The sequence below is a fragment of the Musca vetustissima genome, unplaced genomic scaffold, assembly GCF_032173495.1.
Source record: "Musca vetustissima isolate MV318-11 ecotype Yass unplaced genomic scaffold, APGP_CSIRO_Mvet_v1 utg6013, whole genome shotgun sequence".
Classification (NCBI taxonomy): Eukaryota; Metazoa; Arthropoda; class Insecta; order Diptera; family Muscidae; genus Musca; species Musca vetustissima.
In genome coordinates this window covers 967,288-1,106,730 of record NW_026889308.1, presented here as the reverse complement: position 1 = coordinate 1,106,730, position 139,443 = coordinate 967,288, and the positions used below count along the sequence as shown (strand labels likewise).

Sequence of the window (139,443 nt, the reverse complement as noted above, 5' to 3'; positions counted from 1 at the left end):
TTATACATACCTGAATCCTACATCCCAACAGTGATCCTAACTTAAAATTTCAAGATTCCAGCGCGATCGGTTCACCCAAATCCACATTTGGTACCATTGTTTACACATTAGTATAAATGTCCATAATATTTTACATAGCCCAATCCTACATCCCAAAAGTAAACCTAAGGCCAACAGTGATTCTAACATCAAATTTAAAGATTCCAGCTCTATCGGTTCACCCAAATACAAATTTCCAAAACTACATCCATACCCCAATCCTACACTCTAACAGTAACCTTATTTCCAAATTTCAAGGTTTCCAGCTCAATTGGTTCACTTAAAAGTTAAATTGTACCAAATTTAGTACACATTAGTACGAATTTCCAAAATTTCCTAAATAGCTCAATTCTACCCCAAAAATGATCATAACTACTAACGTGAAGCTTCTAGCTCTATCGGTTCACCCAAATCACAATTTGGTACCATATAGTACACATTAGTACGAATTTTCAAAATTCTCTACATACCATAATCCTACACGCCAACAGTGATCCTGACTCCAAATTGCATTGTTCCAGCTCTATCGGTTCACCCAAATCCACCCTTTATATGCGACGGTAATGTTAATTTAAATTTTCAGCATTCCAACTCGATTTGCACCTCCAAATTTACCGAATATAGTATCATATAGTACTTTTCGTATACATAAGCACACGCTTCCAAAGTCAGCTCCTTATATTGACCCTGCTTTTCAATCTTGATTTGCATTCCAAATTTTAAGTTTTTAGCTTTATCCATTCACATGCTACGAAATTGTACTAAATTTTAGTACTTTTCGCATACTTATAGTTCGAATGTCCAAAAAACCCTTTGCCATCTCTATTCTACACTCCATCAGTGACCCTCATTTAAAATTTAAGAGTTCTACCTCTACCAGTTCGCCAAATACAAATGGTATCACGTTTAGTACTTTTCGTACCGTTCTAGTACGAATTTCCAATAACCCAGCCTTTGGACCAAGAATGGCCTTTGGACCAAGAATGGCATCAGTAGGCTCGTTTTTATATGCACAACATGGTCTAGCCCCCGTAGACGCTACAGCTCAATACGACTGACTATGTTGATGTCCGCGTATAAATGGTAAAGCTCGTGTTCATTCGGCGCCGATATTCACCGTCGACGCAGATCGGCCCGTAGAACTTTCGGAAAATTTTTCTTTCAAACACCCCAAGAGCTGCCTCATCTGCTTGCGCACGGGTAGTATCAGCGTCTTGTAAAGTGTAAGTTTGGTCTGGCGGGTGGTGGCCTTGTTTCTAAACTGCTTACTTAGACCATAGTAGCATCTGTTGGCCTTCTCCGAATTTCAAAACTGATGACATTCGTTTTAGTTATGGCGGTACCAAGGTGTATAGTCTTTAACTACCTCGAAGCTGTAGTTCTCAAGTTCCACAGTTGGTCCGAGTCTACTGGACGTTAGCTTGGTCTTTTCGCCGTTTACTGCCAGACCCACTTTGGCAGACTCCTTTTCAATTTGTTCAAAGGTGACTGTTACCGCTCGCAATGTTCAACCCATTATATCGATGTCATCGGCGTAGGCGAGTAACAGTGTTGTTTGGTGTACAGAGTGTCATTTCTGTTCACCTTTGCGTCTCGTATGACCTTTTCCAGCAGGACAAACGACAAACTGTCACCTTGTCTGAATCCTCGTTCGGTATTGAAGGGCTCCGATAGGTGCTTTCCTACTTTAACTGCTGACCTTGTGCCACTTAAAGTTATCCTGCATAGCCGTATTAATTTTGCAGGAATGCCGAACGTAGACATGGCTTTAAACACCTCTGTCGAATGCGGCTTTATAGTCGACAAATAGGTGGTATGTGTCGATGTGTTTTTCGCCAGGATTTGGCGCAGAGTGAAGATCTGGTCAATGGTGGGTTTGCCAGGTCTGAAGCCGCATTGGTATGGTCCGATGATGTCATTGACCATTGGCTTCAATCGTTCACACAGCACACTGGATAGCACTTTATATGCGTTTGGAAGGAGACTTATTCCTCTATAGTTGGCACATATCGTCTTGTCTCCTTTTTTGTGCACGGGACACAGGATGCTGAGGTTCCAATCATTGGGCATGCAACATTAGGATGGGTTTTCCGAGAGTGGGCAACTAACCCGACGCCTCAACCCATTTTGTTATAGTTCTTATGGGTGAACTCGCGGCACGTATTAGCTCACTATTTCATCGGGTGATGAGAATAGCTCCCCAGGTGGCACCGCGGGGAGGTCAGTGTCGACAATTGAGATGAGAGAGGGACCAAGATAAGCCTGTACTTCGCCATGTTAAAGCCAATCAGAGCCGTTGCTTGGTACCTATCATCCCCTACGCCACCCACGATCAATATATATTTTGGAATTATCCTCATCTCTCAATCATAAAATTCCACAAGTAAGGATTACACTAGAATATAGTCCAAATAAGTGGGCTAAGTTGTTAAGAAAATTATTTCTTAAAATTTAAATTTTTGTATATATTTTTTACAAAAAATATTGAATAAAAAATAAAGAATAATGAATTTACTAAAATTACAATTTGTTTTTTTTTACGGATACAACAAAAATGGTAAGTATACATGCTCCTACGCATGCGACATACTGTGTGCGATGACGTCACAATTTTTCATTCACCTGCTTGTATGCATTTTTTCGTAAATTTCACAAAAATACCAGGCGCCCAGAAGAAAATAGAAAGAAGCCCGCCAAAAAAATATATATAAAAAATTGCATCTGGCAATGCCGTACAAGGAAATTACAAAATTTGTAGCATACTTTTAGGCACTCTAATTTTTTCGTGGGTTGGGTGTTGCCAGACCAAAATTTTTCGAAATTTTTATTTTTGGCGGGCAACTTGTACTTCATTCTGGGCGCCTGGTATTTTTGTGAAATTTGAGCATAATTGCACCAACTTTTTTGGGATTTTTTTTTTCAAATTCATTGGGACCCATTATTGTGACATTAGGCATTATTGTTACTAAGAAACTAATATTGTGAACCCCCACTAAGATATTTTTTTAGATGCCCATAAATAGACACACATTTTTTGTATTTTACTTAATAGTACTTAATGGTAGTGTAGAGGTACAAATTGATGAACGATGTCAGGCTCAGCTGGATATTTTCTTTCAGAAATTGCTCAAACCTACCAGGCATCCAGAATAGGTAGATAGAAATTTTAACTAATTTATTTTAATTGGCGGGCTTTTGGTTCCGTAACATATACCAGGTTTGATATTCGGAACAATATTTTTGGGTTCATATCAGGAAATAGATTTCAAAAAATTCAACATAACTTATTTGGTAGTCCTTGGGGACCAGATATGGGCGTGGATTCATAAAAAATACCAAGAACCACAAATGTAAGTGGGTCTCAGGGCGGTCTTTCCTGACCTATAAGGTATCATAATGAAGTAAAAAAATTGGTCATTGGTAGGGAAACGGAAAATTTTATTTCGAAAACTTAGTTAAGGTTCTAAATAATTTTTCACATAAAACATTTCATATTTTTTAAATTCGAATTATAATTAAATCACGAAGTAGCCAGAATTCCTACCATTCATATGGCACAATTTTTTTACAACATCTGCAGTAGTTGAAAAAAATCACGACATTAAATTTTTCATTTATGATTTTTTCAACTACTGTATCTGGTAGCCTATTACCTGAAAAAAACGAAAAGGTTTTTTTAAAAAAGACAAAAATTGTTTTCATAATGTCTGCTGTTGGATGACAATCATAGCATACTTGTACTTTGGAACTACTGGAGGTATTGTAATAAAATTATGTAGGAGGATAAAGCTAGTTTCAGGCCATGAAAGACATTTCTGAAGCAAAACATATACGTTCACACATAATTAAGTTGTACCAAATATAGTACCGTTTAGTACACATAAATACTATGCTTCCATATTTCAATTCTATATTCCAACAGCAACCATTATTCCAAATTTTAGGTTTCCACCTCTCTGAAAATGTTACCAAATTTAGTGCCGTTTAGTACTTTTCTTGCACATAAACACGAATTTCCAAAGATGTCTCTATACCTCAATCTTCAATAGAAATCATAATTCCAAATTTCAGGTTTTCAGCTCCATCCTGTCAAGCAAAATCCAAATTTTACTAAATTTAGTACCATATAGTACCTTTCGTACCAATAAGTACGAATTTCCTAAACTACCTCAATTCTACACTCCAACAGTCATTTTAATTCCTAATTTGAAGACTCCAGCTCTATCTGTTCACATAAATTCAACTTGCACCAAATTTAGTACCGTTTAATTCCTCTTTTCAGGATTCCATCTCTATACACTCAACTAAATGCAAATATTAACAAATTTAGTACCATTTTGTACTTTTTATACACATAAGTACCAATTTCTTAAGTTTCTAGGTTTAACCGTTTCGTCTGAGCGATGATCTGTCAGTCCTTCACTCACTTACATAACACTAAACTCTTTTATATATTAAGATGAAGTATGCATCGTTTTGCAAAATATAATAAATATATTCTAAAATCCGTTTGTTAAAGATGCATTTTACGACATTGTTAAAAGGAAATTTATAATTTGTGGATGAATCAATATCTTAATCATACTCCCATCTCGATACCAAATACCCAACCTTGTATAATTGTACCATTATGTCATGTTTTTTTTAACATTTTTTTTATTTTTTTCTTGGTGTTATCTAATTTTATTTCCAAAATCTGACCGTCTTTATATTTGTTGTTTTTGCCGCCATTAGCCCATTAAGAAAATGAGGTGTATTTAAAAAGGTGTTAGTGACAATCATATGGTTTCAAACTTGTTTCTTAATCGTTTGTAAAGCAACATGTCAAACACACACTCCGACGTTTTATTTCATTTAGGGTCGTACTGAAAATAGTATTTAGGAAATACGGACGTCCAGCAAACCTAATAAATGTGAGCAGGTGGATATTTTAGTACGCAACGCACGGAGTTTAGGTACGGGTACGCCACCCACGATCAATATATATTTTGGAATTATCCTCATCTCTCAATCATAAAATTCCAAAAGTAAGGATTACAATAGAATATAGTCCAAATAAGTGGGATAAGTTGTTAAGAAAATTATTTCTTAAAATTTAAATTTTTGTATATATTTTTTACAAAAAATATTGAATAAAAAATAAAGAATAATGAATTTACTAAAATTACAATTTGTTTTTTTTTACGGATACAACAAAAATGGTAAGTATACATGCTCCTACGCATGCGACATACTGTGTGCGATGACGTCACAATTTTTCATTCACCTGCTTGTATGCATTTTTTCGTAAATTTCACAAAAATACCAGGCGCCCAGAAGAAAATAGAAAGAAGCCCGCCAAAAAAATATATATAAAAAATTGCATCTGGCAATGCCGTACAAGGAAATTACAAAATTTGTAGCATACTTTTAGGCACTCTAATTTTTTCGTGGGTTGGGTGTTGCCAGACCAAAATTTTTCGAAATTTTTATTTTTGGCGGGCAACTTGTACTTCATTCTGGGCGCCTGGTATTTTTGTGAAATTTGAGCATAATTGCACCAACTTTTTTGGGATTTTTTTTTCAAATTCATTGGGACCCATTATTGTGACATTAGGCATTATTGTTACTAAGAAACTAATATTGTGAACCCCCACTAAGATATTTTTTTAGATGCCCATAAATAGACACACATTTTTTGTATTTTACTTAATAGTACTTAATGGTAGTGTAGAGGTACAAATTGATGAACGATGTCAGGCTCAGCTGGATATTTTCTTTCAGAAATTGCTCAAACCTACCAGGCATCCAGAATAGGTAGATAGAAATTTTAACTAATTTATTTTAATTGGCGGGCTTTTGGTTCCGTAACATATACCAGGTTTGATATTCGGAACAATATTTTTGGGTTCATATCAGGAAATAGATTTCAAAAAATTCAACATAACTTATTTGGTAGTCCTTGGGGACCAGATATGGGCGTGGATTCATAAAAAATACCAAGAACCACAAATGTAAGTGGGTCTCAGGGCGGTCTTTCCTGACCTATAAGGTATCATAATGAAGTAAAAAAATTGGTCATTGGTAGGGAAACGGAAAATTTTATTTCGAAAACTTAGTTAAGGTTCTAAATAATTTTTCACATAAAACATTTCATATTTTTTAAATTCGAATTATAATTAAATCACGAAGTAGCCAGAATTCCTACCATTCATATGGCACAATTTTTTTACAACATCTGCAGTAGTTGAAAAAAATCACGACATTAAATTTTTCATTTATGATTTTTTCAACTACTGTATCTGGTAGCCTATTACCTGAAAAAAACGAAAAGGTTTTTTTAAAAAAGACAAAAATTGTTTTCATAATGTCTGCTGTTGGATGACAATCATAGCATACTTGTACTTTGGAACTACTGGAGGTATTGTAATAAAATTATGTAGGAGGATAAAGCTAGTTTCAGGCCATGAAAGACATTTCTGAAGCAAAACATATACGTTCACACATAATTAAGTTGTACCAAATATAGTACCGTTTAGTACACATAAATACTATGCTTCCATATTTCAATTCTATATTCCAACAGCAACCATTATTCCAAATTTTAGGTTTCCACCTCTCTGAAAATGTTACCAAATTTAGTGCCGTTTAGTACTTTTCTTGCACATAAACACGAATTTCCAAAGATGTCTCTATACCTCAATCTTCAATAGAAATCATAATTCCAAATTTCAGGTTTTCAGCTCCATCCTGTCAAGCAAAATCCAAATTTTACTAAATTTAGTACCATATAGTACCTTTCGTACCAATAAGTACGAATTTCCTAAACTACCTCAATTCTACACTCCAACAGTCATTTTAATTCCTAATTTGAAGACTCCAGCTCTATCTGTTCACATAAATTCAACTTGCACCAAATTTAGTACCGTTTAATTCCTCTTTTCAGGATTCCATCTCTATACACTCAACTAAATGCAAATATTAACAAATTTAGTACCATTTTGTACTTTTTATACACATAAGTACCAATTTCTTAAGTTTCTAGGTTTAACCGTTTCGTCTGAGCGATGATCTGTCAGTCCTTCACTCACTTACATAACACTAAACTCTTTTATATATTAAGATGAAGTATGCATCGTTTTGCAAAATATAATAAATATATTCTAAAATCCGTTTGTTAAAGATGCATTTTACGACATTGTTAAAAGGAAATTTATAATTTGTGGATGAATCAATATCTTAATCATACTCCCATCTCGATACCAAATACCCAACCTTGTATAATTGTACCATTATGTCATGTTTTTTTTAACATTTTTTTTATTTTTTTCTTGGTGTTATCTAATTTTATTTCCAAAATCTGACCGTCTTTATATTTGTTGTTTTTGCCGCCATTAGCCCATTAAGAAAATGAGGTGTATTTAAAAAGGTGTTAGTGACAATCATATGGTTTCAAACTTGTTTCTTAATCGTTTGTAAAGCAACATGTCAAACACACACTCCGACGTTTTATTTCATTTAGGGTCGTACTGAAAATAGTATTTAGGAAATACGGACGTCCAGCAAACCTAATAAATGTGAGCAGGTGGATATTTTAGTACGCAACGCACGGAGTTTAGGTACGGGCCTTAAATTTTAATTAAAAATACATTTGAATATTAGAGTTGGTAATATAATTTTTTCGTAAAATATATATAAAAACAGTAAGCAAATTCCCTAAATAAACATTCTGTTGTATTATCGCCATAAAATGACACAATTTAAAATTTATCTCTTATTTTTTAGTATATATATATACATTGATTGTCAGCATGCCAATTTCATTTCTATAGCAACAATATTGGTTGTCAGTCATAGTACAATACAAGGTAACTGCAAAACTACAACAAATACAATTCAACAATCACATAGAAAATTGTTATTGTGTGTAACCCTGGTGTCAGTTTTATACCAAAAACTATTAATAATGACTTAGGTTTCGGGCAGGGCATAATTACAGAAGGTAGACTCTTTTGAGAATTTTATGAATTTTTAACACTACATTGCCGAAGGCGGTCATTTCGACCGCATTCCACTTTCAAGTACAAAAGCAACTGTGCATTTAATGACACTTTTTTTAACAATTTAGTGACTTTTTGTACCTCATAGAATTACGTTTATTATAAAAAATTCACCAAATTTAAATGCACAGTTGCTTTTGAAATTGGAAAGCGGTCAAAATGACCGCCTTCGGCGTTCTAGTGTTAATTTGGAACTCATCTATCAATTTTAGATAATATGAAAAATAAATTCCATAAAGTTTTATGTATGTCGATTGGCATATTTTCAATAAATTAAACAAAATGTATTTTCTAAAGCTGAACATTGTACTAAATATTTAACCATGATTGTTACATCTTATATTTTTAAGTTTTAGTGGAAGGATACTTACACATATTTATAAATTTAAATTATTTAACAATTTTTGCCACTGAACATTTCGTATATGTGATATTTGTTTTTTCATAAAACCACTGCTCTAATTATGGCCAAAATTCGGATCACTAGCACATAGTGCACTGTGACGAAATAAAAAAAAAACTGAATTTACAATTCCAAATTCAATTTGTCGGGGAAAACATATTTTTTGGAAAATGAAAAACAATGAAAAAAGCCGTGCGTATCACCTAATCAAGTTTCCAGATTTTATCTCTATGGTTTAATTTGTAGTTTCATGGGAATTTCAAAATAAGTTGGCTTGTTGCACGAATTTCCGAACTACTTCCCACAAATCCCTGTTGCTGAGCTACATATTGTAAAATATCTTCTCTATTCATGTATGAAAAAGGCCTTATACCACAAAGTAGACATGTATGAGTAGAATATTTAATTTGGTCTTGGTATATTTTGTTCGTTAACATTTTCGCTTAAATCTACACATACATACATAATTTATGTACATAGGACTTATGTTAAAAGTACGTCTGCACATTGTTTTGATCGTTTCCATTTTTGAGCTAAGTCTTTAACTACTCGAAGCTAAGCTATCGTTTTTTGGCAATCACAAACTCCAGGATTCATACGAACTGGTCCATGAACTGACGTGAGCCCAATGAGGAAAGCTGGCTAAAAACTCTCTGAATTCGTCGGAAACGTTGATATTGTCCGTTACTTTATGGCCAATTACAGCAATGTCGAATGTCAAGCCAGACCAATGAGGGTGTTGGTGCTGAAAAGGTAAGACTTTATAATTATACGCAGGAATAAGTATTGCCATCCGATTTGTTACCTTAAAGGTTAAACTACATTTAAGTGGGGATGGATCCAGAGCATAAGAGAAATACACAAAAAATGGAGGTTGGAAATTATTTTCTAACGGTATTCTGGTGAAGGACCAATCCACCAGTGACACATTCTGCTGGGGTTGAATAAATATACTGATGTGATTTGGACCAGCAAACTCCAAATTGAACACCACCGTATCAGGAGCTGTACTCTGTTTCGAAGCGATTCGCATAGTAGGCCATCCACTGCGATTGGGCTGAGAAGCCGGAACCCAGAAACTTTGATTTCTACAACACAATTAAAACAATGTTGACAAATTTATTCAAAGGCAATGCCAACGAATTACCTCCATCCCAGCCATCGGGTGCTGTAGATTGGGAAACCGCATTGTATTTCTTTTGCACAATCTTCCTTTCGACTTGCCTTGGTAAGATTTGAATTTTCAAACATGAAGTCAATGGAGTGGGGGTGGCGGTCCACCGGTACAACATAAAAACCAGAATCCTCGCGTCTAACACTCATTGCAGCATCGCCGTTGTGGAAGGTCCGGGTAGTGTGCTAAACAAAGCAAAAAGCATTTTGTATGTGTTAAAAAAAATGTCAAAGCCGATCGATATACATAGATCCCCTGGAATCAAGTAACCGACATTTTACACCCTCCACCATGAGAAAAACTGAAAACCGGGGGGACCATTCAACTTTAACATTGATGCAAATGTATGCTCCACATATTTTGGCATTCGAGGGAGTTATTGAACTGGGAGTATACTGGTTCTTTGATCCCTTATATACCAGCATTGAAGGAGTGTTGTACACTCGTTAGTATTACTTATTATACCTACCACAGCATAGAATCTCTGAGGAGCATCTTTTTCGACATAGGGGAAAGCAGCGGGGGTGGCCGCCAATATTATGAATACGACACAAAGTACTCCGAACAATGATATGATGGTCTTTGCCTTGCGGAATAAGCAGAGTAGAGGAACCTGCAAATGTACAGATACATGTGTAAGTCTGTCGTCACTCACAGCCCTGGGACGTTAAAATAACTCACCAAGAACGCTGCAAACAACAGGCACATCAATGCCGTAAATCCGCCAATTAGAATTTCCGGATTACTGTTGGCTCCATCACGGCCCTGCATTGGTATGAACGTTACGTAGAAGGCGTAGCAGATGTATGTGTAGAACAGGTACGGCAGGATTTGGCAAACGGTATGAGGAATCAACCAGTGGAAATCTGCAATAGATGGTGGATCAAACAACATCCGATGTGTTCCCCCTCCCTGTGAACTTACTCTTCTTGTGGAAACAGGTGACAACGTTTAGTATGACCGACAGCGTGTAGAACGCAATGCTCAGCATAATGACAAAGGCGGACCTTATGCCAAAGGCAATCATTACTATGGTGATTATGGTCAATATTAAGCAATGGGCGTGCATTAGTAGCTGTATGGCGTAGGCCAATGGGAGGCCATGCTCCTTGGTCCGACTGAAGTAAATGGCCGGCAAGATACCCATAATAAAGAACATGGGGCAAAAATACAAGCCGAAAATCATCCAAGGCTGCGAGAACCATGCCATTGAGAGATTAACAGCGTCCATGAAGACGGAAATCAACAATGTTACACACATTGCCAGGATAACGGCGGCCAATTGGATGCCGAATAAGATTCCAAATTTGCTGAAAATTCGACGGCGGAACATCCCAGTTTGGTGGGCCATATTCCAAATGTAGCCCAGCAATGCCAGTATGAAGATTACACAAATGATAATGTTGACAGCCATGCCCGTCTCTTCGGAATAGTAAACAATGAACCATCCGAGGACATCGTAGAATACTGTATGGCCCTCGGCATATTTCTGGAAAAGGATTTTGTACGATTTGTAGTTATCATCACCGCCCGGCGAGGCAATCATTCATAAGGTTGTAAACGCTCTTACCTCTGGATCTTCGAGCTCTGGGGCATTTGCTAATGCCTTTGCCAAGCTTAATATGTTGTTTCCCGTTAATTGGTACGTTCTTCTGGGAATTGCATTGAATCGGTCATATTTGGTGTGATAGATAAATCCATTGTATGAATGAGCCATATCCAAACCGGGAATCTTCCCAAAATCTCGGAAAATGCGGTAATCGGTCTCGGAAGGTACAAATCCATTTTGAAACAATTCTTCAGCAATTGTTGAGGCATAAGGATGGACAATGTTTGCGCCATAATACTGCAATGGCGAGATCAAATATATATTTTCGGTTAATTCCGATGACGTCACGTGTGTATATGTGCTGTATGTATGTATTTGTGTATGTATAATATAATAGTTATAGTGCAGTTGTGTATGTTTGTTTTCCTAGTCGACATTACTTAGTGATGTTGTCGAGGGGTGTAACCGTAAGCTTAAAACAAACCTTCATGAGCCAAGGATGGTCAGGTCCTGATTGAAATAAAATTTCACGGCCTCCGGATCCAGCCGAATCTAAATTCATAACAGCCCTGTAAAGAAATGATAAAATAAAAGACCTCAAATAGTTGTCATACCGAAGTTGTAAAACATAGACCTACCTCACATTTTTCGCCCATGGATGCTGTGTTATAAAGGCATGTGAACCCTGTAAGGGATTTTCTTCAGCTCCGTTGAAAAGAAATACAATAGCGTGATCCAAGGGCGTGTCGAATTTTGTAATAATCCTCATAGTTTCAAGCATTACAACAATCATCATGCCGGCATCGCCGGCTCCTGAACTACCCGGAACGGAATCGTAGTGACTGTTTATTAGTAAGGCGGCTGTACTATTGGAATTTTTACGCGATACCCGAACTACCACATTCTGTATCGACTGATAGCAGTTAACCATTTCCCATAGCACGTAATTCCCCGAAGCAACCTGGACGTCTTCTTCAATATCGTAGAGATCGAGGCGAGCATCATTTTTAATACTTGATATTTCGCTAAGCAAAAAATGCACGGTCACTTGTTCATTGGCGGGACTACCCACAACTTTGGGTCCAATCTTGGTAAGTCTCAATAACGTATTCTCAGCTCTTTCGCCAATGAAACGCCCGGGATTATTGGCTTCTTCGTCGATGGTTATCGTGTCGGGGAAGTAATGGAAGCTCGGTATGACAGCCAAATAAAAAAGTAGAAACCAGAAAGCTACAAATACTGGCGCCCAATACCAACCGAACTTACTTCGATTGTAAATGATTTTCATATTTTCATATTTGGAATTCATCATAGCGATGGATGGATTTCGCAGCTGCCTATAAATAAAAAAATAATAATTTAAAAATAAGGTCCCCTTAATCAATATTCATCGCAGCTTAAGAAATACAATTTGCTCGACCGCAAGAATTATCACAGTAGTTGATATTCTTCAAAGTGCCGACCGATATCAGTACGACTAGTATTGGGTATCATTTACTTGTTCGCCAATCATAAAACCATTCCGATAACAGCAAATTAAAGGCACTTCACGTTGCAACTGCTGTCAGTAGGTCTGCATCAAATGTGTATCCGACTCACAGAACTCGAGTTAATCGAATTATAATCTAATATTATAACACATAAATCGATACACGTATGTATGTATATGTGGTGTTTCCACACAATCTGTATGTTTGTTATAATCGTATCGTGGAATATTCGCTGGATGTGTTGAGAGTTGTTGGTGTAGGGGTCGAATGAACATGTTTGGTCACTTTTGGCATTGAATGCTACATATTAGAGTTTATTTCCCATAACCTATGTTGATCTTATGCTTGTCGTCCTGTCCAATACGCCAATAAACTATTTGGTTAAGGTACACTTTCTAAGTTGATTCAAGCTTCTTGTCGGATTCGATTTATTCGTTTAGATGCTTAACTCTTTATGGTCCAATGTTGCCCACAGGCAACAAAATGTTTTAAAGTTTATATTTAAAACTCAGCGAGTAAATATATACTTTTTGCGTTGCAAATGTTAAGATCTGATTATGGAGGACACATATCAAACGAAAAATCTAAAAATTCACATTTTTGGTTAGCTTTTCCATATATATTTGAGTGCAAAAATTTGTACCGAGCCAACATGTGTATACAGTCCAAATTATTTAAATATCTTCGCATTCGAAATGTACCCTACAAATTACTTTTGATTCTTGTAAAAAAGAACCAAATGTATAATTAAAAGAGATTTCTTCGTCGATATTGCATTTGCTTTTCTTTGTATTGGACTTTTATTTCGTTGATGGTATCTGACAAAGAGCTGAACTAAAGGGTGATGAGCAGATAATCTTGGTTATACAAACAAATATTTACATATGTACATGTATGTATGCATGTATAATTCGTTTTAAAAATATTTTAAAACACAACATGAACAACATATGTATTTGCATTATCCGAATACCCATAACACACAGCCTGTACATAAATATGTATGAGAAGAACATCAAATATATTCGAAATGAATGTGCTGAATAACTCTTCCATGTTGAGGTCTTCCACACATTCGTATATTGGTGTCAAAATATTTCCTTGTGTTAGTCATAAATATTTCGAAACAAAGCATTAATGCGGATTCAACGATGAATCCGCTGGTGGTGGTGCTGTTTGTTATGTCTTCACTCATTTCATGGAGTTAAGTTTGAATGGACCCACAACTTTATATTTGTCCGTTTTTAAGACTCAGTATCTAGCGGGTCAAACGGACCAGGACTTTCCGAAAGTTGCCGGTCTGCGAATGCGGATCTTTGTACTGTTGCTTACACTATCTTATCTGGATTTTGCACCACGATACTGTAATAGGAATTTCATCAATGGCCGAGTGTTTGTACAGTTGTGTAAATCGCTGCTCTCTTTTTCGAAGAGTTACATTGCAAATATGTGTACATTAGAGTTATTTTTAAGAGTTCGTACATATTTTTCGCAACCTTTCGGAAATGTGTTGATGGCTCTCAATTACTCTCAAAATTACAGAACCATTTGTATTCCAAGAAATGTCTATAAGGCTTCAGCGTTCCTTACAAATAAATACAATGGATTCTCAATGTTGGCACTATGCTGCAGCAAATCACTTGTAAAAAGACATAACCCTAAGGTACACGCGCGAACGTATACACTTTTATACGCACGAAGAAGCCATGCAAGTGTATGATGACGTTTTGCAACATTTGCTATCATATCTATAATTTTTATTAGGCCGAAGTCCGCACTGAGATGTGAATTTATTTCCAATGGTTGTTGTTAGTTTGTGAGTAAGGTCTGTGAATTCGCACTTTTTCATTGCCGAGAAAACCGGGAAGAGCTTCTCCTTCCAGGGATTTTAATTTCGAACCTCATTGTAGAGGAATGTACAGTGAGTGAAATAAGTATTTTGCCTCAATACAAATTTGACAAAATTCTAATATATACGCCTAAAGCCAGCATAATAAAGATGTAAAATGAATTATGTATGATGGGATATGTTTGTGGACATATTTAGATCTTATTTCTGCAAGAATCACTGCGAAAGACCTATTGGTCTCGAAGATATCGCCCAAACCTATGCCAACCCAAAAATGATTATCACAAAAAAGTATTTTGCTTTTTATTATCATTTTTGAAAAAATCATTATATAAAAACACGCTTTGTCTTTTTATAGTTACCATTGCGGGTAAACACATACTAAAAGCGATTTGGCGACGATTCCAATAAACCACTGCATTTTTTCGCGAATATTTTCTCAAATTTACGTTCAATACATTCTCCAGCAATTTTTCATTTAATATATGGTAATTTCTCGTCCTAATCTCAAATGGGAGTATTAGATATAGTCGTCGCGGCTTCAAAACATCCCAAATAAGTTTAGAATAACAAAAAGGAGGTTTTGCAAAATAAATCGCGAGAACAGGACCTTAAAAACTATTAAAACCAAAATCCGACAAACAAATTATTTAAAAAAATATCGCGAATACCCATTTTTCTGACTTTGAAAACTTTATGGTTCATTAATATTGATCTAGGAACCAATATATGCGATGAAAATAGCAATAAGGTGGTCAGATTCAAAGAAATGAACAGTTCTAAAACAACAGAAACTACAAACAGTACATGAAGTTGGGAGAAAACATCATTCTTCGTCAAATACTATTGCGTTTTAAAAAACTGTGGTAGATGGTGACGAATACGCAGTCAATATTTTACATCCGTTTAACACCATCAGTTGCGAATAAAATGCATCAGTGAATAAACTGGCCGATCTATTTATTTTCGAAATTTTATGTATTTCTATTGCCACAAAACCGTTCATATCTTAGAATCTGACCTTCTTATTGCTATTTTCATGGCATATATTGGTTCCTAGATCAATATTAATGGACCATAAAGTTTTCAAAGTCAGAAAAATGGGGTTTCGCGATATTTATTTCAATAATTTGTTTGTCGGATTTTGGTTTTAATAGTTTTTAGGGTCCTGTCCTCGCGATATATTTTGCAAAACCTCCTTTTTATTATTCTAAAGCTATTTTGGGATGTTTTGAAGCCGCGACGACCATATCTAATACTCTCATTTTGAGATTAGGACGAGAAATTACCATATATTAAATGAAAAATTGCTGGAGAATGTCCACAACAGAGAATGTCCACAAACATATCCCATCATACATAATTCATTTTACATCTTTAGTATGCTGGCTTTAGGCGTATATATTAGAATTTTGTCAAATTTGTATTGAGGCAAAATACTTATTACACTCACTGTATATTTTTGAAAAATGCATGCCTATCAATAAAAAAATGTGTACAAATATGGTAAATGCTACCAATTTCAGTATATTCCGTTAAAAAAACAACGACTTAACAACCCTTTTTAGCTTCTTAGTTACCACTTTTACACTGCCACACAAAACCAAGTACATTACACATGGAACTGAAACCCCGTACATTGTTATAATTTTATAAAAACGGTTATAAATCGCATCGCCAAAATGACAAAAATAAGATTAAAATTGGTAGATGCACTTTTACTCACTGGCGTTTTAATTTTTGTATTTGATCTGAAATACCACATACATATATGAATGTATATGCGCACTCATTAATAAATAAATAACATTCTGTTTATGAAAATATTTCCGGCGTTTGTTGTTGTTATCTCTTTGATTTCGATCTATTTTCATAAAAAAGAAAAATCAACATGATATATAAATAAATATTTTGTACACGAGACACGAAAATATGTAAGTGTGAGACCGCAAGATACCTAATAGATTCGGCCGAAATACCGAATTCCTAAAACACTTCCTACTCGTATCCGGCCGAAAGCCTAGGCAATTCTTCGTACAACACAGATTGGCACGTCATGGAACTTTGATCATCCGTAAGCATCTGTCTGGCGCGGAGCCACACGCATTCGCAACAACAATGCAATCACAACTATACACTAAAACACTTTCGTATATACACACATACACATGCATGTATATCGCGTTGACGTAATGATCTTGCCGGTAAAACGATCGGATAATGTTTACGCCTTCGATGCAACGCCACAACTGAGAGATGAGATGTCTGGTACAAGCAGAACACTATGCCTCAATCTATCGCTGAGCAGTAGCAAGATGCGAACAGAACATTGGCACACATCTATCTCAGCGTCTGCGTGAGTGTACTTGACGCATCAACTTGAAGAGTCTTTACAATGTGGTTGTCGATCAAAAGAGAAGTAGAGAACGTACAAACTGTTGCAGATGTTGATTGGGGATTCTCTTAGTTTGAACTCTTAGATCGCGAATATCATCCTTCGGTAAAAATATACTATTTTCCGAGATCACCACCGTATACTTGCTTTTCTGGAAGTATGCCGAGCAACTACCCTTCCGATGGGCACTTTACGAGCTACTGAGTCTATGCTACTTCAGTAGTCCCACTTTATAAACTTTTACACTTTAACAGCACAGTGGAATACCAGCGCGACGATGTGCTTTATCATGAACGGTCTTTTTATTTGTTTACAATCGTCCGATCGGTCGATTCGTTTCGCGTAGTCCGGTAGTCAATTCACTCCACTAGTTTGGTGTGGAAAGAATGCTTTTGAGTTGCAGACGGAACAACCACAAATGCGGCGATGGCCTTCTGCGGGTGGCATCAAACCAACATTGAAGGAATATCAGATGTTGGTCTGTTCTCGGCTGATTGTTAATATTTGAAGTTCATTTCATTTTTCGAATCGAAAGTTTTTGATATTGAGCAATATGTAGATCGTTAGTTCATTTCATTTTTCAAATCGAAAGTTTCTGATATTGAGCAAAACATATGTGGTTATGTCCATTTGTATCTTGAACCGCATGCGTTGAAATTAAATATCCCTCTGCCCTATGCAACTGTCTCTTTAAATGAAACCGAATCCTTTTCTTTTGTTTACAGATTATTTAGCTCTGATAACGCTGTGTATTTTTATGGCTCCAATATATTTCGTACAATTAAAAATGATCGTGTGTATGTGTGGGCCATTTATATGAATTCAAGAATTTCTAAGCGATTAGATACTGTTCCTTAATGTGTTTATAATCGGTTGTGAACACCTCACACGACATTGTTCATGTGTTTCAAACAGACTGATTAAGATTAAACAGAAGGTATTCTTTAAACACGTTTCTGCAACTATTTAAATATCACTACGGCAAGATATACAAGGAATTACGGATTTACCGATTAAGGCCCAACATGCCGACTATAGTATATATGTATATATTACAGATAGTTTAATTCTAAAGTGTTTGTCTTCATTAATATTACTTAATACATTAAATGTACACTTATATATACATATATCGTACTTTGTATATCATATACATATATCGTACTTTGTAAATTGAACGGCACAATATTACCTGTTAGTGAGTTGTTACTCACATTAGGAGGCAAGACATAAAAGTGGTTACAACCACTTTAAAAACATTTACATTCATTTCATAAAAATGATAGTAATGAAATGTTTTTTTTTTTTTTATTTTTACTTTCTGAAATACTTTCGATTTCACAGTGCACTTCATAATTCCATCCAGATCAGTTGAGTTACAACCACAAGCTTAGGACAAACTGCTACCTGGAAAAGGTTATTTATGTTGCAATTCTCGAAACTGCTTGCATACGAATATGAAAACACGCAGCATAAATTTTGTTAAATTTTGTTTTGTTATTTACTATAATTTTTGGTTTCTGGTGTTCTAAGAAGGCGAATAACTTCTTCATGAACAAATCTGCTATTTGCTATATTTTTTCGTCATCATCCGGACCAACATTTTTTTAAAAGACACTAATGGAAATGGTATTAATTGCTATCGTATTATCAAATGTGTTTAAGATCTACTTCTTTGGCTGATAGAGGGATTGCTCGTCTTCAAATATGTGCAGCTACATGTTTACGCACAGATTTTATGCAAGTAAATATAAACGTACACACATACATGCACGGACTTGTTAAGTTATACATGGCCCCGGCAATGTCACCATCTCCGTGTAGTTATTTCTGTTCGTCTCTCACTTCTGTGTATGACCAAGAGGGGCCAATGGTATCTGTAAGCCGCAACGACAAATGCCTGGCAATTGCGAAACAAACAAACCCTCAAATCAACATCATCACAACTTGGCATATCGACGCTATGATAAAACGTTAATCTGAACTTTACGTTTAGGCATTCTATACTGACATTCAATTACCACCACTTGCTTTTTATCGATTCCGATATCGACGTTTTCAGATAAGATGACTCGAATCACCGCCACAGAGGGAAACGATATTTTCTGGATATTTGAAGACGGAACATCTAATGAATTCTTCAATTGGATATGGACGTCGTCGCCGTTAGGACGTCTTCGTGTTCTGATTGAGAGTGTCGTTAAAGCGCGGAGTGTAAAGTGAAAAGAAGAGTCGGTTCCCTCTACATATCCTTTTCGAAGGGTTTTCTACGTCTAATTGCTGCTGTGAAACTTAAACTGGCTTCCTGGAAACATTCGGGATAATACCGCGAATACAATGGGTGTATGTACTAAAACTAAGAATTGTGATGTACAATGTTGTGGAAGTGTGTGTAAATAGACTGTGACATCAATGATATTGCTAAAATTGTCAAATGAAATGAAATAGCCATTTACAGGTGATGGCCCACATCGACGTAACAGGATACCGCTCATATTAACGCAGAAAACTGAACTGAGAACGCGAGCAATATGCTCTAAATCAAAACAGGCATTATAATGTACTTTGGACGCTCTTCACATACCTATTTGAGCCTTCCTCAATATAACGGCTTGTATATGCAAAGTTTCTTCATGACATTGAAACTTGTTCGGTTACAGTGGTCATCTGCTTTGTCATATACATTTGACCTGACAATGGGTATAAATGTAGATGAACTTGCATTGCATTGCATTAAAACCATAATAAATTTGGCGACGTCAATCACATTTCCAATTTACAGAACACCTAGTCGAATCCGCAATACCAATATTGACCATACGCCACGTTAGCCTCATATCTCAAACCTCAGATACCATTCGCAACACATTCTGATCAATATTCGATGATATTGTTGAATCCTACACTTGGTCGGCGTTGTATAACATCTTGCTAATATGACAGTGTGTGTGTGTGTGTGATCGCAATTGACTGCTTCTAATCAGCCGGGCACTGACTGCCATTTTATGACTTCATAAAAATGAAAATAACTTTTAAAAAGTCCCGCAATATTTTATCTTAGTGCGGGTAAATATTATTGTTTTATCATGGCCATTTATTGATCGATATCGTAGCCATTTGCCATTGGCAAAACAACTAACTAACGAAACCCACCTCCCAATTTGTTACTTTAGATGTCTTTATCTAAGTGTCTCATAAACTGAAATTCTTGTTACCATAACGGAAGCTTCGTTCGATTTGGGGCTGTAATTATTCAATAAACGATTCAAATTAATGTTCATACTGTGGCGATAAGAACCTGGCAAAGGTTATTATTGGCACAGATGATTCAGCGATATTTCCTCCATAGGAATAGCGTTGCAATATGAACCGTTTTCTTATTTTCGAACATTACATTCTTGAGATGGCTGTGTGCGCATCAATGTCTCCCTGGACTATTGGTTTTGAAATGAACGCGATTTGGTTAATCGGTGCAAAATGTATTCATGTGCACGGTACTTATTAAGATTAGGGCCGAATCTGCTGAAACGCGACTTGACAGACTAATAGAGGACAAGACCTGACCGCCCATTGTAACTAACTGTTACAGATATATCCTCGAACTTAGCGATCATTATCATTGATCCCTCAGTTTGTTTTGTCGAAATTTTACTAACACACACAATGACAATCAATGTCGTCGTTATCGTTAACGTATTTCACAAACGCAGTTATAAACATAGTTGGACATAAAAGGTTCCAAGTGGCGGTGGAAGGATCATGACTGTGATAAAGTATATTGCCAATGGATGCCAATGTGTTTAGGTATGTCGATTTGGTATTTGGTATTTTGGTGCCTTGCTGGATAAGTCTCTTCTGGTAATTAACATCGAGAGGATCCTTTTTTAATGTTGGAGCAATGAATCTCCGCCAATCAAAAATAGCTACTTACATATATTTTTAAAATTGCACGTGTATATACATATATATTTGTAGCTTATGTCCCAATTTATATTAGGCGAGTTTAATTGCGGCAAGACTTTGTATGAAGGAGAGAGGGGCAAGTGGAATAGAAATTGGAAAAAATTGATCGTACCGGCAATTTTCTTTCAATTCGTTTTGTGTATTTTTTTTTTTTTTGTAGTGTCAGTAATTTGAAATACCAATCCAGAACATTGTCACAAAATGTAAAAAAAAAATTTTTTTGAAATCGACTTGCCTTGTATAGACGATTGAAGCAAGTTCAAAAGAGAACGATAAAAATTGCCGCAAGTAAACTCGCCTAATATAAATCAGGACTATCTTTCCAGTTTGTAATTAGTTTTTTTTTCGTTAGTTCAAAACAAAATATCACATAGATGTCGATTTTGAAGTACCTAAAAAGATTCCCTGGTACTATGCACCATTGTTTGCATCTTTTTGGCTGGCGCTGTATTTGGCCATAGTAGTTACACAAATAAATCATCTACCAGATGCACTTAATCGCAAAGATGAAGCCAACCATCCGGAGGCATTCATATCGGAACGTGCCGAAATGCAGCTCATTAATTTATCTCGCATCGGTCCTAGGGTGGTGGGCAGCGCGGCTAACGAAGTGACAGCCGTCGAGTTTCTTACGCAACAAATCGAGGACGTTAAACTCCAGGCCAGCGATTACTTTCAGTTCGAGTTAGATGTACAATTGGCCACCGGCAGCTACATGCACTGGTCCATGGTTAATATGTACCAGAATATACAGAATGTGGTGGTGAAGCTGAGTGCCAAGAATTCGACAAGTGAAAACTATCTGCTTATTAACAGTCATTATGACAGTGTGCCCGGCAGTCCGGGCGCGGGCGATGCCGGTTCTATGGTGGTTGTAATGTTAGAGGTAATGAGGGTAATCTCCAAATCACAGGGACCACTTGAGCACCCAATTATCTTTCTATTCAACGGAGCTGAAGAGAATCCTCTCCAAGCGTCGCACGCATTTATCACTCAACACAAATGGGCCAAGAACTGCAAGTATGTTATTGGGCAAATATATCCTTTCACCTTTTTCACCTTCGTCTATGCTATCATAGAGCACTTATAAATCTAGATGCGGCTGGCAATGGTGGGCGTGAAGTTTTGTTCCAATCGGGCCCGGAAAATCCCTGGCTAATGCGTTATTACCGTGATGTACCACATCCCTTTGCCACATCAATGGGCGAGGAAATTTTTCAAGCCGGAATTATCCCGTCCGATACCGATTTCCGTATTTTTCGTGATTATGGCGGCGTACCTGGTAAGAATATCTCAGAGATTACTTGCAAAGAGACATTTGCTCAAGCAAATATTTTCTACAAAATAATAGGTTTCGATATGGCCTACATTTTTAACGGGTATGTCTATCACACTGAATACGATCGAGTCAATATCGTCTCCAAGCAGTCGCTTCAGAACACTGGCGATAACGTGCTTGCACTGGCCAAAGGAGTGGCTAATGCTCCTGAAATGCGCAATCCCCAGGTAATATTTGGACGTAAAAAGCTGTTGGTTGAGAGTTGGACTTTTTTGAATTTCACTCTTGTTTGCGTTTTACAGGAACATGCCGAAGGTCACGTCATATTTTATGATTTTCTTGGATGGTTCATGGTTTTCTATACTAAAAACACCGGAGTCATTATTAATGTCGTGGTTTGTATCGTGGCCCTATTGGCCATTGCAGTTTCCTTGTTCTTCATGACTGCCCGATCTGGGTTAACCTGGAAAGCTGTTATTAGTCGCTATCTTACGATCTTTGCCATACAAATAGTATCACTTGCTCTAGCTGCCGGATTAACGATGTTAGTTGCCACCTTCATGGATGGTGTCGGGAGGCCCATGACTTGGTTTTCCGAAACGTGGCTGCTGATAGGTCTCTTCTTTTGTCCCATGTTCTTCGGTATGGGAATATTGCCGGCCTACTACCTCGAGAAAACGAAAAAGGTACTCGTAAAATCGTGATTTTTTACATGAGAAAGGGTTCGGCAGACACTTACATTATTTCCGTTTCTATAGGACAAACTCAGTTTGGGCTTCCGGATCCAGCTCTTTATGCATTCCCATTGCTTGTTCTTGATTATACTAACAATCGTCATGACCGCCATTGGCTTGCGCTCGTCCTTTATGTGCATGATGGCGGTGCTGTTCGACATTACTGCCCTGATTATAAATCTCATTACGAAATGGCACAGGAAGGCGTACTGGTTTGCGATCGCGGCCATGGTTTGCCAAATTTTACCATTCCTGTATTACACGTCCATAGCCCATGCAACATACATGACTATGTTGCCGATGACGGGCCGGTCTGGCTCTGCTTCTAATCCCGATGTCTTAATGGCAGGCATAGCAGTGTTTATGACGATTTTATTTGCTGGCTTCATTGTAAGTAGTGAACGTACGAATCCTTCTAGGGGACAGCCTCATATGTATATGTATTTATAACTCTTTGCAGATGCCACTCTTCTTATTCTTCCATAAAACACGTACCATCATCTACTCCTTCCTGGCAATTACAATTTTGTTCATCATAATCGCAGTCACCCCTGCCGGTTTTCCATATAAGGCGAAAACGGCTACCCAACGATATTCCCTAATCGTAAGTTAACCCGTCGTACTTCCAAGATCCCATTAGATTTACTACATTTGCAACATCTCTAGCATGCCGAACGAACGCTACACAATGCAGACGGCTCCATTCGTCTCCAAGAGTCAGGCATCTATGTCTATCCACAAGATCGCAGAATCAACAGTGTCGATGGTAAGGCAAATCTTTGTCTAGCCTAAATTAATACGTTTGTATATTCATTCTCTCTCACTCACTCTCCCTGTCTCCCTCTCGTTGCTTCTTATCGCCGATATTAGAGTACATAAAGATTATTGGCGAGAAGCATAAGATCAGCGAGTACTGCGATGTGGAAATGTTCTGTGGCATGCCCCTGTACAACCATCGTTGGCACAAGGCTAGAGAGCGCAGTTTCTGGATACCTATAGAGGAGAAGCCCAATTTACCGGGTGCTAAGCCCGCATTAACCCTTATGAACGTGTACCCCTTGGATAGCAGCAGCCGGAAGCGTTATGAGTTTAAGTTGGTTGGACCCGATCACATGACAATCTTCATAGGACTTCAAGGTGAAGCGAAAATCACTGATTGGTCCTTCAATGACACTATGATACGAGACGCATGGGAACAGCCCTACTTTATATATTTTTCTTATGGCAAAGATGAGCTGGGTTCCCTAGATTTCACTATCGATGTAGAGGTATACATATTGTGCCACTTTGAACTTCCTAAATATCATTCATACCTAACAACTTGCATCTTATTTACAGAAATCCGATGGAAATTTCAACGTACCTGTATTGGAAATTGGCGTTGGTGGTCACTGGATTCATCAAGATAAGGTTCGCACCCCCAAATATCAGCAGTTTGTCGAAAGTTTTCCCGACTATGCAAGTGTAAATGATTGGACGGCCTCCTATGAAAGTTACCTCTTCTAATTGGCATTAGATAAAAAACAGACTTCACAGCATCGCATCACGTCATCACCCAAAATGCTCAACAATCCCATCCACGTCCGATCAATACATGTAGTGTACATTAATACTAGATTTAGAACAATGCAAAACGAAACTCTGAACAATAAATTTTAAATTTAAATAAATTTTAATTTCGATTCAGTGAGAGACCAAATGTATTTCCCTATGTGTATCCCAACCGGGCTGCTGCAAATTAGCAGTTGTAATTAAGATATTCCAATATAATTAATAGGCTAATATCATGATATGTGCAATCCATAACGACATTTAAAACCAGTGAGAAAAGTATAAAAGTCGGTCGGAGCCGACAATACGATAGAACAGACATATCGTATTTGGTAAATCGCAAGAAATTAAATGAGTGATCTAGGCATATGAAGCGTATTTTACCAACCCATACACACGATATTCTGAATTCTAGGTGCCAAATAGCATTCCAACCGGGCAAACTTAGGGTCTGGGTTGTACCATTTGTATAACAATTTTTTTATGTGGAAGGGAAGACATCACCTTGTGGTGAAGAAAGCCTCCTGAATACTGTCGTTAGACGTAAACAGAGAACTTAAATGTTTGGAGAGAACGCCCAAAATGCAACATTTTAGCGGCAGAAACTATATATGTATAAGATTATTGACAATGTAACTAAAAGGTCAAACAATGTTTCCTTTGCTACGTGAAATTACAAGGATTAACAAGGAATTTGTGGCAGTAATAATAAACTCAGTAATCAGTTTGGTTTTGGATCCAACATTTTTGAGAGGTCAAGGATATGCTGGTGCGCCTTTCACTTCATTTATTTCATACATAGTAATGCATAAGCTGAATACAGCTAAAAAAATTACATTACAATATACTATCAATGTTGAAATATACAATAAAGAATTAAAAAATACATATATGTATTAACATTATTATACTTATTATTAAAACTGTGCAAATTCCCTATAACATTGGTTCCCATGATTTTAGTTCCATTCATGTAAATTTGGAAACTAGGAAATGAACTCCTCACCAATTTAAATAATATAGACCTACATTTATCATCATTAACAGACACATTATTTAAGGCAAGCCAATTGCTTATATCGGAAAGAGTCATTAATTTACAATATAAAAAAGAGGGGACCCAAAACAAAACCCTGGGGAACACCACTATTAGAATAGGTAAGTCTATTACAAGCCTTAGATAAATCGAAATTACCACCATCTACAGTTTCCCTAATGGTATCCGTAAGATGGAGCAAACATGTAGCAGTAGTATGACCACGCCTAAAACCATTTTGACAATTGGCAACTTTAGATAGCGCTGGAAGTATACTTGTTGGACGCAAATTGCCCATACGAAAAGAGGCCTTGCATTCGGAATAGGTGCAATCCTTGCCAGCTTCCAACAAGAAAGGGTAGTCGACGTACTAAAAATCGTATTAAAACATTGTAAAAAGTAGTAGTAGTCATCTTCATACATAACCTGTGAGATTAACAGGAACTGAGTCCGGGTTGGAAGCAGACTGTATAAAACAATCATTGAGATCATCATCGGGAAAATAGTCATCATCTGAACAACCACTAGCTCTTAATTTCTTCCAGATTTGAGAGCTATCAAGACCGTCAAACATACGAACATAGAACTTTCTTCTCTCATTTATTAAAACTGTATTTGCTCTTCTTCTGTAGGAACAAAATATTTTCCAATTTGCTTAATGCATATCACGTACTGATCTCGCGTGCAAAATTTGCCTTGATTTTAACCAAGAATCTAAACCATTTTTGATACGTCTGCTGACGGTATGTGCAAATGTGTATAAAGCTGTTATAACGTTATTAAGAGCATTAATTTGAGAATTAACATCAGACATTGTAATTGGGAACTACGTTTCAATAACGAAGGTCGACTAAGAAGCATGAAATCAATTAACGAAGTCTACGTGTGTGAAATATCAAAATGAGTCGGAATAGAATTGTGACAAATAGAAAGACCCAATCTTAATGTAATTTCTCTCATTGTACGAGCTTTAGAAATATCATACAAATTATAATTGAAATCTCCTACAACGACAACATTCGAATACCTTACCTTGTGGTATTCTTCAAATTCATCAACATTGCCGTGTGGCAAATAAACAACACCAAAAAGTGTTTTATCAATTCCACTATCTACTTCAATAAATATCGACTCACTAATACCATAGTTAGGCGATCGATAAATAACTTTAAATTTAAAACTCTTTAATATAAAATTCCAACACCACCTCCTCTGGAATTCAGACGGTCATTACGCAAAAAGGTGTAACCAGGTATGGAAACTGTTTTAGATGAAACACAATTTTTCAACGAGGACTCTGATACACTACATAAATAATAAATAAATAAAATCATCAATTTTCAGGTTATTTGCTGAGGGAGGTATGCTCTGGCAGTTTAAGTGTCCAAAGGACAACTGACTTTTAAAGGGTTGAAGTACATTTCTAAAAAAGGAAATTGTGGTCCTATAGTAAGACCACAATTAGCAATATGAAAAAATTAGACGTGGGGAACCAAAAACTTATAACTAATAATATTATATGCACATTAGGTAGAATATATCATAAGCATCCCCGCAAAATTAATTAAAAATAATTACGGAATAAATATTGAAAGTCGCTACTCAAAAAAGGTACATCCATAATACTCTGCAAATGACAAGTCAGCTTTCCCAATCAATATTCTTCCAATTCCCGGAGTATCTGAACACAGTCGTGTAAATTAATAACTTTGCTTCCACCGCTTACAAATGTTACTCGAGCACAAGGGTTATTACCATTTATAATTTAGTACCATGATGCCAAATTATTGTATATAACTCCTACGGTAATGAAACTTGTGACTGTTTCACTCCTAGGTTGTCAAAGAAGTATACTCGAGTTGAGATACTATCTCCCATAATTTACTTGATTAAAATTGGTCCTTGACGGTGATAATTCGCCATTATTTTATTTCTTGTCAGCACTCTATTAAGGGGACGATTTATTGTGCCAGCATCAAGTGACGGCAAGTGTAATTCTTAAACTTTAAACGCATTTTTCACAAAATGACCCTAACATAGTATGTGTATCTACATGGCGTTGAAACACTTCGAAGTAAATAAAATAAATCAAGTTCAGTACATCTCAACAATTCATGCACTGAGTAGTAAGAAATTTGAATTATCTTCAACCCGTAAGAAAAAGAGTGATAATAAATACGTTTTGGGTCACCAAAAGTCCCCAAAGTAGAAGGGTTAAAAAACAAATTTATGTTTTTGTTTGCGAAATTCATACATATTAGAAAAGAACTCAAGTCTCAGTATTGCACGAGTACTCGTACTGTGAAGCATGGATGTGGGTCGATAATGGTATTAGACATTTTTCTTTTTATGGAGTTCGATCTATTTACGAGATTTATGAATTAATTGTTTTCATTTTTTATACAAATGTGTTGAAAACGCTATAGTTCCCTTCGTTGAAGAAAACATACCGCTTATTTGCGTGTTTCAGCTTGACAATAGTTTCAGAAATACGACCAAGCATGTCAAAGACTGGTTGTGTTTTATAATGGCCAGCACAATCACCGATCATATTGGGCAATGTATCGTAAATTTACTTATTTAAAAGAAAAAATCCAAAACTAGCCATGCCGATTGGGCCAATTTTGATTTTTTTGGTTGGGTTTTATAATGGCCAGCACAATCACCGATCAAATTGGGCGTCTTACAGATTCAATGTATCGTAAATTTACTTATTAAAAAAAAAATCAAAAACTAACCATGCCAATTGGGTCAATTTTGATTTTTTGTTTATGCGAATAAATTACCTATTTTTTTTCTAAAACAAAATTCGCTATTAGTTTTTTTTAAGTAACAGTTCATTTATTCAATTTGCGGTTTCGGTTGCTTTAGTTTTGGTCACCAACAATGAAATGCTCAACCATCGGACCAAATTCCAAATTTATTTGCATTCGTACCAAATTTGGTCCGAAATGCCCGAAACGGCAACACTGATTACTACCCAGTCGCAATACAAATTAATTAGATGAATGGATGCATTATTGCCACACGAGGTGAAACACTTGATGCTTACAAAGATAGCTGCGCTCATACACCACAATCGCCTCGCTCTTAGTCACATGAGAGCAGTAAAGTGTGTTCCCCTATTGGAGTTTGAACTTTTGTGTTTGAAATGTTTAATTTTAATTACAACTGGATTTGAAAGTTTTTAAAATGTTGCTGTGCTTTTCACGCATGATTTGCAGGAAAAGGGTCATTATAAGAGAGACACTTGTACATGGGTTGTAGCATTAGTCCACGTTGTTATTGTAGCATGGATAAAAGCACAACCGCATGCCATTACACAAATAGGGGGTATATTTAAAACTTATCACTCACACAATAAATACCCTATGTTGTGTTGTTTTCCGTTCATAGCGTTCGTAAATGGTCCCGCATGGATTTGCATCTTCAATATAATACAGCTGAGTATATTCTCATTGTCGCGCAATTGAAATTACTCCTCTGGCTTTTTAACCGGTGTGATTACGCATTCAGCTTAATTTTTTCGGTTCATTTCGGTGTTGTCGTCACCGCTGTTTTCTACTTTATTTCGGTAGCCCGGCCTTGTTTTATGTGACAAGATCGGATGCTGTTGTTTCGTCGTTATCAGTTGTGGCGAGATTACGTTCTCCCAACCTGGTGTCTGATATTTCTTAACAACTGCTGTACGCGAAGTGTTCATTCATAAATCGTATTCTAGAACGGACTGCTTAAAGGAAAAAATACATCGACGCAAAGGCCCACAACTTCTCTCTACAAACTGTTAAGAGTTATGTAATCGGTGTACATTGTTTAAAAAAATCGGTTTGAAGTAAAAAATATTATATATTTGCGTACCGAAATAATTTTTTTCACGCGATTCTGTATATGCGTGCATTGATGACAGTAAATGCAAACATCAATAGCCAATCAATCAATCAAGAATTTATGGAATAGATCTGTGCTGCCATTCTAACCACAAAAACAAAATACATTTAAATGTATATTTGAATCATATTTGTAACTCGCTTTCATAATTGCATAGAATTGCAAAAAGGTTTGTTGCCTATATTTATAAATAAACGTGGCCCAATAAATGTGGACACATATGTATATTCCAAACACACTTTCATTTCGTATAAAAGTGATATCGCTCTTTACAAAGCTTAACATTATTTTATCGGTCGATACGAAACTATAACATCGGATCATCGAGTCATGTGGGAATTATATATAAAACCTTCCAGAACATGATACAAGTATATCGTGGTCCAGCCGAGTGTTGCCACTTTAGAGTATATATCCCCAAATTGGGGATTTTTTTTTGAAACTATTTTTTGAAAATTGTAAAAGAAAATGACGAAGGCACAATGAACAACGATTAATTATCACAGTGCGGTGCCAAGTCAAGACCATTTACAGGACTTGCAATGCTAATATGTACCAACAAGTAATGCTTGCGTAGAACGCGTTTTTCAATCCAGTACAACACAGCTTGGAATTTGAAGCATCTGAAGCTCTTTTGAGAACGCTATACCAAACTACATCTTTGACATTGAACCTTTGACTTTTTACACCTCTGTTTGAGCATACATAAATATTTATATTGTTATCTAATGTTTTTTTTCTGGTGATAATATCTTTCTTTCCAACGTTCATAACATTCCTGTGGCCAATAAACATATAATTTATGGCGATAACTTTAGAGCCATACAAACAATAACTTGCCAGAAGAATTATTATGTTACTCAACGTGATGTAGGGACGTTATGGTTTCATTATTTCTTTATATTTTTCCTGTAACCAAGTTGTATCCATTCGTAAAAAAAACATACATTTTCTATTTTGTAAAAACGTACTCATAAATATGCCGAATTCAAGGTGTATTTAATAAGGTGTATGCCAAGGCACATATAGAGAGAAGTTCCATACAGTGTCAATTTTCAAATGTTTTACTCCCTCCATCATAAAGTGGAGTGTATATTCCATTTGTCACAGCCCTTTCTGCCTCATTTCTTTTAGCTTGTCGTGCATCTACAAACTCTCGAGACAATGCATACATTTAACATAGATGTATAGGGTATACAAACATTTTGTTCTGATTGGTTGAATCATTTCTTGTAAATTAAAACACCTTTCACGAAAATCTTTCCAGTTTTGATGTAGCCCTCATATACAATTCCTGTTCATTTTAGATATTTTGGTTATTTTGAAGTAAAATTGGAAAAAATCACGAAACTTCAATTTTATTTACAAAAATTAATTATTTTTTTAAGGCGAATTAAAAATTACAACAATATGTTTTGACATTCAATGTTACAATGAACTTAGTCGATGCGACTACCTAATACATCTAGCTTGGTGTATGCATCAGATACAACAACAAATATTTTACAAAAACAACATTGTTGTTATAGGAATTAAATTGTCATGCTGACAATAGGTGTGTCTGGTTACCCTAAAGTTTGTAACAATTGTTACAAATTGTTACTGGAAGTCGTCTGTTAACCCAAAAGTTCTGCAAAAGAGAGCGGTTGGAGAGAGAAATTTTGACAGTTCTTTCAGTGAGAGTTTGCAAATTCTTGCTGGAAAAATTTCTTCTTGCAATCTCTTGCAACTCTTCTTCTTCTCATACATCGACATTCAATCAGATGTTTTCTATTGTTTGTTTATTTATTTTTGTGCTTTCAATTTGAAAATAATTTTTTTTGGAATTAGCAAGACTAATTGTTTTTGTTTTTGTTAAACTGGTTGTGTTTTCTTTCTTTTAATTCTTTATAATGGCGGACAAATTGGTTTGTTTTGACAAATCAGCTGATTAGTTGCAAGCTTCTGCAGGGATGCCGTCTGTTTACTTTTCGCATTTTTCTTGCAAAAGAGAATAAAACTACCTTACTCTCTCAGAAAGAAGTTACTGGACAATTCCTGCAGGGAAAGTAACCAGACACACCTAATCAGTTTTTGACAAAAATAAACAAAAACAATTATTAATTTTTTTGTCAAGAAATCATGGTACAATTATAAAAGGTAACAGCAAGTCCCAGCTGATTTGATTCCAACGTAATACTAGTGTCAATATGAATTTGACGAATTATGTTTTTAAAAATCACCCAACAGGAAAATTGGGAACGCATAATATTTGTAATTGTTCATTATTAAATGTGCTCCCGTATTCAACTTACTCAATCTGCCTGCTGGGAAAGTTTTTGGAAGCAAATCTTTCTTCAAGGAATAACTCGCTATTCCCTGCATTTTCATATGTGTTACACATATATATGGCAATGGCTCAATTATAGGAAAGATGTGGAAGCGAAAGAAATATAAATTTGATAGATTTTCATTCATGTTTTTCAATTTTTATTTTGAGGATTCTAAAATATTTTATTTTCAAAATAAAAATAATTTGATGATAATTTGTTTGTTTGTTTACATTTTTCTGTCAAATGAGTTGACACTAGTAGAACTTACAACAACAAATTTCCATGTGGTTGTTGTATCGTTTTTTGTACAACAACACTTGCTGTTACCTTCTATTATTATACCATGTCAAGAAATGTTCTTTGAGGAATAATTAATGAATTTATGTATTCTTGGGTTATTGGCGATTTTAGGTCAGTGAAGAATAAAGTTTAAGACCTGGTCGCGATTAATTTTAAGCTTCCCACATGCAGCCTATGGCTCCTTGTGATGTTGTTTATATTGTGAATTACAATCTATTTTTCTATGGAGCAGTGTCTTTCAATTTTGTTGCGTTCTTAAAGAAAATTGAGAGACATAAATCCCCGGCCAAAGACTAAATCATGGGAATTGTGTTGAACGTATAAAATCTTTCCATAGGCGTATTTAACCTTCGCCGAGAATTGTAACAAGCACCAATGGACCGATTCCAATAGGCTAACATAATCTCCTCCATTTTATGAGTATCAGGAATTTATGGACAGATTTCCACACATAACGTAAAATATGTGGACCATTCATAGAGGCGGGCGGAAAGGAAACCTAGGATTAAATCAGTTATAACCCCGTTCGCCGATTGGTCCACATATTTTATGTTATGTGTGGAAATCTGTCCATAAATCCCAGCTACTCATAAAATCGAGAAGATTATGTTAGCCTATATTGGAATCGGCCCCTTGGTGCTTGTCACAATCCTCGGCGGGGGTTAAATACGCCTATGGAAAGATTTTATACGGTCAACACAATTTCCATGATTTAGTCTTTGACCGGGGATTTATGTTCTTCAATTTTATTTAAGAAGGCAAGATTTGAAGGCATTCCATAGAAAAAATAGATTGTAATTCACAATATAAACAACACCACAAGGAGTCATGGGCTGCATGTGGGAAACTTAAAATTAATTGCGACCAGGTCTTAAACTTTATTTTTTCACTAACCTAAAACCGCTAATAACCCACGAATATACAAATTCATTAATTATTCCTCAAAGAATAGTTCTTGACAAAAATAAATTAATAATTGTTTTTGTTTATTTTTGTCAAAAACTTATTGTCAGCATGACAATTTAATTTCTATAACAACAATGTTGTTTTTGTAAAATACTTCTTGTTGTATCTGATGCATACACCTTATTAAATACACCTTGATTTAATACAAGAAATTTCAGAAAAAAATATTGAAGTTGTTCTTCTATTTTAGCTGAGTTTCACCGCAAATGTGACATATTTATAAAATAAAAACGCTTCTTGTGCACATGTGAGTACCTGTTTCTGATTCTAATCATCGAAGTACTTACTGGCCACGCAAAGTGTCTAAAACAGTTCAAATTGAGAGGAGGAGAAATTTCCTAATACTAATACAATGGAGACATAAAGTCGTCCTTTACTACACAACGTAGTTGAGACAACAGAAGTTGCTCTGGCAGCCGATGTTAAATTGCTCAACACATCCGTAGATGAATCCCGAAACTTATTATGCTTTTAACTACAAATATCGGTAAAATTAAAACACACACCTATCGATAGTGCCCTTTTCCGTATGGCGTCAAGCATACCAATTGAGAATTTGAATGGATTTTCAGCCACCAACCACTATATTCTAAACATGTTCATTACACCCTAATACACAATGGGTTTTTGAATTACGATATTAATTCGACTGGGATAAAAACAATCAGTAAATGGCAATCGAGCTTTTTGATAACAATCTCAACTTTGAATAATTTGATTTGTTCGTGAGTATATTTCTTAACGAATCGAAAAATTTTGATTTAGTCTGTGGACAGAGCGGTTGCCTAAAGCACAAAGTACTGCAAGATGGCGGATAAGGAGAGACTTGTTAGTCAGAACAATAAGATAGAACCCGGAATATTAATATTGTCCATTTTCAGGCGTCGTACGTTGTAGCAGCGGAAACAGGAAGCAATATGTCATCGAATGGAAAGAAACGCTTAGAATGGTATTATGCGCCGGCTTTTCTACTGTTTTGGTTTGTCTTGTTGGTGGCAGTCGTTCTACCAGTTTTCTTCCATCTACCAGAAGGCGTAAGGATCGAAGATGAACACACTCGTTCAGGAGAGTTCGTCGCAGAGCGCGCAGAGCGTATTCTGTTCGATTTTGAAATGATTGGCCCAAAAGTTGTAGGTAGCTTTGCAAATGAAAATCTTACCGTCCAGCTGCTGTACGATGAAATAGAGCTTATACGACGAAGCATGCACCACGATCTGTACGAATTGGAAGTGGACGTACAAATTGTTTCAGGTGCCTATATGCATTGGACAATGGTCAATATGTATCAGGGTCTGCAGAATTTTGTGGTCAAATTGAGTAGCAAAAATTCAACATCCCAAAACTATCTGCTGATTAACAGTCACTTTGACTCCAAGCCTGGCAGCCCAGGTGAGTCTGGTAGTAAAGGAAATAGATCTGTGCATAGTGAGCAATATTTTGTGTATTTCTAAGGGTCTGGAGACGACGGAGCTATGGTGGTTGTTATGTTAGAAATTCTACGAGTTCTTGCTACATCTCGTGAGCCCTTCACACATCCCATTGTTTTCTTATTCAATGGAGCAGAAGAAAATCCTCTGCAGGCTTCTCATGGTTTTATAACACAGCACAAATGGGCCCAAAACTGCAGGTAACATTAAAATGCACAAACATACCGAAACATACACTTATTTATATAACACCTTTATTCGTATAGAGCTTTAATAAATCTAGACTCAGCTGGAAGTGGTCACAAGGAAATTCTTTTTCAATCGGGTCCAAATCACCCATGGCTAATGAAGGTAAGACACAACTTCCCATATGCAGCGAAATCTCTCATTACGATACGTCCTTAAAAAACGGTGTCGTTATAAACCATTTCAACTGTAATATAATTACACAACCTGTTGTGAACAGTATTTATCCTCGATATTCTCAAAATATGAGCATTATTAAAGTCATTCATCATATCTGAACCGCCAGTGCATTTCAACGCTTATTTTTTAATTTATATGTGAAGTAATTAAAAAATTAACTGCCTCGGAGCAGAATCTTTGGTGTACTTAACCGCACCAATGACCACTTATCGTAGCGATTTTTAATTCACATGAAAATGTCCGCAATCACCATCGTAAAACAATCGCATTCCTCACAGCAAACGATATTGTAGCTAACGTTTGTGGGGAACAAATAGTTGCGATAAAATTTATTACAGTGCGATATCAACATATAAGAGTCATAAATCGATAAGATACAAATCGAGCAAACAAATAATAATTTTGATTCAAAAAGAAATAAATTTGATTTTACTTGTGCCAGTTCTACCCCCAATACGGGATGCATCATCCAATGAGGTTTGATTTTTGCACGAGGTGTGGGGGACTTTCCAAACATATGTATATGCTAGTGCTGTGAAAGCAAGGGAACTGGTGATCTTGTTTACATGCATCAATAACATCGTATTCTGCGCTCTCTTTTAGTAAGTCATTTCATATGACGTTATCTCATTTAATCTCCCAACATTTTCTTTTTTCACACCACTAGTATATGCATTTGTAAACGTTTATTTTTTCTATTTTCAGTACTACAGTAAATATGCGAAAAGGCCCTATGCCACATCTATTGCTGAGGAACTGTTTCAGTCAAATATAATACCATCGGACACTGATTTTCGGATATTCCGAGATTATGGTCATGTACCTGGTATGTAATTTTACTAGAATTTACTTGATATTTCATAAATGATTAGTGGTAAAGCATTAGGATAACTCGATATTAGCTGCGTCAAAACATATGCAACTCTGATTAATTTAAAAAATATACCGTTATTCGTTTCGTTGACCCCTCCTAGATGGATCAACGAAACTGGGATTGTGGCTTTATACTATATGTGATATATGTGATATTGATCTTCGGGGGACATATAATATTCTTTTGACATCACTGTTAGTAATATTGCAATCGTATAATCGCCAACAAAAAGTTTATATAATTACCCACAATGCGTTTTAATTACTCCAATCTGAATTGATCGCTTGTCATTAATTTGTTCAATTTGTCAATTTGTGTATTAAATAAACTTTGCGAAAAAATATAAACTATGATACCTATAATAACAGTATTTTTTAAATTTGTCAGATTAAAATTAGAGTTTTAATTGAACCTAAAAATACCAAATTTTTTAACTTCAAATAAAGAGATTGCTACATATTTCCACATAGTCAATTTCAGTTGCATATGTTTTGACCACCACTGTATATATTTACTTTCAAGATCCTCCTCATGCAAAAATTACTACTCAAAAATAACACTATTGGGTGCGTTAAATGCAACGTTCTGATTTCCTTAAAATCCGAGTAGGGAACACCAATAAATTAAATGTGTCCTTTGTCTGTAACAGAGTTACATGGTTTTCATTAAAATCATATTTGAAGATATTCAAAAACATTTGAGAATAAATGTGTTTTAATTTAATAAAACAGGTTACTATAAGAACAAATTGTAATCAGTAGATATATCCTAAGGGTTGCAAGCCTTATTGTTACCGAACTTTACTTCACCTGCCTTCCCTTTAACGTTTGCTACATAATCGATAACATTTATATTTTATTTCCTTTTAAGGTTTGGATTTTGCTCACTCTTACAACGGATATGTATATCATACAAAATTTGACAAATTTAATGTGATTCCCAGAGGGACACTACAGAACACGGGTGATAATATTCTAAGTCTCACTAGGGCCTTCGCCAATGCCCCGGAAATGGAGGACCCGGCGGTGAGCTGATCTATGTTAATTTTGGATTACCAAAAATATATTAAATTTTTTTTGCAGAAACACGCCGATGGACACTCTATTTTTTATGACTTTATGGGATTGTTTTTTATTTATTATACGGAAACTCAAGGCCAAATTATAAACACCTGTGTATCAGCTATTGTCATTATTGCTATAGGGATATCATTTTGGCGAATGGCTGCATGCTCATACATGTCTATTGGCAAAATTATGAAAACCTTTGCCCTTATTGAAATTTTACACTTGCTTGGAATTGTCATGGCATTAGGCTTGCCTTTACTAATGGCTGTGATGTTTGATGCAGGTGATCGTTCCATGACTTGGTTCTCCCAGAAGTGGTTGGTGTTTGGCTTGTATATATGCCCCAGCATGCTCGGTTTGTGCCTGCCTACTCTATTCTATTTGAGTTACAACAGAAATGTAAGTTAGCCTGACTTGTTTACAATTTATATTTGAGTAACATAGAATTTGTTTTATTTGTGACATTTAAGGATAAGCTTCGAAAATCGTTTAAGGTTCAAATGATTCTTCATGCTCATGCGTTGTTTCTATCTCTGCTGTGTATTGTATTAACATTTATGGGATTACGTAGTTCGTATATATTTATGATTTCCTTACTCTTCTACGGAATGGCTTTGATTTTGAATATGCTATCAACACTGCATAATAGAGGTAAGAGCGATGAATTTTATTTCTTAGATTGCTGTATAATAATCAAATTTCAGGAAAACTTTGGGCAATTTTGGTTATTTTAAGCCAGATCTTACCCTTCCTATACACTGCGTATATATTCTTTGCCCTAAGTAGCACATTGATGCCAATGATGGGTCGATTTGGTACTGGAACCAATCCCGATCTACTAGTAGGTGGACTATGTGCTTTGGGGACGATTTTGGCAATGGGATTTGTGGTAAGACAAAAATAAGTAGCTACAATAAAACATTGATAACATGTATTTGGGTTCCAGGCTCCTATGGTTAGCATGTTCCGTCATTCGAAGTCTATTCTTTTGACATTGTTGGGCATAACATTTATATTCTCCATGATAGCTGTTAGTCCCGTAGGATTTCCCTACAGGGCAAAAACAAACGTTGGTAGAGTTAACTTCCTTGTAAGTAGCATCTATTACGTCAAATGCATTATAAAGCAGCTAACACACAAACGATCTGTTTCAGAATGTCCAAAGAGTATTCTATGAATACGACGGCAGTGTTAGTAAAAATGAATCTGGGTATTATTTTGATTTTCAAGATAGACGAATACACTATCCCATCCAAGGTAAGCGATTTAAATTTGGAATTGCAATTTAAACAGCCAACCATTTATTTTCCACAGAACACATAGATTTAAGTAAGATGGAAAGTGTGGCCGATGATTGTGATGAAATGATGATGTGTGGTTTGCCACTGTTCAATCATCGCTGGTTCAAGTCGAGAATGAGAGGCGTATGGCTGCCCTCCGATGAACCGGTCGAAATCCCACAGACGCCGATACTAACACTAGTCAATAAAACGATTAACACTGCAACAAACATTGTAAGATACAATTTCAGGCTCAGTGGGCCGCCGCATATGAGTATATTTTTACTACCTATTGATGGCGTAACGGTGTTGGATTGGAGTTTTTTGAAGGCCATGTTACACGATAAGGATACGTACCAACCTCCCTATCATATTTATTTTTCCTATGGAAAAGTTTCAACTCCACTGGATTTTTATTTTGATTTAAAGGTTTGCTTTTCTATTAATACCATCCTGATAAAAAAACCTCTGACATTTTTCTATTAAATAGGTTGGAGACATTAGCCTAGAAACCCACCTATTCGAATTGGGCATCGCTGGTCATTATATTAATTTTGATTTCCCACGCAGTAAACAGGCACAAGCTTTTATTGACAGTTTCCCAGATTACATTTTTGTAATGGAATGGCCTAGTTCATACGAACGTTATTTATTTTAAAAGTGAATTCAATTCTGAAAAGTATTACAATAAAATCAATTTAATAGTTCATTTTCACGGCTGATTTTATTTAAATGTTTCCGCTCATAAGCTTATGTACAGCGCGATCAAATTTCCTGAAATGAAATAAATGTTATAATTTCACGATATTTTGCAAATATTGTTCATATTTTTCATATACTCACTTCGAGTCTAAGTGTTCTCCAGGTAAGAAGAAAGGGTTACAGACAGCATCCGTATATAGTATATGAAGATTTCGGAACATCTAAAATGCAAATGTATATATCGCAAGACAATGTGAATTTGAATTTTAAATAGTAACACATAGAGATTATAGGCTATTGCCAATTATTAAATATTAAAATTAAATTCTTTATTTTTGTGCTACATCAATGATTCTTGGAAAATAGAGTTAAAAAATGTCCCGGCTCCGAATCCACATGCCACAAAATTGTTGGTTAATGCGCACATAAGAAAATTTAAAAATGAACCTATTTATTATATTTGATGTAAGGCTTCTTTTATCAAATATAAATACGGAGATATTTCAGTAGTGTTGGCGGTTTATTTGGGATACCATTTGTATTTTGTTTTTGCAAAATAGTCAGGCTGAGGCTCCAGCGAAATTCTCATGCAGTTTATGTCGTTGGTCAGCTAAGTACTTCGCTTTGTTACAAGAGACATTTGGGTATGAAAAGTTTTTTGTATAGAAGCAATAGCTTCTGGGGAGAATATCCCAGAAAAAAACTAAGGGAACTGATGGGGATCAGTGGCGTGATCCGAAACTATAGTCTTCCCTGCCTTACCCCTCGGCAAACAATGCCATACATTCCCCTCTAATAAATAGTTGTTTATTATAAAAACAACAAACTGGGATTCAGCCTGACTATTTTGCAAAAACAAAATACAAATGGTATCCCAAATAAACCGCCAACACTACTGAAGTTGTATACGCAGGCACGGTTAAACTGTTTGGTTTGTTGCTGTATACTAGCAACACCAACAAAGTCGTTGTGTGCATTTGTCGCGATATGACAACACACAACAGTGGGAAAGGTGTGGTATTGTTTGTAAATGCCTTGTTAACCTCGAAGTGAGGCTCCAGCGAAATTCTCATGCAGTTTATGTCGTTGGTCAGCTAAGTACTTCGCTTTGTTACAAGAGACATTTGGGTATGAAAAGTTTTTTGTATAGAAGCTATCATAGTGATGAGGATCAGTGGCGTGATCCGAAACTATAGTCTTCCCTGCCTTACCCCTCGGCAAACAATGCCATACATTCCCCACTAATAAATAGTTGTTTTTTATAAAAACAATAAACTGGGATTCAGCCTGACTATTTTGCAAAAACTAAATACGGAGATTTTAACACAAAGTTATACATTATCGCGAAATATGAGGAAAGTAATAAAAAACCAAGTTTAATGCATATGTTATCAAAGATGATAGAGCACCTAATTAAGCTTCAGATAATTCATGATTGTCAAATGGAATTTCCAAGGAATCGTAGTGATATGCTACTTCCTTGTTAGAAACGCAGTTAGTTATCGTCATTGTTGTGTCTTGATATTGAGAATGCATTTGATCGTCTGCATCATAATTTACTTGTAAGGAAACTAAATTCTACATATGTGTGGAATATGTTTGTGTATGTTCGTTTGTTTATCATGTTATGTACTTAGGAATTTAGCATGTCGAATTGATATGCAAGTTTATTTTGTCATTTAAAAGTAAAATTTCTCTTAAGGAATTTGTACAGCGTAAAACTTTCCTTAACTTTGAAAATTAGGAAGCAACTGGCGCATTGATATATATTGTATTGATGTTTACTCGGGAAAATTGGTTGGGGTTTTAGGAAGGTTCAACAGTCATATTATGTTCGTTTATTCGCTAATTGTTCGGGAGCATGTGTCGGCATATATTTCAGATTTTATTAAATGTACATTTCAAGATTTCGCACTCAGGCGTTGTATTTTGCATTTCTAATGTATGCCATTTTCCTATTTTTTGGAGTAGTTCAAATTCAATTTATGTTTATTATATTTTTAATATGTGATACAATCTATTTAGATAAAAATACAACTCATTTTTTTAATCACAACTTATAATTCAAATTCAAATAAATTCAAAATAAATTTAAATATATTCAAATTTAATTGAAATATGTAGCAAGATATTTTATTATTTCTCCATAAAATATTCATAAGAAGAAAAAAACATTAGTATAAGTCATTATTACATTATTATCCTATCGTTAATCCTTGTTGTTTTGTTTTGATTCACTGTGCAACATTATTTAGTTTAGACTTTGAACCTTTGCACTGCGTAAATATTTATTGTTTGTAACGAATATTCAAAACAAATTGAGTGAACGAACAAACGCAACAGTTATTGAGTGACTATCGATCACTGATTGAGTGTTAGTTTAATGTTGTTTATGTTGTCTCTTTTATCCTTTAGTTTGCTAACGTAGCGAAAAGCTTTTGTTTGTCAGTTAAGATATTGAGTTAATTTGAATTATATTCGATCAATACTTTTAAAAGCTTTTTTTGGATCGCTATAAAAGGACAATGGTTTTACACAACAGACCTTGATTCTCTTATAGACAATCCATACGGTAAGAAGTAAGTCTTCTTGGAAACATGATAATGTGGCCGGTTGACTTATTCTTCCAAAGCTAATTACATAGAATACTTGGTGAAAGCGATGGCAGTCCCTTGTATTCATTTCTGAGGCATATGGAATAATTGTCAACAATGTAAGATTATTGCTTTAATAAAATATTATAACATTTTATGTAGAAAACCTTGGTGTGTTTCATTTTAATTGGAAAATATTCAAAGTCACACACTAAAACCTGCTACAAATAAAAATTATGCTTTAACATGTTCGCCTGGAAGTAATTACTTTGTTATGGATGAAACAAACATTTGATGGTATTCGCTACTGGATTTTGGGAAGAAGTCATAACCTTTCATTCATTTTTCGCGTTTTTAGTTTTATGTTGAAAAAATGTCAAATAACACAAACACTTGTTGCGTATATTTATTTTTGGCAGAAGCCACACGTGCATAGTTGCTTTTTTGTTATTCGCCTCAAGCTGCCCTACCTTGCATTGCTCCACCTTGGATTTTAAATAACAGACTACAATGCAAAAATAAGGCTCCCCAGCCTCGTAAAAGGAAACTTCGTAGTTAGCGACTATTGTTGGTAAATCCTATGATTGCGACATCTGGAAGAAATTTCAGAAAAATCAGATCGTTTTTACTACACTAGAGTTACGCCTAACTTTTTAGTTTATGAAACACTCAACTAGAAATGAGACTTGAAGAAAAACACCTAATATGCTACTTCAAAATTGAAAGTTTTTTTAAAGCTACATATTTTTGAGTTGTTAAAAAATAGTTCGGTTTGATATCGGTTCGTTGGTATGTGGGCTTTGAAATCACCGCAATGCATAGGTTTTATCAAACTTACCGCTCGAACTTCATTTTCACGAAGAGCTATGTTACCAGAGTCAATCACCAGAATGAATTTGATTTTTGTATTTGTCACAAAACCATATCTAAAATAAAAGAAGCCATATTATCGTCATCTCCAAACCAACAGCTAATAAATTATTACATTTTATGAGTTTCAGTTGCATATAGTTGACCCAAATATAATTCTTTAGTTTCTGGTGTTCCTTTAACACTGGCTTGGCACTTCTCTTCTACGACATCTAACGCAGCGTGGACGCGATACTGCAATTCCAACTCCTTGTCCATATCCGTCGTAGACAAGTACAAGGGCGAATTCTGAAACAATAAAGATCATTGGCTTCTAAATGGCGCTACAAAATATATATTATTGAATGAGCATTACATCCTTGCCAATAATAGCAACACAAACTGCCATTCTTGATTTTAAAGTCTACAACGTTTTACAGACACCGTTCTATTAATTCCGAATCACTTGGCGGATAAAGTAGATATGGCACCAAAACAATATGACGACAGTCACGCATTGTTTACGAATGAGTGTGTAACAAAAATACCAATGAAACACGAAACAAGTGCAAATTTTCCGCAAATGAACGACCGGAACGAATTCTAGTTCCATAGTTCCTCTTAGTTAATTTTATAATAGATCTCTTTGAACATATAACTCATGATCTAATAAACAGGTCGTGTCAGAGCAATCGTTATCGACATTTCTGATTAAAATCCCCAAAGCTGCCATTTTTTATATTTTCACACAATTAAGTCAAAATTGAATGCATTTAGACAGCTGTGGTGAAATCATCTGACCTTATCGGACGACCTTATTATTAGATCATGATATAACCCATGGCAGCTGATTTTCGATTAATAGCGCAGTTGCATACGCACTTCCCATATCTATTTTTTTTTTTTTTTTTTTGACAGCAACTTGACTGGCTGGGTGACTGTTCTGTTCCCGTACTGCTAGAATCTACATACACATGATGTGGATTTACGAAATCGTGAAAATAAATTAAGGTTATTTACACTGACTACGAAATAATTTCAAATGACTGCCAGCTGATATTTGTTTACATATACACATGATGCAATAATAAGGTGATGTATCAAAACAAAGACCTTTGTTTTTGTCTCTATTATCTCTCAAATGTTTCCATATAAAATTTCAAATGGTTGGCAACACTGCACATCCAATTCAAGTAGAAATTACCCACTTTGACAGTTAATCTAAACATCAACTGCGCTAAATGGACTACCTATTCATTGTGCCATGCATTTACACATGATGCAATATTAAGGTGATGTATCAAAACAAAAACATTTGTTTTTGCCTCGATTATCTGTCAACATTTTCCATATAATATTTAACATGGTTGGCAACATTGCACATTGAATACAAGTAGAAATTATCCACTTTGACAGTTAATCGAGAACAGCGTGACCGCTGAAATTTTTCAAAAACTATCACAAAAAGTATCATTTTTTAAAAAAAGTAGCACATAACTTCTGAAAAAGTGTCACAAAAAGTGGCACACTTTTTTTACTTTTTATTTAATAAAAAACTATATAAAACATTACAAATAATTAATTTATGTGTATTTAATATACAGTAAACTGAAAAAAAAACTAAATAAAATCACATATTCTTACAATAAATAAGCGGTATATACTATTGGTCTGTTCCCTTACTGCAAGAATCTACTAGATTTTACTATTTTTTTCGATATCATAAAGGAAAATTCGTTATCGTAGTAAAAAGTAGTAGATTCTTGCAGTACGGGAACAGACCAACACACAAATGCGAATGCGACCTAATAATAAAAATCGCTTCGTCTGTTAAAAAACGCAACCTAGTTAAAAATCGCTCCGTCTGATACAATATTACAAAACAAATCATTATGTTTTATGAAAAATCGCTTTAATTTATGTATTTTTTTAAAAAAGTGGCACAAAGTAACAAAAAGTTTCACAAACATTCAAAAAGTGGCACATTTTGTATCAAAATGAAAAAGTATCACAAAAGTAGCAAAGGCGAAAAAAGTGGCAAAATTGCCACTTTAGTGGCACAACGGTCACGCTGATCGAGACATCAGCTGCGCTAAATGGACTACCTATTTATTGTGCCATGCATATACACACACACCCACGCTTGTTTACAAAAAGAAAAAAATGTTACCACGAATTCAGTAGTGTTGGAGGTTTATTTGGGATCAGAGATGGTCCGTCAGAAACAGTGACGTAAATGACATACATTTCCGACGTATAATACATACGTCAGAAACGTCGGAAACCCACCCAAACCATTAGGTTTTTGACAACAAAGCTATTTCCATTAATCATCAATATTTAAGAATGATATATGTTCTTGAAAATAACTGTATACGGTAATAATAAAGTAAATGACGTTTACTGCATTTATTACATTTTATACAGGTATATGACATTTAAGACGTTTACACCTTTTTGACAGTCGAAAACCTAAAAATTCGTCACACGGACCATCCCTGTTAGGGATACCATTTTTATTTTGTTTTTGTAAAATAGTCAGGCGGAATCCCAGTTTGTTGTTTTTATACAAAACAACTATTTATTAATGGGGAATGTATGGCATTGTTTGCTGAGGGGAAAGCAGGGAAGACTGTAGTTTCGGATCACGCCACAGATCCTCATCAGTTCCCTTAGTTTTTTTTTTTTTTTTGGATATTCTCCCCAGAAGCTATTGCTTCTATACAGATCCTCATCAGTTCCCTTAGTTTTTTTTTTTTTTTTTTGGATATTCTCCCCAGAAGCTATTGCTTCTATACAAACAACTTTTCATACTCAAATGTCTCTTGTAACAAAGCGAAGTACTTAGCTGGCCAACGACATAAACTGCATGAGAATTTCGCTGATGCCTCACTTCGTGGTTAACAAGGCTTTTACAAACAATACCATACCTTTCCCACGAATTTTAATATAAAAAAATCAGATTTTAACTCAAGCTTTTATTAGAATTTGTTATTTATAATTTTTGTTATTCCCCCAAATACGAATTTTCGGATTTCTCTTAAATGAAAATCATCTGAAAGAGACAAAATCATTTCAGTCGCTCAGTGCACATATCGATTAACTCCATAAAATGAAAAGTAGAGAAATCAGATATATGTTGTTTTTCAAATTGCTTAAAGGTCGTTTAAGATAATAAAAGTTATTATATTTAATATTTTTCAAAGACTCCTTTACAAAAACAAATTTGTATAGCATAGTATGCATGGTACAATTAATCAAGGTAGGGTAGCTTTTATCAGAAAGGAGTAAATACAACACAAATACACAATAATGTCAGAATGAGGGTCGTACCTAAATTCATGCGTTTGCGTACGAATTTATTCACCTCAAAAGTTAAATGTATGTATTTCAATGAATGTTACCCAAATACGCATTGCGTATAAAAATATTAAGTTGAAAATTTTCAACATTGACAATGCGTATTTTAAATTTTTTGTTTTTTGAAAATAGAATTTCAGTCATTGAAAAATTTGTTTTTCTATACATGTAAACATTTTTCGATCAATTTAAAACATATTTTCATCCATTTTCGCCGTTTTCAATTGGTACATATGCAAATAAAGTCCTTGCGTATTAAGGTAATACGGACGTCCAACGAACCCTATAAAGGTGAGAAGGTGAGAATTTTTGTACGGAGCGCAATAAATTAGGTACGACCATATGCCATATTTTTAACATTTTAATAAAAACGCGAAAAATGGATGGAATGTCAGATTTTCTTTTCAAAATCGAGTTGGGGATATGATTTACATGTTGATTCAAACAAATCGATTTTCGAATATATTTTGTTATATTTTTCAAAATATTACACACACAGGCATACATTTTGTATATGACATTGGCATAACAAGCTACAGTATGAAAAAATTGTAATTATCAGTTGCTATAGCCTACCTTGAATAATTGTACCATGATAGTATGGTTTGTTCGGGCGTTGTTAAAAAAGAAATGATGCTGTAATCGTCATATATTTTTGTGTTAAATGACGCAAAATTGTCCCGGTTTCAGCAACAGCCCTAAATGCCAATTTTTCTGTTGTATATAAATGCGCTTTAACTGTCAAACAGCGCATTTTCTACTTGAATTCGATGTGCATGAGAAATATTAGCTGTGTTTGTTTACTCGATATTTGGTAAGTCTGCTTTTCCACAGGCAGATTTTTATTTGGCAAATTTTTTTGTTTTCTCTTTTGAAATTTTCTCTTGCTTTTCCATTAGCAAATTTTTCTTTGCCAAATTTGCGAATCAAAATACAAAAGAATGAAAATAAAAGTCAAAAGTGTTTGCCTTTTAAAGATTTTTTTAATATTTTATTTATTTTTTATATATTTTATTATATAAATTGCAAAAATTAAAAATTAAATTTCACTTGCACAAATTAAAGCAACAGGTTTGTAAACAAAAGCCGGCTGTGTGTCAGTAAAGCGAATAGGTTCAAAAGGAAATGTCAACAAAATTGTTTTCAACGAACAGAGCAAAGCAGAATTTGCATGTACGGCAAATTCTGAACAGGCAAATTTTTGTTTTTTTTTCCTCGCACCCCTCTCGCCAACAAACTCAGTATTTGCCAAATAAAAATTTGCCTGTGGAAAAGCAGACTAACAATTGTTGTTAAATGTTATAGTACGTTTACATTTAACCGGATTTCGTTAATCCAGTGTCAATTTCTTTGAATAATTTGAAAGTTCGGGAACGCAAATCTTGTAAATAAGCCAAAATTAGATTGCAATACTTCAAAATCAACATAAAGGGCTAAGCAGAATGCTCGCGTTGAACCATCCGTTGCGTTATGTGTTATCGAAAATACAACAACCACAAGGAAACGATAACACAAACGCTCGAATTTGATGTGCGTTGCGCTTCAGAGTTAAATATATTTTAACTTTTTGCGTGCGTTAACGCGATAACAAAAAACGCTCAACGCGAACATTCTGTTTAGCCCTTAATAGTCAATCAGAAGTAAGCATTTCTGTTTACCATTTTTACTCGGCCAAATTTCTCGAGTAAAAAGTTTACAAAGAGAAAGCCATTTTGTTCTGGGCTCTCTTAAATTTGATTCAATGTAGATTTGTGGGTCAGGAACGGGTTTCGAGTAAAAAGTTGCAAAAATTGTAAAATTAGTAGATTCTTTTAGGTTCTGGAACGGAACTGTTGTTATCGTAGAAAAAAATGTACATTTTTGCAGGAACTGGAACAGACCAATAGTTTAAAACCACATTTACATACACGATTTTAAATCGATTCTATTTAGAAAATGTTTTTATTTATGTGTTGAAAAATGTCGATGTTTTTTATATTATGTTGTGCTACCTTGTAGTCTATTCATCTAAACTAGGGATAAGTAAATCGACTTTAGACTAATCGATTAATCAATTTTTTGTATTGAAAGATCTAATGCCATGTACAGACGAGTGTTGCTCGAACCTTAATTATGAAGTAATTACTTAAACTACATATACATTACAACTTTTTACCGGGTTAACCTACTTTATGAGGATTTACTTGACATACAATTGAAACCCATTGGGTTAACGAAATCCGGTTAAATGTAAACGTACTATTAGTTCCCCATACAAAATTTTCTGAGCGAACACCGACTTTTGTACATTGTTCAATTCGAACCAAGAAATTTGTCCCATCCCTAACAATTGAGAGCATTTATCGAAAATAAATTAATTTTGACAGCTTCAAAATGCTTATAAAGTTTTCAAACCATGTTAGTAAAATTGAAAAGTAAAGGATAAAGGATGTAAATTTTGTTATCTACATAATGCAATAGGAATTTCTTTCCCCTTGGTTCTTATTAGCGTACAAAACGAGAAACAAATTTGGGGAAACTCAAACAAAAAATTCTCCAAATTTTTATATGTGGCATTTGAATTTAGAAAATATAAAAATGTATGAAAACAACAATATTTTCAGAAAAAAATGGAAAACATGAATTAAAAATAAATAGATATGGTTTCATACTATAGTCAGGAGAAAGAGAACTAATTTTTCTACTTAGATCCATATGCGATTCATGCAAATATGTTAGAATTTTGGTGTAAAACAAGAAACAAAAAGTTTGAAATAAAAAGCTCTGATGAAATAAAAGCTCTGAATTAAGAATAGTGTTTTATGAACGGGATAATTCATGTACATAATTCTGAGAGCGAACTATGTTGTTCGAATGCCCGTCAGAACATGGCATAAAAGTCGAAGTCGACTTTGAGGAAATCGCAAAGTCGACTTTCGATTTTCTTCAATAATACTTGGTTTATTGTTCTAAAACCCAAATTAAAAAAAAATAATCTTTCCAGAACTTTATATTATCGGTTGACAACAATTCTGCTCTCGACTACGTATCCCTAATCTAAAAGTATAAATAACAAAACATTAAACTTTATACTGCCTGTGTGTACGTTACGGAACCCCCGATACTAAAAGGGGAAACACATAAAAGACTTCAAGCATGGCATGTTAAGTAGGCTTATCTTATTGTAAAAACATGGTGTAATAATAGAAGGCAACAGCAAGTGTTGTTGTACAAAAAACGATACATGGAAATTTGGAAATTTGTTTTTGTAAGTTCTACTAGTGTCAACTCATTTGACAGAAAAATGTAAATAAACAAACAAATTATCATCAAATTATTTTTATTTTGAAAATGAAATATTTTCGAATCCTCAAAATAAAAATTGAAAAACATGACTGAAAATCTATCAAATTTATATTTCTATCTATTCCACATCTTTCCTATAATTGAGCCATTGCCATATATATGTGTAACACATATGAAAATGCTGAGAATCGCGAGTTATTCCTTGAAGAAAGATTTGCTTCCTCAAACTTTCCCAGCAGGCAGATTGAGTAAATTGAATACAGGAGCACATTTAATAAAGAACAATTTTAAATTGTATGCGTTCCCAATTTTCCAGTTGGGTGATTTTTAAAAACATAATTTGTCAAATTCATATTGACACTAGTATAACGTTGGAATCAAATCATTGGGATTTGCTGTTACCTTTTATAATTGTACCATGTTGTAAAAAGAATGAAGAAGACCGGCGTCCAAAATTAAGTTTGACTCTTATATTCCTTTATAAATTGACATTTCATATAAATCGGCGAATTTCTAAAACAAACATTTTGACATGTCAAAAATATTTTGCCAAAACAAACAGATTGACAATAGTTTTTAACACAAATTCTTGTAGAAAATGTTAATAAAAGAATTGCCAAACAAGCTCTTCGAAATTCGGAGATTTTCATTTATAATTTTGTTTTTTAATTTTTTGGTTCAACATTACAACAACATTTTTGACATTTATTTGGTCAAAAGGTACGAATTTACATAAACGTACCAAAACAAAAAGTACATTTTTTAATTATTCGTGAATAAATTTATGCCTAAATTATAACATATATTTTTATGCAATTAACTGGTATAAATATTGGTCAATGTTTTTGGATAACAGTACGTTTACATTTAACCGGATTACGTTAACCCAGTGGGTTTCAATTGTCAATTCCATTGAATATATGCCAAATAAATCCTCATAAAAAAGGTTAAACCCTGTAAAAAGTTCTAATGTATCATTTGAAGTAAAATTTTAGGTACCTTTTCGTACTTTTTTGTTCCTACCTGTGACAATGTTTTTTTTCTACCTGTATCAATGTTTGTATTTTGGCCACGGCTCTCCGATAACGAGTGTAAAAGCGTCATCAATGACATTTATGAATGTACTTAATGAACGACCGATCACATTCATTTGGCTTTCAGTCGTTTGTGAAATGAAAATTGTGGAATTAATTTTTAACTATTTCACTTATTGCCCCACACACTATACTGCCGTACTGCCACTGCCGATGAACCCCTGTGTACTTATGTGCTTGAATAGTGTGTAGACGACTCTTCAATCAAAATTACAAAAACAAAACAATCAAAATTCACAATCATTTAATTTCGAATTAAAATTGATTATTTTATTTTATTTCATCACAATTATATGTTTTTATATTCCAAAATTTGTTTCTGACAAATTTGAAAATGACCGAAATTCATCGGATTGAAAAGGGGCTCATTTTCAAAATCAAATAAAAATCATTTTAGTATTGATTAGTATAATACATTTCACAAAAATACGATATGATGGAAATTTCCATCATATCGCAATGCTGCATCTGAAGTGAGTATAGAAATAAAATAGTATTACAAAAGTGGATTTAAGTTTAATAACAATTCACAGTTTTTATAGAATAAAAAAAAAATTAGTATCATATTTTTTATTTATTTCATTTTTTATATTCCAGAAATACTCTGTTTAGAAATGATCTACATAATTTTCGTCAACATAACTTGACCTGGAAAAGCATTTTTTCCTCTTTAATTGCACTTCATTCTCAATTGTGCTAATGGTTTTTGATACATTTCAACATCATGATTTTATCATCAATGTAATCTTCTGATAGCCACTCATCTTCAAGATGCTTGAAAAAATCTTCAAATACCTTTTTTCAAATAAACATGGAGAATTGACAAAACATAAATCATGGTAGAAATGCAGTAAGGTGATGTAAAATTCCATCATAACGAAATTGTTCGTCTATCGCAACTATAATTAAATGGAAAATTTGAAATTTAACCTCATTTTACTGTTAGTGAATTTTTATGCAAGGCACATTAAAACAATTATGTATATACAAACGAAAAATCAAAAGTTAGCGTCTTGGGCATTCATTTGTGTGATGGAAATTTTCATCTGTAGGAAAAGATAAGTTAACTGAAATTTTAACACATACTGACATTTCTGGCAAAAGGTAAACCAAAGTCGATGAATTTGTTTCTGTAATTGTGCCTAAATATGTGAAGGGCAAAAATACAAAGAAAGACCACATTTATGAATTTTTCTTCTTTTTAGCATTATTACTAATTTAATGACTAGAAATGAAGACACTGCCGAAATCAAAACTGCAAAATCAAAAATGTGTGAGTGACCGGGAAAAATCCTTCGACGAGTTTTCCCATTATTAGCAATGATATCATGTATGTTTGACGTCGCGTGAGCGACTGCTATTTTATGGCTTTTATCTCAAAAGTTGTCAAATTTCTACCACTTATAGTTCTCCTAAAGTTAAAAAAAATAATAAGGGAAAATTGTACAAGATATAATTGTTTTTGATTTATTTAACATTTAACGTTTGATTTTGCCTCTGAAAGTCGTGTGACTGCGGAAGTGCCCATATGCAGTTTCGTACTTAAAAAAAATCTGTGACACAATCCGTTTAGTGTTTGAGGCGCTATAGCTGTACAAATAAAATTGGCTGCTTGATTATTTATGGGCAGTAACGTATACTAGGATGAAACGCATACAACACATTATTAATAGCACCAAAAAATAATTTTTGGAATTCTCATGGCCCTTTGGGCTAGGTTCTCGTTACTGAAAAAATAAATTTAATTGAAATACGAGATAAATTGCTAATCGTGTGCAGCTTTAGCAATTGGTTGCTGTTTAATATCAGTTGTTCTACAAAAAAAATATTAGATCATACAAATTTACTATAAAAAAAAAACATTTTTGATTGTTTACCACATTAACAGCTAATATTGATTTATTGGTACATTTGAAAATTCATTTAACATCTTTACATTTTCAACCCGAATTAGGCAGCCTATAACAATAATAGGGCGTTAGTAATGATACGTTTCGATGTTATGATTACAATTTACCATTATCCCGACTCTCCTGGACCATCCATATCATTCGTTTTCAAATACGGTTTATGCAGCAGCTTCCAATCGCTTTTGGCGTTCCAGCAATCTTCGCTCCCTTTCGAATTCCTTCATACGCAAAACATAGTCCTCGAATTCACATGTCATGTACTCATGTTTCTCATGGTGACACTTGTAAAGGAATGGAAAGACATCGGCACGACATGCACGGTATTTCAGTAATTTGTCGGCACAATAGTCGCGATCTGCCAAGGGCAACTTTGCTGAAATCATTTCATCCGTGGTAGCCTTCATAACACGCTCTTTGCGATTTGGCGCACCCAACAGAGGATCGAAGGTGGGAACACAATCTGGTCCGGGTGTAACATCGGGATGGACAGCTCGAGCATATGTGTTACCCATTATAAACTAATCGAAGTTATTCTCACTAGTTTAGAGAATTTTTCCAAAAAAAATCGATCCCAATGTCGGTAAATTACGTAAATTTTTCGCTAATGTTTGACAACACATATGTTCGACAGATAACCGAGTCACACTAATGTCTCCCGTAACGGCGTCCAGAACGGCGTACAGCAACCTGCTGTTAAAAGAACCCGTTCAGAACGTGCAACTTTTAAGGGGGAAATACATACAAGGATTCATGCCTAGCATGTTAATAGCATTATGAAATGTCAATTTATTAATGAATATCAGAGTTAAACTTGAATTTCGACGCCGCTCTCCTTTATTCTTTTACAATAAAAGAAGCCAACTTAACATGCCAATCCTGAAGTCGTCTTATGTGTTTCCCCTTTACCATTTATGGATGAACATTAACAAAATAAGAGGGAACACAAACGAGGATTCAGGCCTGACACGTTAAGTTAATACCATGTACAGACGTTGTTCAACCCTTAACTATGAAGTGATTACTTATTTTTAAACAATTTGAAATTGATAGATGAGTTCCAAATTTATCTACATAATGTAATATGCATTTCATTCCCATAGGTTCTAATTTGCGGAAAACCAAGAAAGATAATAATTTAATATTTTTCGATTCAAATGTGATTCGCGCATATATGTTACAATTTTGGTGTAAAACAAAAAGTTTGAAAAAATAAACTTTTCGATATCATAAGGGAAAAATCGTTATCGTAGTAAAAAGTAGTTGTTGTTCAAATTCCTGTAAGAACATGGCATAAGAGGACTTTCCGGCTTGGCATGTTAAGTTGACTTCTTTTATTGTAAAAGAATAAATGAGAACGGCATCCAAATTATTCCCTTATGTGTTTCCGCCTTAAGTCAAAATTTAAAGCGGTGTACACACTATCATTTTTGAGTGACAGTTTCGATAACTTATCGGTTGTTACAGTTTTGTTGTGTTGTTTGTAGCGGCCATATTATCATTCATGCCTTTTTTCAAACCGACATTCAAATTTATAAATTGTGCTAATAAGACGCCGTATAAAAGAAATATATTAATAAAAATGGATGATAAAAAAATTGGATGTGAATTTTTAATAATAATAATAATCAAAAATAGGTTTTTTTTTTCAAAATTGTCATTCGGATCATAAATTTGACCGTGCTTTGTTTACAATTTAACATCAACAGACGACGGACATGCATAAATCTACTCAGAAAGTGATTCTGTGCATGTTTTCAAAAAGAACCATGTATCTACCTCCTTTTTTCATTTTGTTGTTTTATAAATTACCCTAACGGTCATTGTTGTTATAATTTATTCGAAATAAACAGAAAAACAAATAAAACAAAAAATAATATTAAAAAATAAAACATATAAAACGCAAAATTAAGCACTTCCTCATTTTTTATAAATAAAACAATAGACAGAGAGAATAGGGCAAATGTCGTAGTATTAGCACCAGCAGCAGCAGTAAAAATTATATTGAAAGAAGAAGAATAAACAAACAAATAGAATGGAAACGAGACGAGTAAAAAAGTTCTAGGGCAGAGATATGTGAAAGAATCTCCTTACCTGTCTACTTGCTCGATGCCCAATTGATACCCAATTTGCGTAGGATCGGTACCAATTCCAAATTCTCCACGTTTACGCCTCATGGGTACGAAATAATACTGGTTAGGGGTGATAAAGAAAATCTCCTGTTTTGTATCTTTGGCATCGAATTTATCCGATCATTGAACTTTGAAATAGGCGGCATTAGCCAAAACCATTTGACTGTCGGAGGTAAAATCACAGGGATTTAACATTTCGGGGATTTGTTGATTTCCATGCGTCCCTCTTCGGCTTAGGTTTTGAAGTCCAACGAATCAAGTTCATCTTGGAAATTCTCCTTCATGCAGGCAGCGAAATTTATGGACTTATAGAAGTAGATACGATCGGCAGCGGTGAATTCCAAAGGCATTTTCTTGGTACGGCTGTAGCGCATTTGTTTCTCCAGGCGATAGCCATTGTTGACATGTTTCTTGTTCTTGGCCCATTGCAGACATATTTTCTTGGTGCGGCTGTAGCGCATTTGTTTCTCCAGGTGATAGCCAGGTGACAGGTACTCTGGACTGGTTATGTCCCAGAGACACCGTTGCATTTCATAGCAACATAGGAATTCTTTTAAAAATTCGTTTTCGGAGTCCATGTTATTGTTGAAATTCATTGTCTGACTGTCGTTTTTTATGTTCTCATTATCGAACCAACAAACATCCAACATCTAAATGTCGCGCAACCATACATTTTTTGTGGTTGCCTGATGACTGAGAGAAATTAACGGCCACACTGGCAAGCAAACCGATATTTCAGCAAGAGTGTCATTCAAAAATGATAGTGTGTACACCGCTTAAGGCATTTGACATATCGGGTGAAATCATCGGACGACCTTATTATTGAGCCACGACTAATCCCTTAATAATACGAGAAATCGAGTTATCGATTAGTCGAAATCGACTTACCTTGTATATGATGTCACAATATTTTGAAGAATCACTTCGAGAAGTCAAGTCAACGAATAAATAAATAAAAAAAAATAAGAACAAATGTATTTTATAGAGCTTAGTATGTGACAGAGTTTTATATTAGCTTTTCAAAACTGTGTTTTTGTGCGGTTGTATGTTTTAAGTTTCGGCTGTATACCTTTCTCACTTGTCCAGACATCGTCATATTTCTGGTTTCTACTTTGTCACTTCTTGTTGCAAACAAAAAAGGTCACAAACTTTCGGATGTACTTCGAGTGTATACGTATGTTGTAATGAGCCTTTGGGAAAGAAACTCATTACTCTTGTATAGTGTGGCAATATTTTGTGAACGTTCATCCATCTGGCTGTATTGCAGCGAAGAAACTAGTTTTGTTTTTAACATTTTGTTCGTGCTTGGATGATAATTGTTTTTATGCGAGGGTTCAAATAGCACAGACACTAACAGTGGCAGGAAAATCCCAACAACAACAGCTACAAGCAAAAAATAGTTTACATGGAAAGCAACAAAACGACAACGAGGAAGTAAACCATCACCAACATTACCTCTGTTCCAATGTAGCTGAAAGATTCGCCAAATCCAAAATTGTTTTCTAATCTTGCCAAAAAAGGTGAATCATACGAAAATGTCTTCGTCAATTAAAGTGGCTGTTAGGGTCCGCCCCTTTAATCCGAGGTAATTATTATCTTGTGTATGTAGCTTTAAAATATTTTACTTCGTTCATAGGTATACAATTATGATAAATAAATTACTGTGGTCATAGACATACATCGGATACGCCGCAGAATCTCATTTTTAAGTGGCAAATTGTGTTGAATTGTACAAATTTAGAGTTTTAAGGTTGAAATTATGTTTTAGTATTATTTGAATCATGATTTGAATAAATCGAATACTTGTAAAACGCATAAGCGCTTTTATGTCTCCTTTTGTTATCAACCATGAGAGACATGATTTCAGTCCAAAAATTATGTATATGTTTTCAGGGAGGAAGACATGGGTGCTACTTGTATCGTGGAAATGGAGAATAAGAAATCTCGACTTTACAAACCGAAACAGCAAGCCCAACGTGATGCTGGACGTGAGAACTATCACGACTTCACATTTGACTACTCTTATTGGTCCTTTGACAAGAATGATGAACATTTTGCCACACAGGAGCAAGTATATAACGATTTGGGAACAGATGTCATAGATTGTGCTTTTCAAGGTATGTTGCGGATGGAGTCATTGCGAAAGTTTTAACTCTTAACTTCTTCCGCAGGTTATAATGCCTGCGTGTTTGCCTATGGCCAAACTGGATCTGGAAAAACATTTACCATGATGGGCACTTCAGAAAATCCTGGACTTATTCCAAGAATTTGCTCAGAACTCTTTGCACGAATGCGTGTGGGCCAAGAATCGGGAACTGGGTATAAAACACACGCTAGCTACTTGGAAATTTACAACGAGCGTGTAAAGGATTTACTCGGTCCCCAAACAAATGGGCACGGGTTAAGAGTTCGTGAACACAGAACATTGGGCCCATATGTGGAAAATTTGTCACAGCATTCCGTGGCAGATTTCGATGAGATTCAGGAATGCATTACACGTGGCAATATACAACGCACAACAGCCAGTACCAACATGAATGACACCAGTAGTCGAAGCCATGCAATATTTACCATCACTTTCGTTCAGGCCGGATATATGAATGACATGCCAAGTGAAACTGTATCCAAAATACATTTAGTGGACTTGGCCGGAAGGTAAATCTTTGCTAATACATACTATTTATTATGAAGTCAAAACATATATCAATTTTAGTGAAAGAGCTAATGCAACTGGAGCCACTGGACAGCGCCTCAAAGAGGGAGCCCACATAAACAAGTCGTTGGTTACATTAGGCAGTGTCATATCAGCATTAGCTGAACAAAGTAACTCTAATACAACACAAGGTAGTTCTTCCAAGCGCATCCTTTACATACCATATAGAGATTCAATCCTAACGTGGTTGCTGAAGGACAGTTTGGGTGGCAACAGTAAAACAATTATGATTGCTGCACTCTCACCAGCTGATTGTAACTACAGCGAGACACTAAGTACGTTGCGATATGCCAATCGGGCTAAGAATATTATTAATAAACCGACGATTAATGAGGATCCAAATGTCAAACTCATCCGAGAGTTGCGAGATGAAATCAACAAATTGAAAGCAATGCTTTCTAGTGATATTGTAAGCAATATAGTGGTTTATATGAATTACATGTGATTAATAACGTTTTCCCCAACAGCAAACGCTTCAGCCATCTCTAAAAATGTTAGAGGATTTGCAGAAAAAAGAAGCCCAAGAGAAAGTTCTTACAGAAGAATGGACGGAAAAGTGGAAAGAAGCTCAGTCCATTTTGCAGGAGCAAAAAAGTTTGGGACTGCGAAAATCGGGTGTAGGTGTTGTTCTTGACTCCGAAATGCCACATCTCATTGGTATTCACAACGATATTACTACTGGCGTCACCCTGTACAGTTTGAAAGAGGGTGAAACCTCTATTGGTACTGACGAAGCCGAAATACCACAGGATATTGAGCTAAGCGGTGATGGAATACGGCCTCAGCATTGTAGCATCATTTTGAAGGATGGAATATGTACACTACATCCCCGGCCTTTGGCACAATGCTGGCTAAACGCACATTTGATAGATGAACCAACGAACATATCCCAAGGAGATATTATATTACTTGGTCGTACGAATATTTTCCGTTTCAACAATCCGACGGAAGCTGCGCGGTTGCGCAAGGAATACCACCGCTCCCAATTAGATATGTCACGTCTTTCCCTTATCACATCATCGCGCGAAAACCTGCTCACTTCGAGTTTCTGTTTAGACGACGATTCAAATTCTTCGATGAGCGCCAGCCTTATTTCCTCCCCACTCAAGAGAAGCGACAAACAATATTATCCAACTAAGCCAATGTCTCGCGACGACCCCGAACTACAGGATGAAAACCGTAAAATCTTAGAGACTATAGAAAATGCCTTAAAACAATTGAATATTGTAAGTTATTCAGATTGAAAACTGTAAATTTCCATTTGTCAAATGTTGATGTTTATTTAGGAACGTGTGCAAATGCACGACCAGTACAAAACTAAAGTACAAAAACTGACGGAGGAACTCAAGCGCCTGGAAAGGGAGGAGAAGAATAGTCTGGAACTATTGAGGTGTAGGGAAGAAGAGCTCCTAGCCCGCAAGGACATGTTGCTTTGGGAGAAGAACAATGAGAAAGTGCAGGTAACTTCGTCAAATTTCTTTTTGGTGCACCATTTGATACAATATGTATGCTTGTATGTCATGTTTTGTGTCGTTATAGATTGATATAGTGTGTAGACAAATTTCCGCCTTGCAAACTCAGCTCGACTCTAAAAAACGTGATTTTTCGGAGTATGTAGCAAAAGAGTTACAGGAGCTCCAAGATTGCGGAAAATTGGACGAGGTTAGTGAAGTGGACTTTTTGTTCATCGTATAGAACTGTATATGTGTGTTCTGTTCGAGATACAAAATTGTAAAGTTGCACAAACTGTATTATATATATTTTTCAGATTGGAATAAAGGTAGATACGGCAACTCCTTTGACCGATGACTTATTACTACAAGCTGCAGACTCGCTTGACTTATTTGCCTCCCAATTCATCAAAGATACCGTGAAAAGAAATGTAAAGTATACAACACCATGTTCCACTTGGCATATGCCAACTAATGTTTATTTTTCCAATATAGAATGAAGATATACGTCGCTTGGATGATCAAGTGGCCGAAAAAGAGTCCATGCTTAATTCAAGCACCGCCAAGATAGCTCAAGTTGACGAGAGCCTGTTACAAATCGCCGAACAATTGCAGACTTTATTCACGGAACGTAAAGAGATGGAGATGGAACATGACACATTAATTAAGAAGAAAGACAGGTAGATAGTGACATTCACATTAATAATTGCTTTCAGTCAAGATTTTTTTCGATTAGCTTACACTTGCAAATCAACAAAAGATGTACCACTGACATGAACGTGCAGACAGAGAATGATATATCACATTCGGAAACGTACGAGACTACGTGTGACACCTTCCATACCGCACAGACGAACTGTTCCAATCTGGGCTCGCCCACAATTGCCGAAGATGACATCACACCTCTTAGCAATTGCACACTATCTTCTGGTGAAATTGAAGACGATGACGACACGATCTCTGATTCGGGTATTCGAAAATCTAAAACGTCGTCGCCGACTTCCTCGAGCACTAACAGCTCTGGACCACATTCCAAAATTAGTTCGACAAGCAATGACGTAAGGAAGTCGTTGGCGGTTGTACCAGATGCCGTTATGAGCGACAGTGGCGTTTGTTTGGATTCCGTTAGAAATATCAATAGTCTGCAGGCAGGAACTGACACAGTAGGTGGAATATCACTAACTAATGGTACCTGTGGTGTTGCTGCGGATATTGCCCTATGTAATTCAGATGATGAAACCGGATCATGTTCGTCGTGTGAAATGAACACCAACGCCGAGGGTTTGCATTCTAACTGTCCAATGCACGATCTGCGATGCAAGATTGCAGCTCAAAAGGCTCTGATAATGAAAAACCTCGAAATGAATGTCAACAAGGCCGAACTGGACGGGCAAATAGCAGAGCTGCAAGAACTGCAAAAGCGCTACGTCAAGATGGAAAAACATGCCTTGGAGCATTCTAACAGCATGGAGGATCATCACCTTTGTTGCCATACCCTGTCGGAATATGATCAAAATGATGAAGATAATAATGACAGTAATACACAAATGGCTTACATGACGATGCCAAACATGGCAAGATCGTGGCCTTCATCGGTTAGAGATGACTTTCGTAAGTCAATTTTCATCGACTGTAATGAATCGATTTCATTGAATAATTAACTAATTTGTCCCTATTAATTCATATAGATGAGACTGAGCATATTATAACTGTGCCCACGTTTGTAGTACGAGGAGCAGGTAAACAAACGCATTACGAATATGAAGTTCGCATAGTTTTGCCGGATGGAAAGTTGAATATACTGCGACGCTACAGCCGTTTCAGAGAATTGCACATGAGTATGAAGAATACTTACGGAGCCAAGGTAAGACAAGCACTTAAATAGAATATATGACAGAAATAGGGTTTCAACATTTAATCATTCTGTTATAGATTGCTGCATTGCCCTTTCCCCGTCGAGAATTATTTGCTTCGAACAGTGAGGCTGTTGCGAAACATCGTCGTCGTCTCCTAGAGCTTTACCTACGGCGCCTCTTTGTTGTTTGTTCAAGAATACCACAAAGTCCAATTTATGAGGGTCCTGGAGGACCTGGTCTAACACGAACCACTTTGGCGCAACTCTCGCCCTTCTTCAAGAAGGGGCTCTTCGAAAACGGCAGGCACGGGACGGGATAATAGTTACCCTACTGCTAAATTATCTCTTACCTACAGTGTGTCTTCTCATATATTTTTATTACTTGTTAAGTTACATGTCACAATCATGAAATGAATGGCGGAGCCTTCATTAAATCCTCTCATTCCCCTCCCACATTGCAGTTATTGTAAACTAGATTTAAGGAAGCGGAAATTGTGTTGTTTAGTCTTGATTCTTCCAGGTTTGTTTAATGACAGTTGTTTAATGACGGTTGATGATGAATAAGGCCTGTATTTTATTTTGTTTGGTTTTTAAAGTAGAATGCAATAAATGTTTATGTATATTAGTATAATTTTACATTTCGCCGAAAAGTACCTTTGCTCTGAGGGGTTTCCAACTGGTTGTTGTCCTAAACGTAGACCGAGTTTCTGCACACATTTAGAGGAAGTGGGGCGAAATACTTTTTCCGTCCTCCATGTGTTGGTACATATGTATATGATTACGAATTTAGTAATGTTAATTGTTATTCCTACACACGAAATGTGACCTAGTATAGAGCATATCGAAACGTATAATCAAATGCGATTACAATAACTATACAAAACAATTTGTTAAATGTGTTAGTTTTATTCATTAATAGGATGGACGACAAAGGCATGACATACAGACATATTTTAGGATCACTCATTAAATGTCCGACCCAGCCATTTTTGGTTTTGAGTCGAACAGACTCGTTTCTCAAAAAGCATGTTCTCGAGACCACTGATCCAATAGGTAGGATTGAAAGTTTAGCAGTAGATGAAATATTGAATTACTAGAATTAGGAAAAAGTAGGTTACAAATAACTCCATAGGTTAGGTAGTTAGTAATATCGCTCTAGTGTAAATTTAAATAATAATTACTATTCGTACCATTCGTACTATGTCATTTCCTTTCGAAATGTTATAATCCCAATATGTGATAAATATTGCAATCCATTTATTACCAGTTGTATTTTTGTTTGTTTTCAGATGTATATTTACGATTAATTTATCCTTAATTTGAGTTGTATAACCTAGCCTCCTGTATATGTAGTAAAAATCTTATATTAAGTATTACGTTCTCTCTCACTCGCTTTCCAGTGCATCCCATTTAACATGCAGATGGTTCATTAGTTTCTAATGGAATCTTCAGTACAATATGACGTCTCCAATAATCGGTTATTGTTGCTAATATCTGAACAGTAAATTTAATTGATATATAATAAAAATTTAGTGCAATAAAAATATTGAATGTCTGAAGTATATCAGTTCCATGTATACGTACAACTGGGGCAGAAAACGAACGATATGTATGTATATGTGTACAAAATATAACAAATACGTTTTTATTAATTTATATGTGTTTTATTTTCTAAATTTGTGAGAGACATATCAATAACTTTAGTTTTAGTTTTGTTTATCACCAAAAATCAAATGTGGCAATTAAGAAATTAAAATATTTCGAAATATGATTTACCATAAAATTACGCCGATATTTTGAAGTCTTATTTTCGATTTTTTTTGCAATGGAAAATCAGCTGGCTGGGCTGTCCAGTTTTTTATGCTTGTCAAGCTAAAATTTAGTTCGTCTAGCTAAATTGAAAATTGTTAGGTAATTGCAATAACTTGGACATTATGTTTGTCAAATCATTTTGGCCAACTCTGAACGTGTTAAAATATTAAAATATGAGTTTGAAATCTTTCTAGCTCCCACAAAAATGATCCAAATTGAGCCAAACAACATTTATGTTAAGAATAATTTTATTATGTCGATTTCATTATTTTTAAAAAATAAATAACAAAGTCTAATTGGTCCTTGTAAACCACTATGTTCTCTATGCAGACTAATTGGCCTTTATGCGGACAAGTGGTCTGTTGCAGACCTGACTCGATACAATTTCAATCGGCATTTATACAGACCGATGGTAGGGGAGAGGGGGAGCACCTTTAAACTTCAATATTTTATGTGGGTACCTTGTTTTATAGCAGCGTCAAATTTATTACCTTTTTCAGTTTTCGACCCTATGCACTATAGGTCAAATTACCACTTTTTCTGTGCAAAATTAATAGCGGCAGCAAAATCATATTATTCGTCATGAAATTTGGCTCAACTGATTTTTTGTTACTAGAATTGTTATTGTTGAAATTGGAAGAAATCGGTTCAGATTTAGATATAGCTCCCATATATATTTTCATTCGATTTCAGGTTTAAGATGCACCAAATCGGTAATATACAATGGATTGCTATGAAATTTGGTTGGTACATTTTTTTTTTTTTTGAGTCGTGTGTGTGTCGAATTTGGAAGAAATCGGTTCAGATTTGGAAATGGCTCCCATATACATTTTCATCCGATTTCCGGTTTTAAATGCACCAAATCGGTAATATACAATGGATGGCGATGAAATTTGGTTTGTACGATTTTTTTAGTCGGCAAATAAGTGTGTCGAATTTGGTTCAAAGCGGTCCAGATTTAGATATGGCTCCAATATATATGTTCTATCCGATTTCACGTCTAAGTAACTCTAAATCCACAAAATACATCCGATTATCGTTAAATTTAGTTTGCATGTTTTTATAGGCTAAAAACAACTCAAATTTGTTTCAGATCGGGTCAGATTTAGATATAACATCCATATATATGTTCCATCCGATTTCACGTTTAAACCACGCCAAAAATCACAAAATACACCCGATCATAACGAAAATCAGAAATGTCTCTGCCAAATTTGATTCAAATTGGATCTGTTTTATATAAAGCTCTCATATATATGTTCTATCCGATTTCAGCTTAAATCACTCGTTTACATTATACCACTTTTTTATAGTTATATTCTAGAATAGTTATATTCTAGAAGGAAAGCAAGAGCTTCATCCGCTGAAAGTGGAATAGGCTTTTGGGGTTCTTGGTGTGTCACGTTTCTCAGTTGAAAGGTCAGTAGCTTCTTTTCTTTTACCAAATTTAAAGTTTTTATTAGATGCCGTTTTTTCTGAAAATTTTTTAAGCAAAAAATTGAAATCCGAATATAGCCATTCATGATTTTTGTCTTTCAAAACATTCATGTTTCTGTGACATTTTTACCAACTTTGCGCTAATTTTCAGCAAAATAAATGAACTGTTTGCTTTAAATATTTCTCTTTCATCCGAAATGTTGTCGACATCAATTTTACTCACTTAATGTTTGTAAACAGCATCAGCTTTTTTCGTTTTGTTACCTTCTTTTCGCCATATTTCAAAAAGATCGATTTTTTATACGGAGGTTACCTAGAAAAAGAGGCATTACTCGCAAAACGCAAAAAATCGCAACATGAAATAAATTGAAAATAACTCATTGGTAATCACTTAATTTATGTGCAAAATTTCAAAGAGGTCATATTGGGTAATTTTTTTAAGTTTACTGAAAATCAATATATCAAATAACTTTAACTCTTTAAAGTCTTAATAGGCTAAAATGGCCCACACATGTCAAACATGTGCGTTCGATCGGTGTGAATCGAAGCAATGTTTGACGTGTGTGGTACGGTGTTCACACCGATTTGCCGGTGCGCACACCGATCGAAAGAAATTAAAATTTTTTCACTTTTCGTTGTGCGACGCGCACATGTTTGACGTCTGTGGCCTGGTGTGTGGATATTCTCTCATTTGTTGCGAAATTTCGTGGAGTGCGGATCAGCGGACACTGTTAAATGAATGCAAAAAACGTTTTGGAATACTTTTTGATGTTTTTTACATATATTCTACAGTGTGGCAAATAAAAATGTTTTTTCCCGGAATAAAATAGAAGTATTTAATATTTTTTTTTAAATAAAAATAGTTGGTCTTTTTCCGTCATCAATATCACTGTCCATCTTAACGCTTCAGAAATAAATATGAAATGAAGTTTTGTGGATCCGTTTGACGTGTGTGGGCTAGGAGCTTCACACCGATCGAACGCACATGTTTGACGTGTGTGGCCCACTTAAAGGGTTATTTTCAAGTATAGTGTCGCAAACATAAAAATTTTTTGATTTAATATAAATATGTTCACTTGTATCTATATTTTCCATTTTACACAAATTAATTATTGTAAACACAATCGAAATACAGACGACAGCCTTAATTTGCATTAACAGTCTTAATTCAAATTAACTTGTACATTATCCTCATTTGTATGTGTCGTAAATGCACAAAATCAAACCGAATTTATACTGAATTAAACAATTCCAATATGGCAATGCTGTAGAAAACAAATTATTTGCTGTCAAATTTGTTTACGTTTATGAAAAATTATTAGAAACAAAGGCAAATATCAAAATTGTTTCCAATCTGGAGCTGTTTTACTACCATTTTAGTTGTTATTCTTCCGTTCTGTCATGTATCTATTTCATAAAGATGAAGTCCCAAAAAATATTGGAAACAATTGTGAAAAATTTCATCCTACACACAGACAAACAATAGTTTTGAAATAAAAAACTGGTTCATAAATGCAGAAACTCTCGTCTGTCAGGGGTAAATATTAATTCAAATTAGGAAGTTTTTAATGCAAATTATATATAAATAAATAATATTGAAATTTGTTTCGGATTTTTTTTTTCGGAATTACAACGTTAGGAAATAGGTACATGGAATAGAGGAAGAATTGCAGCTATTTTGCTAGCAAAACAGCTCCCAATTTGTATGAATGTTGAAATTTGTCTTTATTTCTCATTTTTATTTTTATAAACGTAAACAAATTTGACAACCATTTATTGATTTTCGACAGCATTGCCATATTGAAATTGGTTAATTCAGTATAAATTCAGTTTGATTTTGTGCATTAAAAATGAGGATAATGTACAAGTTAATTTGAATTAAGGCTGTTAATGCAAATTAAGGTTGTCGTCTGCCTAGGCTATAAGGCTGTCTTCTGTCTATGGTATTAGACTTTATCGAAAAGTTCTCCGAATTTTTAATGACTTTTTTATACATCGTCAGATATTATACATATATGTTTGAATGTTATTAAATTAATTAAAACACTGAGTGATACTCAAAATTTCAAAACTTTATTTAACATTTTGAAAACATACAGTAAAAAATACGTATTCTCATTTCCTCAGTCATTTTTGGTGACGAATTCTCAGTTACGCTCACCAAACTAGCAGTCAATTGAGGTCTGTACAACACTAATTGGAGAACACAGCACTGTTCTTGTAGTGGTTATCCCCCAAATAAAATATATTCATTTATTTATAAAAAAATGCTCTGGTATGCTCTGGGATAGGGACTTCTGCGCATTTAAAACCTTTATGAGAGACATCAGAGGTGTTCAAAGGTGGGCTGGTTTGGCAATTCGCGAAAATTTATATTATTTTTTGTTGTCGTTAATATCTATTTATAAATATACCCTTAGTTATGTTCTAAATCATTGTAAAAATCAAAAAAAATAACGAAGGTAAATGATCTCGGATACTTCCTCCACCCTTACCACAAAAAATTAAAAATTTGCAATGACACTCGAAAAAATCTTCACATTGCTCTATAGGTCAAATGACCGGTTTTTCTGTGCAAAACTGAAAAAAATCAAAGTGTCGCTTTTCATGATTTGTTATTGTTGTTGTATTTAGAACACTCCAAAATAGAGAGACGTGATATTTATTAGTGTTAAATATGAAGTACCGTTACACATCTGGCCGTGCAAGTTGCTCAATATAAGTTATTCTTAAATCTCCTTATATTTCTGTGGTGCTTAGTCAGTAGTCACACGGGCAAATTTTGTGGTAAAGTAAATTGAGTTTATGGGCGAAAGAGGTGAGAGGAATAAAAGGGGGTACCTACATACTTGTACTCCGCAATTCTCTTTTGTTTCGTTATTCGTTGTAAACAACTGAAGTTGGCTGCAGAAAAGTTTTGCATTTTCTTTCATTTTATTTTTTCTGTCGGCAAACAAACATCAAGGCAGTTATTAAAATTAAAACCTTTTCATTCTATGGCTATAGCTTCTTCGAGTAATTCAAAACTTCCTTTTATAATTAAGTTTTTTTCTTTTAATTCCATTTTTTAATTTTCATGAACAATGGTCAAACGAGAAAATGAGTGTGTGGAAGAATAAGAAAATTCATAAATTTAATGCAAGGATTATTTGCGTGTCTAAACAACAATGCAATTTTTAAAGAAATTGAGAAGAAAATTTGTCATGAAATTTTGCACGTGTGACTACTGACTTAGTCTGCTTTTCCACAGGCAGATTTTTATTTGGCAAATTTTTTGTTTTCTCTTTTGAAATTTTCGCTTGCTTTTCCATTAGCAAATTTTTCTTTGCCAAATTTGCGAATCAAAATACAAAAGAAAGAAAATAAAAGTCAAAAGTGTTTTCATTTTAAAGATTTTTTTAATATTTTATTTATTTTTTATATATTTTATTATATAAATTGCAAAAATTAAAAATTAAATTTCACTTGCACAAATTAAAGCAACAGGTTTGTAAACAAAACAGGTTTGTAAAAAAGTGTCAGTAAAGCGAATAGGTTCAAAAGGAAATGTCAACAAAATTGTTTTCAACGAACAGAGCAAAGCAGAATTTGCGTGTACGGCAAATTCTGAACAGGCAAATTTTTGTTTTTCTTCCTCGCAAGAATAACAACTAAAATGGTAGTAAAACAGCTCCCGATTAGAAACAATTTTGATATTTGCCTTTATTTCTAATAATTTTTCATAAACGTAAACAAATTTGACAGCAAATAATTTGTGTTCTACAGCATTGCCATATTGGAATTGTTTAATTCAGTATAAATTCGGTTTGATTTTGTGCATTTACGACACATACAAATGAGGATAATGTACAAGTTAATTTGAATTAAGACTGTTAATGCAAATTAAGGCAACAACAAATAAGTTTAAGAGAACGCACCAACGCTGGGTGCAAGGCTGCCCATTTTTGCTCTTATTGTTTCTTCATCTTTTCCAACGTTGGAGTTAGTTTTCGGTAGTCATTTAAATCGTTCGCATTGTTTTTTACGGGCTGCTTCTTGTTGTTTGTCTTTTTAAGTGATATTTAAAATTAATGTTAAACTCAATAAATTAAATTTTATGAAATGCAAAAATCCTAAACATGAACATTTTGCCGTGCACCGTTCTACATTGGATAATTTTGTTCGTAAGCCGAACACCATGGCTTACGAATCAAAATTATCCAATGTAGATTTGTAACTGTTTCAAATTGATGAGAATTTGCTAAAATAATTTGAAAACATTACTGGTAAGTTGTTTGTTGTAATAAATATAAACATAGTTATGTAATTGCAAAGACATAGTTTATTTAATATATCTTTGTTTAATATAGCGTGATCCTTAATACTCATTGATTGATATAAAGTATGCTATTGCCTTTTACATTTCTCTACGGAGGTTTAGAAGAGTCAACCCGGTGGGTTTTTAATCGCCGGGATTAATTAATCTTTTGACCCGAGGACTAAAATATTTTATGCGGGAAACTAAAAAATAACTAAAAGTGAATTGAGGGAAATAAAATCTGTAATCTGGGGACAACTATTTCAAACCCGGGCGATTAAATTTTTAAATTAGCCTTATTCTGTATATTCGCTGGGAGATATCTCGCATGTAAACAAATTTTCGATTTCACATTCTCGCCTTATTCTGAATGAATAGGGAGACGCAAAAAATGCGAGATGCGGATTCGTGTTTTCGAAAATGGTGGTTGAAAAAAGATTCGTGTTGCCATATTGTAATTTAAGTTGTAATGTGATGCAATTTGGTGCAACAACTACAATAGAATACAAATAAAATAGCAAAACACAACGAATAATGGGAAGAAATCTGCGATTGAATTAATTAATTCACAGTTTATTATTTCACTACATAATTGTGTGCCTTTTTATTTAATTTCGATATTTTATCTCCACAAATTCTTAAAGAGCCAGTTATGTTATGATTTGTTCCTACTCCTTTATTTCGTCCTTCAAATCATGCACACAATAATTTAAAAAAAATATTTTTTAGATTTATTTTTGTTCTTTCATAATTTTTATTTACGTTTTCCACCAAATTTGCCTGATGAGCCCATTATCAGGCAAATTTGGTTTTTCTATAATTTTTAAATTTTTTTCTTGAGAGACAGATCCTCACCCAAAATGTCTGTATTTTGCCTCCAAAATGCATCAGAATCGACATAAATATTCCTTATTACCTTTATACATTACTTGGCAATATTTGGTTCAGCATGCATCGCACTATGTCGCGAGTTCATATAAACAGCGGCCAAAAATAGAAGGAGTTATCGCAAGTTAATGAATTTTGGTACATGTGTTTATTTGATATACCTCCCATACAAAGGGTCTTGAAAAATCCACTTTTGGGCCTATAAATTGTTTATTTTCATCCAAATTCCATGAAAATTTTCAATTTGATGTAATTTGGACGAAGGCAGTAATTGGTGTTGTAATTTAGTTGGCTCATATTTCAGGTACCTACCATACCAAAAGTCCCTAAAAATTTAACTTTCTGTACTATAAAATCGTTATATGCAGCTAAATTAAGTATAGTAGTTTTATTTTTGTTATTTTTATTATAATATGATAAAAAATTATATCCTTTAGTAACTAATAAATTACTTTTTTATCATTCACAAAATTTTCAAAACACATATATATATATATATTATTGTCTTCCAAAATGTACGATTTATATTCATCCACGGGCCTTTACTTTATGGCTGTTTAAGGATATTGCAACGTCGGATTGTAATATAAAATACTAAATAAAATCATTATTTAACTCGGCTTTAACAAAAGTTCGGGCTGCTTCTAATTATTTGTTGGCATGACTTGTTAGCATCTTGTGAAAGTCGCTCAAAATGAATTGTACTGCACTTTGCAAATCCGATGTCATGAACTAATATTTTTCTGTATGAACTTTCGACAAAGGTAATTCGAATAACGTTTTTACCACTTAATTGCATAATTTATGTAAAATATTGTATTATTACTATGTTCTGAATCCATCTTCTCTTTCCTATACATAACATACATAACATATTTGACCATTCGGTTCTAACCATTTCATGAATATGCCACCTTTTTTCATAAGGTGGTCACCAAAAAAGTTAAATAACTCTTAGGACCGCTGGACTCCGCAGCTAATTTTTTTATTCCTTAAATAACACACATTTCACCACTCAAATAAAAAAATTAGAGCTAAACTTTTTTTCTGCTCCACTAATTTCAAAAATTTGTTTTACAAATTTGATGAGTTAAGTACTACAAGTGTGGACGACTGTATACACCATATGATATCTATATACCTACAAACTAAAGCGAATCCTAGTTTTTACATCCTCAGCTACCAAAATAAGCACTTGTATAATACCCGTTAATTTGAATATTCAAATATTTGAGCACCAGAAAAACACAACCATTTTTCGAAAATATGATAAAAATCAGTTTATAAATAATTATCAGATTTGAACCTTTGTATAGACAAAACTACTCGACATATCGATATAAAATTTCATATTTATTCTAATTGGAGTGTTTTCTATCAATCCTCATCAAAAAATGTGTCCTCCGTGGTACCTGGTTTTGACCATTTTTGGTCGCGGTCGTGACACTGTGCATCGTTATCAATAGGATTTCCAATCGGATTTTATTTGTTGTTTTCCACTTAAAAATGTCCTTACTATCATTTATAATATTCTAAATCGCCATATGTTTTTGTAGTCAGCTCCCTTTGAATTTATTAGCGAAAAATTTCGCACAAAATTTCATATCAATCTCCTACTCCCTGAATCCAGAATACCTAATTTGTCTCCAAGCGGATTTTTTCGCTTTCGAACTTCAATCAGAAGAAGGCGAAAGCGAGAATGCGAAAAAATTTCACCGGAAAATTTTGTTCAGAATAAGTCGAAGGGAAGAGCGAGTAAATTCACGTGGAATTGACATCCAGAATAAGGCTGAATATTTTTAAGAAAACGTGAGTTTTTAAACTTTTTCCAGGATTATCTGAAGATGGGACTTCTTAATTATAGTTTTTGAGCGTAGATTTTTTAAAATATTTTTTTCAACAAAATGTAGTATTTTCCTACAAATACTAAACATTAATATATCTACTGGATTTAGTAAATCCGCTGCAATGTAAACGTACTATAAGGTACGCTACTAAGGACATATTTTTTCTTATTTTGAATTTGGAAACCCCTGTTTTTGACCTGGGAGGTATCTAACGATTTTTATTATTCTACCATCGACCACCTTCATATTCAAAATAATGACCCAAATGTACCCGAAATTGAGTAACTACTAGAAATGAAAAAAAAAAATGGGAATTCACCTAACGTTCGACTTCGAACCTCTATTGCATATTTATATTATGGTTAGAAGTCACGCAGTATTTCTCATTTTTCACGATTCAATGTCATAGTGGTAAATATTAATCTATCTGTAACACAAATTTATATTGGCATTATTGCCGATTTTTTAATATTTCATTCTCAAAAGTCGTCTTTTTCGTTTTCCTACTACATCGATAATGACATCTGCTATGCGAAAAAATCAAGTTCCCAATTCCCCTTAAAAACGCAACAAACATTGATTTGCGCGTAGGAAAAATGATTAGGCCACTGAACTTATTATTTAATGAAAAGTTCTATAGTGGTTTTGATGTGAAGAAGGCTCTAGAGGCTTATATCAACATATAAACTGGGTATTCAATTCACGATGTTGGAAGCTGAAATTTCTGAAATTTCTAAACTAGAAGAGGGATTGCTCAATCAAATTGATATTGGTAAAAATGGGACCAGCAAACGTTTCGCACAGCAGTAACGATGCAGATACCTAAGAAGTTCCAGTACATGTGTTGTAATGGAAGCAGAGCTTTAAAGCATTTCCATTCATTTGCCTCATATAGTACACGATTTTGTACAATGTACGCCAATAAGAACCAATGTTTTTTGTTGGTGTAAATAATTATTTTATTTGTGTATTTCATTAGGAAACAAAACTCATTAAACATCGTGTTTATTAGCTGGTACAATAACTTAGACCTCAACGTAATAAATAAAATTGAAAATGCTTAAAACGAAACAAACAAACAAATATATTTGGGATTTTAGCTTTGACTAGTTAAAGTAAAACAAAACAATAATGGGAAAGGCAACTGGAAATTGAATCGTATTTAAGGTGCACACCAAGTAAATAAAGAAGTAAACATAAAAATTTGATTAGTGGTTATAATATCTGAAAGTAGTCACATTCATTGCTGCATTACAAAAGCAAAACGAAGAGTAACATAATTGCGCACTTTGCAGTGTTGCAAATAACAATAATAACAAATTTCATTTGGATTACTTTTGCTTTGAGAGAAATACATCTAAAACCATTGCTATAACAAGTTTCTGTTGGTACATTTTTGTATCTGCACGCGTTTATATAGAGGACACTCTTTTCGTGGGTGATATGCTTCACCGACAACTTCAAAGCCTCTCGACATAATTTCCTGGAAATGTTCCAAAGCAGCCGGTTCGCTGTGAGGTTCCCACATACCAGCCGTCATCACATTTCTCCAGGACATGAACAATATCACCTTCCAACAGCTCCAGTTCATCCGAGTTTTGTGGACGGTATTTGTAAAGAGCACGATATCTGAAAGATAAAAATGGAAAATATGTTAGAGATTGATCCTTCAAGAGATAACATGATTAAAGTTTAAAAGAAATATCATGATGTGAGTATTCTATACGATTTTTATTGGAACTTCCAGCAATATATAGGCTTGGTAAAATATTAGGTTGTGCAAAGTTTGTTTCAAATCGGACTACAAAATTAATTTTCAGCAAAACTCTGACCATTTTGTGCGGGAGGTAGCAGATGGTAGCATCTTCGAACTAGATTTACGTTTGGAAGAAATATTACGATATGCGATCGGTTACCCCCTTTGTGGATTAGCGTGCGCTATAGCCACGCAGCTACACCCATACACAGACGGTTTTGATCCAAAAAATGCGGTGCGAAGCAATATTTCGGTGAGGCACTTTTTGCCGTAGAAAGTGTATATAACCTCATGAGGGTATCAAACAATTTCAAATAAGACACGGAACTATGTCGAGGCGTTTTTACTTACACCAGGGGTTCCGAACTTGTGTCGACATGCAAGATATCGGTTTTAAGATTTGGTCGAGTTTCCCTTAGTATAGAATTTGGCGGTTGAACACCATTACGCGTTAATGTATTAAATTCATTGTTTATATTTGTGCGCAGGTCATCCAGTGAAGGGCGGTAATTGACGGTAGATGTCTGTTGTACTGTTGTTGTTTTAGCGGCAATATCCTCGGCACCAATATCGGTCAGCACCTGCAAAGAATTAAATAGAATTACCATCATACGATTATGTCAAGGATAAGGAGACAATTTCTTTACCTCTACATATGAAACGGGGAAGATGCCTTTACGATTGGCTATTCTACCCTCAAACCAGTTATCATCCACACGTCTGGTCAATGCCACCAATTCACCTTTGTTTAAGGATAGCTCAACGGCCGATTGGGCCTGGAAGTTATACTTTGCCCTAGCCTGACCTTCCGAAGGTTTGCTGCGATGCGTGTGTTGCGGCTGGTAGACATCCCTGTTGATAATCTATTACAAATTGAAGGGATGGCAGGAAATTCACTTTAAAAATTCTTGTGGGTAATCATTTTTATTTTCGCTACTTACTTCCACATAGTTGGCTGGGAATAGACCAATCATGGCATTGTGTTCTCCCTCATACCAGTTTTTATCTATAGCTCGTCTAACATAAATGATGTCACCCTTTTTAAAGCTCAGCTCTCTGCAACGATTCAAAATAATGTATTTTGTCAAGATCAAAGCGGATATTTGATTATTGCCTTTGTTGGTTTTACTCACTTGGAATTCTGTGCCTGGAAATTGAACAACGCCCTTGCAACAGACTTAGTTTGGTTTGGGCTTTTGAGGGCCAAATCTGCAGGGAAATCATCGTAGCGGTTAAGTGGTATGGGCGATTTCTGTGACGGAATAAAATTGTCCGTGTGACGACGTGAATTCATGTCTTGTAGTTCTTGCAAGTATTTACGACGTCTCTCTTCTTCATATAATTTTTGCATTTGTGCAGCCTGACGTATGGCCAATTCTTCCTCTGACAGTGGAGATTTAAGTTCTTGGCGTACAGGTGTCTTGAAGTGTATGTTTACGTCCGATTCATAATAACGATTTGGCGAGGCTGTGGAAATATTTGCATTCGCATAAGTAATAAGCATTAACATCGTACTAATATAGATTTTAGTTGGGTGCAAAAACACATATTCCAACAGAGAATCTATCAATCGTATGTCACATTCAATGGTTGAATTCTTAATATATTTTTAATGCTCCCCAAATATTCAATCCCAACTTTAGGCCCAGATAACAGTCCACAAATCAGGAACTGCTTAAACGCTTTAACAGTTCGGTCGATACTGCATTACCATTTAAAAGGTCGAATATCTGTTTTATTTATACTTGTAAATTTTCTATTGTTTATAAGTGGTGGACTAGTACATGTGGCACCAGGCACACACGGTTTCCGTCCAATCGACTATACATATGCACAAATGTTGCTTCGGAACAACATCCCACGCGCTACACTATGAATTTAGTATTTTATCCGATTCACATCCTTTTTCCTACTTCCTCGTATTTAACAAATATTTAAGCAGTATGCTTCCATAAACGCTTTCGAACAAGCTCGGTTGTTCCTCCCATCACGACCATGAAAGTGTTAGGCACACGCACAAGTCGGTGCGATCGTCCGATGCTCGCCAGTAGCTACAGAAGCCAATGAGTCACTTGCGGTTATTCTGACTTGTTGTTCTTCAATATGGAAGCAAGAAATAATCTGCCGGTACCATGGCGGGCGCACTCTGCCTTCCTGACACTGCAAGATTAAAAAACCTAAATGAAGTGATACGCTGTACTAATCGAAAAGACAGCATTTCTCTGTTGGCATACAAATCCACAAACTCAATTGTTTTCACTTTCACTTGCTGCTTTTGTTGTTGTTGTTGTGTTTTGGCCATTCCCTGTCTTTCGCAAGACGGGCAAATCCACTGTATACACACTTTATACTCACTCACATGGCCGAGATAAACTTAATAGGTCGATGGGCAACGGTGACATTGGTCGGTTGTCATTGTGGGGAAAGCGTAAGAAAGGTCGATTCGTCTCCAATGAAAATATATTTTTCGCGGCCTACGTTTCTGATTTTCATGTAAGCAGATAGATAACATTCGACTCTGTATTCACTAGATAAGAAATACCCTCACACTCACATATTCAAACGAACACCGACGTAGCGCGGCCCAAGCAATCCAATAAATGCGACAATGAAATGTAATTAGTAAATTGTTTAATAAACGAGCAGTACGTCGATCGTTATTTTCTCCTCTTCGTTCGTGATCTGACAACCGCTTGAACGAATCAATATAGCTAGTCGTTTCGCGGATCAGCCTGCACTGACAGACCACAAGCTTTTCAACCCAGCCGTCGTGCAATTGAACAAGTCTCTTTTGGTTGGGCCTTCTCTTTGTTGTGGTGTTACGAGTTGCAGGTTTATGCTCTGTAATTCTTTTTCTCAACGGCAGGTTTCGGAAACTCGCCAATAGACGGAAATGCTATATCAGTTCCAAAAGATTTGTACGTTCCAGTCAATTGGTATTTTGCATTTCATGCTCTAGCCATGAACATGGAACTTAAATAATGGAAAAGTTGATTCTATGGAAGAAAAAAAATGTGAGACCAAACAATCCGCACCCATTCAAATGCGATCACAAGATGATGTTCTCAGAAGTAAGGTAGGAAGGGAGAACAAGCTGAACATATTCACTCTCGCTCACGTATCTGTTCCAGGGATGGAAAATTCAGTACAATAGTACTTTTTTCAGTACCTTTTTACCCAAAAAAGTACCGTAGTACCTCCGTGACCATTTTAGTACCATTCCAATCCTCCATTAAACCATGATATATATACATTTTTTGGATTAGAATTTGTTATGGATTTGACCGGAAAAGTATTGCACGTAAAGATATTGATGTGTTTGCAAATTTTTTCTTAAAAATGAATGGGTTTACGACTGATAACTGTTCTGTTATGATTATAATTACAAACATTAAATTAATTTATCAGATATGTTTGTCAGCTACTCAATTTGGCGTACTCTGATGACATTCATAGTCGTCGTGATTACTTCAATAATTTCAAGAGCACTTTGAAACTGAAATTCATGTTAGTTTGGGGTATATTTACTTTCGAGAAAGAGGTAGTGAAATTAAAATTAGTCAATAGCATACATATTCAAATGCAATCGAAAGAAGCAAGAATTCTCATATTATTACCATCAGAAAGTTAGACTAAGTGATGATATCTTGAAAATCGATCTTTATAAAACTGAATAATTTTTTTTTTACTTTTTTTTTCTTGAAAAAGTACTCTTTTATTAAAAAAGTACTCTTTTGGTACTTTTTCACATTTTTCATTTTCCATCCCTGATCTGTTCATGTGGTGATTGTTTGACTCGTTTACGCTCTCCGACTAAATCCGGTCAGATCATAGGCGAGCCAGACAAACGACAACAATAGCAAAGATGGACAGTCTTGCACAGCGGCGTTGGTGCGTTCTCTTAACGTTTTTGTTGTCAAAACAAAAATAAACATTAACGAAAAGTTTTCCGTATTTATTTATTTATTTAATGGATTTGCTTTTTACACTTTATCGGAGCTTCTTTATGTTTTTAAAATGTTAAATTGAATAAATGTCGTAGAATAGACGTCGTTGTTGTTTTCCCTTAAACAAATGGATAAATACAATTGTACACTAGTTCAAGTGGCCCACGACTCACCGGTGTTTAGCACTTCCAATGCCAATAATGTGAGCACACTTTGTGGGCTTATTCCGTATATTTACAGTTTCATTTGTTTCTTTCATTGTTGTTGCAACAACAATAGACATTTAAACAATGCCAAAAGTTACAGAACAGGACTACCGCTCTAAAATGATTTTGATTCTTTTTGCCTTAAGCCTTATGGCTAATGATTTTACCCTCCATCAGCCTTATGGCTACGGCAAAGATGTGCCTCGTCGAAATGTTGGTTTTAACGTGTCAACATTTTGAAAAATTAATAGAAAATGTGCAAATTGTAATACAATTACCATTACCCCCACACAAAGGTAATGTTCGGTATTTAGGGGGATTTTGGACACGTTTTTCAACCAAAGTGGCTGTAATTTAGTTTTTTTGGGTCTTATTGTATAGCACATACACATACAAACAATTAATTATTAATATTGACTCAAACGGTACAAATGTACTCGTTTATTGACCAGTTGATTTAAGATTAAACATTTTATCGAAATGAACCCCATTACTCAGTTCTTGATGGAACAAACAGAACAACCCGTGGCGTTTCATAAAATTTAAATTTTATACATACACTGGTGGCCAAAACTAAAGCTAATAAAAATCATTTAAAACTGATTTATTGAGCTCATCTGTTTGCACTGTAGAAATGATTTAGTTCTGTCCAAGCAAAAATTTAGACAATTCCCTTATCCATAAATTATTATTTATTTCATAATGAATTCTTCATTAAAGCTATACTTTTTTTAAGTGAATAAAGTACTGAAAAAACCAACACAATATCTTTATTTTTGAAAAAGTTATGCGCAATTTGTTAACCTTTAGTTTTGGCCACCAGTGTATAGCTTTCCGAGTGAAAATTACTAAGTAACTTATGTTGAGAGCGTTTGCTCTCATGTGAAAAGTTGAATTTTGTTATAGGTGTTCCTATCTTACGACATGTGTTCCTATGTACGTTAGCTACATTCCCCGATACTATTTCTGATATGTCTTGAAAAATCATAAACTAATAACTAGTATTGTCCTCTTCAGTGCTTTTAACAACATTTTGTTCCTATGTATACACTGTTGTTATCGAATGGAATTCGAAGACGGTATTGTGTTTTTGTGGCCCTATGTAAGGTTTACTCTTGACTGTATTGTGCGAAATGCAGCACTGTTGCGAAATGCTTAAAATTAAAAATAGGCGATGGGATTGTCCAGCTGTTGCTCATACAAACATACATATGCTTCGGCTTCGTGTTTGGCTGTGACGCATTACCAACGGCAGTGCTGTTTGAATTGCACTTCGATTAGCTAAAAAGGTTTGGCGTTGACTTGGCTGCGGCGTAAATGGCTGGATACGAAGGCCTGTTCTTATGTTATATGCGAAATGTTCGTTATTATTGTTGGTGTCGCTGAGTCCATTGTCTGGTACTAATGATGGGGTGCTGCGGCTTTTATTGGAATTGCGAGAGACCCATAGCAGCTTACCACAGTTTGGTACATCACAATAGCCGCTGCTGTTTCGAAAGGCAGACTGTGTGCTCTGTGCACGGACAGAAGACGGACATCCGTGGTCTGCCGTTTTCGTTTGCCTTGCCGCTGTCCAGTTATATGAGCCAATTTGCGGGGGACTGTAGTTGTAATTGGGTGGAGGTATCCTGTGTGCGGCACTTACGTCGGCATGCCAATTCCAATTTTTTCCATTTGTCGTTTGTTGATTTCTGTTGTGGAACATATTGGCCAGTCGAGAATTTATTTAATTTTCGTGGATTTGGGTCGCATATCGTGCAGATATTACGCTCTTATGGGCGAATTGTATTATGCTCACAGTTTGTTTAATACTAAGCTATTTGTTTTGATTGTTTTCTTCTAAACTAGTGATTCTCGGAGTTTTCCGCGTTCTAGCGTTTTCCGTACTAAGTGGACAACTGGTTTCCTTCAGACTGTGCTAACGTGCCATTGGCGGTGGTAGCTTAGTAACTAACACCTGTCGTGGGGTGGGGGTGTGCACATACTGCGCAGTTCCGCTAGTTCTATGCCGAAAGCGGGTCATTGATTGACTTAGGGATTTTTTTTATTGATTTAAGTTTGTTAGGGGGGTTGGCGATGGAAACAAAAGTGTGCTGGACTGCACTCGATGGTTATTCGGTTATTTTTGCTTTTTTGGTTGGTAGTTGTTGGATTTTTTTTTAACACTCACCTATGTCTGTCACATCACTGTTGGGAGGTGGTGGAACTTGGGGTGTATCATTATCTAGGTGTTGAACACAGGTCAATTTTGAATTGGGATAGCCGATACGGTGACACGGGCGTAATAGTCGTGGCAGGTGGAAAGGGGGGTGAAAAAAGAGAAAAGGCATAGACATATTTAAATTTCGTAAGCAGGAAATTAACGCCATGAAAAATGATCGCATACATGAGGAATGCCAAAGAAGTAGCAATAGGCGGATTAATAGGAGGGACAGAGGAGGATTAAGACGAGTAGCGTTAAGGCGATGTTAAAAATATTACTATGAGCTAAGTGTTAGAAAGTTGAAATAAACCTTGAAATGACACTGCGTTTCCGCGACGAGACATCGCTTTGGACCATTGCAAGCGGGCCTTACATTTGCTGATGGCTTCGTCGGGCACGTAACGAGCTTTGGGCTGGTGTATTTTCGGATCGAATTTTTGATTGGCAAAAATGTCGTCGGATCTCTGTTTCGCCAAAGGCATAGCAGGCCTGGACGCTGGCGAATGGGTAGAGTACACGGCCTGATGTGGCCTTTCCTCGTCGCATTTTAGTTCGTTCTGTTCTGGACTGGGATATCGATGGGCAACCCAGTTGGCGGTTAAATATTGGGGAATGTGGTCTTTATTGGGGCCATGTATGTCGGGAGATGAGCGTGACAAACGCTTTATAGTTGAACTGTTGAAGTAATCTTTAGTCGCGGGGTGTTCGACCCGAGTGCCCAAGCTGGCAGTCTTACTTATACGATGAATATGTGGCATCAAACGGTTTTTGCGATTCAGCGGCTGTGGGGAGAGCAAGCGGCGCTGATGCACTCTCCTAGTGGAGGTATCATCGGCCTCTTTCTTCGTTTGTGCGATTTTATTGTGGATCTCGAATTTGTGAGTGATCCAAGATACCTCTCCTTTGTGCAAGGCGTCTTTTGACTCTGACTTGATTATGGTAGTATTCATTTCAGGGTCGCTGCGCACCTTTCTCAGCTTACGTAGTCCAAAAAAATGGTTCGTGTTTTGTTTGTTATAGCTCAGGCTCTCAAACTTATTGCGTATTTTCTGGACGTCACCCGTGTTGATGTGGTGCAAATACGAAGAGCACTGCGATTGAGGCGATACACTTCTGGATCGACAGTAGGTCTCCAAAAACTCGAGACTGCTGTAGGGTGTATAGTCCTCAGAAATATCGGTGAGGACATCGCGCTGCTGGTGGTGAGGTTCAAATTCATCTGGTGGCTTCTGTTGGGGAGAAAGTATGTGAAAATTTACTCGCGATGAATTCTTCTCGCCAAACATATCACACAAGTCCGTTAGAGACGAGCTAAGTTCTTTGCGTCGATGTAAATTGCTGCGGTACTGTTTGGAGCGCATCTTTTCCTCGATCATACGCATCACCTCGTCTTCGTCCGGCGAAGAGTCTTCTCGGGCGTGATACACAGTTTTCGGCGGTTCATCGTACTTACGTTCTTCGAAGTACTTGATTTTCTGCGTAATATCTGTGAGGCCTGGACGGGACGAGTTTGTCTTCCCAGCGTGGTTTTTATCGTGTGTTTCTGATTCTAGTGCGACGTCTAGTTTAGGCGCTGGAGGAATCTCGGGCGGGGTGTTGTCGGTGCACGAGCGCGTGTGGATTTGTTTGCGATGCGAACTTACTCCCGGGTTGGCTATGGCATCTTTTTTCTGGAGAAACGAGCCCAAGAGCTCATCCCTAGTTATCGATGATTTGCAGCGCACTTTAAGGGCTTGTGATGACGTGGGCGTGTTGTGATGATCCACCGTGACCACATAGTCATTGAAAGGCAAAGCTTGAGTGTTTTCCGGAGCCGGTGAATATATTTCGTTCAGTTGTCGATTGATTTTATCGATTTGATCGTTGGGCAATGTGCCAACCAACTGTTCATTGAAAGGCAGCTCCCTCGAAGATGGGAGTCGTTCGGAAGACTGGACTTTCTCCTCCAGTGTATGTGCCAAATCGGATACAGTATTACGACGCCAAGAGCGCATGTTGCAACATGGTTTTGTCGATTGCTCCAGATGGTCGCGCAAAAAATTTATTTTCTCGAAATTTTCACGCAAATCTTCTACGGATTTTTCACGGGAATTGAGTCCCGGGTCGGTTTCTTTGCGCCACTTGACCTCCTCCACATCTTTGGGCCTGAATAACAAGTTCTTTTCATGCTGATCGTGCTTGAGCTTATCCACTAAGTAATTCAGTTCGCGTTCGGCTCTTTCGTGCAGACGAACTCGGCGCCACTCGTCGTAATCGAGTAACTCACTCTCTTTGCGGATAGGCTTGAAATCTGTCTTCGATGTGGCTCTTTCCAATTGGCCCACACGTTCGAGTGTGCTATAGAATCGATTTAATTCGACAAATCGCTCAGAGTTATGCAAATATCGACAGGTCGGACTGTGGCGATCGTTACTGGCCAATGAAGTGGCACTGTGTGCCAGTTCATCGCAAAGGTATAGGCCACGTTTCGAACGGTCTTCGGCACTTGACAAACTACTGGCCCTTACAGTCTTGTTAATCTGGCTTGTGCGGCAACTGTCAATGCGGCGACGAGAAGGGGAGCGTAGGTTACGAGTCGTCGAAGTGGGTGGCACGCGTACCTCACGTGTGGGGGAAAACTCTTTCATCGCTGTGGTGGCTCCGTCGGCTGGACACTGGTAGGAGGTTGGTTGCGGTTGTCCACCCTTGGGACTAAGACTTCTGGATTTATGGCCTGAGACGTTGCTGACAAATTCAGTGGTTGTTGGCTGATGCTCCACGTTATAGGGCAGCGAGTTCGACTGTTGTGATTTGAAGTCATTCCAAAAGAGTGTCTTGTCACGTACGGAAGTCGCAAAGGCGTAATCGATTTCAATAGCAGTGTTATGCTGGCTAACGCTCTCACTCGATTCATTCCGCTGGTTAGGAGCGTGCAACAGTTGGTCGTCCTCATCCAGGACGGCTCTCCCGGATTCTGCGCCTTTTTTCGTTTTGGTCACTGCACGTGTTATTTTTTTGCAATTATTTGGTTTTTCCTCGTGTATTTTTGAAGAGTCTTCTTTCGATGCCAGTCCCCCCGTGGTTGCAATGTGGCCCAGTGAAAACGTGGAGTTACTTCCCGCCAAACTCACATTCGAACAAGTTTTTGATATCGTTTTGGCTGAGGACGACTTCTCCACTGATCGTTTCCTTTCTTTCGAATTGTAAACGTTCACCACCTTTGGTGGACGTAACCATTCGCTGAAGCCATAATGTTCCACTTCGGGATAGTATATGTTATGGCGGACAATGACATTACTATCCACAGTGGCATGACTTCGACAACCGGTGCAGAATCGTGGAACCGATCGACTTCTAGACTGAACGGCACATGTCGCCAACGAGCGGACGGCTTTTTTAACGTCCTGAGGCGACTTCAAGGACGGGTCCCTCAAGATATTTGTACTGGCCTCGAAAGTAAAACGATCAAGAGGGAGTGCATTTTCCAGGCGTTTCTTTTCTTCGGCGAAAGTCCTCTCCTTTGAAATGCTGCGTCCAAAGGCCACGGGACTTCGACTGGTCCGTCGTGAAATTAAAGTCTGACCGGCCGATGTCACCTTTCGCAAAGGACTCACATTTCGCACAGAACTTCCTTTGCTGCGCGCAGCTTTTGATGGTTTATTATACGTGGGTACTGGCACGGGCTTTGCCAAAACTGAAGACACGGCTCCGGCGGATTTTGAACGACATAACGTTCCTCGGTTTGCTGCTTTTCGTATTGTAATTGTTCCATACTTGTTGCCACCGAGAACTGGGCTCTCGGGTCGTTTGAAACACTTTGCATGCCTCGAAGAAGAGCTTGTGGGTAGTGCCGAACCTTTGCTCACCTTCCTGTCCAAAGACTTTGCGTACACAGTCTGCCGATTCGGCGGAGTTGGGGGCAAAATAACTTCTCTCTTCTCTTGTTCGAGCGATATAAATGAGGGCATGACTTTTGGATACTCGGGAAACATTGCTCTGCCGAATTCTTAGAATGTGGCTGGAGAGGCGCTGCCGCTCCTTCTACATGGGACAGAAATAATACAATTCTTTTATTTACAAATATCTAATGAAGTTGGCGGAGAACTTGTGCGTAGGTGTTTTCAATTTTACCAAATTCATCATCGACGAACGGTGCGGTTTTGCTATACTGACAAAGTGAGTCCATCTTTGTACGTTTGTGATTTAGTTGTTGGTTCTCGATGACTTGAAGTGTGCTCGTTGTCATTTTATAGAACAAGGTGTCGGACTACATAAAATGGGTGTCCGTCTGGACTGACTATGTGTATTATTAGTAGTAGTAAAGTAAGTGTTGCAGGTATAGAGAGAAGAGTGTTAGGCGAGCTTGTAAGTGGTGAATATTCAACAACGATCTACATATGGCTGTGTGAGTTGAGGGCGGCGCAATGTTGTCGATATTGGCAGTTTATTCCAGATACCAACTACATTGGCAACCCCCTCTGAACGACTAATCACGAAGAGATGGTTGAAGGACTAACCTTTGGATTTTTCAGGGGCTGGCTTGCGGAAACCAAACAGTGGTGGCTCTCCTCCTGACTGGACGTGCTTGTATGCCTGCTTCTGTTCTTGGGGGCTTAGTGGGCTATTCGGTGGTATTTCTTTTTTGTGTAGTACAAGGTTGGAGTCGCTGGTATAACCGGATTCCTTAGCCAAAGCTCTGCAAATGGACACAGGAATTTATTTAGCAGGACATAATAGATGCATCAATATACTGTATACTGTACCTTGCTAGATTTCCTTCGGTATAGCGTGAAGACAGCTTGGTCTGGTCCAGTTGCTAGACGGAAGATTAGAATGAAGTGTGGTTAGAATGTCATCGTTGAAAGAGGATAATTACGACTAGGTCTTCTGATATTCTGTACTTATAACCTCTAATTCGTTGCAAACGACCTATGAATCACTTACTTGGGGTTGGCCGTCGATATCGTCACTAATTCTAATCGATACCGATGATATGTTCGAATGATCCTTGAGCCACTTTGAAAGCGTTGTTAAATATGCTTGTTAGTTCATCTTATAATACACATACATGCATACATACATCTGTGTTGTTCAATATCTACATGTGCACGTGAATGTAATTAAATCGGTATGAGCGAATTATTCAATTCGATAATCGATGTATTGATTTTGGCTTAAGAGGATGCAACTAAGGCAAGGTAGATTGTATCTGGTATCGAATTATTCAATTCGATAATCCATGTATTGATTTTGGCTTAAGGGGATGTAACTAAAGCAAGGTAGATTGTATGTGGTAGCCTCATCAGCAATCGTTTGCAACAATCAACTGTTGTTAAATGATGACACATACATACACATGTCAAGTATATTTTAAAACAACAGACTCATATTTTTTACACATATTCACAAAGTCTATAAAAATCTCAGTTTTTTCCTTTACAATTCTGTTTTTAATTTTTTGTTTCGAATTGCAATAACAACATTTGACCGTTACATGTAGATATGAGCTGACATGGCAATCTGTTTAAATCTGCCTTGGATGCAACCCACTCTCGGTTTTAAAAATCGATTTTTTTTAATTATTACGAACCTACCACTACCAAAGGAAATCTCTTTAAAAGTCCAAGTTTAAAATTCAAATTCAAGTTTACCTTAAGAGCGCTTCCCAATACTTCCGTCGTGGGTTCCGCCAAATAGAAGTTTAACAAATTCTATCTTATTCAAATGGATAAGAAAGGTCCTTACCTTAGTTGTTGTCTTGGAGTTTAGTGTAATAAAAAAATTAAACATTTGCAATGTTCCAAGCCCACAAAATAGTTGATGTTAATTTCCCTTCCCATTGAGAAGCTTCGAAAATTGAAATCATGTGAACTAGGATAAATGTCGGTCAATAGCTTCTATATTTTTTAACTTGGTTGTGTTCATAAGTCCCCCATTTAATAATCCTAGATCAGAAATTTACTCTTTCCGCCCGCAGTCTAAAATTATGTTTTTTTAATTACAAAAATAACTCCAAAACAACTCCGGACAACAACAGCCAATTAATCAGCGGTGTTGGCGGGCCAATTAATTTTCTTATGCCAATTAATTTTCTTTTCAAATGCATATGGGCACTTCCGCAGTCACTTACACGACTTTCAGAGGCAAAATCAAATTTTAAATCTTAAATAAATCGAAAACAATTAAATTTTTTTACAATTCTCCCTTAATACTTTTTTTGTAGAACTTTAGGAGTACTATCAGTGGTAAACAAAATTGAGAACCTCCAGTTTTAGACCTTTGAGATAAAAGCCACAAAAGAGCGGTCACACACGCGACTTCAAATATACATGACTGTACACATCACTACTAATAATGAGAAACCTATGTGAATTGTGGGAATATTTTGAACTTTTAATATCCTTTATATGAAGAAGAGATACCAAGCATTATTATTGCACTTTCAAAATTTGCGAATTTTGCGAAGAATTTTTCTCGGTCACTCACGCGACGTAACTCACGCGACATTGTTGATTTTGCAGTTTTTATTTCGGCAGTGTCTGCATTTATAGTCATAAAATTAGTATTTATGCTAAGAACAAGAAGAAACCAGTGAGCGGAGCAGTATAGTCGGACGGGGCCGACCATACGATACCCTACACAACTACCACGAACTCTAACTTTCTGAGGATGTTTATTCCGAGTCTGAGTAATATTTCGTGATATTTGCCCCCTCCTGTCCGATTAGAGGTCAACAAAACCTCTTCCTTACTTTTTTCGAATATTTAGTACAGTCCTTCTAATTACTTGTCCAGATTACCTTCACGGTGGGTTGTGTTGTGATTTTCGGATTATACTCGACTCGAAAACACACAAAAAATTATGTTTTCGGTCCATTTCATCCCAAAATTTTAATTAGATCATCTCCGAAAATTGTAGGCGTTGTTCTTGACCATAACTGGAACTTCATGAAAAATTTCAAAGCCATCAGCGCGATATTTCCCCCTCTAATGTGGTAATGGGTTACTAAATAATATCTAAATACGTAAGCTCCTGTAAATATTTGACTGTAACTCCCACATCTGAGTAGATACATCACTATATTTGGTGTCAATTTAAAGGCCAACCACTCCTCTTGGATATGCTATCACCTCCTGGGGTCTACATCCTCCAGGAGTAAATATATATTCCATAGAATACAAATTTTGTCATTTTTCACACCAAAGTCAGGGTCCATTTGACCCGCTAATTATTGACCGATCTTTATCAAAACATGCATGCTTATTCTCTGGCCCGATCCCCTTCTCAATGCAAAAATTCGCGGTGTTTGGGCCATAATTGCTGTCTCTGGAGCGACCAGAAAAACCGACAAAAATAATGTTTTTGGTCCATTTCATCCCCTAAATATTAACCGATCTTTTCCAAAAACAGTAGGGGTCTTCATTGGCCAGAACCCATCCTACATGCAAAATTTCGTGAAGATTGGTCCATAACTGTGGCATGTATCGTGTTTACAAATTATAATGGACAGACGGACGGACGGACGGACACACATGTCTAGATCGACTCAGCTAGTCGAGATATGACGATCGGTATACTTAAAGGTGGGTCTAGGACAAATATTTCGCGGCGTTACAAACATTTGGGGCTGCACAAAGCTATAATACCCTTACAACATAGTTGTGTAGGGTATAAAAATGACAAATGGGGTCTTTCTTTGTATTTTTTGCCTTTACTTTACGTATTTAAGCACAATTAAAGAAACACATTCTTCGACTTTGGATTACCTTTTTGCGGAAGTGCCCATATTGTAAAGTTAAAAGTCTTCCATATAATGGTGGTTCATTTGGCAATCTGTTGAAAATCGTCGAATTTTCAAATCGAGAAGTCGAGGGCCCCCTTAAGCGCAATCAACCTCAACCAATTCATCTACATCTCATTAGTAAAATTAACGTGGCATTTTAACCAATCTCCTGGCATTCCGATTATTATTTTTTTTTAAGATATAGAAAATGTAAATGGCAGTAGTAAAACATAAATATGATTTCGTGAATAGAGAGACAGGTTTAGTTTCATGCTTAATTAAATAGTAAAGTAAGCGAAAATTTTGAACTCATACCACATTAAAGATGTCCATTACTTCGTCCCACCACTAGAAAAGTTGGAATAAAACAATTGCGGTTCATTAACGGTATGAAAATGAAAAAAAACCTTTTTTAACGAAACTAAAAGGTACGCAAAACGAAAGGATAATGCAAAGGGAATTCATTCAATAAAATCCCAAAATGGGATAAATTGGGACTGGATCAGAGATAGGTGAGCGTGTGTCATGATGCAATAATGAGCTACATCGGAGCGAATTAGTAGAAAAACAACTGTTTTATCTGACTTAACTTATATGTGGCGAAAATAATATTTTCTAGTGTGTTCATTTATTCAAAAATTTCTTACTGATAAACTCTATTCAGTAAACTCCATCTAAATTTTAATCCATCAAAATGACTAGGTCTGACAAAATTTCCAAATTCCGAACAAATTATATATACATATATATATATATATATATATATATACCGATACCTCAGCGCGAAAACGATCGTGGCAAAAGAGCGGTAAAGCACCTCAAACGGTGGTCAAAGCAGGACTAACGGCCAGGAAGGTTCTGCTATGCATTTGGTGGGACTGGAAGCCGATTATTTATTATGAGTTATTTCCATATGGCCAAACGCTAAATTCTGATCTCTACTGTCAGCAACTGGACCGTTTGAAGATAGCAAATGACAAGAAACGGCCAGAATTGACCAACAGGGGAGGTGTCGTGTTCCACCTGGACAACGCTAGGCCACACACATCTTCAGTGACTCGCCATACATTTCGGGAGTTTGGTTGGGAAGTTTTAATGCATCCGCCATACAGTCCGACCTTGGCACCGAGCGATTATAATCTTTTTCTTGCAAAATTTCTTTAATGATATAAAATTGGTATGTATGAGAGAGGCATTATGAAGTTACCTTTAACAAATCATACAACAAAACGGTGCATATTTGGCCCAAATCGGACATTCGGAAGCATGTACAACAATTCATCGGAGAATTTTTGGTGAATGGGCTCTTGGAATGTTGACCGAAGATGCACTTTATGAGAGTATGCCAAATTGCATTTTCTGAATGCTATGTTTTCTTTTGTCTTTTCCATAGCTCTTAAAAATCGCCCTTTATTTTCATTTGTAGTGGAAATATTAAAATGAACACACCTACAAGTATGCATTTTGACAACTAATCTGATAATATTAATATTTGCCATGATATATGTTATGTGTTTGTGTGCGTTAGTGTAGCAGAAGCAAGTAGTGATGCTAAGCCGATGCATGAAGGACATCGTGATATGGCAGATGGTACATGAACTGGCAATGTATGATGCTGATGGGTGAAGGACATAGGTAGGGTGTGGTGTGTCGGATATATTACAGCACTTACTTCTTTCGTTTCTTTTTCGGATATGGACGAATGACCAGTGACGTAATCTTCAATACGCCCTGGCTGATTTTTGTACGTGTTCTGCCCTGATTTTACAGGATTGGGCAGTGTGCCGTATAACCTGAAAATAAGATCGAGAAACAATTTATCATGACTCAGGCTCGATGTCCGATCCCACAGATACTACTTACTTGTCGTTACTACTGCGTACATTCAATGCAGACGAAACCGATTGCAGCCGTTGGGGGTTCACAGGACGATATTTAATGACCGAATAATCAGAGTCATAAGAGGGCTCTGGTTCAGACTGATAACCATTCGGTTTGGTTTGGCCACGACCTGTCAATCGAACGAGAACAAAAGGAATATTATTCACACATGCTGTGATGTCTGCTGGAGAGTTCAACATGCACTGGAGCTGTGCCTGCCACAGCAAGTCGTGCAACGATTTCAATTTTGATGCATTCAAGTGATGGATTAAAAGCGTAGAACATTTTGTGAGCTCAATTATCGTCAACGTGAGTACCATTACTACCCGATTATTGCAATTAGTTGAATGTCCATTTACATGTTTGTTAGTTACGTGCAATGTGCAGATCAATCAATCTTAGCGACAACTACGAGTAGTTATTCATTTGGAGACAAATACATTTCAGACGTTCTACACAGAAGCATATATGTATGTGTTGTTAAATGCCTCTGTAATATTAGAGTGAGGGTGCGAAATAAAGGTCCATATGTATGTATATGTGTAACGAAATCTAGGCGTGTACCATGTGATGCGAATGCCAGTGAAGAAATATTTCTGCGTATGTTAGATGTCATGTTTGCAACACAATTAGTGCAAATAAAACGGAGTAAAGTTGCCTTAAGTGACAACAACATAAAATATGCAATATATATTTTTTTTAAATTTGATTGAATAGGCATCATTAATAGATATGTCGGCAACTGATTATATTTTATTAATTATATGTATATATAAACATTACCACCCTCTGGTTATGTCGGTGGATGGAGGCACGGAACACAAACACAAGGCTGGATATCTTGAGATGATATAAAATAAATACACGCAAAAAGTAGTTGTGTTTGTTTCACATTTGTTCTCCTTGATTTGGAGGGTAGCTGCGTAACTTGGTTTCCTTGATTTGAGGGAAGATGGGGACATATACCTAAGGACGGATTTCACTACGGGCTTTTTTGATACATTTTTTATATTTTGGTTTATCTCGCATTTGTTTCTTTCCGAATACGCTAATTACAACCGAATGAGAAGAAATATGCATTGAATTAAGTAGAAAACAAAATGATCTTCTACAGCTTTTCATTCATCATATTCAATTTTTCTTATAAATTGTGAAATTTTTATTAATTTTTCATTCAAATGCGTGCGCAAATGTATTGAATTTCGTACGAGTTTGAGAAGAAAATTTAACCGGTTGGTAGCTATAACCTACCTTGTAATAATTATACTTGTTAAGTTATGAACCGGTAATGAAAAAATATAATAACCGAGCACAATCTTTTTGGAAAAAATTTAAGATGTCGGTTTACCCAAAACCTTTATTAAGGGGGAAACACATACGAGGACTTCGACATGACAAGTTATGGTGGCATCGTACGAAATGCCAATTTATACATGAATATCAGAGTCAAAATTGATTTCTAAAACCGTTCTAAAATCGATCTAAAACCGATCTCCATTGAACAATGCCCACCTAACATGCCATGTTTGAAATCCTTATATGTGTTCCCACCTTTAGTTGTTACGTGTATGGGTGAGCATAGCAGCATTACAGGAACACAGCCAGTGGTTCACAATCATTTGCCAGTGTCACATAGCTGCGTGGTCCATAATCAGGTTCTAGTGTTAGTTAAAAAGCTTTTGCAATTGTTATATTATATCGGGTTAGTAAGCATTAAAGCGTAACTGTTATTCTGGAACACCTTACATACAGAGAGTATAATAACGTAAACAACTACGCACATAGAGACATGTGTATTGAACGTTGTGTTTGTGGTATGTAGGCATTTTCTACGGACAATTGATCACCCATTCCATTCGGTAGCTTAGACGATTATGGGAATGCCATTTTACTTTCGAAAATGCCACATGATAGCCAAGTTACGGAATGGTAGGCCAGCTTTTACAACAAATCGAATCAAATACATGTATATAAGCATACCACAACTACATGTACATGCATGCATATGCACACAATACACCTAAACTGACATAATAATATATATGCACATGTATATGTATGTATATTGATCTGTGTAAGACAACTTGTGTCTCGTCCAAATTTAATCATATTTGCGATTCACCTCTTGGATATTTGTAGCGGATCACATAGTCGTCTGTAGATATAGTTGTATTCACGAATGTGTGTCATCATTGCATGACACACACACACACATGTGTTTATGTCGAACATCCGCAGTTTGTATAATTAATAGATGAACAGAACGTATACGAACAAACGCACGTACATACACAGGTCAAGGAGTCGGTGTCGCCCAGATGACAGCAGATGTGCAACAAACGAGAAACAAAAGCAGCAGCCACAGCAAAGTCAACGCAGTCGACCGATCGAGCAAATAAAGAAAGCCGAAAAAGAAAAATGTAAAGAAAAACATAATCTCCAACTAAAAGAGAAAACGGGCGGACAGTTGGTGCACAGAGCCAATCAGACGTAATGAATCGTGTCGTCTTAGCGACAGATGTGAATAGTCCTGACAACGAGATCAAGCGTCTAATTAGGGCAGGAGCGAAATATTAGGCCACATCCATGTCTCTGTGCATTCACGGTGTAAATGTAATGTAAAATGCTATTTTGTTTGAGGACACCCGACTCTACACCACAAAAATATACATGTGGGAAATTACAAAAATCTTTTAAATTCCTTGAAGCTGAGGTTTGCAGGTTATAACTCGCGAAATATGAACATATTGCATATAATTTAAATTCAACTCTATAAAATGAAGTGTTCTTGTCAAAATCTTGAAATATTGGTAATAAATAATATGTTGCGTGGAAGCTGTGATGGTGGTAATGTAAAAAAATGGGTGAAAATGTGTTGAAGCCAACGAGTTTTTTTGTGTTCGTTCCCGATTTGTGGCTAAACTACACAACGCACGCACATGTGATCAGTGACTAAGTTGCAGAATACCCCATGGACAATATGGTTCTAATGTATGATTTTTCGATATAATCACTGCATCCACCCAAAATGGATGCTGACATTTTGAAGCCGGATTTTCGGTGTTTTTTGAATTTTTCTTATAATTAGGATGCGCATCCAGATAATAGATTAAACTAATTATAGGTTGTGCTCACTGTAGCTTCTTTGCAATTGGGTTCCAAAGATGAAAATTTAGTGCGTACATTTTTATAAAAAACATATTTTTTGAGTCTAAAATTTAGAAAGTCCATTCAAATTCCGTGGAACCCCGCGTGATTTTAGTTTTTTTACGTGCCGGATCTAATGGGCGCATCCATGTTCAATTCCACTCAATAAAACGGCGGATATAGGTACCTTGAATGTGGGAAAAACTGCAAAAACTTATTTTGACAAATTTGCGTAAATAATCGCGGTTTTCTTCGAATTAATTTTACATGCATTTATGCTTGTATTGTCAAATTCGCGAATCTGTGTGGAAATAGGTCAAAAATACATCGATACGCGAATAATATGCGTATTTTATCCAAAATTGATTGCGGAGGCAGTTCTTAACCGATCCTTTTAAAGTAGGTGTCCTTTTGCGTATTTTCATAGGAGATTACTAAAATCGGATGCGCATAAAAATCGTATGCACGTTGCGTGATTTTTAGCCATTTTTAGGGTTTTTGCATAGTAAAGTGCATCGAGTGGCACACTTTGACCGCTAAATTAAACATCGAAAAATTAATAATTATTGAAAGACATTGATTCGGTTTATACGAAAATCGCATGCACATTAACTGATTTCAACTAATTCGCGAATTGCAAGCTTTTCAATATTGATCATTTTTATGTATTGTAAGTGCAATATATTTAGCCATTAATGACGTCGAAACTCTTATCAGATGAATCTGTCGATATTTAACAATCATCTAAAATAATTTGCAGAAGAATGCGTCGTATATTTTAGAAGATTAAGGCAAAACCGTATCCTCTTAACCATACTAAAAAATCGAAAATTCAAAAAAAAAAAAAAAAATTGTTTTAATTCAAAAATTATTTTATTTTCCGATATCTTCATGTTTCTATTTGTTTTTCGCGACTATTAAACCGTATTTCAGTGTGATTTGACTAGTATGCAAAGACAACAATGGTGTTTAAGCATTTGTGAAGAAATTCGCGAATTACAACGAATAGGAATTCATTTAATTTGTATTTAAAATACAAGATTTAAAACCGCTGTAACTTTTGTGCGCAGCTTCCGAATTTGTGAACGCGAACAGATTCCGAATCAGCATATTTTTCTTAACTTATGTACCAAAAATCATAAATGTGCTCGCAAAAAATTTTTTCAAAATTTTTTTAATGGAATTTTAAAAGAATTCTGTAATTTCCCATATGTATGTTAGGCAGTTGGCAAATAAAGTTCTAGATATTCACAATTACTGTCAATGGGCCTAGAACAATTCAAACGCAATGCGTATGCGTACGACTGATGATGATTCTGTAATCGGAGACTGAGCTCAAAAAATTCAACGTTGCAGTTCGAAGTTCCCACAAAATACAGACGCAAACGTCTGGAAAGTGTGAGATTTTGTGTCAAATCGACAATCAATTTGACATCCGCGGTTGACATAAAGGTAAAGGGAAGGACTTTAGCGGCTGCAACAACATATAATTCATTTCAATGAGAGAGAAGATTTATGCATGCATAAATGTGGTATAGAGTCTTTGGTCTAGCTACTCCTTTTCCCGAAAATAGCCTATATAGTATTTTCCAAAAATATTGCAAAAGAAACAACAGTGATTTTGCTTAATTACCGCCATGCTTCTGCTTGTGGATGGTCTGATACAGACGTTTGTACCATTCGTGCTGATGCGGCTCCTTCACCTCCTGTGCAACGGTGGACATGAAGAATTGTGGGAGCGGGAGAGAGATAGAGAGAGAGAGAGAAAACACACTCTTTATTGTTATTGGTCATTTCATGTAAAGCACACGCCATTGGGGCATGCTGTGGGTGTTTGTTTTCAATTACCGATCTCAGGATGATGGGCATGCCATCTGTTGTTGTAGGCCCGATGCCATCGTATTGACGTCTGCCCAATTGTGCCATTTTTCGTGGACGCTCGTTATCAGTTTCCGGTTCACTCATGTATTCGTGCTTAACATTAAAAACTGTAAGAGGCCTTAAAACATTAGTGCTGTGTCGACAAGTGGACAAAAACAAGGAGCCCACTTCGTTTCACACAAATCGGGCTCAGTGTTAGAGTTTAGTAGACCACCAATTTGTTGTGGGCATGCACATTACAAGTAGTTAGACATGGGGACTTGTATAAAATATATTCCTAAGGATATTGGGGTTGGGGTGTAGGATGGGTTACTGATCCGTCCGTGTGGCGAGGGTCTTACTTCACATTCGGTATCAATAGTCGAGATTCCCCTTTCAGTAATACAACATTAGGTAAGTGATTGCTCTCTAAATACTTACTGACTTCATTGGGTCGGCAGAAAGGACGTGCTTTATCGCCGGCGTGTTTGTTCTGCGAACGTCTGTACAGTTCCGTAGCAGATGCAGATCTTTCGAACGCTAATCGTGAAATGAAAATTACATGTAATGAAGCTATGCTATGAAAATGTCAGATTTTCCGCCGGGTCCTAGGTATTATTTGATATGGCAAGGTCAAATAGTTATAGCCACTAAATGTGAATTTCTATGCATAAAACACAGTTCCTCGCTTCTATGATTGTAGGAGCTATTCAGACGAAGACTTTAACCCTTTGAGCCCCGAATTTTTTCCGTAATCATAGAACAATTTTCTGTTCACAGATTTTATGCAACTATTCTAGATAGGATATGGACAAATTTTGACATCGCTACATCCTTGCATTCGGGAAATACAGTACATTCTTTCTGAAAAATAAAAGCCCAATATCAAGAAACCCAAATGCAAAATCTACGAAAAAATTATTTAAAGTTATTCTCTATATTCTGTTTTACAAGAATCAAAAATAATTCTGACGGCAGAGTTCGTATATTTCAAATAATAAGCGATTTAAATAATTTGGACTGTATACACAAATTAGTACTGTACATATTTTTGCCCTCTTCTCCATATTAAAAAGCTCATAACTTTACCAAAAATTTGAATTTTTTACACTTTTCTTGTGATATGTGTCGTCCATAAACAGGCCTTGACGCATGCAATCCAAAGAATATATATCTACTAGCAGTATATTAAATATTAGCTCTAAAACATTTTGTTGCCTGTGGGCAACATTGGGCCACAAAGGGTTAATTTGTATGTGTTTTCGCTTAAATCGAAACAATTCAATGCGCGGAAATATCGTTTTGAATTATAACAGCTTAATATCCTGGTACATAGATGATTTCAATTTTCGTATTTCAATATAATCGAAACTTTATACATACATATATATTTTTGGCGTTCAAGGTCAAATACAAGCAGTTTTTGCATAATTTCAAATATGTAACACTGTGTATTATAAATGAAAATCAATCATCTATTTATATTAATGGTAAAAAATAGCTAAGGCCATGCGCAAAATAAATGGTTTTATCTCTACCTTGACCCGGCTGAAAATTGCAATTGAATGACATTTATTTCGAATGGAATTTACTTCTGATTTTATCCGATACACTGGCCGAACGGTCACCGAAAGGAACAAATTCCGACGAATCTTGTTCGGATACAATGGTCGATGGTGGTGTACTCAAGTTTGTGCAGCTGTTAGGGGTGTGAACATCGGTGGTTTGGTTGTATTTGCCGATGTTATTCCATGGTGGCAGTGGCGATTGCGATGATGTTGACTGTGCTCTTCTGCGCGGAGTTGGCGATTCAAAACGTACAGGTCGATATTCTTTGCGGCCCAGTTGGGGCGATTGCTGTGGTGTCCAAATCACAGAGGATGCCGACACCGCTGGCGGTGGAGGCGTTGGTGGTGTTGATTTGATGTCGCTCAAATTCGAGGTCGAAGATGATGGTGTTTGATTTTTGGGTGACCAAATGCCTAAATATATAGATATTAAAGGATGATAGTTGAGGACCAGTTAAGAAGAAGGACAACAACAACGACTTAAAAGTGGATGGAACAAGTTAAAATGACCAATGACAATGACGATTTATACCCGATATCCCATAACATCTGTAAACGTTTGAAAGAAAGGTGACAAATTCAAGAGAAGAGACAGCAGCACGGCAGCGACGCTCCCCGTTTATGCCAAGAAAGAGAAAAACATTTGGCAATCTTTCAACAAAATGAATATTTAAAAACAACATGAAAATAACGAAGAAGAATAAAAAAAACGAAAACAAAAAAGATCGAACCACTACAACAACGTTGGCAATGATGATCATGACGTTCGGTGGCGCTGGTGGCGGATGAGTCACGACACTGTTGTTGTTCTTGTTTTTGTTCTTACTTCTTCGTTGGCTAGCGAAAAGGTTTCTTTTTTAATTGAAATGTTCCGCCAATGGCTAGCGTTTGTCTGTTGTGGGCGGGGGGCGGTAAATCCATTTTCCTTTTTTGTAATTGGGCAAGAAATAAGTGCGGTGATTGAAATTGAGGAGCGTTCACACAGTAACTGCGGATCTTTCATTTTTTATTTATACCAATTTTTTTGGGGAGAGAAAGAAAGCTATCACGGTCACCGGAAATGCTTCTGACATAGGTTTTTGCTTTGAATAACAGCTACCAGTACAGCATCGAGTGTTAGTGGACCAATTCTTAATGTGCGGCAATCAACGGTCTACAGAACCTAGCGAAATCGCAACCTTGATGAAACAACTCTAGTATTTTGAAAATGTATTTAAACGGCATGTACATAAGAAATTTTTGTCGCATTTATCTCCTCTTTGAGGATTTATTTGACAAATATGGAATGTAATTGAAGATTACGAAGAAGAAATTCGCTGGATTTGACGACGTTCTGAACACTAAGACTCAATTTGTATACAGTTTGATGTAAAGACTTGGCCATATTCCACAGAAACATTCGCCTCTTATAAAGAGTTTCTGATCTACCAAGTTCCAGTTGTTGAATTTTTGGTTCTCTTTCTTTTTTTTTTGGTTTTCGTGGTCTGACGGTAACCTCGGAGTTCCTTACGAAAATCTTTACAAATATTCCCAAAGTAACTGGGATTGTCACAAGGGACTGTTTTCACACTCCGTTTTGGTCTGTCCATGTGCCTTGCGACTAAAACCATCACTCCTTGCTAAATTCGAAAGTAACAACAAATCACTGGGCCCAGAGGCTACCCACTATACATACCCCTTGCCACATTTAGTCGGTTATCGATGCACTTAATCACTATTCGGTATAGAAAACTTGAATTGGATTTGGTATTCTGTCAGAACAGAACAGATTGCCACATCAAACGGTAGTACATATATTCAAAAACGGCTTCACGATTTATCTGGAACTTGTTCTTTAAATGTTGTCGTCAGCATTTATAAGCGATAATCAGCGACGCCATTGAAAGCAATCGTACAGGTATGTGGAATTTAATTATCAAAATAATAACTGAAACACAACAACAATGCCAACGATTTATCAGTTCGAATAGTACGAATGTGACAACACACAGTGGAGGAGGCGAAAAAAGAAACTGTAAAACACAATGCCGAACAGAAGTGGTTAATTCGTAGAAAATGTGTGGATTTTGGAGGTATATTTGTCTGATTCCCCCCGTGGACCTTTTAGTTAGTTTTAACTTGTGCCAATCACTACGGGTGCACTGTAGGACGTTTTTAACACAACAAATTGGCTCACTTGGTGTCCGCTTCGTATCCTTTAGATGAGTACGCTTTTTATTTAACAAATGTTTGAGTCCCGACCGATTTCCGTATCGGAGCTGCTGACTTCGTAAGTGTTGAGTAACAACTGAACTTTCGAACATGCCACAAATACTTTACGCATGGCAGCGGTTTGGTGTTGTGCTATTCTAGTCCAGTGCACACAACCAAGCAGCCAACCATACCGCGAGACAGTGAGCCCCTAATGGGACCATAACAATGCCAATAACAATCATCGACAGAAAATTAAAACGGGCTTGTTTTTTAAAACGTCGCCGACGTCGTAGACAATAGCAGCTGAGCAGCGGACACAACTAAGTCAGCACACCCAACCGCTGTGAATTCCGTTCTTATGCGAACACGTCCAACCAACGTTCTTTTTTTGTTATTGTTAAGTTTGAGCCAAACAATGAACTTACCTAACCAGCCCAACTTCCACCCCCAAATCCACCGTGAATGGATGTTGGTATGTGTGTGATGGGGAACTATTCAAACTAAACCAACACATTTGACAGTTGCTCAAAACGCATTTATCGGAATTCAATCCAATTGAATTTCAATTCGATTTGAATTGAAACGAACTGAACCGAACCGATTCGACTGTTTTCAATAAAAGAGAAGCTTCTGTCGATGCGATTGAGACAAAATGATGACTGATGTTGTCGTTGCTTCGCCCTGTTTTATGTTTTTTCATGTTGTTGTTCTTGTTGTCGTTGTTGTTGGTATTGTTATTCTGTCAGTGATATCACAATGCAATCTAAAGTGAATAATTATATTAACTTCCGGTCTTTAGAAAGCATTTGTATCATGCTATACACCCGAAAAAATAATCTTTAGTTGATCCAACACACCAGGGAAAGAAAATGAAAACCGTAGGATTGACGATCAACAATTCTGGAAAAAAGATTCAAAGTAGTCCTCAATGCTGAGGCCACTGAGGTTCTCTACACATCGACACCATCAACAATGTGCTCATTGAAGTATGGATTATTAAATCCCAGGTGTCTTTGCAAAAAATCCTTTTGATTTATAAATGCCCGTTAGTCGGGCTGGTGTGGACGGTAACTCTCTATATGGAGTAGCTCTGGGTTAACTTTTCGCCCCAATATGGTCTACTTTTTGACCATTTTGTGACATGAAGCGGGTTGGCCATTTGCTCATATTAATATGTTATGTATTTGAAACAGACATAAAAGTCATGAAATGGGAATCGGTTCGATCTATAAGCAGCACCCAAATATTTATTGGATTTGGATCAATTTGAAAGACTGTTTGAATTTTTAATGGAAACAGTAAAACTTGCAGATCTAGAGGATTCTTAAACAGAGCGTTTGTGCAAAGCTCTGTGATTCGTGCCGAATACGTCATATGTAGCCAACATAATTCGCTTGGCCAAATCATAAAACATATATGAGTTATTCTCGAACAAATGGTCACTTCTGCAGTCACTTACTCGACTTTCAGATGCAAAATCAAATTTTAAATCTTAAATAAATTGAAAACAATTATTTTTTTTACAATTCTCCCGTAATGCCTTTTTGTAGAACTTTAGAAGTACTATCAGTGTTAAAAAATTGACCGCCTCCGGTTTTTCATTGCTAATAATGGGGAAACTCTGCGAATTGTGTGAATATTTTGAACTTTTAATAATCTTTACATGAATAAGATATGTCAAGCATTATTATTGCACTTTCAAAATTTCAAAATTTGGCATATTCTTTATTTTCGAAGGAATTTTCTTGGTCACTCAGGGACGTAACTCACGCGACATTGTTGATTTTGCAGTTTTTATTTCGGTAGTGTCTGAATTTATAGTCATTAAATTTGTATTTATGCTAAGAACAAGAAGAAAAAATGACAAATGTGGTCTTTCTTTATATTTTTTGGCGTTACTTCATGTATTTCAGAATAATTAAAGAAACAAATTCTCCGACTTTGGATTACCTTTTGGCGGAAATGCCCATATGCTTGACATTCTAAAGGTCTGAAAGGTAAGGACGACTTGTAAGGGTTCATAGGTTTCGACGCATTTATTGAAGCAGTTTACGAGTTATCATCTTTTAATCTTCCAATCGTTGATCTTTTTATTTTGAGTGTATTATGGAAGCGCCCGCGTATCATTAAGAATCAAATCAATCGGAAAGTTTGGTTTCGCCCCGTTTGCCACTTCCAGCTACAGCTCCGTTGCAAGCAAATTAATTTGACCGAATTGTTATTTTTTATTTAGCGAAAAGGCGAACCCCAAACGAAGCGAACTGATTGGATGTGTGACCATTCGCTTGCAACTTAAGGTGTGGACAAGGTGTGTTCCCAACAATGAGAGTCTCGTAAAGGCAAAACATATTGGCTTGGATTAAGCAAAAGACAGAAGCTTTGTTTTGTATTCTGTACTGAAATCAAACGGGTCAAAAGATTTGAATTGGAATCGAATACGAGGTATACACATATAACGAAGCGACCACTTCATGGATTGCATTCGCCCATTGGGAACCCTAAATGGCGAATTACAGCAAGATAAATTACAACATACCGAAAGGGGAGTGATGCCGTTATGTGGCACCTGTTACAAAACGACTCTTCACCTCTTTGGATACATGCTGTAGATGCGCCTAAGTCTGTATTTGTAAGGTACAGTAAAAAATATAACGATTTAAATCCAGGTCATTCTATTAAGATTTTGGTCGTATATAGGCATAGACATTTCATGCCAACCGTTCAAAACATCAAACTATGTCTAAATCTGGGCTGATTTGGACAAATCTTTACTCACCCTTTTGTAGCCTCAATATGATACGCTGTACAAATTTGTGCTTCAATCGGACAAACACTCAGACTGTGGTGCACTATTTGGACGAAACGATATATGACGGTTATATCTAAATCTGAACCAATTTTTGGCCAAATAAATAAGCTGTCCCAAAATTTATCCAATTTATTATTGTTTACAATTGGACTGAAAGACAGTCAGACGGGCGGACATGCATACATTTACTCAGAAATCGATTCTCTCCATATTCTTAAGATTATGTATATCTCGTTTCTTTTTGCATGTTACAAACCTAGGCACAAAAACAAAACACACTGTGCTGAAATAGCCTCCAGCGTATGGTTAATATTTGTGGTATTAATCATTCGTACGAATATTAATTTTTGTATACTTTGCAGGTTCGGTGCAACTCCATTACATATCTTTCTTATGGAATTTGTTCAAAAAATATTTTCAATTGTTCACCAGATGATGTTTGGTCTGTAATGTGCCAATTTCGAATCAAATTCAAATACAATGTTTACATAGAGCTTCCATGAAATAATGTTATTCGAATTGGGAAACAGTAAGTCATTTTGCAAATATCATTTGCTTCCCATACTCGTTAGATGAAGCATTCAAATGGGCGAGAGGGAAGGGAGAGAGGCATGTTTTTATCGTTTCGTTTTGAATTCTCCACCGAACTGTCATAAACAGTGATGACGCTGTCTTTGTTTAATAAATGATCTAATCACTCGGTCAGATTTATGGCACCTCCGATTTATGTAGTTCCACGATGATGACGACAACATGCTCGATGATTGCTATATATACCGAATTCTACAAATTTAATTCTTACCATGGATATGTGTAGCCGATAATAATAATAGAGAAAACATCAACGGAATCGGTTAAGGTCGAATATCGTAATCACCCACAACAAGAAGATAATTTTAGAATAGAAAACATCAGAAGAACATAAAGCCAACGATAGCATCATAATGACCAAACATTGTATTTTTTTAATAACACAAACACACTAACACCAGAAGCAAAATATTGAATATATTGAAGACAATAAACAAACTAGAAATTCGGGGGATGGAGGAAGGTAGAACATTTTCATATGGAATGAATATGTTCTGAAAACGATTAAAAAAAGAAAAAAAAACAATGGAAAATTAATAGCAAAAAACGATAAAAATAAAAATAGAGGCCAACACAATTCATTTACCCTATCCCAAACCTCACCATCGCAAGAATTGCCCAACATGGACCGAATTATGGGCGAAGCGGCACAGCTAAATTGCGTGCATTCATTGCACAGTCAAAAGAGCTGTAACTAATTGACGTATGGCGGCGACGAGGGGGAACTCAATTGCATGAACCCGACAAACTGTCGAGTTTCGTTAAACCACAGACGAACACGTGTAAACAAATTTGTCACCAAAACCCAACAGTTTTCCAAAATGTCATGTTAAATTATGTTTATGGGACGCGAATGGGAAGAACCACAAATGGACACAAGTATGAAAGTGGCATTCGAACCACCAAACAACAGGTTGTCAGCATTCGCAGGGGATGCTGCTGCTGTTGTGGCAGCCGCCAGACTGATGGATAATGCAGCTTTTCTATTTACCTGATCCGGAGGGAGCCTTCGCCTTGAATTTTGGCGTAAACATGCTGGGAGACTGGGCCTTTTCTGTAAAAATGTTCAAAAACAAAGAGGCATTCAATTTGTCATTCGAATAACAAACTTGTTTTCATTGACACAAAGTTTTCGTGAAAGGTGAACGTGAATTCCCATCTTCACCGAATCGGTGTTGTGATCCATCCATCCATGCAAAACTTTTCACGTCAGTATGCACTTGTTGTTGGTGTCCATCGGTTTTGACAAATGGTGGATGCCAGTCTGTATAGTTTTAACTAACCCTGTCCCATATTTCGTTACACCGACTACTGCACACGATCGGAACAGAACACAACGCGCGAATTTGATTTAAAAAACAAGCAATCCGAGAACAATCTGTACGCCTTTACGTCCGAAAGTCAACTTGTTGGTCTGAGAACTTTTGTTTTGAAACTGTTCAAGAAAATTATGTTCATCCCACCACCAACCACTAAAATCATCATTATGATCATCGGCATCAGCATCTGCGCCCCCACCGCCACAACCCCAATAGCGTTTAGCAGCTTCTCTCACTGTTCGTTCGCAACGAGATGTGAGCAAACATTGCTGTGCGATGGGAGGCTTTCTCATTCGACGATCAGACCCATAATCTTTCCACCGAGATAAGATGAATACAAACAGAACAATGGCAAGAAAGAACGAGCGAAAGAGAACCAGAAGGAAAATCTTATGTAAACAATGGAGATGTGAGTGGGCCAGCGATGGGATGTCGTAATGTTGAAAACGTACTATACACCCATCGCACTACCACAGTACAAACACATGGAATTATCGGGTATGTTCTGGAATTCATTTTGTGTTTAAATACAGGTAATGGCTTATTAAATAAGGTATACCGGTCCCGAAATACCAACCAGAACCACATATACTAAAATCTGGTCTACAATGACGTGGGTGTAATTGAGGTAGATATAGATAGACCCCACGTTATATCGGGCGTTGACTGTACATCATTTTAATATCTTCTTTCTTTGCTTATACATATGTACTTGGAGATTTCTAATTATTATGTTGTTGTTGGTTTCTTGAAGGTTTTTGAGATCAAAGAGAAGCTCTACTTTGTCATCCATCAATAACAGCTGATATCTAAATTTTGTGTCAAAATATATTGAAAATGTAAAAAATGTGATTATTTATACTCTTTCGAATCGAGCTTAAGGGTCGAAGTTTTGCAATGAAAAGGAAAGCCAGGCTTCAATCATTAAAACTTCAATCATTAAGTTCGACTCGAAAGAGTATAAATAATCACTTAAAAAGTACAGAATTTATTATATATGAAATAATGCTGGAACACATCGGATCCTCATTACATTTAATATCATATAGTTGTAACACCTCTATCGCAGACCGATAATAATAATAGCTATTTCCAGTTATAACTTCCATTAGTACCGGATTGTATCAATTGTCATAGCTTCGGATCTCTGCTTTTGTTTGGAAGGGGCAGATAGCGATTCCAACGTTGGGGAACACTTGAGACAACCATACACTTTGTCCTCGGTTAGCATTATAGCAGCAACCACCTCTAAACCACCCACGTACCTATCAATTCATTTATATATATACATATATTTTACCCACTGCCCCAAATGGTTGACGAAGAGATTCGTGTTGATTTTGGCAGTTGTTCGGTGTGTTCATATGTGCTGAAATTGTATTTGTTTATTTCGATTCTTTGCTCGGTTGCGGAGATGGTTGCGTTCCCTCGCATTGTTGTAAATTATATATATATATATGCGAAAAAATTCGTTGTGAACTTCGATGAATAATAAACATTTTGCATTGTTTAATTGGCGTGTGTGTAATACCCGCTTTTGTAGGTATGTAGTCAGTAATGATTTAGACATTTTGGAATTTTTTGAAGAAAATGTGTGGGGTGTAGAATGGATAGGACAAGAAGCCAATTCAGCGCTATTTTTTTTTTAATTTTGATTCGGTTATTTTATAAGTTAATCTAGAAGGAGGGCAGGGTTGAATTTTATCCATGCAATCATACGGAAGGAATGTAAAGGGTATTTCAAAAGATTTTCTCACCCACCATCTCGAAATAGAAAACCTTTGGCCAGCTTCAATTCTTGGTCGATTTCTTGCAGCAAATCGCTTTCCGACCAGCTACGTCGATTTGCAGGCAGTATGAAGCGAGTCTGTTTGCGAGATCGCTTGACCAACTCTGGATCCGCTGCAGGCTTTTCAAAATCGGGGCAACCGTTGTTGTTGTGTAGCGGCAAATTACCTTTAGCTCTACGCAATTTGACAACTATTAAGCGAATTAAAAAAAAAATATAGAAAATTCAAAATACCACCATCAACAGGTGAAATATATATATATATATATATATATATACATATGGATATATACTTGTTTTATGTGTCTCATGTAATTTGAGGTACGAGGTAGGGTTCGTCTACTTTGATCTGCTTAAATGGTCATACCATAAGACTACTACTGGAATCACGTTCCGCGAATTTTCTAACAACATCTCCTTATTTGTTCATTGTTCTTGGAAGCTGTGTACCATATAAAATGTAAAAGATACCTCACAGAGTACGCGACTCAACGATCTTCGTCATATTCCCAAAAGGGTGTTTTAATATATTTTCTAACCAAACACTACATCTTTGTATACAAACATCTGCCATTTATGTATATACAAACTCCAGGGTTATTGACTTTTACCTTTTGTGCATTATTTCATATGAATTCATCATTCAATTTTGAACCTTCTAGGCCTCCTCCGGCCTCAGCAGACTTCAACAGTTCTCCGCGGTTACTTTGCTAAATTAGCTTGGAATGAAATAACATGGCAATAGAATATCCGGGTTTCTACCTGTGCATCATAGTCGCTAGTTCAAATATAAACTGTTCATTAGCTAAATCTGATCTCATCGTTGACTTTCTAAAATTAAAAAAAAAAACACAAAATCTATTGGTGTAGCCCGATAATAAAAACGAAATGGTGATGTCACGATTTCCTTCGTTTCTTACTAGATTCAAAATACTCAACTAGATGCTAAATAATTGTTGACAGTGGGTCCTCGCACAAGCGAATGGGTGAGCGACTAGATCTGCATAATTTTCGACAATGGAAAAGAATTGAAGATCTATCTCGAACTCGGACATTTACATATTTATAGGAGTTTAGCCAGTATCCAATGGCATCATCATGCAAGCCATTGTTTTGTCAAACGCACTCACACACTCACACGCACTCAAAAATGAATCAAAGTATAACGCATAAAAATATACGAAATTAGCATTGCATTATTATCTTGGTTAGAACAAAACTACATTTGATTTGTCATGTTTTTATTAACTAATTTGGTAACAATTTCAACAGATTTATTAGACAATATAAATGTTCGTTCGTTCGTTCGGTCGGTCGGTAGTTCGTTCGTTAGCTTGTCCTTCGATCGTTCGGTCAATTGCTGGTTGCGCGCATACACAAAAAACTGAATTTCTAATTATAGGGTTAAATAAATATTTTTTTGTTTTTGGTTTTGGTTTCCATTGCTTTGGTTTTCTTTTTTTCAGGAGGAAATCTTTGTTAATTTGTGTTTTATTTGGTGAGCAAACTCTTAAATACAATCGGATTAATGTTATTGTTTATACATTTTTACACATTTCAGTAGGTATGTTTATGTAGTTGTAACGTAAGTTTAGTTAAAGTAATTCGTTAAAAGAAGAAACAGACATTAAGGCAACTTATGTTAATCATACAGAGAAGAAGAGGGGGGGAGAGAGAGAGCAAGGGCATAGACCGGTGGGAGTCCACGTGTGCCCAATGAAAGGAGGTGAACCTCGGAGGAGAGCAAAGACGTTAACGAGGCAGCTTTTATCAGTGTATTGTGATTATTCAGGCTGAGGGTGTAAGGACAGTGATCGTGAGGGATCACTGGTCAATGAGTGCAGAACTTTTTTGTGGTAGCAGTTGTGGTTCGAGCTGTATGTCATTTAGGTTCATTCGTGGAGCCGCTTGGACGGGAGCTTTCTGATTTTCAAATATTCCCTGCATTTTGAAAGTTGCGCCAATAATTATCAAACTCTTCTAAAATGCGGCCGTGGAACGGAGATTTGGCAAACATCTCTTCGAAGGTGTTAGGACACAGGCTTGGGTCCGTGTCGGGTGCAAGAGCATTGGCGAGAGAATCAAATGTTGGTGGATCGGATGTAGTTGAGACTTCACAGCAGCGCATATCATCTTCGGCTTCCTCTAGAGAAGTTGTGTGACCGCCATTAAAAAAACAAAAACAAACAATCAAAACAGAATAAAAATGCTCAAAAGAGGTAGAACAACAACAAGAAGAAGAGGAAGTGGAAGGAAGACTTTGACATAGAGTGTGTGGACTGAGATGAGTAGAAGAATGAGTGAATTCACGAACACTTTTTACTGTGGTGACGATGATTGTAGTGGGGGAGTGTGGGAGGTATTGGGATATGCCAGATGCCAAATGTGATGGAATACTCACACCTGTGATGTGATGGCCACACTTACATACATGTTATGCATTCACATACTTAGGTAGATGGGGTAGTTGGGGGATGGTTGGATGAGAGGGTGGATCCGGTGGTGGCGACGACACCTCATGAAGTACTTAATCATAGGATACGGACAGATAAATGTGCAGTGCTGTACGCAAATTCAGGCTTGCTTGGCAGCAGGTCAGGTGAATCTCCTCCAAGCAGTCCATGCGGACAAACCTATTAACACAGCGGAGCCCAGGATGCTACCAACACCAAGAGAAATAAATGAATCTGTTTGAGTATCAGTGTCGTCAGTGTTACGAGTATTGTTATTAGCGTTGGTGTTACATGAGATTGCGCAAGCTTTGTGGACATTTGTCTCAGTTGATGAATGTATGGACTCACCGTGACCGCCGTTTTCGGGAGGCAGCATCGGAGCCCTCACACTTTTTACGGTCTTCACCATGGTCGATTGCTTGAAAGCCTTACTAATCGAGTTGTCAGTCGTCTCCTGTATACGCTCCTCTTCTTGGTGTTGCTCGCGGTGACCGCCCTCGATCTCGTCACGTTGATGGTTCGAGAATTTCGCGAATTCACGCAAATGTCGCGGCAAACTGCGGAGATTCGCCTCGTGGTTGCCCTCGAGTATTTTAACCGGTGGCACATCTTCCGTTTCACTGGACTGGGCTGCGTTGTTGGGGTGCGATTCGGCACCAGACTCCCAATCACTGTCGGCCGGCATCGACAACTTTGTCCGTCTCTCCTTCACCCGGTTCAAGAACTCATCGCCCAAATTCTTTTGCGCTGCTCTGTGTTCCGACGATTCTTCTTCATGCACCTTGGATATTTTGATTATGTTCTGCAGGCGGCGCTTCTCACGTTCGGCCACTTTATTAAGCCACTCTTCGGCCATCTGCTGGCGGAAAACCTCATCCTCCGTGAGTGTGGGTAATTTCGGAACACAGCGATAAGATTCGCGATGTTGTCGCGGCGATGGTTGTGGCATTGGCATGGTTTGTGCTCTGTTAACCTCTTCCAATAGACGTTGGCGCTCCTTCTGCAGGCGTTCAAATTCCATACGCAACTCTTCCTCCTTGCTGGCAATGTACTTCAGCTGTTGTTCGTGCAATTCCCGCGGCAAGGAAGCCCTTCTCTGGCGCATTTGCTCCTCGCTGACACTCACCTCAATGGGGTGGAATCCGGATGGCTGTGGGGCTGGAGAAGTGCCGCGCCGCGTTGTAGTGCTGATGTACTTCGGGTTGGGGTCTCTCTCGATCATCGAATAGCAGCTACCGTAGTGGGGACGACTTTGCTGTGGAGCTTTATTTAGCATCGGAGCGTGAGACCTTCGAACATTGTAGGCATTGTATTGATCGTAGGAGTGTGAATTGTACGATAAGTCGCTGGTTGAAGCTGTCAAACGTGGTGCCCTAATGCCGCCCGGTCGGCGCTGATAGCAAATTTCCACCTCCCGAGCGAAGGGGCGCGTAATGTTCTCCGACGATCCCAAGTCGCTGGCATATTTAGACCAATCGTCGTCGGTGGCCCGCTGATTGACGATATGGGTATGGGTCTTGCGACCCTCATCATTCAAGTTGAACATTGACTCGGCTCTGCGGAATCGCGAGTCGTCGCCACTGCTATTGTCGGTCTGTATAGGGATCTGATAAGTTATTGGTGGTTGCGGTACTGGTGGAGCTCCAGTCGCCATATTCCGATTCGTTGCCTGGTAATTGTAACCGTTCTCCACCTGTATGGGAATTTGATAAGAGCGCGAATTACTTGTGTCCGAACAATAGCCACTGCGGTCGACACTGCTCATTCGCAACTGACGCGACTTCATCGATCGTTCTATTTCCTTTTCCAGTTCGGACATATGATCGTGGCGCAGCTTATTGAACTCTTCGATTTGTTCCTTATGTCGCAACTGGACACGGTTGAGATCAAAGAGAGAAGCCGAGCGTTCCTTTTGTTCCCTTTGAGTTTTACTGGTCTCCAGCTCCCTATGAAGTTGTTTCGATAGGTCATCGAATTCTTTGAATAGTTTTTCATGGTCATGTTGGAATACTTGTTTGGCATTCGCGCTGGGCGAAGCGGTCGATGACGAAATAGTGCCGTGGTCATTCGTACTCACGCCGTCCGAGGTTGTTTGTGCTGCTGTGGGTAGTACAGTGGCGTTGGGCGCGGAGGTTGCGGTGGTGGCAGCAGCTTCCTTGGCACGTTGCCTAAATTCCTCATAAGAATCTTCGATGCCCCTTTGCAGCGCCGTCATTCGTTCGGAAGCAATATGTTTCTGTTTTGCTTTTTCTTGCTCTTCGTTTGGCTGTTTCTTTACGAAATCCACTTCATCTCTCTGACAATTGTGAGTGGAATTTTCGTGGCTGTGTGTCACTGTAGTGGTGTCGGTGGCCGACGCCGAGGCACTTCTATTGTTCAATGTTGCCGAAGAATTATTGTTTAATTTTAAAGCTGACATAATTTCGTGGTCATCTGGTTTCGCCTGTTGCAAATTCGAAAAACTTCCCGACAAGAGCGGTGCTGTTGTGGGGAACTTGGCCTTGATGTCTGCCGGTGTGGCTTCATCGCCGAAACTCTGCTTGTCATGCTTTGAATTGCTATAATCAACGACGACCTGGCCATTTTCAATCCGTTTCTGGCTTTCAAAAGAATGCGTTTCTATGCTTGAGTAGCGTTTGGGTTGCACGTCCTCCGTCATGGGTTGACTCGCGGACGACTCAATGTTCGAGAAACGCTTGTGCTCCTTGTCGAAAATGTTGGAGGACCCCAGCGTGGGAAACATTTCACCCAGACTCGATTCGACACTTTGCATATTACCTGAAGAGGACCGAGGAAAATTGTGTGACTTGTCCGAAGATCCGTTAGTTAATGTTATTGGAACGATGAACGTGGACGGTTTCGATTGCTGAGGTGTTGCCGATTGTTGATGTTGTTGCTGGTCATTACTTGTTGTTTGCCTTGAGTTATTTTCAAACGATGATGAAGATGATGGCTGCTGTGTTGTTGTCTCTGATGTTGGCTTTTGTTGCTGTTGTTGCTCGCTGAGAGGCGATTGGTGAGATTCGTTCGTATCTTTTATTATAGATAAGAGACGATGCTTGTTCTCTTCTTCCTCACAGCGAGTACTGCTGGCTGTTCTATCTGCTATTAGGGGAGCAGCGGTGGCAGTGGTGACGTCACTGGTACAAACATTGCTGGTATTTGTGGTCATACTGGACGTTGCCGTTATTGATCGTTTCGATAGATTCTGTGCTTTTGTGGCCGTTTCACTACTCTTGGCAGGCACTGGAGGCGGTGGAATTTGAGGTGGGGGCGGTGTTAGACTTTTACGTAATTTCTTCATCATGGCTGCAGTTTGAAGTAACTGCTGTTCGGCCAATTTCTCCTGCTCTAGTGCATTCAGCTGCTCCTTGGTGAATTCGTGGTAGCCGCGGCGCTCCACGAATTTCTGGTGGGCATCGAGTAGCTGGTCGGGATGCTGTTGCAATTCTTTGCTAGTGGTTGTTGTAGTTTTCGATGTTGTGAATATCTGCTGTTGCTTCTCAATGTAGGACTGTTGGGAAGGCGACAAGCAGACTAAAACTTTGGGATCGAAAGACGTGGGGACCCCAACCCATGAGTCCGGGTGTTTGTTAGGAGAAGGTGGCCGCCGAGGAGCATTGGAAGTGCTTTGGTTCAGAGACAGGCGTAAATCATCTATGTGCGGTAGTTTCGGTGGGGGATATGGCATTTCGCTGCTCTGGTCAGTTAAGGGTGTATCTGCGTTGTTGCTGGCGGTGTTTTGGTGATTCTTTACAACGTTGACTGCCTTCACTTCCCCAATGTGCTGGGCCAAAGTCGCCAACTCTTCCAAGACTTCACCACCGTACGGAAGGGCAGCCAAAGTTTCGGCGCATAACAGGCGAAGTTTTTTGGGATCTGCTGAACCAGGATCTGGCTGCTCTTGATATTCACTTGCAAGTGTTTTGAACTTGAGATCTGAAATTGAGGAGGAGGCTTGATCAGACGATGTGCTCTGGGTTAGTCCAACATTTATGGCTGTGCATTGGCTGAATGTGGTGCTGTCGGAGCAATGTGAATCCAAGGACTCTTGGCGGGCCAGTGAGGATGTGTTTGGGGTGGGTAGGGACTGGAGATAACAGCTTCGGTTGGATACAAATTGTGCTGGTGGAACTGGTTGTCGACCATTGTGATTCTCGACATTTTGCACGAGTAGTGGTAAAGGATCTTGTTCGAGGTCGAGGGATTTCGGTGGGGGTGGTATTGGGGGAGGAGGCGGTGAAGCTCGCATTGGTTTAGATGGACTGTCAGTAGGACAACATCGATTCACTAAAACATCGTCATTCAGGGCGCTAAGGTTTCTGTTGATGTTATCATTATTATTACCGTTTGTATCTGCCGTTTTCGTGGTGTCCGAATTAATTATGTCGCGGACCGTATTCATATTTTGACCGTTTTCCGTTAGAACCTCTTGTGGTTGTTTCACAATTTTATCCGCACGTAAACTACTAACACTACTACTTGTATTTACCGAATCGCAACTAGTTTCGAGCAGTCTTGCCTGAGCATCTGACAAGAGGCGCAGAGCATCGTCGATGTCTGCGAGTCTCTGCTGGCCGGAACTGCAAGAGAAGAGACCTGACAATGCTGTTGGCTGATCTCTCGACGCTCGTGCGCCACTCGATATATTCTGTTGCTGAATGACAGGTGATGACGACGGTGGCGTTATCCGAGAATCGTTGTTTACAAACTGACTGTTATTGTTTGTGAGGTTCGTGAGCGACTCAGCCGTCGCTTCTACTGCTGCCATTGCTGTTGGCGGTGATGATGTCAATTCGTTGTTTGTGGTGCCAGGTTTGTTTATGAGATCTTTAGCGTCTGTATCCAGATCGAATGCTATCGACGAATGTGTCGAATGAAGGGAGACACGATCAATTTGATCAAGGTCATTTAAATCGGACATGCTGCTGGAGGCTGAGTTAATGAAGACCATTTCGGCCAACTCAGATTGGGGCGATAGGAAACTTCTTAAAGTTGTACAGCTCTCGTCGGCGTCGGGGGCCTCCTGAATGCGAGCTTCCACGGCAACGGCTGCGGGTTCCTCGCGTATCGCACTGCGATTCGATGGGGTGTTAAGTGTTAGTGTGGGTTTGTGGGGTTTACTGAAGTCCAGGGAACTTTTGGGGAATTTGGCATTGAGCTTTTGTGATTTATGTGTGTCATTTGTATTGCTGACTGCACTTTCGGCGGATGCCGACCTAGACAGGGGATTATCGCCACACTCACTTAGATCGCTGTTCTCTTCGGAAATGCTGTCGAGAAATCGTGGGCTGAGCATTTGGGGCAAGAAGTGACTTTCTAATGCCAGGCGTTTTTGTTTACGTTTCTCGCGTTGTGAGGCTGGGGTTGCTTTGGCGGCCACTGCTTCTAAGTCTGACAATGAATCGCCATCATCACATTCCGCGGCAGAGTCTACTTCACTGACAACCGGAGATCGGAGTTCCTCTAGATCGGTTAGGGATTCATCGCCCACTTCTTCTATGTGTACCGGAGATAGGGCGGCCAAACTAGTCCGTTTTTCATTGTCGTTGTCACTGTCTTCCAAATGGATTTTGTGCACAATCACCTTTACTTGGTGCTTTGTCACTTCATTCGGTTCCCCTTTACTTTCACTGTTTGTTTCAATGGCACTCTCAGCAGCGGGGTTTTTGTCACCTTGTTTACTTTCACTTTTTAATGCCACCACTGTTTTGTCATCGCCATTCACATCTTCGCAAATAACGCGATGAACGATAACCTTGGCCTGCTGTCGGGGCGTGACTGGTGGTGTCGACGGGTTCTGTGTATGCGTATCCCGAGTCCGATCCTCCTGATTTTTAATAGGCTTTGACTTTTCTTTACCCATATTCCGATCACTTTTACTTTTACATTGCGGCGATGGGCTTTGGTTGCACGTTGTCTTTGCCGGTTCGAGTGGAACTGTGTCACATGCAATGACGCTGTGTTCTTCAGTAGTTGAAAGGCGGTCGGCAGACACTTCGTCAGAGATGTCGGTCTCTTTGGGATTGTCGCCAGTTTTGTGGACAATCCTAAGGGGTACACTTGTCTGCGGTAGTGATGAATCAGCTACGGGCGAAATGCGGGCAGGGGTGACGTCGTTGTGGCCGGCAATGTTGGTGCCAGATGATGCTTCCGAGTGTTGATCTCCTTGTAGTTGCAGTTGTTGTTGCGGCTGCTGCTGTTGTCTGTTTCGATTCTTATTTTTATTTTTATTACGATTGCGATTCTTCTGGCGATAGTTTGGCATCCTTCTTTTTCACGACTCTTTCTTCACTTCGCCCCAAATGCTTCTCGATTCGTTTACCTCAATGACGTTCCGTCCACTCTCTGCAATGGATTGAAGACGCAGTGAAGGCATATAGGTGTCGGAGCGGGTGGCTGTACTGTTGTTCGTGCGTGGAATTTATTTGTCGATTGGCTCTGGTTGCATAAGTACGTCCGGCGTCCACAAGTGTTTTCTTGGGAGGGAAATTATTAAGTAAAACACAAAAAAGGATGACACTTTCAGATGATTAGCTGGGTCGATGGTGGCGCTCCGTTGACCGCAATGAATGTGGGCTGTCGTGTATGTTCAATAAGGAAACCGAATATTTGCTCAGTTGTCAACAAACTCGGTATGTGGGTGCGTTTGTTTCGTGTTTCCTCTTTATGATAGGGAAGTGCGCTGCGTTATTGCCGTATCGTTCGTCTCATTCGACTTTGATCAACTGAAATGGCGCTCACTTGCGCCGTGATCATCAAACTCAGTCCCAGACCGCGTCCGACCGGCGAAAGATATATATTCGCTTCTTTGGCGATTTTGTTTTGTTTTTTTTTTACAATGAACGTGTTGTTGTTTCTGTTCGATATATGTCTGTAAGAAGAAGACGCGCGCGACCACAATTGTGACACGATTTTTTAAGAATGAACACACTCACATGTACCCCTACAGATTAATACATATAAGAGTACATATACATACATACATAAACAACTAACAGTTTTCTCTGGGAAATGAGAAAATCGCCGAACAGTATTTCAACACACGAACCATTTCATAATTGCGTATTTTGGATTTTCCCTAATGACCCACAACAACAACAAAAACATATACAAAGCAGAGAACCAACAATAGGAAAAGACAAAACAAAAGCCAACCACTGCTCCACTCAGTTGGCATTTGCCAGTTTTTCCATTCCTGTGATGTGCCATTATATGGTGACTGACGTTATAGAAGTGTGTGTGTGTGTGTGAGCCGTCATTAAGTAACGGCAAATTGATCTAAATAGGCCATAATTTGGAAATGTCACATATTCTGTAGATATCCAGAAGCGAGTTGGCCGTGTATGTGTCGCGTATGGGAAAAAAACTTAGGATGGCGTGGATCTGCCTGTGCGAACAAAGTGGTTGACATCGTTCCAATAATCCCCTTTATCGTATGTTCTACTGAAATATGGCCTGGCATCTGCACTGACCTGTATGTATGCTCGAGGAAATCAGAACAACATCAATAGAATTATGGGAGAACCGTGCCATTATTAAATGTTTGATTATAGCAGGCAAATTTGAACACAGCTGAAGGCAAAGTTCGAAAAATTGTATGGTTGTCAATATTGAAACCGTTTTGGAAACTTTTCAAAATATTTGCATTTGAAAGATTATTTACGTGGACGTTGTTGCATTTTAGTGCACACTAGTTAAGGCGTATCGTTCGGTGTTGCCCTCAGCCCATAGCAGCAACGTACACCTAAAATAATCTACTAATTTTACAAGCTTAGTAACTTTTTACTCGAAACCCGTTCCTGAACCCACAAAACTGGTAAAAAATTGAACCAAGAGAACAAAAAACAAAATGGCGTTCTCTTTGTAAACTTTTTACTCGAAAAATTTGTCCGAGTAAAAATAGTTAACAGGAATGCCAAGTTCTGATTGGCTGTATGTGGATTTTGAAATGTTGCCATCTAATTTTGGCATATTTACCAGATTTGCGTTCCCGAACTTTACAAATTATTTTGTACTCTGAGAGCGATTTTGAAATGTTTCCCTTTAACTAGCTTTACTATTAAAAAAGTACTGGAACAGACCAGTCATTGCTAATATAGCGTATTTAATCGCGTTGACGACTTAAATTGGGAACTCAAATTTCAAATTGGAAAAACTGCGCAAAAGACCGACGCACCTGGAAATCTTTTTTAAGCTCGGCTTATGGAACGAAAGTTCTGTCACAAGCCAGCTATGTAAGTAAGTCTCACGCAGACATATGTTTCAGCTTTCAAAATTTAAATGTTAATACCTTCCTTTAACCCTTTACGGCCCAATGCTGCCCACAGGCAACAAAATGCTTACATTTAATACGCGGCAAGTAAATATTCAAAATTTTGGACAAGTAATACGCTTTTCAATACATGAGTGCAAAAATATATACAGTACCAAATGGTGTGTACAGTCCAAAATATTTAAATCGATTCGTATTGGAAAAGTACGAATTGGACCGTGTAAGCTTTTGTTGAGTCTTGTAAAAAAGAACCTAAAGAACAATTAAAAGAGCTTTTTTCATCGATATTGCATGTACTTTTGAAGATATTGGACTTTTATTTTTCGGAAAGAAGGTACTGTATCTCACAAATGCAAGGATGTAGCGACGTCAAATTTTGCTCATATTCCATTTAGGATAGTTACATTAAAACTGTGCACAAAAAATAGTTCTATTGACAGGGGTAAAAATTAAGGCCACAAAGGGTTAAAATTTACACACATCATTTGTTCAGTGGCAAAACTTGCAAAATTATTTATATTTATTAATATTTTTAAGTTCCCTACCTCTAATACTCATAAATCTATATTGTAGCACCCACATTTACATCTTCATGACAATTTGCAGTCTTAGAAAATATATTTTGTTCAATTTATTGAAAATATGCCAATCGACATACATAACATTTTATGGAATTTATTTTTTATTTTATTTGAAATTGATCAAGGTATATTAGTAAGGTAACCGTATCAGGGCAGCTGATGGTAAGATTATATGTCAAATAAATATTTGTTATTTGAATTTGCCGTAGGTAGATACATAACATAAATTAAATTTTAGAAAGAAATAATACGATAAAAAATTGTTTGAAATATGTATATATTTTAAAATAGTTATATAAGAATGAGAATGTGTATTCGTTGCATAAAGAAAGATGTTATGGGCAAAGTCAAGTTTTTATTGGTTCTCTGAACTCAATTTGGTCGCTGAACAAAATTTCGTCTCAATCGGACAAACATAGGGACTTAAGTAAAACATTGATATAATCAGACGAAACAACATATGGTAGCTATATTTAAATCTGAAGCTATATTCACCAATTTCAGCAGGGCGCGTCCTTGGGTCAAATAGAAGAGATGTACCAAATTTCATCAAATTCTGATCACAAATGTAGCCTGTACTTTTTTACAATAACATACGTACATATCTTAAAAGGTACTATAGGTACATCTCAAAATAAGGTAAATGGACTTGTTTTATGCTTAATTTTATTCAAGGATATTCCTTTACAAACAGTAATTGGAATATATAGCCACATGGTCTTCCCAGTTGCATATGCGTAGATGCTTTTTAATAAGAAATGATAGATGTCAATTGGTAGGAAAAGTCCTGTATAATTTCACACTTAGAGATGTCGAAACCCTCTTAAGAAATGTCTAATGATTGTCGACAGTTGGCTGTCACGCGTTTTGTTGTATTCTCCGCAAAAAAGACGTTTTTTCTTTGGGGATGAAATGGACCAAATACTTAATTTTTGTCCGTTTTTCTAGTCGCTCCAGAAGCCGCAATTATGGCCCAAACATCACGATTTTTTACAAGGAGAAGGGGATCGGGCCAAAGAAAAAGCATGCCTGTTTTGATAAACATCGAACGAGCTAGTCGAAATTTATTATGGGCTGTTAGTCTTCACTTGCTGTCAACATTTTGAATCGCGAAATACCAACCAGAACAGGATAAAAACTCAAAATATATTTCGAAAAACGTAATTATAGTAATGTGAACATATATTTTGGTTCGAATAAAAATACATATGTTTTTTGTATTAACGACAATCTAACATTTCATTTTTGACATTGTTTAGTTGTTTTTTTAACATAATAGTACGTTTACATTGCACTGGGTTTCGTTAACCCCGTGTTTTTCAATTGTCAATTCCATTACGTATATACCAAATAAATCCTCATAAAGTAGGTTAACCCGTTAAAAAGCATATTTTTCAGGTCACCTTGAATAACTCAACAATAACAATAGATGCGGCCCGTTTCCGAGATCTCACCATGTGCAAATAATTATAACTTATTGCTGAGTGCAAGGGAGGCCGATTAAAGAGCATTTGTCTGTCTACCGCCCCTGTTAATGATCCATTGCACTAATCGAGGGTAATTGATGTAATTGATAATTCGACTGATTAGTTGAATGGAGTTTTAGAAACAATCAACTTGTTCTGTAACATGGGTTAGTATTACGCGTTGCTCTCTACTTATTACTCACTGGCCGTTGCTCACTATGTACATAATGTTTCACTGGCGGATTATTGGCTGAACCACTACGTCTCATATAAGGAACGAAGAGCACGCGAATAGCATGTCAATTCCCGAGTTAAATACAACCGAGCATGGCAAAAGGCAACGTTGCGGAAGTAGTGTATTTTCAGCTCGACGATCGCGTCTGTACTAGAAGGGCTTTCAATTGTTTTATTTTGTTCGGTGTTCCGTTTATTGTGCTTTGCAAAGCCCAAATGAACATCAAGCCCCATAGACATTCACACTGTGGGTACTGTGCATACAGAATCTAAATGAGCACACACACACGCTCTTGTTTCGTCAGCACCGCAAAACACGCTGTATATAAATCAGATAGGCGACAGGCAACCATCGATGTACACAAACACATGTGTGCTGCAATCAACTCGAGGGTCTTACGTCATCCAGACATTGCAGATTTCACTTTCCTTCATCTTAGAGTTGCCATTCTTGTGGGAGACCCTATACACTATTGTGCAAATGTGTGAAAAAGCACACTCGGACTCGAATTTGAGTGACAAATCTCGAAATTTGTTCATTACCAGTTTATTTTTATAACCAAGCAACATCACACCGATTATACAGATTAATTAACAGGCCCATGCATATTTATGTTTATAATAGTTTCTCCTAGAGATTGTCAGATCAAAAAGGATTAAGTGGAAATAAACATTTTTCGTCTTGATGTGGACTATCTGCGAAAAGTGCATTGCAACCAATTCCACTGACGCGTGTGAATAATGTTGGATTCGGAATTGTGTTAATTATACGCACTAGGTATTAGCAGGTTTGGAGATAAAAAATATAATGATACAAGGTAACTGTATTATTATACAAGGTAACTGCAAGTGCATCTTTTTTTGAGGGTAATACTAGTGTCAATTTCATTTTCATCAAATATGACTTCTCAATAAAATACAAATAAAATGAAAGCTAATAAAAAACTCTGAATGAAAGGACAAATAAAACTAATTGAACGTCAGGTTTGTAAGTTAACAGGGAATGAAGTCCGCTAAATATTAATCGGTATTGTTTCTTTACATTCTGAAATGGGTTTTCGGTGACATTAGTATTGCTTTCTACCAACAAATGTCTTTGTAGTTGTTTCCGATTGTTGTACAACAATACGAAGGCATTGCATTTAGTTAGTCCTGCCTTCACCCCTTCGCATATCATTGACGGGCACATGCTCAAAATTCTGTTTAATTTTAAATCATCACAACTTGTAGTGGTTTTGTGGGAAGCGAGTCTCTCTTCCTCTCTAGATCGGCACTTGGAAGTGAACACAAATTATGTATTGCAGGCATACAAATGGAGCAGCCAAGGAGAAAATTTCCGCAAAAAGAGACTCTGTCAGTGGTGCGTTCTATTAGTACTAGGGTTGCCAAAAAAACTCGACAAATAAAATATTGTAAATTATCAAATGTGATAACCCAATAATTTGTAACAATTTGTACGAATTGTGTTACCGGGTGTTATTCGATAACATACAATTTAGAAATGGGAGTACGTTTAGAGAGACATTTTGACAGTTATTTACTAAGTTCAATACTTAGTACAAGACTAATAGTACGTTTACATTATACCGGATTTCGTTAACCCAGTGAGCTTAAATTTTCAAGTCCATTGAATATATGTAAAAAAAAAACCTCATGAAGTAGGTTAACCCCAAATCGGCCAAAAAATTGATAGAAATTCATATAAAAATTAAATTTTTAGTTGATTTTACATTAGTCAGTAATAGTCGAAAATCGATTTTGAACAGGTTCGGCAAAATCGAACCGTGCTGTTGTTGTTTTTAAATATTTTTTGCAAATACGTTGCAGTAAATTAAAAAATCACAAGATGTAACCGGTATATATGGAAAAATACACTCTATTTTCGCACTAAATCTCTTCAATAGAATATATCTAACTGTTATGAAATAAAATACTGTTCAAAAATTTTACCACAGTTCATATTCTAATTACGTGAGAACCACTGTATATTTAAAACCGATTTGTTGGACAAAAAATAAATTTTAGCTCGAAACTGGACAGGCATAACAAACGAACGACAATCCAGCCGGACTGGAAACCCTAATTGGCTGGAGATTGGAATTACACTTTCTTTCAATAGTGGCATTAATGTTTGCCGTTCCCACCAAATTGTTCTGCTGGCACAATTATTAACAGGATTGCGTAATTGAGCTATGTCTGTCTAGACTGCGACTCAAGCCGCATACAAGGCAAAACCAGCTATACACGCCAGAGAATGAAAATGTTCACAATTTCGCTGCTCAGATCGCCTTCGAGGGGTAAAATGTCGAGTTGTTAGGGGTCATAATTATAATCTGTAAAGCGAATTAAAACAAACATCTTGAACTCCCAATGATTGGTTGACCCTCGATATACAACACGAAAGTTTAAAGTTTTACGCCATTTTGGCAATAACCAGAAAATGTTGACCAATGATTTGCAACTTCGGATGACATAGATTTGTCAAAAATATTACGTTGTGCGGCGTTTGGCTCTACTACGATACTCAATTAGTTTATTATTAAATTTACACATTATAAAAAATGCAGACCCTTTATGGGGTGGATACTCCGTTCAGCCTTAAGGCAACGTGTATAAAAATTGAGTTTTTGTTTCTTTCCAGTCGATTTTTTTGAGGTAATCGGTAACGTACTGCCTACACTGGCTTATTAGCAATATGGATCTACATGTTGGTATAGAACCCACTCGGTTGCATTTTGTCACATTGAATTTAACGGAGAAAGTCCACAAATGACAACTGGTCGTGTTTTCCTAGCGGAATTCTTGATGGATTTTTGAGAACGTGGCCAGTACACATTTTATTTTGTAATGTTTTCCAAATTGCCGATGTCAAATGTTTACAATGTGCCCATAAACTAGTTGAGCTATTGTCCGATACTAAATATTTAGACACAAACTGTTCTATGTATGTATGTATGTATGTTCGAAGCCGATCAATTTCTGTAACAAAATTATTGACCCGAGCGATTTCTGCACGACATCGATACGAATTCACCTTGGACTTAAGGGCAATTGCCAATGAACCATAACGAATGAAACACAACACAAACATAGCTACATACATCTTGCAGTTATTTAAGGACCCACTCATTCGCAAATGTATTTAAACACGATGTCACTTGTCGCGCACTGTTGGCACTGAGCAAATATTCCCTTGATAGTTCAATCACGATATTGTCACATTGGCCAATTGTTGAAGACCAGTTGATGTAATTGTATTTACCTTTCAGCAAAAAAGAACAAAAAGAAACAATTACTGCTTTCTTGGTCACTTTGATTCTGCTTGGACTAGTTTTTTTTTCACTAACTTCACGCAAATATCGGTAGAGTGCCTATTGGTCTGTTTATTTCTTTACAAACCCATCCAATATTGGGATTAAATTATTTTTTCTTCTCGGCGTTTGTCAAATTGTAATGCCGTTTGAATAGAACGATGACAGCGACACACGTATTATTATTTCATCGATCGAATCGGGACAGAGCTTTCCGACGTGCACTCGACGCGTTAAACAGAACAACACTCGTTCGTATCGCGTCCATGATAACGATAACGTCGCAAAAGTACGGAGAAGACGGAGAACGTACTTCAGATAAATCACTTGCGCACACTCTGGCATTTGGGAAAGAGCTGGAGCGGCTGTTCCTGGCGTGAGGTAAGTGCCCGGGTGACTCCGCACTACCACTTCCAGAGAGTTTCCGCCTCTCTGTGGAAGAATATCATTCGATGTGAAAAAAACACAACTTCTCATTTGAACGATTTTTACAGGTGGCAAAACAAGTCGACTGACTCGAAAACAACAACACCGCCGCCGCCACCACCACCATCAGCCATTGTCTGGTGGTTGGCTTTTACGATCGACATGGCACCACAAACCGAAATTATTTGAGAGTTTTATTTGTGTACGCGAATGGTGGGGATTCCTGTTACTCTTTGCCCGCCTACCCCGTACTAGGCATACTTAATACGAAATGGAGAGAGTGAGTTTTCAGCACAAATGCCTGTTGGTATTTCTCTGAATAAATGTCCGGTCGTGGAGGGGAGGCGGGTGAGTGAGTCTGTATGACTGCCGACTTTGCATAGACACGATAATTATATTTAGAAACTCTTCACAATGTTTCCAAACACACATCGCTGGCTAAACGTTGCGTTTATTTTTTGTATTGTTCTTTTTTTTTGTTTTCCTTTATTTTAGTTCGATTTTATTTGCCTCTGTTTTGACCAACAAGCCGACAGACACTCGTTCACTCAATTATTGCCCAACCCTTAGTGCAGAAAACCAAATAGAACAGAGAAGATCATCGATAAATAAAATGGGATTCGTTCGATTTGTTTGGTGGCACCCTATATATGGTGTTCTCAAAAAGTCCAATCACCAACTGTAGGTGGTACACTGTTGAACAAAGTGGGAGATTCAAAAAAAAAAAAAAAAAAAAAACAGAGTAATAATATGGTAGTAGGCAAAATGGACCAGATCCGACAAAAGTGTCAGTAATGTCGAAAACCAATAGAAATTCAACGACCATGAGTTATTAACAATATAGTTTCGCCTAGTGTCGAGTTGGGGCGATTTTTATAAAATTTGTAATTGAGTGCGACTGCTAAAGGAGTGGACCTATGGAGTATATCTTCGGATCTGATCTAGGTTTTGTAAAAATATTACGATGTCCACAGTTGGGATCAAATCAACCCCTTTGTGGTAGAAGTAATAGAAAGACTGGACCGATAAGTCCCCTTAAATCCGACTGGAGTTTCACAATACACTGCACCCTATCCACATAGCCCAATTAACCACAAATATACGGTTAATCAGAGTCGACCTTGCAGACCCCATTACCACCTCTGAATGTGCGACGTAAGATTGCTGTATTTGTCTATTTTCCTGTCCATGCTCTTTTAAAGTAGATTGCCTCGATGTTGCTGTTTTGCCGATGAATCACAATGTGCTGGATTTTAGGTAGTAGCGCGGTAGAATTGAGATAGAAGAATTGGTTGATTGTCAAATATTTGCATATAGCCTATATATTGAAGTACTATTACAACTCGCCCCTAGATGAGTATTTTGTAATTGGTGTTCGGATTGGTTTGGCAATTTTAAAACATTTAGGGCTAGTAGCGATGCAGTAAGTTCTATAAAGATTTTTCGAACAAACAAATTTTTTGAAGTAAACACATAATATTATCAATTTGTGCTAGATTTTGTACCAAAAGACTATTGGTTTTTGGTAGTAATGCGATTTTGGGTAGATAAATTTTGTATGCATCTCCACGCAAAAATTTAGCTTACAAATAGTTGCGTCTGGTTAAATTCCCTGGCTTGCAAAATACTGTAAAAAGTAAACAGACATGCGTAAGGGCGCGTTTCGACTACTAAATCCAGTCCATTTCAAATGTCAGTTCCATGGCGCATACGTCACCTTAATCATGTTCACAAATCCAGGGGATCGATTTGAGACCGAGTGAATTTCGTAAATCGAAACGCACTATAAGGATCTGTGGCAAATCAAGTGATTTTACATGCAAAAGAAAACCTTGAATCAAATTCACAATATTGAAAATGTTTTTGAATTTGGGCCAACAAATAAGTTTTCAATGGGATTTTCATCAATCATTTCAATAGTCGTTTTTACTGGGGATTATCATTACTCCCGCCCACATTAAAATGTCATCACCTATGCACTAGAACCAAAGATGGGTAATCGTGGTGTTAAAACAAAAATAAACATTAATGAAACACTCTCCGCATTTCTTAACGAAGACGTTGTTTGCACTTCTGCGCATAATATAATTTATTTTTTAACAAAGTTCATTAATTAAATTCCGTAGTATAAGGTTTCCATTACGCTCTATTCTAACGGGCGTCGGAAAACATCCAATGCAAATAATTGTTGCAATTGTTACCAAATATTAGTATATTTGAAATGAAAAAATTTCAATATTAGACTTAACCTGGATTGGAGTTGAGAACAAATACATAAATTAAAAAAAAGCTTTTCCCTGCAATGGCTATTTTTAACTTGACGTGCGTGTCTGTTGTCGAGCTTCGTTTGTAAACAAAATGCTTTGCCATTTTAAATTAATCCCTCAGTTTACCTCTTCGCGAAAAATCTATTAGTTTCATAAGCCTATGTATGTGGGTATAATTGAATAATTTGAAACACACATATTTCAGATATTTGAACATGGTGCGGTCTATCCCCACAATATTCTAATAAATGACGAGACATGCCACTGCTAAACCTCAAATAACTACTTCACATCCACCCTCGTTGTACGTCGATATTCAGCAGGAGAATAAATCGCATAGCCAGATAACTACAACATTTTAAAAACAAATTGAACTTTCTTCGACACTGTTATCATCGTCAAATTTGTTCTCCATTGGTTTACCATTTCTTCACTGAGTGTTGTGTCAATACGTGCATACACTGTGCGTTTTTGTACGGATCGAAACGAATGTCTCGGAATACGTCATAGCAGATATCAGGGTAGGTAAATGTATACGTCTGACTACATACCAACATATGTACATATCCATCGGTGTCAATGTATTGTCAAGCAATTTATGTGCGCTTCGTTGAGAAATGATAGCAGAATGTAAAATCGAACTCACGTCACGATTCAGATATGATTGGCGAATTTGTTGAATGTACCTCGTACGTTGTTCATGCTGTGTGTGCTGTGGCTGTCTGTCCGCCGATTGAACTCGCCGCACTGTTCAAGCTTTTTAATCTCTTTATTTCAACTGAACTGAACTGAACTCGACTCGACTTATCGAAATTCGTAAACTAACTGAATTATTGATTGTCGTAGTGGACGAGTGTAGAGCAGAACCGTTCTCGAGGCAAAAGTCAATCGGCAGCAGCAACAACAACGACACAAAACAACCTAGCGGAAAGAGAGAGTGAATAGCAGCGGAGTCATCGCTGGTTAGCAAAGCGCCATAAAACAGAAGTAGCGGTGTCGCCAATCCGACAAAAATTTAAAAATGTCATTTACATCTCCACATGGCAGATACATTTTGGTAGTTAATACCAAATGTTTTTCATTGGAAAATTTACGTTTGGCAATCATTTGATATCAGAAAACGTATTCGTACACATTAATTCCGCCCCCCCCCTTACATAACAAAACAAGACGAAATTGTTTCAAATTGGTTTTACAAAGGTAATAAATTATCTTTGAATTGGAAATCGAGATGAGTCCGAACACTTTTTCTGATGAAATATTTAAATATGGATTATCTGAAACATGAAACATAGTAGAAAGCAAATACAACCTCAACAAATCATTGTTAAAAACATTGCACACTTAGGACTTACAGGGAAATATATTTCTTGAGTTTGAAATGTTAGGTTCAATGAGTGCGAATACTTTTTCTGGGAAGAGTGTTGTTAGACCACATCCACCCAGAATATGTGGTCCATTAAAAACGACCATTTACATTTTAACAGCTGCATTAGCAGTACTCCGAGCACAATTAGTTGCTTTGTTGGGTCAGACACGAACCGCAATTCCGATCGTTTTTCACTTGTTGTTGTTCACTTCATTGTCAATGGTATCTGCTTTGCGATGGGGAACGGGGAGCGCGGGTTTTTTTTACTCTGGCAAACAAGCCGAGTTCAGTGTGTCGTTTGATACTGTATGTGCTGCTCATATGAATACGAAGAGCTAGTAATTTCTGTCTTAGTAGTTCATATATGTATATTAGTCATAATCAGGGTTGGAAATTGTACCATAGCAATATGGCAATGGTAAAATAAATTACGATGTGCCATACAGAGGAACAGACAGTTGTCTGCAACGAATTATCATCACGTTAAAATTGCCCCCGTGAGCTATAACGATGTGGGTAATAACACGTTTTTACATTTTAGTTCTATTTGGGTGTGTTATTTTCCATCTCTGATTTGGATCTGCAAGTGTGTGGATACGTGTGAGTGCATTTCCAACTGAGTGAATGGAACGGACGTCCACATTCCAAAGCAGACTGTTTGGCTGTTATTGTTTTGACAAATTGGGGTGGGTGTATTTATTACGGATACTGATCGTATTGGAAAATGGTATGTATGTAAATTCATTCCCGTTTAGGGGGAAGTTACCCTGAGTCAAATGTGTTTGCGTATTAATAATAGAGAGTATTCAAAATAGGAGACAAAATGAAATTTTTGTTACGAATACACAGATTTGCCAGTTTTCGCAGCAGCTCCATGCGAAAAACCTTGGAAACGTTGCTTTGCTGCAATTAGAACAACTAGTTTGGAATGAAACAAATGTGGAGTTACATCTATGTTTCTCCCTACCTCGTATGAGCGTTTTGTGGCGCAAGGCTGTTACATGAAACCCAGCAATACCTAACTAGTAGTACATTTTAATTAGAAAACTTACCCCGGGTGTTGGCAGGTGAATCTGGTCCATCACTGTAGTTTTTCGATGATGGCGAACTGTGTTTTAAAAATTGGAACATGTCATAATAAAATCGCACTAATTGTAGAACATTTTATCTTCTATTTACCAGCTCAAAGCCAAAATTATTGGTTTTCGTTGTTTGATTAAGTCCACCACCTGGCCATCGTTAAGCGTTGTTTTCGCCACTTGAGCCGATGAGGAGAAATTTGGCTGTTCTTTAACCCTTTTCAGTGAACAAAACTTTAACATGTTTGCCTATCTTACACACCACATACAAACGACCGCTTGAACGAATTGCTAAACAGAAACTAAATTCGTCAGGCCACGATCTCTTGAAATGTTTTGGGGGCGTATTTCTACGAGATAACAGACATAGACCATAAAGCAGTCTTCCAGAATAAAATAACATTTGGCCGGCAAACTGCATGACATCTTCATCACCATTGCGTTTTATTTCATCTTTATAAAAACTGGAAACATTTTTGGGATTGTGTGCCATGATGTCTGTTAGGGCAGGCAAAGTTTTTGTCGATCAAATCCAGCCCCTAGGATGATTCTAAAAATGATTTTTTGTGTAACATAATTTTTATTCAAAATTCTAGTTTTTATTTATCGATATATTATTTTTTTATGTGTATGTGGGGAGTTTTTGGAGTCGAGAAATTCATTTCTGATCTTTATTTTTACCTATGACAACAGCCAGAGGGCGATACATATTTTACAAAATGTTCTCTAGTTTCTGAGAAAAATTATAAGCTTTTCGGTAAAATGAATCTTTATTATATATATATATAAAACCTAAATTTGTAGATTTATTTTATCTTTACCACCTATGACCACCGCCAGAGGGCGATACATATTTTAAAAATTTTTCTGAGAAAAAAAGTTTTTCGGTAAAATTAATATTTATTTTATTTTTTCCTCGGTTTTCCGAATTCTTCTTCAGGGTCAGCAATACTAGTTGAACCCTGTCAATGTTGATTTGCCTTATAAAATCATGGTAATAGGGGGAACAGTTGACGGCACTATTTTGTTTCTAAACTTGAATATGAGAGATATTTCTTCAGTTTCTGGAAAAAGTATTTGTATTGCCACAAATTTCTACAACATTTTCCAATCTTCACAATCTTTTATTTACGGTTCTGTCATAAAAATGGCGCTGTATTGAAAAATATTTGTCATTTGTTGTGCCCATTTAATGTTGCCCTCACATACCGGTAGCTGACAGGTTGTAGTAGATTTAAGTTTATAGTGAAATGTTCACAACAAATCATTAATATTATACATTGGTGGTGTGTTGTGTTTATACCCTCCAACATTTCAATTCTCGATTCAAAATATGTTCCCTGTATAGTTATCCTTGCATTTGCTAACATAATGTTACGTTCTTGGACTTTACTTATTCCCGTGTAGACGTTGTTTTATTTCCCGATACAGTTCGTACCAAATAAAACGCGGGTTCGTTCTGATTACGATTATTACAATGATTTTATTCACACAACTTTACTTTACACTTTACTTTACACGACGGTTTCAATTCGCGATCTGATTCACAACTGACTCACTGCCTTTCCATTTCCCCTATTTATATGAGCCTTGCTTGTAGCTACAGAAGTTTCTAGACGATCTGGTAACACCTAGATCACGAACAATCTATCAATGCAACAAACACACATACAAACTTACATTGAGTAAACAATAACAACAACACATACAAACTTACATTGAGTAAACAATAACAACAACACATATACAGGTGAGGGGGTAACAAAGAAAGAGGAATTAAGCGATCATCAATGATGACGTTTAACAAGAATTGTACGTCAACAAAAAAATAGACAATGAAAGAGGAAATGGAAGGATGTAGAAAAATCTATACAGTAGTTGTTGTGGTGAAGTTATTCAAATAAATTGCGTAGTAGAAATTTACGTTACAATTCAAATTCTTAAATTAACGGAATTCATCTAAAGTAACTTAAATCTAAATTTATATTCGTAACAATAATTTATTATACATGTATCGAATCGAAAACTGGCTACTGTCGTGTTTACATATTTGAACTAAACTGAATTAAAAATCAAAGCAACTTTGATGTATAAAGTACAATACAATAAAAATCAATACAATTGATAATAGAAAATATAAATATTAAAAAATTTAACCAAATGCGTTTAATATCAGTAAGTGAACCAGCGCAGTATCATGATAAGCCCGTCATATAAGAAAAATACGAATTAATTATTTTATAAAAGAATAAAAATGTTTAATCAGGACCATCCATAGATGTGGTTTAACTCTGAAGCTCCGCTCAAAGCAGTTTTATTATTCTCAAAGGCCCGCTCATATTCCCATATTAAGACATAGTTAAATTCTTAACTCCGTTCATTTGCGTGTTATAATTCTTATGTTCCTCCCACAGATTTGGTTTGATTCTTAAGCTCAGCCCATTGGAGTGGTTTAATTATTAAACTCCGCCCAAAGTCTTGATTTCATTCAAAACTAAATTTAAACTTCGAACCCCACATTTAAGAGACAACGTTTTACATGGTGTTTATATAAAATTAAGTTTTTATAATGAAGTTTAAATAATGAAGCTTCCCAAACGTTTGCTTTTTAAGCGTTTATAAAATGTATAAACTATTCCAAAAAAAAAAAACAAGGCATTTGACTACGCAAAAAATACAACGAGAAAAGGCGACCGTTTCCGTATATAACGTATGGACAAATGAAGACGTGCCCGCGGTTGCCAAGCTTTGCCCTATTATAAATATTTCGCTCTACTCCTTCTGGTACTTCGCAACCAGTGTCTACATTTTTAAATTTGTTAATCCAATATCAATCGAATTAAATGTCCGGCTTGATACAAACTTTGCAGATTTATTTTACGAAATCTAGATCATGTCCGAAGATGGGAACCATTGTTCCCATGTTCTTTAGTACCTCCCAATAAAAATAATAAATTCATGGCACAATCCCCTACAAACTTACGTGATTTACAAAAAATCGGCAAATTCTAAAGCCCTAATATTTGTATATTCCATAACATTACTCTCTTAATTAATAAATACGATAATTTTAATTCGCAGAACACAAACATTAATATCACACACTCGTTATTTCAACGGGTTATTAACAGAGGTAAGCATTTCACATATTTATGTTATTTTTTAACATTTTTTGGAACCGGAATGCAAATACAACAACTTTCATACAAAGGAACTGAAAATTCAATTATGCGTATTCTTATTAATTAGTTGTTAATGTAAGACAGGGACATTACACACAAATTGCTTTCAAAGAGAGCACACGGGCGGGGGTTTGCCCGATGCGAATGTAAGGGGAAAACAAATCTACAAGAGAATAACTATATCTTCAAAGGTTTCTCATAAGTGAAACATGTATGTGTATAAACTTTTCAAATTTTAAGGCAGTATTATTATAAAAGTAGTTAATTACAATGTAGAGTAACTTCGGGTAATCTGGACCACCATTTTCTTTTTTTGATATTGTGGTCATAACAACGGTTAAAAATAAAAAAAATTGTTTTCGCCTTAGTAGATTTGTTGTCAAATATATTCCAGGTCAAACATAATATATATCTGTCTTAAAAATCTTATTGCATTATATTTCAAAAAACTCTAAACTGCATAAAAAATTACTTGGCGGGTAATGTGGACCAGTATGTGTGGGTAATGAGGATCAGTAAGTTAAAGGTAGAATGTGGATTGGTTGTGATAAATTTCAATTTATTGCACTCTTGGGTAGCATGGAATGCAAAAATATATGGGTTCGTGTTTTGGAATAGCCCCCATTTAAGGGTACCGCCCCATTTGCGGTATTTTGAAGGTCCTTGCTTCGTTATCCAACCGAAGCACCTGAAATTTCGCATATCGAGTTTTCATAGGATAGAATGGCTCCTCGCATATTAAATGCGGCCATGTTTCGAACTCGTGCTCATGTAAAGGTCCCAATTTGTATAGTGGTCCACTTTACCCGACATTGAATATTTTTTTTATTTAAAAATAATTATCGGCTTCAAAAATGAATAAAAATTAAAAATCACCGATTGTAATTGCAGCGTAAATGTATATTTTTATAAAAATAATTAAAAATATAATGTTTTTTGAAGATTGACAGAAAAATACAAAAAAAAATTAAAAATTATTTTTAAAGAAAAAGTCAATTATCCTAGGTTGTTTCAGAAATACATTAGGGGTTTATGAAATACATTTTTACATAACTTCCATCATACCGTTATATCCTACATTAGGATCATTCTTCCACAAAAGCAAATTATTAAATTTAATAAAAAAAGATGCTACACCTCCATCCTAGACAATAATTCCGCAGACCTTCGCAAATAATAGGCTGAAGGTATATTTTTGTCGACAACACCGACTGACACTTTTTTACTTGTTAAACAAACGCATTTCCTTTCACAATATATTTTGACTAATAGAATCATCAACTAGGTGTAGGCTTTGTTGGGCACACTCCCTTGTCCTTGAGGAACAACTGGAGACACGCATTATCCACTCTATCCCAAAGCAACGAACCAAATCTCCTTGCTGTATAATCTATTAGCATAACTGACCGACAATTTATGCAATGGTTCCGATAATGGAACAAAAGCCCCACGGTCGGCGACAATACGTGATCCGTATAGCCGGGAGCAGCACGCCATAGGCGCTTTGTACCCATTTCCACAGAGGCGTGAGTGTTGACAATGAATCGGCTATTCGTAAAAGCGGGCATAATTTCCAAACTGCGTTTCACCTTCGTTTGTGTGATGAGCAAACGATTAGTAGCCCTCTCCGGGATACTAAATGAATCACTTCGATCTTTCTTATAGAAGAAAACGTTGCGGAAAACATATGAAGCCGTTAGTCCCTCGTCACATTGCAACATAAACCTTAGGAGGGAATTGTGTTTTAGCGGCATTAAATACTCGTCCAAGCCCACTATGGCAGTATAACGAAAATTGTCCACAGACATTGCCCGATAGATGCAATCGTTGATTTGGGCCACACTCCCCCCCATATACAAGTCCAGCTGGTGATCTCCTAAATTCCAGTGCAGAGTATCCACAAACCCCAATTTCCGATAATAGCTTAGTATATCGGTCACTTCTTTGGTATAGGTGGCGGCATAGAAGTAGAAGTGGCCGGCTCCCAGAAGCCGATACATCTCGATAAATTCGACTAGACCCAACGCTGTGGTTGTATTCGCTTGCAATGGCGCCACGCAAATCGATAGAATTGGTTTTGATTTGGCAAATAGTTGATTCATATCACGTGGATAGCTGTAAAATGGAACAAATACAAAAGATATAAATTTTTGGCCCTGACAAGGATCTTTTTCTATATTTCTGTCAAGCCTGCTCTCTCAATTCGGTATCGTTTACTGGCTATGCCCAAACCATACAATTGTCGAGTATAAACTGCGCTCAGGATGAACTTGACCTATTTGTAGCTGGTGATTCCAGACTTACCTTATGGGAACGAAAGTTGGACTGTCCTTATTTAAGCTGTTCGATTTGTATTTGATTGCCACAGCATGCGGCAGTCGAATGACTAGGCTTTCGTTCATTTGTCTATACAGCGGACAGACAATTGCATATGCAGCAAATGTTGAGTCATTATGGTCCTGCAATGGCTTTGTGGTCTGTGCCATTGACTTCGTCAGGGAAAAATCTTCTCCTCTGAAAGTAGAACAGAGCCAAACAGTTGAATTTTCTTTACACCAATAAAATCCTACCGAAAAATGCAGGCGATTTCATCCCGAAAGTACAGTGGCAGTATAGCAAAGATGCGTACAGAACCAATTGCTATTCCCAAGGTGGCGTCTATGGGGTAATCTAGAGGGGAAATAAAAAGCCTGTTATTTACATAGTGCTGCAAGGTTGGATCCTAAATACCCAAAATTTCCACACGCCGATCAAAATATGCCGAATATATTTTATGTCTCATCCAGCCGTGGCCAAGATTGCGCCAGGTATTGTTATAGGACCACACCAAAGAAGTGGGTTTTATCAGGTCCAGGGATAGTTGCATGCTTTTGATGTCATTCTGTAGATTTTCATTCTGCGAAGTACACGAACAACCTGTAATGTAATCTCCTTGGGTTTACTTAGAGGAATAGGCCCGTCTACTTACCGCCCTGGTGCTGAGTGCGACATATGCCAATATCAAGAGACTGCTGGCCACAATCCCCGACAACAGGAAGTACATATATTGCACGCGCTGATTGTCCTGAACAAGCATCCTGCGACAGTTGAATGTCAGTGTTGTCTTATTGCGGGAACTGCTTGGGTAAATAGCCGATGAAAAGCATTTGGTACGTAAATGTGCTGTCGCTGTGTCCTTCTCTTATTATTATCGTGCTTTCTGTTTCCAAACACAATAAAAGAACAAAGACTGCCCTACCGTGAACACAAACTGGGGGAAATAATGAAACAAATGTTCGATAACTGAATAACCCCCCTGGTTAGCCATGGTTGTCAAGTATATGCACGTACGAGTATTTACATATCGATGTACGTTGATGGAGACGCCTTGCTCGGTTTATTGCTGATGTCAGAGTAATTACGGATGCCCTCTGTTGCATAGGGTACCGAGGGCACAGTGGTGACAAAAGATATCGCTATAATGGGGCGCACTTTTATGTCCGTTCGATATAACTACCAAAAACACCAAAATATAATTTATAGATATCGACCAACATTTCGTAACAAAAACTTTTATGTCCGTTCGATATAACTACCAAAAAACCAAAATATAGTTGATAGATATCGACCAACATTTCGTAACCAAAACGTTTTGTATTTCATTTCTGTACAAAATACCCAATAATAACTTCAAATGAATGATGCTAAACAGTATATTGAATCTCAAAGTGCGTATATATATAGTTAAAACTCCGACTATAAGGTTATTCATTGCAATAATATGAAGTTTAAATGTAATAGGTGCGATTATTGCTACAATTTGCATATTGATAAAATATATGTTATTTTCGCACCTCTATTGCATTCTTCGTTCGCGTAAATTTAATTTCTTAAGTTTCTGGGTTAAATTTACAAGCAAACCACTGTAGTGTTTGCAGCATTGACAAGTCGGTCTATGTCTTTGCCACTGTCATTTATTTTCAATATCTTGTTTGCGAGTGATTGCTCTTTAAGGTAAGAATCTATCGATTGATTGGGTTTCATTTGTGGCCACACATTTGCACCACCTGTGCAGAAAGAGGCGAATATAAAATTAGCCGCTGAATGACAATACATCTGTGCATACACATGCAAATGGAAGTAAAGATAATATCTATATCGATCTACATATATATATATATATATATATATGTAAAAAAAAATAACTTACGCCCAGATGACACGGCTGAAGTTGGACTCTTGAAACTGTTTTACAAAGCTGGGTTTGTGGAAATTCGTACTAGATGAGCAAGAAAAGAACTAAACTTATTAATCAACGCCCAGACGAATCGCCATAGTCGATTTGTGCGTATGTGTGTTGTAAAGGTGGGAATTCGTACTAAAATATGTGAATGTTGTCAGTATTGTTCGGTTGAAGCCCTAAAAAATATATACATACATAAATGTATACTTTCCGGTACCTGTGCTGTGTGCGAAACAATTTCAACACATATAAACCTATATTCTACCTTTTCCATTTTCAGTTTTCCTCAAAGCTACTCCCAGAGAAAATGCCCTTAGTAAACATTGTTAACAATCAAAGGATATCATAGTAGACTGTTTTAATGTTCTGTTTGTTCGAGGAAATTTGTGCGAGTTTGGCTACAAAAAAATAAAAACATTTGAACGACATTTGCAACGATATTTTCGTGTGTCCGTTTAATGTTCGTTTCCTATTTAATAAGTATTAGATATCTTCGTCTTCGTTGCGTTCGCATTCGCATTCGCTTTACTTCAAAAGCTTCTACCGTTAATTTGTGCTTTCTGGTGGTTTGGGTTTGAACCATAGAAAGTGGCTTAATATTCCCAGTCATAGATAAAGCACAACTTAATCCAATTCAGTGCCTTAAGAGGTCAAAATTTTTTTTGACATAATTCGAATCTACACTAATTCAAGAATGTCCCTACAAAATTTCAGGTGAATATCTCAAGAACTCTTGAAGATATAGCCGATTTATTCTGTCAGCATCAAGTGACAGCTAAAGGACTTCTCAAACTTTAAACGCGTTATTCTCTAAACGAATGGCGGGCACGATAACTCAAAAACTAATAACCCAATCGATTCCAAATTTTTACACGTTTCTCTGTATGTGAATAGCTATCGTATGAACTAGGATAAAGCTAATCGGTGAAGATCTTCCTTGTTTTTAACATAGTTTTTGGTCAAAAATTGGCGATTTTCCAAAAATATTTTTTCAAAGTTCCGCCATTTTGTTAATTTTAGAGCGAAGTCAATAATCCTAGTCAATAATCCTAGTGTTAACCCTACAAACTGATTTATAACAACAAAAAGAAGTAATCTTTATAATAAAAAATGACAAATAATATCAACAACACATATGTCACATAATGTTCGTATTTTTGAGTCCTTTAAAGCCAAAAATTACAAAGAACGACAACGTTTTCACTCATTTCGCAGAGTTTTTTCCATTAAAAAAAATCCATGTATATTTGAAGTCGCGCGAGTTGTGGCTTTAAAGACCATTGTTAGTATTATTGAAACATTACAATTGAAACATTACATTATTGAAACAATACAAAACATATTTGGAGTGAGTTGTAAAATATTTAATTGTGTGTTGAATTGCAAACTCAGTAGCGGGTTTACAAATATAGCGTTAATTATGATGGTCTTGTGGGACACACTGGGCGTTCGGCAACTGGTATGATTCCAACACCGCATGTGGCGTATGGAATGATATTTAATCATCCTTGAAATGTCTAATAGACCAATTTGACGGTATCATATTCTCATCCTCATATTATGCTGCAGCTCAATGAATCTAAAATTGTATTTTCCACCTACAGCATTTTGTTATTTCGTTTGTAAGGCAATATTTATGTACTAACCAGTAAGGAAAGTAGTAAAGTCGGACGGGGCCGACTATATGATACCCTTCACCACTATGGGTATATTTAACAGGACTATTAGCATGAAATTGGATGAAATAAAATATGTGGTATTTATCTAAATGTGAATCTACCTAGATCTATCCATAAAGTATGTAAATCGACTTCAAACAAATATAAATAGGTCATCCGTTGGGCTATGTCTGTACTTCTAGAAAACGCAACTACGTTATTTTATGCTCAATTTTGTAACTTGTGCAGGCAGACATCACTCTAGGCTCAATTCAGTACGTTATGCTAAATTTCGTGCAAATCGAAAGATATATAGCGACTTTGGTGCACCATTTACATGAAATCGGACGAAACTATATGTAGGAGCTATATAGAAATCTGAACCGATTTTCTCGAAACTTGGCAGACATCACTCTAGGCTCAAGTCAGTACGTTATGCGAAATTTCTTGCAAATCGAAGGACATATAGGCACTTTGGTGCACCATTTACATGAAATCGGACGAAACAATCGAAAGATATATAGGGACTTTGGAGCACCATTTACAAGAAATCGGACGAAACTATATATGAGAGCTATATCTAAATCTGGACCGATTCTCACGAAACTTGGCAGACATCATTCTAGACCTAAATAATTAGGCTGTACCAAATTTGTGCAAATCGGAATATATATAGGGACTTTGGGCACCATTTACATAAAATCGGACGAAACTTTATATGGGAGATATATCTACATCAGGACCGATTTTCATGAAACTTGGCAGACATCATTCTAGACTAAATTAAGTACGTTATGCCAAATTTCGTGCAAATCGAAAGATATATAGGGACTTTGGTGCACCATTTACATGAAATCGGACGAAACTATATATGGGAGCTATATCTAAATTTCGACCGATTTTCTCGAAAGTTGGCAGACATCATTCTAGGCTCAATTCTGTACGTTATGCCAAATTTCGTGCAAATCGAAAGATATATAGGGACTTTGGGGCACGATTTACATGAAATCGGACGAAACTATATATGGGAGCTATATCTAAATCTGGACCGATTTTTCCCAATTTCAATAGGGTTCGTCCTTGGGCCGAATAAGTGACCTATGCCAAATTTCATCCAATTCGAATCATAAATGCGACCTGTACTTTGTTTACAATTTAACGTGGACAGACAGACGGACGGACGGACGGACATGCATAAATCGACTTAGAAAGTGATTCTATGCATATTCTCAAAAGGAACCCTGGGTCTATCTCGATTATTTTTGCCTGTTACAAACATATGCACAAAGACATAATACCCTGTACCACAGTGTGGTGAAGTTTGTGTACAATTGTATCTCAATAAAAGGCACCGTTGGTGCCTATTTTTTACTGCAGTGGACTTCTGACACAAAGATGCCTGCTGTCCCAGTGTTTTGTTTCTTATTTTTTCCTCGAATCTATCGATATACATATGTATACTATCGATATACATATGTATACTATATGTATAAATAAACCGTTGATTGTCCGTGGCACATATGTATATTGAAGTTCACTAAGATCCGTATGGATCTGTTGTCCATCGACAAAAGGAAACAACGCATTAATATCGTATCTCTTGAATAACATTCCATAATTGTGTCCGTTTGCTTCAAAACAATTTTTCGATTTGGCAAATTGTCTAATATGTTCAACTCGACCATATTCTTATTTTCTTTTTTCCACATTAATAGAGAATCCAGCGTAAATACCCGTGATCGTATATTTGTATGCATGTGTGTGCGCACTTTTGCTTTCGCCCGAATTAAACGCAATCAAAAAAAATGATATTTCGTTCTGGGAACCCGTTAATGTCACTGTTTCGCACGGATCACTGTTGACCAACTAAATCGGCCGATTTCTCTTCAGACAAAAACGAAACATTTTCAAATTTGTTTCCATATGCTCTTACATCTATATGAACATAACATGTATGTATAGGAACATGCACACATATGTATGTATTTCTCCATATAATTACATTGTTTTTTTTTTTTCCATCCCATACCAATTCCGCCCCTTCGGCCCCACAATTTTATTGAATTTATATGGCAAACAACTTTTGCGATGTATTTTTTACTGTTGCTTTATTCCCAGCTAATTCAAATACTTTTAAAATTTATATATATATATATATATAAATATATATATATATATATATTAGGCAGAAAGTGTGACCAATGTTTGTGAACTGATTTTGGTGGATGCAAACAATCTCGATGTTCGTATTATATTAAGGGGATCTCCCCCATTTTCGATTTAAAATGTTCAAGATTTTCATTGGGCTGGTAAATGAATACCAATCCATGTTAAGGTTTGAAACTTTACACATATATAATTGAAGAATTAAAAGCGAAGAAAAACTATTAGCAAAATTCGGTTGTTGTTGTTGTTTTTGGTGATTAAAGAAAAGTCCTTATTTTTTATGGCGGGCATGATAACTCCTCATTGGAACATCGGAATCCGGAAAGTCCAAGGGTGTTAGAAAGAGTACACGTCTGGCTCTCGTGTGAACTGGGATTATTGACTTTGCTCAAAAATTAACGAAATGGCGAACCTTTGATTGATTTTTTTTTTTTTTTTGAATTTCGCCTATCTTTGACCACTGTTAAAAAGAATAGGGTAGTCCTTCACCGGTTGGCTTTATCCTAGTTCAGACAATAGCTATACACTCCCAGAGAAACCTATAAAAATTTGGAACCGATTAGATTATTGTTTTTGAGTTATCGTGTCCGCCATTAATAAAAACGCTACTTCGAGGACAATGCTTTTAAAGTTTGAGAATCACTCTTGCTGTCACTTGATGCTGACACAATAGTTAGTTAAAAGTCGTAACGCATACAAATAATCCAAACCTACTACAAATGCCAAATGTAGTGCTTTATTATGCTTTATGTTATTAAACAAAATTGTCGTATTAGAGGTTTCGAAAAGCCTCAAGTAATTGAACAGATTCCATCATACCCACAAAAAGTTACTATTTGATGCGCTCTTTGGTCCGACGGTAAGATTTTGCCCTTTTTAAAAAACGACCGTCAATTCAGAGTGTTATGGTCATGTGATACAGACTTTTTGTTGGCTGCTATTGAAGAATACGACTTGGTGAATATGTGGTTTCAACAAGTCTCACATGCCACACAACTCGAGCGAACATGGCTTTATTGCAAGATAAATTTCCTGGTAGAGTAATTACTCGTCGTGACGATATCAACTGGCCACCAATATCATGCGATTTGATACCATTAGACTTTTTATGGGGCTCGAAGACCGTGTTTATACAGATAAACCTTCAGTTCGTGAGCACTCAAAAACCAACATTCGTCAAATTATGGCTGAAATAGGGGAGACTGGGCACATTCGGCACTTTTTTTAGAGCTTATTAAACAGTTGGTTATTGTCCTCTAATACATAGTTATAAAAACTAGTACCAAAAACATAAAATAAATTAGTATTAATTAAAAATGTTTTCAGTTTTGTAAAAATTGTCAAATTCGCGAATGTACCCCTACCCGGGGTAGCTTCGGCATTTGATGGGGCGCATTCGGCACCATAGTCATAGCCAGTTCGAAATCGGTCGGGCTGAAATTCAGATCCTCTAAAGGCTCTTTTTTGATTTAATATGAGACACAATGTTTGACTTTTAAGGCTATATTTTCTAACGGCGGACTTTGGCGTCTCAAGGTCACACATACCATCAGAAATAGCTTTTTCTGTCGCATTTTCGTCAATAAATCATACATACTGAAAAACATTTTAATGAAATAATATAGCACTATTTGTATATGGCCGAATGTGTCCCACTTTAAAAGGTATTTTCTATATATATATATATATATATATTTTCATTTTTTATCAATCTTCTAAAAACATGATATTTTTAATTATTTTTTTTATAGGAATATACATTGTAATTAACGACTTTTTAATAATACTGCCTTAAAGTTTTAAAAGTTTTATACACGAAATACTTACGAAGTAGAATATACGTATGAGAGCTTCATATCGAAGACGGCATTGCGTTTCATGTGCCCCGATGATCAACTTTTGTCAAAAAGTGGTCGAAAATTACTTCAAAAGAATTAATACTTGCAATATTGTGCGGATGTCATTTATGGATTTGGGCTTCGACTAAATAGAAAAAATATAGTTCCATATGTCGGAGTGGCACTTATAGATCTCACTAGGTGGGAAACATCAGAAAATCGCCAGTATAGATTAAGACGCGTTTTTCATAGCTTATTTAATATTATTTAACTTCTCGAAACATTTTTAAATACTTGAGTAGGTTTTTAATACAGCATCACAGAGTCTAGCGCATTGTTTGTAGGGTGGGAAATTCCTTATGAGGATAAACACTCTTGGCGAGTATATTAGGAACACGGAGGGAAAAATTCGCCATAGGTCAAGTTTTTGAGTTATAGCGTGATGCATATTTTTGTAAAACATATCCTGCTTCTATATCAAATCCTTGTGCATCCTTCTCGTCATTAACTTCCGGAGGTTGTACAATATACAGTTGTATATCACGGAAGAAAAATATTGTAGATTGTATAAAAAAGTGATCTGAACTCGAACTTTGATACGGTTGAATTAAATTAAATTCGTAGAGGCAATTTCGCAATAAATTCGATATTAATACAATATATCAATTAAGGATCTTTGTAATCCACATTGCCCAATATGCCTGATGGGCCGCTTAACCAATGGCGAAACGCGTCGCATAACGTTGGGAATGCTGTATCTCTCTGGCTTTCCATTTCATCGCAGCTTCTCATCTCGAAAGAGAAATAATTAAAAACATTATATGAATGACCCTTCGCCCTAAAAAGGCATACAACCAAAATAAATTTCTATTCTAACGAAAATATACGTTCGTAATAGAATAATTGGAAAATCTATTTCGTGTTTTTATCATTTTCCAGTTGGTGTACCAAAGGATGGCCTGAGTTCGTCTAAGGATGGCCTGAAGTGTCTAAAAACTTGCTGAAAACATTTCCGTTATAAGTCATTGAAAATCCTACAACTCTTCAATATTTTATTTCCATTAAAACGTATCTATCTATCACAAAAAGTTCTCCCGCAATAAAATCCCAGCTACGTCCCTGGTTATATTTGGGTAAAATCAGTAGTGTTGGCGTGTTATTTGGCATACCATCTGTGTTTTGTTTTTGCAAAATCGTCTTTTTTTATAAAAACAATTATTTGTTAGTGGGGAATGTATGACACTGTCCACCAAGAGGTATGGCAGGGAAGACTCTAGTTTCGGATCTGGCCGCTGCTCCTTATCAGTTCAGATCCGCACATATAATCTTCCCTGCCTTGCATCCTTTCGTAAACACAACAAAGTTGGATTACGCCAGACTAGTTTGCAAAACAAAATTTGCGCAAATTTGTCATCTGGAATTGCCATTGAATGAGTCAAGTTTTCTAGTAACACAAAACGCGAAATATTTGCTTCGTTTTACACAAATACACACAAAGATATATGCATCTTATTTATTTTACGTATCGAGTTAATACACAATATACTTCAAGTAATTTTGCTCCTGGAGTTTACGAGATTCAGGCTTAGGGATGGCAAACCCAGCACATGCACGATACATC

General features: G+C 36.7%; 9 protein-coding genes across 9 annotated transcripts; 3 read left to right on the top strand and 6 right to left on the bottom strand.

Moving 5' to 3' along the window:
- Positions 1-9,053: 9,053 nt before the first annotated feature.
- Positions 9,054-12,513, bottom strand: LOC133337004 (endoplasmic reticulum metallopeptidase 1). Its single transcript, XM_061545268.1, has 9 exons — positions 11,843-12,513; positions 11,689-11,773; positions 11,226-11,501; positions 10,580-11,144; positions 10,337-10,521; positions 10,125-10,268; positions 9,629-9,840; positions 9,287-9,569; positions 9,054-9,226 (listed from the first exon to the last, which is right to left on the bottom strand). Exons 1-9 carry the CDS (start codon positions 12,511-12,513, stop codon positions 9,059-9,061), a joined length of 2,589 nt encoding a protein of 862 aa, XP_061401252.1. The 3' UTR covers positions 9,054-9,058.
- A 6,492-nt stretch (positions 12,514-19,005) lies between these two features.
- On the top strand, positions 19,006-24,420 carry LOC133337034 (endoplasmic reticulum metallopeptidase 1). Its single transcript, XM_061545298.1, has 10 exons — positions 19,006-19,152; positions 21,254-21,921; positions 21,981-22,183; positions 22,253-22,407; positions 22,483-22,866; positions 22,939-23,304; positions 23,375-23,518; positions 23,581-23,680; positions 23,785-24,182; positions 24,253-24,420. The coding sequence occupies exons 1-10, from the start codon at positions 19,006-19,008 to the stop codon at positions 24,418-24,420; spliced, it is 2,733 nt and encodes a 910-aa protein (XP_061401282.1).
- A 9,354-nt stretch (positions 24,421-33,774) lies between these two features.
- LOC133337032 (endoplasmic reticulum metallopeptidase 1-like) lies at positions 33,775-38,702 on the top strand. Its single transcript, XM_061545297.1, has 13 exons — positions 33,775-33,795; positions 33,849-34,356; positions 34,420-34,594; positions 34,661-34,745; positions 35,526-35,646; positions 36,565-36,719; positions 36,777-37,160; positions 37,232-37,412; positions 37,466-37,650; positions 37,708-37,851; positions 37,916-38,018; positions 38,076-38,470; positions 38,532-38,702. Exons 1-13 carry the CDS (start codon positions 33,775-33,777, stop codon positions 38,697-38,699), a joined length of 2,625 nt encoding a protein of 874 aa, XP_061401281.1. The 3' UTR covers positions 38,700-38,702.
- A 67-nt stretch (positions 38,703-38,769) lies between these two features.
- LOC133337031 (trafficking protein particle complex subunit 2-like protein) lies at positions 38,770-42,595 on the bottom strand. Its single transcript, XM_061545296.1, has 5 exons — positions 42,563-42,595; positions 42,323-42,495; positions 42,176-42,263; positions 38,885-38,964; positions 38,770-38,815 (listed from the first exon to the last, which is right to left on the bottom strand). Exons 1-5 carry the CDS (start codon positions 42,593-42,595, stop codon positions 38,770-38,772), a joined length of 420 nt encoding a protein of 139 aa, XP_061401280.1.
- A 9,398-nt stretch (positions 42,596-51,993) lies between these two features.
- LOC133337002 (NADH dehydrogenase [ubiquinone] 1 beta subcomplex subunit 7) lies at positions 51,994-52,363 on the bottom strand. The gene has a single exon (XM_061545265.1). It carries the CDS (start codon positions 52,345-52,347, stop codon positions 51,994-51,996), a length of 354 nt encoding a protein of 117 aa, XP_061401249.1. The 5' UTR covers positions 52,348-52,363.
- A 3,136-nt stretch (positions 52,364-55,499) lies between these two features.
- Positions 55,500-60,421, top strand: LOC133337030 (kinesin-like protein Klp98A). Its single transcript, XM_061545295.1, has 12 exons — positions 55,500-55,549; positions 55,858-56,081; positions 56,136-56,619; positions 56,678-57,086; positions 57,145-57,903; positions 57,964-58,137; positions 58,217-58,339; positions 58,446-58,559; positions 58,624-58,808; positions 58,889-59,739; positions 59,817-59,992; positions 60,061-60,421. The coding sequence occupies exons 1-12, from the start codon at positions 55,500-55,502 to the stop codon at positions 60,301-60,303; spliced, it is 3,792 nt and encodes a 1,263-aa protein (XP_061401279.1). The 3' UTR covers positions 60,304-60,421.
- Positions 60,422-71,724: 11,303 nt separating this feature from the next.
- LOC133337053 (sorbin and SH3 domain-containing protein 1) lies at positions 71,725-103,401 on the bottom strand. Its single transcript, XM_061545317.1, has 16 exons — positions 103,268-103,401; positions 101,179-101,241; positions 94,619-95,008; positions 93,468-93,566; positions 93,015-93,154; positions 92,800-92,872; positions 90,142-90,174; positions 88,002-88,149; positions 87,811-87,931; positions 83,119-83,171; positions 82,873-83,051; positions 73,154-73,487; positions 72,962-73,076; positions 72,668-72,883; positions 72,372-72,601; positions 71,725-71,893 (listed from the first exon to the last, which is right to left on the bottom strand). The coding sequence occupies exons 2-16, from the start codon at positions 101,219-101,221 to the stop codon at positions 71,725-71,727; spliced, it is 2,343 nt and encodes a 780-aa protein (XP_061401301.1). The 5' UTR covers positions 101,222-101,241; positions 103,268-103,401.
- Positions 103,402-105,210: 1,809 nt separating this feature from the next.
- On the bottom strand, positions 105,211-112,016 carry LOC133337029 (uncharacterized). The gene is made up of 3 exons (XM_061545294.1): positions 109,518-112,016; positions 105,896-109,448; positions 105,211-105,440 (listed from the first exon to the last, which is right to left on the bottom strand). Exons 1-3 carry the CDS (start codon positions 112,014-112,016, stop codon positions 105,226-105,228), a joined length of 6,267 nt encoding a protein of 2,088 aa, XP_061401278.1. The 3' UTR covers positions 105,211-105,225.
- Positions 112,017-129,215: 17,199 nt separating this feature from the next.
- LOC133337028 (uncharacterized) lies at positions 129,216-131,014 on the bottom strand. The gene is made up of 5 exons (XM_061545293.1): positions 130,907-131,014; positions 130,669-130,834; positions 130,509-130,608; positions 130,243-130,452; positions 129,216-130,053 (listed from the first exon to the last, which is right to left on the bottom strand). Exons 1-5 carry the CDS (start codon positions 131,012-131,014, stop codon positions 129,216-129,218), a joined length of 1,422 nt encoding a protein of 473 aa, XP_061401277.1.
- Between the last annotated feature and the right edge of the window lie 8,429 nt (positions 131,015-139,443).

What these genes read in the sequence shown, in the direction of transcription:
- LOC133337004 (XM_061545268.1), bottom strand. Translation starts at nt 12,513, where the DNA reads ATGAATTCCAAATATGAAAATATGAAAATCATTTACAATCGAAGTAAG. An exon ending in CAGAGCTCGAAGATCCAGAG is followed by an intron (nt 11,145 to 11,225) that starts GTAAGAGCGTTT and finishes ATCCTTTTCCAG; the next exon opens with AAATATGCCGAGGGCCATAC. An exon ending in TGTTGTTTGCAGCGTTCTTG is followed by an intron (nt 10,269 to 10,336) that starts GTGAGTTATTTT and finishes GTACATTTGCAG; the next exon opens with GTTCCTCTACTCTGCTTATT.
- LOC133337030 (XM_061545295.1), top strand. Translation starts at nt 55,500, where the DNA reads ATGTCTTCGTCAATTAAAGTGGCTGTTAGGGTCCGCCCCTTTAATCCG. An exon ending in TTAGTGGACTTGGCCGGAAG is followed by an intron (nt 56,620 to 56,677) that starts GTAAATCTTTGC and finishes TATCAATTTTAG; the next exon opens with TGAAAGAGCTAATGCAACTG. An exon ending in CAATGCTTTCTAGTGATATT is followed by an intron (nt 57,087 to 57,144) that starts GTAAGCAATATA and finishes TTTCCCCAACAG; the next exon opens with CAAACGCTTCAGCCATCTCT.
- LOC133337034 (XM_061545298.1), top strand. Translation starts at nt 19,006, where the DNA reads ATGACTCGAATCACCGCCACAGAGGGAAACGATATTTTCTGGATATTT. An exon ending in TGATTATGGCGGCGTACCTG is followed by an intron (nt 22,184 to 22,252) that starts GTAAGAATATCT and finishes ACAAAATAATAG; the next exon opens with GTTTCGATATGGCCTACATT. An exon ending in ACCTCGAGAAAACGAAAAAG is followed by an intron (nt 22,867 to 22,938) that starts GTACTCGTAAAA and finishes CCGTTTCTATAG; the next exon opens with GACAAACTCAGTTTGGGCTT.
- LOC133337031 (XM_061545296.1), bottom strand. Translation starts at nt 42,595, where the DNA reads ATGGCAGTTTGTGTTGCTATTATTGGCAAGGAT. An exon ending in TTGCTATTATTGGCAAGGAT is followed by an intron (nt 42,496 to 42,562) that starts GTAATGCTCATT and finishes TTATTGTTTCAG; the next exon opens with AATTCGCCCTTGTACTTGTC. An exon ending in GTGAAAATGAAGTTCGAGCG is followed by an intron (nt 38,965 to 42,175) that starts GTAAGTTTGATA and finishes TTTGCATTTTAG; the next exon opens with ATGTTCCGAAATCTTCATAT.
- LOC133337002 (XM_061545265.1), bottom strand. Translation starts at nt 52,347, where the DNA reads ATGGGTAACACATATGCTCGAGCTGTCCATCCCGATGTTACACCCGGA.
- LOC133337028 (XM_061545293.1), bottom strand. Translation starts at nt 131,014, where the DNA reads ATGCTTGTTCAGGACAATCAGCGCGTGCAATATATGTACTTCCTGTTG. An exon ending in TCGCACTCAGCACCAGGGCG is followed by an intron (nt 130,835 to 130,906) that starts GTAAGTAGACGG and finishes TGTACTTCGCAG; the next exon opens with AATGAAAATCTACAGAATGA. An exon ending in GAAATCGCCTGCATTTTTCG is followed by an intron (nt 130,453 to 130,508) that starts GTAGGATTTTAT and finishes TTCTACTTTCAG; the next exon opens with AGGAGAAGATTTTTCCCTGA.
- LOC133337029 (XM_061545294.1), bottom strand. Translation starts at nt 112,016, where the DNA reads ATGCCAAACTATCGCCAGAAGAATCGCAATCGTAATAAAAATAAAAAT. An exon ending in AGCACATTGGGGAAGTGAAG is followed by an intron (nt 109,449 to 109,517) that starts GCAGTCAACGTT and finishes TTAACTGACCAG; the next exon opens with AGCAGCGAAATGCCATATCC. An exon ending in GACTGCTTGGAGGAGATTCA is followed by an intron (nt 105,441 to 105,895) that starts CCTGACCTGCTG and finishes CAACTTCTCTAG; the next exon opens with AGGAAGCCGAAGATGATATG.
- LOC133337032 (XM_061545297.1), top strand. Translation starts at nt 33,775, where the DNA reads ATGGCGGATAAGGAGAGACTT. An exon ending in CTCCAAGCCTGGCAGCCCAG is followed by an intron (nt 34,357 to 34,419) that starts GTGAGTCTGGTA and finishes TGTATTTCTAAG; the next exon opens with GGTCTGGAGACGACGGAGCT. An exon ending in ATTTGAGTTACAACAGAAAT is followed by an intron (nt 37,161 to 37,231) that starts GTAAGTTAGCCT and finishes GTGACATTTAAG; the next exon opens with GATAAGCTTCGAAAATCGTT.
- LOC133337053 (XM_061545317.1), bottom strand. Translation starts at nt 101,221, where the DNA reads ATGTTTACGCCAAAATTCAAGGCGAAGGCTCCCTCCGGATCAG. An exon ending in CCGCTACAAATATCCAAGAG is followed by an intron (nt 88,150 to 90,141) that starts GTGAATCGCAAA and finishes TTCGATTGACAG; the next exon opens with GTCGTGGCCAAACCAAACCG. An exon ending in TCCCAGCCAACTATGTGGAA is followed by an intron (nt 72,884 to 72,961) that starts GTAAGTAGCGAA and finishes AATTTGTAATAG; the next exon opens with ATTATCAACAGGGATGTCTA.